The 133,498-nt window shown below is 38.0% G+C and overlaps 1 protein-coding gene across 3 annotated transcripts; it reads left to right on the top strand.

Moving 5' to 3' along the window:
- The first annotated feature begins 8,405 nt into the window (after window positions 1–8,405).
- Window positions 8,406–102,042, top strand: LEPR (leptin receptor). Of its 3 annotated transcripts, none has more exons than XM_086390406.1 (20): window positions 8,406–8,906; window positions 9,220–9,264; window positions 29,253–29,308; window positions 32,869–33,198; window positions 35,790–35,913; window positions 56,185–56,393; window positions 60,836–60,981; window positions 64,799–64,943; window positions 71,587–71,877; window positions 72,037–72,154; window positions 74,852–75,051; window positions 77,450–77,598; window positions 78,691–78,850; window positions 78,968–79,050; window positions 84,083–84,299; window positions 86,025–86,207; window positions 87,613–87,708; window positions 89,492–89,594; window positions 90,428–90,503; window positions 99,834–102,042. In XM_086390406.1, exons 3-20 carry the CDS (start codon window positions 29,269–29,271, stop codon window positions 99,849–99,851), a joined length of 2,688 nt encoding a protein of 895 aa, XP_086246532.1. In that variant the 5' UTR covers window positions 8,406–8,906; window positions 9,220–9,264; window positions 29,253–29,268; the 3' UTR covers window positions 99,852–102,042. The 3 variants fall into 3 exon arrangements, with proteins under 3 accessions (XP_086246532.1, XP_086246534.1, XP_086246533.1); XM_086390408.1 differs by having other exon boundaries at window positions 8,519–8,906; window positions 29,237–29,308; XM_086390407.1 differs by having other exon boundaries at window positions 8,612–8,906; window positions 9,220–9,501.
- Window positions 102,043–133,498: the final 31,456 nt, after the last annotated feature.

The raw sequence follows: 133,498 nt of genomic DNA on the forward strand, positions 1-133,498 counted from the left end.
GTTGTGTCTGACTCTTTGCGACCCCATGAACTGCAGCATGCCAGGCCTCCCTGAATATCACCAACTGCCGGAGTCTACCCAAACTCATGTCCATTGAGTGATGCCATCCAACCATCTCATCTTCTATTGTCCCCTTCTCCTCCTGCCCTCAGTCTTTCCCAGCATCAGGGTCTTTTCAAATGAGTCAGTTCTTTGCATCAAGTGGCCAAAGTATTGGAGTTTCACCTTCAGCATCAGTCCTCCCAGTGAACACCCAGGACTGATCTCCTTTGGGATAGACTGGTTGGATCTCCTTGCAGTCCAAGAGACTCTCAAGAGTCTTCTCCAACACCACAGTTCAAAAGCATCAATTCTTTGGTGCTCAGCTTTCTTTATAGTCAAACTCTCACATCCATACATAACTACTGGAAAAACCATAGCCTTGATGAGACAGACCTTTTTGTTGGCAAAGTAACGTCTCTGCTTTTTAAGATGCTGTCTAGATTGGTCATAATTTTCCTTCCACGGAATAAGTGTCTTTTAATTTCATGGCTGCAAACACCATCTACAGTGATTTTGGAGCCCCCAAATATAAAGTCAGCCACTATTTCCCCATCTATTTGCCATGAAGTGATGGGACCGGATGCCACGGTCTTAGTTTTCTGAATGTTGAGCTTTAAGCCAACTTTTTCACTCTCCTCTTTCACTTTCATCAAGAGACTCTTTAGTTCTTCTTCCCTTTCTGCCATAAGGGTGGTGTCATCTGCATATCTGAGGTGACTGACATTTCTCCCGGCAATCTTGATTCCCAAGTTAGGGGGAGAAGAAGAATGCCAAGAGGAAAGCAAGGAAAGCTAGGCTGGTGTACCACGGAAAAAGAGGCCCTGCACCCACAGATGATTCCATCACTAAGCAGCACACAGTGACCATTTGTGTTTATTGGTATTTTAATTGAGTATTTTTCATCCTATCAAGTACAGCCAATCTATAATTGAAACAAAAATTTTGAAGTATCCTGTGAAGTTTGTATCAGAGGACTGAATCCTATGGCGGAGCAGTAACAGACACTCCCAATGAATCTAGGGGAACTCCAAGAGTTGAGAGAATCACACAGTAGGAATAGCCACCGCCCTTCAACACCTAGGTAGAGATCAGGATGGAGAGAAGGCCCTAGAGCTGTTGGCAACTTGAGGCAGCATGGGACAGTACATAGGAATGGCTGTGTGATGAAGGAAGTCAAACCTACAGCAGCTTTGTAAAGTTCCAACTTGACTCCCTTAAGGTATAGGAGCAGTAGGATAATTCCTGAGAGTAGCATACACATGGTTCTGTGCCCTGGAAAGCCTCACCACGGTAGTATAGCCCAGAGAGGTGTTGGTGAACACCTCAGCATACTTCAGAAAGGCTTCTGGGGCAAATAAGGAGAGTCATTAATCCTGAAGTGACCTTTGGCATGAACCCATGCAGATCAGCACCTGAAAAACAGACAAGAGGGAGTCAGATGCTAAATTCAACAGATGACAAGAATCAGTACCTTTGTTCATCCTGGGCCCTGCTTTCCCTTCCCCTCCACTATCCCCTGCTTAGAAGTTAAGAAAAAGAAATAGGACCTGGCATTCACTGAGGTTTGCTGCTGCTGCTGCTAAGTCGCTTCAGTCGTGTCTGACTCTGTGCGACCCCATAGACGGCAGCCCACCAGGCTCCCCCGTCCCTGGGATTCTCCAGGCAAGAACACTGGAGTGGGTTGCCATTTCCTCCTCCAATGCATGAAAGTGAAAAGTGAAAGTGAAGTCGCTTAGTCGTGTCCGACTCTTTCTATCAATTGGTAAAACAGGATTTCACTGAAAAAATTAAGCTCATTGGCATAAAAAAAAAAATTGACATACTTTCTCAATACCTGCTTATATGGCTTAAAGTTCAAATTCTGTCTTCTACTGCAGACTGTACTTATTCCTATGGTAGAGAGTCTGGCTGCTGGCAAATGCAGCTCACAACCACACAGAGTCATATCTGAGGGGAAAAAGCACTTCATCTTCCCTTTGACTCCCATCCCAGAGACCCATCCCAGCTTTTATTGGCAAAGCCTCAGGAGGACAACTTTGACTGGCCTTCCTCTAGTCATGGTCCTACCTCAGTGACCAATTATAGAGCCAGGAGTGTAAGATTCTACCATAGATCCAGCTTGGACGACATGCTTCTGTAGCCTTGGAAGCCAGTTTGCTGTAACTGGCAGCCCCAACAGGATCCACGTGCCTGGAGTCAGGCAGTTCCTCCACCAAAAGGAGACTCTTTGACAAGAAGAAGAGGAGAAGGGGAGGTGGCTGATGAAATAGTGCATATCCTCTATAATCTGTATTGGGTACCAGTTTGGCATCTGTGCGTGCTCTGTGCTCAGATGTGTCTGACTCTTTGTAACCCTGTGGTCTGCAGCCTGCTAGGCTTCTCTGTCCATGGGGTTTTCCAGGTAAGAATACTGGAGTAGGTTGCCATTTCCTCCTCCAGGGGTATCTTCCCGACCCAGGGATTGAACCCATGTCCTCTGTGTCACCTGCATTGACTTGTTTACCACTGAGCTACCCGGAAAGCCCTATTAATCTGGTAGGACGATGCTAATAAAGGTTTCCTTAATGCCACATTGGTATGATCAAGGAAAGTAAAATAATGAACAGGATACTTCATCATTTACAGCCTAATAGTTTAGTGTTAGAACCAGGCCTCTGAAAAAAAAAAAAAAGACAAAACCTCCCACAACACTTAGTCATTTCATTTAAAATTTGTAAATTTTGCATCAGTTTAACTATGAGACTTGGTTTAAAGGCCAGCGAACATTCCCTGGTGCTTTTTGCTCTCAAATCCCGTTACCCTCATCCAGAGAACAAAGTGCTTCGTGCTATGTGAAAACCATAGCACATGGGAACCAATCACCAGGCTTCCCAGGTGGCTCAGCGTTAAAGCATCTGGCTGCCAATGAACACAGGGGAACGTGCGTTTGATCGTGGGTCAGGAAGGAGGAAGTGGCAACCCACTCCAGTATTCTTGCCTGAAAAAAATCCCATGGACAGAGGAGCCTGGTGTGCTGCAGTTCATAGGGTAGCTAAGAGTCGGATTCGACCGAGCGACTGAGTGCACATGCTTGTACCAATCATCAGGATTATCAGAGATATTGACCACTTTCTCATATGATCCATAGGAACTTAAATCTGAAAAGCATTTCTATGAAAATTTCATTCAGCGGCATGATTCTGAAATGATTCTAGTTCATTCACAGCAGCATTTTCAGGCAACTGTCGGGCAGTAATTTCCCGACATTTATTCTTTTAATTTACTTGTAGTCTTTCAGGTCAAAGAAATAATAATTACTTTGGATTAAGCATGAAATTTGAAGAACTTTGTAATTTTTCTTATACCTTGATGCCCACTTTTGGTAAAGAGGTAAATAACTAATAAATATGAAGATATAGCATGAAATACTGAACTAATGTAATAAAAGATAAATTCCTTGAGGAAAAGTCATATTTTAGTCCAGGTTCTGCTATAAATTTTAAGATTGGAATGAAAGAAGTTTTATTCTTGGTAGTAAATTGTAAGCAAATAATCTGACCGATTTACCTTTCAACTAGAATTAGATTCTTGGTCACAACTCAAAAGCCACTGAGAGGGAATTCCTTGCTGGTCCAGGGATTAGGATACCATGCTTCCACTGCACTAAGATCCTTCATGCCACATGGCATGGCCAGAAAACAAACAAACAAAAATGGCTGCTGTGAAAATACTGGGTGTTTAGATAGGCTCAAGAATGTACTATACAGCATGGAGAATATAGCCAGTACTGTGTAATAACTCTAAGTGGAAAGTACCCTTTCAAAATTGTGTAAAAAAAAATAATAAGACTAAATAGCTGCTATGATTTCCATTGGTATTATATACCTTTTTCCGTAGTCAGGAGTAATGTAATTTTCCCTTATTTATGTTGGCAGCATTCTAAAGAGAGAGGGAGAAAAAAAAAGATGTTCCCATAGATTAGGAGCTCATTTAGATGAGTTACAGGTAGGGCCTGCTGGCCAGTGAACAGCACCTGACTGGACCTGGGTTGTCCCAGGCCTTAAGGAGTATCTGAATGACTCTAGTTCCCAGAAATAGATTTCAAAGAATGGATGATCTTACATAGATATTTTCTAATAACTTTTTCCTCTATGAAAGTAACATATGATCATTTTAGATAACTTCAGTTCAGTTCAGTTCAGTTCAGTTGCTCAGTCGTGTCCGACTCTTTGTGACCCCATGAATCCCAGCAGGCCAGGCCTCCCTGTCCATCACCAACTCCCGGAGTTCACTCAGACTCACATCCATTGAGTCGGTGATGCCATCCAGCCATCTCATCCTCTGTCGTCCCCTTCTCCTCCTGCCCCCAATCCCTCCCAGCATCACAGTCTTTTCCAATGAGTCAACTCTTTGCATGAGCTGGCCAAAGTACTGGAGTCTCAGCTTTAGCATCATCCCTTCCAAAGAAATCCCAGGGCTGATCTCCTTCAGAATGGACTGGTTGGATCTCCTTGCAGTCCAAAGGACTCTCAAGAGTCTTCTCCAACACTACAGTTCAAAAGCATCAATTCTTCCACGCTCAGTCTTCACAGTCCAACTCTCACATCCATAGAAAGGGACAAATAGCCAACAAAACAATCTCCTAAATTAGATAATCTAGAGATAGCTACTGGAAACATTTTGGTATATTTTTCATCTTTTTTTCCTGTGCCTCTATCATTTAAAATCCACTGAGACTGTGTTACGTATTTAACTCCTATAATATGTATGCCATGGAAAGTTAGAATAAAATTCTCTTTGGTATATGAATTTTAAACAGTGCAATAGGTACATAATCTTTGTGAAGTACTTATCATAAACAAGCATTTTTTTTTGTTTTTGTTCTTTTAATTATGCAAATGGAAAATTACAAGATTTGCTTTTTATTCTTCAGTCTAATGCATATTGGAGAAGGCAATGGCGACCCACTCCAGTACTCTTGCTTGGAAAATCCCATGGACGGAGGAGCCTGGTAGGCTGCAGTCCATGGGGTCGCTAAGAGTTGGACACGACTGAGCAACTTCACTTTCACTTTTCACTTTCATGCATTGGAGAAGGAAATGGCAACCCACTCCAGTGTTCTTGCCTGGAGAGTCCCAGGGATAGCGGAGCCTGGTGGGCTACCATCTATGAGGTCGCACAGAGTCGGACATGACTGAAGTGACTTAGCAGTAGCAGCTAATGCATATTAATTGAGTAATTTCTACATCCAAGATAACGTGATATACACATGGCTGATTAAAAACAGAATCAAAAATTTGTAAGACACAACTTTGGCTCTCAGGGCATTTTATATAGATACATATACAACTAACCACTAGATAAATCAGAGAGTGCTTCATTATAAAAGAGACAAAATAAATTTCCAAATGATCATGGGCCAGAAATAGATGAGTTCCAATTTGGGGGTCAGTTAACTGACTCAAGATGGGTCCATTAAGTTGGTGTATTGGTCAGTTGATCTTGGTGTATGGTTAAGATTTCAACCAGCAGATGATGACAGTAGGTAATGGTTGAGGGAAAGGTGCTGTAGAATGGAGGAAGAACATTCAGTATGGAATAGCACGAACACTCTAAGTTATTTGGTTAGGGTGAAATCAATTCTTTTCCCATTTCCTGTTTTCCAGGAGTGCACAGGTGACTCACACCTGTCTGGTCATCATATTCCAAGTCATTGGCCACCATGACTGGTTCAGATGTGGGCTTGTGACCCACATAAATCAATGAATGAGACTCAGTTTGGCAGATATTAACACATTGATTGATGGTTTATAATTGTGAGAATGGAAGAATAAGAAGGAAACCTAAAGAGGGAAGAGGTGAATCAGCAGAGAGTGGCATCATTGAAATCACTGTTAAAGAGTTTCAAGAAGTGACAGCAAAAGAGACACAGATATATAGAACAGTCTTTTGGACTCTGTGGGAGAGGGCGAGGGTGTGATGATTCGGGAGAATGGCATTGAAACATGTATATTATCAAAAAAGAAAAAAAAAAGAAGTGATTCATCAGTATAATGAAATTAATAGTTGAAACTATCAACCAAGATACTTGGACAAAATATTTTATTCATTTTAACTATGACTTCAGTTATGATGGTTCCCAGCAGGATTGGTATCTGTGTAAATAGTCACATAATGATTTTTTTTTTAAGATGAGATAGGTGAGCTCATTATGTTCTTTTTTAAATCAAATATTTCTTTTTAGGGATTTTTTTCCTTCACTTAGGAAAATACTGAATGAGTCAGGGTGTTAATCTGTTTTGCAATAGTAAATCCTATCTTCTTATTATGGAGATGTTTTTCACTGTGGTGATAATTGCTTAGTTGATGGGTAGTGATTTATTTTTACTCATCTATTTATTCAACAACTCTTTATCAAGCTTCAGATATGCATCAGACATGATGCCAGAGGAAATGAGATTCAAATGTGTCCCCTAACCTAGACTGTAAGCTCCATAGGAGCTCATTACTCAGAGCTTGCTGCCTTGTAGACATTCAGTATTGGATCACAGTATCAGAAATCCATACATATGGATGTGGGATGTATTTATATATTAATTTAGCAATGGGGAATCTATGCTTGGCCTTCAAATATTGCCTGTGACTCAAACATGAAATAAAGGCTTGGGCCTTTGAACTTCTTTTCCTTACAACAGTTATTCCTCATGAACCCAGGTTTAATGACACTTATTTTTAGCATTTCACTTAAAATAATTCATTATACTTAGTACTGATACAATTTTAAATGGTGGTCCTGGAATGACACTGTGATACCACGGTAGACAATTTTGGTACCTATTAGTTAACTAGTTTTAGTGTGTTGAGTGGTGGCTTCTCCCTAACATATGTCCACATCCTAAACTCCAGTACCTGTGAATATGATCTTATTTGGAAAAGGGTCTTTGCTGAGCAAATAGGTAAACACGTGTGTGTGTGTGTGTGTGTGTGTGTGTGTGTGTATGCATGACTATGCTGGGTCTTCTAGTTGCTGCAAGAGGGCTTCGTTGCTTTGAGACATGTGGGATCTTAGTTCCTGGACCAGGGATCGAACTCACATCCCCTGCATTGGAAGGTGGCTTCTTAATCACTGAATTGCCAGGGAAGTCCCAAGTGAAGATGAGTTGAGATCATCCTGATCATCTGGATGGTTTTCATATCCAAAGACAAATGTCTTTATAGGAGACAGAAAAGAAGACACAGATACAGAGGAGAAGGCCATGTGAAGATAGAGACTGGAGAGATTCAGCTGTAAGCCAATAGAGTTCTGGAGCCACCAGAAGCTGAATGAGCAAAGAAAGGATTCTCTCCTAAGGCTTTGGGAGGAGTATGGACCTGGTAACACCTTGACTTTGGACTTCTGGCCTCCAGAACAGTGAACGAATACATTTCTGGTGTATTAAGCATTTAGTCTGTGATCATTTGTTAAGGTAATCCTAGAAAACTAAAATGCTAGTTCATATCAAATAATTTAGGATCCTATTGTATTGTTTTATTTTGTAACAATTTGGGGAAGTCAGTATCTCTACTCTAATTCTGTTTTCATCCAATGAAAATGTTTGTCTCCATTAAAGTGACACTGGTCCTGGGAGGATATTTCCCTCTGGGGAAAGTTCCATTTACAAAGCTCCAGGCATTGGCCAAGTAAGAGGCTGGGTCCGGGAGCAGGGAGGCATTGCTCCTGGCTCTACCGGTCTCTGGGCTAAGTTGTCTCTGTGTCTCTGATGCCTTACCCTGTGAGGGTGTTAGGCAAGTTCATTTCTAGAGACCTTTGAAAATGAGCCATTCACCCAATCTAGAGTAGTCTACTCCCTTTTATTCTTTCTTCCACACTCTGTTGGTTTCCTTCATATACTCATCACAATTGGTAATTAGATGAATATTTGCTTGTCATAGCTTCAAGTTCAAGGAACACAATAACTGCACTTAGCATGTTGTGCGTCACTCTGTGGAGTCTCAACAAAAAATGTATTAATAAATAAACAAATCAGTGAGTGAACACTTTGAGTGGAGAACAAAAAAGTGCTTATTACTTTGGGGTTGGAATCAGACTGGTCAAGGACGGATTTTCTTAAACTTACTACGTCATACGCCATTGAATTTCAAGGTTGAAAAGAAACAATCATGCCTTCCTGACAAGCATGGCCAAAGTGGTTGAATCATTCTTGGTGACAGGAAACTCACTACCTCACCGCTTCTGATCTTTCCATTTCGCTTTTCTTTCCCACACCCTTCAGTTATGGAGATCTTCATTGTAGCATATTGCACACCTGATGCACAAAGGCTTGGAAGTCTGGAAGTAGGAGGGACGGAGGGAATCCCAATGCCCAGCCCAGGGTCTGAGACCCGCGGTTCAGTGTGGGCACTGCAGCTGACTGTTGGGTAAAGAAGCTGTGCTACCTTTCTCGTGGGTTTGCCTGGACTCTAGGCTTCCCTGCGGGCAGAGGGTCCTTCTTTCCAAACCCCTCGCTTTTCCTCCTCGTGCCCGCCACCAGGGGCAGCCGCATCCGCGCTGCCACCCCCGTCACCTACGCGGCCGCCCTGGCGGCTCGGGGGCCGCTCCTCTGGCCCGGGAAGCGGTGGCGGAGGGCGCTGGGCGCGCAGGCGGCCACCCGGCTCTGCCCCGACCTCTCTCTTCCGACTCCCGTCTCTCCCTCCGCTCCCCCTCGGCCCCTCCTTCCACACTGCGCTGCCTCCTCTCTTCGGAGAGCTTCCCGGCACCTTCCGCGACGAGTTTGGAGCCGCCCCACAGCAGAGCCCACGGCCGTCCGAGCGCGAGCGACGCAGGTGTCCGAGCCCCCGAGCCGCCGTCATCTTCGCCTCCGCCTGGGTGGGACCTGGGCCTCGAGGTGGGATCCAACTCTCTCTCCGCCGCCCCCACCGCTCCCTCTTCCTGCACCTGGCCAGGCGAGGAGCCAGGCGCTCGGGCGCGCGCGCGGGTGGCTGGAGCCCGCGAGCCACCTGGGGTCCGAGAGGCCGGGGCGGGTCCGGCGGCGTCACTGGAGGGTCGGCGGGGACTCTGGTTCCCCCGGGGCAGGCGCTCCGGGGTAACCCTGGGCGAGGAGCATCGGGGCGCGCGGCCGAGGGCAGTCGGCCCAGCCTGGGCGCGAACCTGCCCGGCGCCCCCGAAAGGACTTGCCATCCGGCCAACTTCTTTTCCAGGTCTCCTCGCTACTTTGGAAACTGAAGGGACTGCGACGGAAACCAGTAAGCCCTGGGGCCCGGCGGAGGAAAGATTTGTTGGTTTGGATGACAAAAGAAAAACAAATGTGCTGTAGGGGTGGTTTAGCCCAGAGCTTATGTTTCCACCATCTAAGCTCTCCCCAAGCATATTAATAGAGCAAAACAACAACAAAACCCAATCCCAACCAAAGCACTTATTTAAGGGAGATTGTAGGTGTGAGAAAAAGAGACCCAGCTGAGGAATCGCTTTGGAAACCCCAGGTAGGAATCACTTTGGAAACCCCAGGTAGGATGAGGCCATTTGAGAAAGTCGTTATTTGGGGTGCTATTTCTAGAACTTGGGTTTGCAAGGACTAGAGGAGACTGGCTCTTTTAAGCCAGAGGGGATTCTTTATATTGAGGGGCTGCCTGAGTGTCCTCTGTTAACCTTCATTTCCTCAAATATTAAAGTATGTTGAGACAAATGCTCTTTCAGAGCTCTGCACTGGGAGTCAGAAAATCTGGCTTTTGATATAATTTGTATTTACCGTGACAGCTGTGGTTCATTTAACCTCTTTGGGTCTCTGTTTCCTCATCTGTCAAGTTAGAGGGTTGGATTACAATTCTGAGGGCCTCTTGATAATATCTAAAATGTTTCCCAGCTTAAACATTTATAATTCTTTGACTTTTTAACATTTACAAACATTACTAGCTTTACAATTTCATGAAATTAAAAAAAATCTGTATTGATGTTGGCATTTTTTGTAATATGCACTTATGGTTTATGCGTTTAAGGCTTTGCAACCAAAATTTGAAGAGAAAAACACTTTTTTAGCTTAGAAATATATAGTTTATATGTAAATAATTAGATCATCTTTCAGTCTAGCTTAAAGAATCACATTCAACTCGAAGTTAATATTTGCAACACTACAACAAAAACATGTGGCTTTAGTATAGTACCTATTCACTTTCAGTGTGGTATATTTGGAGGAAATAAAAATTGTTTTGGAGGAAAACAAAAATTGCACCTTTCCGGTCAATTACTGTTCTTGAAGTGTTTGTTACTTTTTAGCATGATATTGTGTGCAGAATATTAAAAATTGGTTTCAGAACACTTTAGAGCCTGTCAGAAATTAAGCTCAATAGTATAGATGCCAATTTTAGTAATGCCTTTTAGTTGTCTTGGAATGAATCCCAGAAAAATAGCAGAGGTTAACTAAACAGATAAGCTTGAAATTAGGAATTGACACACACACTCAAAGTTGTACAGGAAGTGTGTTCTATAAAGTGTCACTGATATTTTTATTTCCTTTTGATAAAAAGCAGACAACAACCAACTGTTGACTTGTTTTAGCAGACAGAATGTTAGGATAGCTTTTGTTGTTACTTGTTAATTCAAAATTATTTGAGACTTAGTCATCAGTAGTTAGGATAGGTTTATAAATGTCTGTGGCTCTTTTTGGTGGTGTTGATCTAAAATAAAATAATGTGCTCACACCCTGCACATGCTCTTTATTCTGTCTGGGAGAGTGGAATAAATTCGAAGCAGTCTTTTATGAGGGCTTCCCAGGTGGCTCTAGCAGTAAAGAACCTGCTCGCCTATGCAAGAGACATGAGATGATGGGTAGTTCCCTGGGTCAGGAAGATCCCCTGAAGGAGGGCACAGCAACCTACTCCAGTATTCTTGCCTGGAAAATCCTGTGGACAGAGGAGCCTGGTGGGCCATAGTTCATAGACTCACAAAGAGTCAGGTTTGACTGAAGTGATTTAGTATGTACCTACTCTTTAATAAACACATTTAAATTTATTTTCCTTGCCTTTTCACCTTTGGACTGGAAGTGCCATCAATTATTCAGGCATTTGTCTTCCATCATAGTCTCTGGTGAAGTAAACGATCATCGCCTTTGAAAGAGATACCCAAAGAGTTAAGGAAATTGGTTGTTGAATGAACAGAGAGTCGTCGAACTCAAATATCCTGGCTTCTAGTCTCTTGGAAAACAACTGAAAACAGTGGATGGATCTGCTTACAGTCCAACTCATTCATGGTTTGGGAGGGCCATTCTCGTTGGCAGAAGCTCTACTTCTCTTTTGTAATGAAATTACCGAGAGAAAACAGCCGTGTCTTCAGTTAGATCACTGTTATGTAACTAAAAGGTTTGTGTTTGTGAAGGGCAGTATCCCAAGGGGGGTCTTAGAAATAGAACTTAAAAAATATCCAGAGAAAGGAAAGAATTGCCTTGGCAGATACTGTACCGCATTTTTCATACTGAGAGCCAAATGCATACTAAAAAATATGTCCTGTGGAGTTAAAAATGAAGAAAAGGGCTTATAGTCTGCTCTAATTCAAGATTTTTATGTGATTTACAAATTCCAGTTTTAATTAAATTACAAGTGTTCACCTCCTGGACAGACCTAGTACATATAACCTTTTGGTGTTTCAATTCAAATTTGGTCTGGTTATAATTTATCCTTCTCAAGTATTTTTGAAAACTTCTGTAACTCCATAGTGATCTTGTTGTCTTTTCATACACATGATCTTATTAATCTGTAAATATTTTGAACTATGACATATGCAGGGAGAAGAGTACATAAAACAAATGTTGGTACTGGTTTACAAATAATATAGCAAATCACTGTAGCCAATGAGTTCAGTTGCTCAGTTGTGTCCGACTCTTTGTGACCCCATGAACTGCAGCACGCCAGGCTTCCCTGTCCATCACCAACTCCTTGAGCCTGCTCAAACTCATGTCCATTGAGTTGGTGATGCCATCCAGCCATCTCATCCTCTGTCGTCCTCTTCTCTTCTTGCCTTCAATTTTCCCCAGCATGAGGGTCTTTTCCAGTGAGTCAGTTCTTCGCATCAGGTGGAACATCAGTCCTTCCAACGACTATTCAGGACTAATTTCCTTTAGGATTGACTGGTTTGTAATTGTAACTGTCTTGTAATTGTAACAGATAATTCAAGGCAAATACTCATTATTCACCATACAAATAAGAGAACATGCCAATACCCAGAAACCTTTTTCTTGTTCCTTCCTAATCACAGTTTTCCTTTTATTTAAAAAATTATATGCACACAGGAGGCATCCTTTCATAGATTCTCTCGCTTAACATTATGTTGATGAGACTAAGCCATTTCCTCTCCCTTTTAAAGCATTAACTTCTAAAAAGAGATGTCTATATTCCCTATCATTTGATTCCTTTTCATTTCTCTCTTAAACCTACTTCTGTCACTCTCATTTTCAGTACTCTGCCCACTGTCACCGGTGACATCACCTTTCCCAAACTCAGTGGTCAGTTGTCACCTTTGATCTTACGTCCCCTGTTGATAGCACTCTCAGTTATCACCCTTTGCTCTCTGATATTTCCTTGTTGGCCTCCAGGATACCATGTATTCTTGATTTTTCCTGCTTCTTCACTAGCCATTACTTTCTGTCCCCGTTGCTGGTCTCTCTTCTGCTCTCAGAGGTTTTAACCTTAGATTGTCTTCAGCTCTAGTTCTTGGGAGTTCTTTTCTGTCTATACTCTTTGATGATTTCATGCAAACTCTATATTTGTGCACTGATGACTCCAAAATGGTAGGTGAAACTTTGAGTTATCTCCCTGAACGTTAGACTTCTATGTCTATAAAGACCTGCCTGCTCAACATTTCCACTTGGATGTCTAGAAGAGATCTCCAGTTCAACATGCTCCAAATGGGATCTTCATCTCACCCAAGCCCTCTCTGCAGCCTTCCCTATCTTCATCCTTCATGCTGCTCAGGCCAAAACCTGGGAGTCATCTTTGATATCTCCCATTCCCTCATATCTTAGATGTAATATGTCAGGAGGTCCTCTTTGATCTATCTTCGAAATAATTCCTGAATATAGTTACTCTTATCACCTCCATGGCTATCATCCAAACCTGAGCTGCCGTCATGTCCCATATGGATTATTGTAAGGACCTCCTAACTGGTCTCCCTGCTTTTATCCTCTGCCCTCCATAATCCAGTCTCAAATTGTAATCAGAGCTCTGCTTACAACATGTGGCAGATCCTGTCACTTTTTTCCTCCAGAATCTCCAATCTCAAATGTTCCTTAGAATTACCTACAAAGTGCTACCTGTTTTTTCCTCTCCCTTTTATCTATCTGATCTCATTTTCTTTGCTGTTTCTCTTATTCACTCAGTTCCAGCCACGCTGGTCTCCTTGCTATTCTTTGAGTATATCAGAGACCATCTTTGCTCTGACTGGGATGCTCTTCTCCCAGATATCCACATGACTTAATCTATTATTTTCACTTCTTTCAAATTTTTGTTCAGTTGTCTCCTTTTCAATGAGGTCTACTCTGGTCATCATAGTTTAAATTGCACATCTTACCTTGCAAAACACTCTCCCCTTCCTTAGCTTTTCCTCATGTTCTTACCACATTTAAAAATACTTACTGGCTTATTATTAATCATTTTTTTTCCTGTCTTATTTTTATTAGAATGCAGACTCCATGAGGGTGGATTTTTTTTTTTCCCCTGTTTTATTCACTGTTATATCCCTAGTACCTGAAACAGAGCCAAGCATGTAAGGGGAGCTTAGTAACTTTTTTGTTGTTGTTGATTGAATGCTGTTGCTGACAGTGACTGTTCATTTTTATTATTGGATATATTTTGTTTTATGAAAATAATACTTTTATTTTTTACTCATTGTGATTAAGGATATTTGGATCATTTCTACCCTCTCCTTCCCTCTCTCCCTTTTTTCTTTCCTTCTCTCCTTTTTCTTTTTTTCTCCCTTCCTCCGTCCCTTTGTCCTTCCTCCCTTCCTCCTCTCTCCTCCTTCCTCCTCCTCTCTTCTCCCTCTCTCCTTCCCTCCTTTCCTTTCTTTTACTGTCATAAATAAACCACCTATGATTCTTCTACAAATGTCATGGTCCTTAGATGTAGGAGTTTCTTTTTGTTGTTCAGTTGCTCAGTGACTCTTCGTGACCTCATGGACTGCAGCGTGCCAGGCTTCCCTGCCCTTCACTATCTCCTGGAGTTTGCTCAAACTCATGTCCATTGAGTTGGTGATGTCATCCAACCATCTTGTCCTCTGTGTCTTTAGAGTATAAAACTCCTAGTCACATTACTAGATCACAGGGCTTGCAGATGTCAGCTTTGTTAGACAACGCCATGCTTTTCCAGCATGTTTCTACCCATTTATATTCCTACTTTCATTCCTCTACATCTCTGCCAAAATTTAGTGTTATCAGAAACTTTAATTTTTGCCCATTTGGTGGGTATGTATTATCTCATTGCCTTTTGTTTCTTTAATTACTAGTGAGATGGAGCCTAGTATCTGTAAAAATAGGCTAGGTTATGCTTTGGTAACAAATTATCCCCAAATCTCATTGACTTAATGTGCTAAAGATTTATTTGTCATTCAAGTAAAGTTTCCTCTGGTTTAGGACATCTCTCCAGCACAACTATTTTCAGAAACTTAGAAGTCTAAATTCAGGAAAACTGCTATCATTCTGTACAATCTGGAACACAGGACTTTCCCAGTTGTTGTAGTATGGAGAAAATTGTGGAGAATTGTGAACTAACTTTAAATGCCTCCATCTGGAAGTGACATGAATGATTTGCACTCATGTTTTAGATGCAAAAGAAATCCTAACTTCAAGGAGACAGGGAAGGTTAATCTTCTGTGCTAAAAGGAAAAATAAAGGTGAATACTGGTTATCTGTTTTTGTTTTAATAAGATACCCTCAAATTTAGTGGCTCAAAACAAGAAATACTTATTATTGGTATTTTCAAATACCAAGTGTTGACATATGTGTGGGTTTGTTTCTGAGTGTTGTATTTGTTCTTTATGTCTCTTTCTCTAATTACTGCAGGTTTAAATTGTCTTGCTATCTGGTAAGTGGGGCAGTAAATCCTCCCTCTTGGTCCAGTTTTTTCAGGAGTGCTATAGCATTCGTTGACCCTTTATCTTTCCATATATGTTTTTCAAATCGGCTTATCTAGTTCTAAAAAGTTTGTTAGGAATTTAATGGAGATTCCACTGAGATTATTTTGTCTATAAACAATTAAAAGGAAATTGATACTTTGTAAATATTCAGTTTTAGAATACAAGACTGTCTCTCAATATATTTAGATCTTCTCTGACATGACAATATTATAACCATTATAATAGTACACTTTTTCTCTTAGGAGTCCTTGAACATTTTGTTCTATTTATTTACAGAAACTGCATATTTTTGAAGTTATCTTAAATGATATCTTTTCAAAAAATTCATTGTCTTTTTGCTACTGCCATAGAGAAATAAACTTGACCTCTAAAAACAATAGCTTTATTGGACTATAATTCATATATCATAAAATTTTCCTTTTATAGTGTACAAATCACTGGTTTTCAGTACATGAACACAGTTATGTAACCGTCACCATTATTTAACTTTAAAGCATTATTATCACTCCCAAAAGCAACCCCATACCCCTTAGCAGTCACTCCCTATGTTCCCTTCTCTGATCCCTGGAAATTATTGATTTACTTTCTGTGTCTATGGGTTGCTTATTCTGGACATTTTATATTAATAAAATCATAGGGGCTTTGGTGAACAGATTCTTTCACTTAGCATGCTATTTTTAAGATATATCCATGCTGTATCATGGATCAGTGCTTCATTCTTTTTTTTAATCATAAAGAAACATTTTCTTGGGGTTTACATTGAAAACATGATTCCATGGAAATACTTCATTCTTTTTATGGCCAAATAATATTTTATTATATGGATACACCACATTTTGTTCATTCACTCATCAGTTGATGAATATTTGGGTAGTTTCCATTTTTTGACTATTAGGAATAGAGCTGTCACTAATATTTGCATACAAGTTTTTATGTGAACATATGTTTTCATCTCTTGGGTATATACCTAGGAGTAGAATTGCTCAGTCATATGGCAACATTATGTTTAACATTTGAAAATCTGCCTGTTTTCCAAAAGAAGTTTTCAACATTTTATATTCCCACCAGCAATGTATTAATAGGGGTTTTAATTTCTCCATCTCCTTGTCAACACTTGTTACCACCCAAAGCTTTAAGATATCATAGTGAATGTGAAGTGATACTCATGGTTTTGACTTGCATTTTCTGATGACTGATGATCTTGAGCATTTTTTTTCATGTGCTTGTTGGCCATGAAAAGATATTTATATATCTTTTTTGAGAAATGTTCTTTGTTTGTTTATTAATTGGATTGCTTGTCTATTTTTGTGGTTGTTATGAGAGTTCTTTATATAGTGTATGATCTCTTTTAAGATACAGAATTTCAAATAGTTTCTCCCATCCTGTGGCTTTTTCACTTCTTTGAAGGTATCCTTTGAAACCCTGAAGTTTAAAATTTTAATTAAGTCTAGTTAATCTATTTTTATACTTAATTTTGGTATCATATCTAAAAAGCCATTACCTAATTCAGGGTTGAAGAGTTTTACTTCTATGTTTTACTTATAAGAATATTATAGTTTTAGCTTTTATATTTTGGTTTTTGATTACTTTGAATATATAGAGTGAAGGAAAGGACCAATTTCCTTTGCATCTGGATATCTACTTGTCACAGCACCATTTATAGAAAAGACCATTTTTTCCTCATGTCTAGATGTCTTGTTAAAAACCATTTAAAAGGTTTATTTCTGGACTCTCAGCTTTATTCTATTGCTCTATTTCTGTCCTTTTATGAGGTACTACATTGTCCTGATTCAGTTGAGTTCAGTTCAGTTTAGTCACTCAGTTGTGTCCAACTCTTTGTGACCCCATGGACTGCAACACGCCAGGCTTCCCTGTTCATCATCAACTCCTGGAGCTTGTTAAAACTCATGTCCATTGAGTCAGTGATCCCATCCAACCATCTCATCCTCTGTCATTCCCTTCTCCTTCTGCCTTCAATCTTTCCCAGTATCAGAGTCTTTTCCAATGAGTCAGTTCTTCACATCAGGTGGCCAAATAATTGGAGTTTCAGCCTCAGAATCAGTCCTTCCAATGAATATTCAGGACTGATTTCCTTTAGGATGGACTGGTTGGATCTCCTTGCAGTCCAAGGGACTCTCAAGGCTCTTCTCCAACACCACAGTTCAAGAGCACCAATTCTTCGGTGCTCAGCTTTCCTTATAGTCCAACTCTCACATCTGTACATGACTACTGGAAAAACCATATCTTTGACTAGACAGATCTTTGTCAGCAAAATAATGTCTTATGTCTAGGTTTGTCATAGCTTTTCTTCTAAGGAGCAAGCGTCTTTTAATTTCATGGCTGCAGTCACCATCTGCAGTGATTTTGGAGCCCAGGAATATAAAGTCTGTCACTGTTTCCATGGTTTCCCCATCTATTTGCCATGAAGTGATGGAACTGGATGCCATGGTCTTAGTTTGATTGTCTTGATTACTGTAGCTTTGAAGCAAATTTTGAAATCAGAAGTGAATTCTCCAACTTTGTTCTTCTTTTTCAATATTGTTTTACCTATTCCCTTGGGAATACATACGGATTTTAGAATCAGCTTGTCAATGTCTATACAAAATGTCACTATAAATTTGAAGGGATTATACTGAATCAAATTCAGAAGTATTACATCTTAATAAAAATTTTTTCAGTCTATGAACATGGGGTGTTTTTCCATTTATTTAGATATTCTTTAATTTCTTTCAGTGATGTTTTATAGTATTCATTGTATAAATAATTGCATTTCTTTTGTTGAAAATGTTCTTAAGTAGTTAATTCTTTCTAATGCTATAGGAAATGAAATTGTCTTTTAATTTTGTCTCAGATTGTTCATTGCTAATGCACATAAATAGAAGTGATTTTTGTGTATTGATTTTGTATTCTGCAACCTTGCTGAACATATACAGAAATAGCAAGGATCTAACAGAAGCAGAAGAGGTTAAGAAAAGGTGGCAAGAATACACAGAAGAACTATACAAAAAAGATCTTAATGATCTGAACAACATGATGGTGTAGTCGCTCACCTGGAACCAGACATCCTGGAGTCTGAAGTCAAGTGGGTGTTAGGAAGCGTTACTGTGAACAAAGCTAGTGGAAGTGATGGAATTCTAAATGAGCTATTTAATTCTAAAAGATGATGCTCTTAAAATGCTACACTCAGTATGTTAACAATTGGAAAACTCAGCAGAGACTACAGAACTGGAAAAAGTCAGTTTTCATTCTAGAGCCAAAGAAGGGCAATGCCAAAGAATGTTCAAACTGTTGCACAAGTGCACATGCTAGCAAAGTAATGCTCAAAATCTTTCAAGCTAAGCTTCAGCAGTACATGAACCAAGAACTTACAGATATACAAGCTCGATTTAGAAAAGACAAAGGAACCAGAGATCAAATTGCCAACATCTGTTGGATTATAGAAAAAACAAGGGAATTCCAGAAAAACATCTACATCTACTTCACGAACTACCTTATAGCCTTTGACTGTGTGGATCACAACAAACTGGAAAATTCTGAAAGGGATGGGAATACCAGACCACCTGATCTGCCTTTAACTTATATGCAGAGTACATCATGTGAAATGCTGAGCTGGATGAATCACAAACTGAAATTAGGATTGCAAGGAGAAATATTGACAGTCTCAGATATGCAGATGATACCATTCTAATGGCAGAAAGTGAAGAGGAACTAAAGATCCTCTTGATGAGGGTGAAAGAGGAGAGTGAAAAAGCTGGTTTAAAACTCTCCATTCAAAATACTAGGATTGTGGCATCTGGTCCCATCACTTCATGGCAAATAGATGGCAAAAAAGGAGAAGCAGTGACAGATTTTATTTTCTTGAGCTCCAGATCACTTCAAATGGTGACTATGAAATTAAAAGACATTTGCTCTTTGGAAGAAAAGGTATGACAAATCTAGACAGTATATTATAAGCACAGACATTACTTTTCAACAAAGATCCATCTAGTCAAAGCTATGGTTTTTCCAGTAGTCATGTATGGATGTGAGAGTTGAACCCTAAAGAAGACTGAGTGCTGAAGAACTGATGCTTTTGAATTATGGTGCTGGAGAAGACTCTTGAGAGTTCCTTGGACAGCAAATAGATCAAACCAGTCAATCCTAAAGGGAATCAACCCTGAATATTCATTAGAAGGACTGGTGCTGAAGTTGCAGGACATTGGCCACCTGATGCCAAGAGCCAACTCATTGGAAAAGACCCCGAGGCTGGGATAGATTGAGGGCAGGAGGTGAAGGGGCAACAAAGGATGAGTTGGTTTGATTACTCAATGGACATGAGTTTGAACAAACTCTGGGAGATAGTGAAGGACAAGAAGCCTAGAATGCTGTAATTCCTGGGGTTGCAAATAGTCAGACATGACTTAATGACTGAACAACAGAAATATTTTTGTGTGTGTGAATTCCTTAGTATTTTCTATGTACAAGATCATGTCATTTGAGAATAAAGATACTTTTACTTCTCTTTATAATTTAGATGTTTTCTATTTCTTTTTCTTGCTCAATTGCCCTAGCTGAAACCTCTAATTGAATAGAAAGTGCAGGTGAATAATGTTATCTGATCCTGCTCACTCAGCAGGGAAGCAGCCCGTCTTTTACCGTTAAGTATGATGTTAGCCGGGGCTTCCTTGGTGGTTGAGTGGTAAAGAATCTGCCTGACAAGCAGAAGTGGGTTCTATCCCTGGGTCAGGAATATCCCTTAGAGAAAGAAATGGCAATCTACTCCAGTATTCTTCCCTGGGAAATTCCGTGGACAGAAGAGCCTGGTAGGCTACAGCCCATGGGTCGCAAAGAGTTGAACATGACTTAGTGACTAAGCAACAGCAACAATAATGATGTAAACTATGGGTTATTCATATGCAGCTTTATCAAGTTGGAGAAGTTCTATGTCCTGTTGAATCTTTTTGTCATGGAATAGCATTGGAATTTGTCAAATGCTTTTGCTATTGACTTGTCATGTCTTTTATTCTATTATTATGATTGATCAAACATTGATTTTCATATTTTAAATGAAACTTGCATTCCTGAGGTAAATCATATTTGATTACAGTGTATAATCCTTTTTATACATTGGAGGGTTTGGTTTGCTAGTATTTTTTGCATCTATATTCATGAGAGATATTGGTCTGTAGTTTCTTTTATTGTGATGTCTTTGTCTAGTTTTGGTGTCAGAGTAATACTGGCCTCATATAAAAAGTTGGGAAGTATTTAAAATACTTGGTTTTATGTTTTTCACCAGCAATCTTGCTAAATTTTGTAACTAAGTTTAACAACTTACATATAGATACTTTGGGATTGTCCATTTTTATTGTCATTCATGAATAATGGCAATTTTGTTTCTTTCTTTATAATCCTTAATCTTTTCCCACTTCTCTGTCTGCCTTGCCTAGCACCTCAGGTATAATGTTATTTTGAAGTGCTCACAGAATAAATCATTTCACATTAAGAATGATGTTTCTTTCTGACTTCGAATTTTCCTCTCAATACTGTTTTATCTGCGTGAAATTAAGTTTTGAGATGCTTTTTTCGTTATCATAAGTTTAAAATGTATTTTGATTTTGATTCTATCTTTTTTTGCCCTGTAGATTACCAAAAACAATTTTTATTGTCCTAATATATGACATTTGTGTAGTTATATTTTTGTTATTTTTTTTCCTGCCTTAAAAACACTGTGGACAGAGAATGTGGTCTGTATCTGTATGATTTTAGTCTTTGGATTTGTTTGTAACTTGCCTTATGTCTTTGTATGTGGTTAGTTTTTGTAAACACCCCACTGGTGATTAAAAATAATGTGCCATCTACAGTTTGGAGGAGCTGAGTTCAATGTATGTCAAATTTGTTAATGTTTTTGTTCCAGTGTCATTTGTTAATACTATTTCAGTCATATATCCTCATGTATTTATGTTTGCTGTTCTATTTTTTTTTTGTTTCTATACATAAATTGATATAAATTTGTTTTATCAGTTCAAATGCACGCACTTAAAAATGTAACTGTAGCACACAATCATTTTATTGTTTAGTTGCTAAGTCTTGTCTGAGTCTTTTGGGACCCCATGGACTATAGCCCGCCAGACTCCTCTGTACATAAGATTTCCCAGGTAAGAATACTGGAGTGGATTGCCATTTCATTCCCCATCCATTCATTCTTTAAGGAGAAAGTATTAAAAATTTCTACCATGTGTGTGGATATCTGTTGTTTTCCTTGTGGTACTCTGAGTTTTCACCATATATCAATGTACTTTGAAGCTACATTGTAATAAGCATATGTTATTTTGAAGTTATACTATATGTATGCATTTAAAATTATTATATATTCCTGCTGAATGGAAACTTTCATTAATTTGGAGTGATTCTCTTCACTTGTATTTCTGTTTCTATAGGGTATTATTAAGGAGATGTTTTAAAATACATATTTATGTGTTTAACAACCTTTTTAAGGTTGTTCTGACTTATGATTATCCTCATGCTTCCTGTTGGCTTTAAAATGAAAACCAGAAATATCCACTCCTGTAACTCTTAAATCCATATTTCTGAGCTTAAACATGTGATTAATGCCATTGTAATATTTTAAAGTGAGATTTTGTGTTTGTAAGAAATATCAGACACAGAAATGCTGAATCTGTAGTAAAACATCAATGTCAAATTTAAGTGCTATGAACTCATAAGTTTAAAATCTTTTCCAGAATGCAAACACTCAATGTCTAAGGTAGGCTATGTGAAATTTTTGTGGATATTGATTCTCACTGAATGAAAGTCAGCAAGTCACTTGTTATTTCATAGAACTGCTAGGCTAGATTCACCCCACTTATACAATTTTATGATACCAATAAAATGTCTTCTGAAGTGAATACAGACCACTGTCAGTGTGGGACAGTATTTGCCTGGCTTTGGTGTCTTCGGGAGGTCTAGTTGACTGGGTTAAAGCTGTAACTCTGTTAGCATAGCATGGAGACTTGCTGAGGAGAGAATAGAGTTATGGGAACCATTGTCTGTGGACCATGGATGGTCTTTAAGGAGAGAGTCACACATTTGAGAACTATTTGAGTGAAAATTCCTAGTACCTATGGTGGTGATGGTTTTAGTCTCCAAGTCATGTCTGATCCTTTTGTGACCCCATGAACGGTAGGGGTCACAAACTGTAGGAGGCTGGTGGTAGTCCACCAGCCTCCTCTGTCCATGGGATTTCCCAGGCAAGAATACTGGAATGGGTTACTGTTTCCTTCTCCAGGGGATCTTCCTGACCCAGGGATCAAACCCACATCTCCTGCATTGCAGGCAGATTCTTTACCACTGAGCCACCAGGGAAACCCCTTCTGGTACCTATCAGTTCAGTTGCTCAGTCGTGTCCGACTCCTTTCAGCCCCATGGACTGCAGCACATCAGGCTTCCATGTCCATCACCAACTCCCAGAGCTTGCCAAACTCATGTCCATTGAGTTGGTGATGCCATCCAACCATCTCATACTCTGTCATCCCCATCTCCTCCTGCCTTCAATCTTTCCCAGCATTAAGGTCTTTTCCAAAGAGTCAGTTCTTCACATCAGGTGGCCAAAGTATTGGACTTTCAGCTTCAGCATCAGTCCTTTCAATGAATTTTCAGGACCGATTTCCTTTAGGATTGACTGGTTTGATCTCCTTGCAGTCCAAGGGACTCTCAAGAGTCTCCTCCAATACCACAGTTCAAAAGCATCCATTCTTGGGCGCTCAGCTTTCTTTATAGTCCAACTCTTAACATCCATACATGACTACTGGATTGCTTCTTGGTCTTTTGGCTAAGATCAAGTATGGTATCTGGTACCTATGGACCTCTTTAATTCAAACTAAGGTTATATGGACTAGTAAATAAAAATGACCCAGCTGGAGACACTCTAAAGTGGCATTGATATTAATTTTAGTCTTTGCCAATTAGAAAATCCAGAAATAGCACAGACTTAAAAATCTGTGTATATATATGTGTGTGTGTGTGTGTGTGTGTATAATAGTGAGTGAGACAGATATAGAGAAAAGGAGGAGGGGAGGGAATGAAGAGAAGAGAGAGAGAGAGTAACTGACTGACTCTACTCTTGGGCTAATAATTTCTATAAAGTTTATGGAAATATATAAGTGCTTTATCTGTTTATGCTAGATAATAGCTAAAGATGTGAGCCAAGTACAGATTCTCAGGAGCATCTATAACAGTATTATAATAGGCTTTAAAAATGTGAACTCATGTGTAAGAACAGCTGTTACCAAATAGCTGTTTAGTGAAGGCATAGGACAACTTAGTTTTTCTCAGAATTATATTTTCTCATTTCACTTTAACTAGCAGCTGTTATTTGGGTGTCTCAACCTAGAAGATAATCAAACAATTGGATTTCTGTATGCACCAACAATATTTTTGAACCAGACTGGTTTCAGCATGAAGGAGATGAAAGAGAAAAAATAGCACATACACATGTGAGTGTATGTGTCTATGCATAAACACATAGAGAAAACATACTGGCACATACATAATAAGCACCTGATAATTATAGTTGCTGTTAGGAGTGGGCTGCTGTGTCCTCCTCCAGGGTATCTTCTCGACCCAGGGAGCAAACCCACATCTCTTAAGTCTCCTGCGTTGACGGACGGGTTCTTTACCACTAGCACCACCGGGGAAGCCCGGTTATATTGTTAAGATGTTATCTGTTAGGATTGTGACTACCCAGGAGGTAGTTGAGTATTTCTCTAGTGACCTGGGTATTTTACAGTAACACTGTTGGTTAGAAGTCTGCTTTGGGGAAGAACAGCTTTTCACACAGGACAAACTATGTAAAAATGTTCCTTCTATAAAAAGTAGTCATCTGGGAAAATGGTTTCTTGGTCTTTTGACGAATACTATTCTGAACTTGCAAATCAGCTCTTACACAAGAGTTCCTATTGTCTTTTACCCATACCTTTGGCTGACCTTTGTTTTAACATTTCAAAGGTTCTATAGGAAAACCTTTTTTAAAAATGATACTTATGATATGCATCATATTCCTCCTCATTCTTCAAAGGGCAGTTAAATCCTCACTCCTCTCTGGAATCTGTTATGATTTATCCAAATTAAGAGTAATCTTCAGTTTCTACTAATTAGCACTCTTTCTGGTTGTAATTCTTTAAATCTAAGACATCGTGGATTTTTAAGATACACCACCATTTTTGTACAGCTAAGAAAGGAAAAACTCTGCCTATTTATTTTTACAATGCTTTCTTATCATTTAGAATTTTAGTTTTATACCTACTGAAAGGACTCTTAGAATGATTTAGATAAAGATTTTTGTTTATATCATACCACTTTCATAAGGAAAATAAAAGTCAAAGAAATCCATTAAGGAATTCTTTTTCATATTCAGAATCTGGTTTTTCTGAGTCACTTTTCAACTCAGTGTTGTTGATGTCACTGTTTTCTTAAATGGTACCATTCCCTGGATTATCAAGACTATTTGTGATGTTGAACTTCATAAAAGAGTGATTCACCATGGTTTCTGAGATTTTCTGTTTGTCTATTTACAAATTTTATGCTGACTCTATATTGATCTTAGTAAAACATGTCCACAAAAGGTTTTCAGACAATACTCAAGGCTCATCTTCCTTCCTTCCTCAAAAGGTTTTTAAATAGTCTGTTGACTGAAATATTGATGGCTAAAAATTGTCTAGTCGGTCATTAGTTTGTATATATGCAGTCAGTGACAACTAGATCACAGCTGCTACCAAGCCATAAGTGGTTATAAGATGACATTGATTTTAGCAAAGATCCTGCTGTCAGAGGTGTTAAAATATTGTGAATCTTAGAAGAAATATGACACTACTCTCTCCCTTTGTATTTCTTGGAATTCAACTAATATTCCACTTCTGTGAACCTCTAATTAGCTCCTAGGACTTTGTTAGTAGCTGTCTTCTTTGAAATCCAATAGCACCTTTTAATTTAATTAAAAGGACAAAATAATAAGTTTGCATGAAAATAATCCATGCACACAGTTACAGAAACTTACTGTAATAAAGCACAGCAGTCCCTTACCCCACTCCCTTCACTTTGTTATTCCTGGTTTTGAGAACAACTGACTTGAACCATTTTTGGTTTTAGGTTTTCCTTTGGCTAACTCTGTAAGGCTAAATAATATGCTTATACTGACTTTTTTTCTTTTCATTTATAACCTTTAAATAGATACCATGGTAGGAAGGAATTTATCTTAATAATTTCACCTTTCTCTCTTTCTCCTCCATTATAATTATATTAATTTTCTGACATCTTTTATTGGTTACATTTAAATTCCACAACCTTTTTTTGTTTCATTCACTATAGATAGTTTCTCTTGACTCATTACTTCAAGAGGTTGGGCTATTTCCACCCTTTGCCTTCTCACCATCTCTCCTTTTATAATTATACCACCCCTATTTTTTTATACTACTATAATTTTGACAACTGTACAGTGAGAATACTGATGATATTTATGTTTAATATTTATAATTAAGTCTTTCATTTTTGTCTATTGATTAGGCCAAAAAATTGAAAAATCAATAAATAGCAGCATTAATGCTTTTAGAACTTTGTATTACTCATCACAGAACCAAGAAGAGTCCTAGAATCATATTTTGCTCAGTATGACTTCTAAGCCACCCAATGGAGAATATTCCTAGAATCAAGGTTAAAGGGATCTTCCTTCTTTCAAATGGATTAATTCCAGTGTTTGCTTAAAATTGTGCCATATTTTATTAGAGTTCATATTTAGATCAGGACTTTTTATAAAGCTTTTTCCCAGCTAACTTATTTTTTTCTTCTAGAAGATTTATGAGTCTTATTTATTAATTCTTAATTTTCAGTGTTTTACTCATTCTCTTTATTTTTTGGAATCCATTCCATTCTTTGTTTTGAAGTCTATTTTGAACTCATATTCTTATTTGGACTGGTGGCTTCAAATTTAGACTATGACTTTCTTTTTTCCCTTGTGTAATTCTGATTTCTTGTTTTATTTTCAAATTTTTGCAGCTTCAGAATCGTAGTATGTTTTGAGTTGCCTTCCTTTATCCTGGCCTTTTCCTTTCAGGGGTCACCTGTACTCCATCTGCTATCTGGACAGGTCATTCTCAAGACTGCAGAGCCATCAATTGGCTTGTAGTCAAGCTTTTCAGGATCCCAAATCCCCAGTCCTTTCCTGGTTTACTCCTCATTTTGTTAGAATACATCATAAAGTTACTTCGGAGAAAGAGATTCACAGGATGTAAATTTTCTAAGTCATTGTGTTGTTTAAATTTATTTGTTTTGTTCAGATACTTTCTTGATTGGCTAATAGAATTTTAAACTGCAAATAATTTTCCATCGTCATTCTAGATAGCTTTCTGTAATTCTGTGTTTTGAGATGAAACATTTGTTTTAATTAGGTTCTCATTGCTTTGGTTATTTTTTTCTTCTCTGGAAACTCTTCTTTTCTCTTCTGCAATTTTTAAATGGTATGTTTAGGAATGGATTTTTGTTTTCCATTCCTTTTCCTTGGAAGTTGCTAGATTTTTTTTTTTCCAGTTTAAAGACTTGAGTCTCATCAGTTCTGGGAAATTTTCTTATATTATTTCACTGATTATTTTCTCTTTAGTCTGTTTTTCTGGAAATGCTATTGGTTGGTTATGAATCACTTGATCTTATTCCCCACTCTCTACCTTGGGGAGGAATTAATTATGCAAATGTGTTTAAATAAAAGAACGGTTGTCTTATGTAAGGAACAATATGATCTATTTGGTCACTTAACTCAGTGAATCAGTTGAATTAAAGTGAGTCAAATCAATTATTGGACTGAATTACTTAGTCACTAGTCAGCTCAGTCAAAACACTTAGTCTAGTGATATGTGTATTTGTGACATACCCTGATTATGAAATTGCCTTTAGGTTTATTCTATGAGACAATGTTGTATCAGAAAGAGGTAGCATAAAAAAAGCTGGGAGGACTTTGCACACATTTAATACCATTAGATAATGAAGATGCCACACTGAATTGGTTTCTAGAAATCCTTAAGATACATTGTGGGATCAAGTGTGTAAAGAACCAAAATTCTGGTGAAAAACTCAGAGTCTGACAAACAAATTTACCAGACTACAAAATGGTAATACTCACCCATCTTTTTCCTAAGAGTCATTTAAGTTGTGAACTAAACAAGCGTGTTTTTCTGTTTGCTTGTCACATGCTACCAGTTCTCAGATACAACTTATAAGACGTGTTTCTCACTTAATACTTTATAATATTCTTTGTGATCAAGCTGTGATTTCTGTTTTAAACTAAAGCCTCACTTTCACTTTTCCCTTTCATGCATTGGAGAAGGAAATGGCAACCCACTCCAGTGTTCTTGCCTGGAGAATCCCAGGGACGGGGGAGCCTGGTGGGCCGCTGTCTATGGGGTCGCATAGAGTCGGACACGACTGAAGCGACTTAGCAGCAGCAGCAGCACAGGGCTTAACATAATAAATATCTACTTCCTTCTGTTCTCTTCCTTGCAAAACATGTAAACAAGCTCCCTGGCAGTGGGATTTCCAGACAGAAAGATGCATTGGTATGTAAGTTTTAGGATCGTGAAATTGTTACAAGTGAATAAAACAATTACTGCTGTTGTATTTTCCAAATAAAAGTAATGTATTCTTAAAGGAGACTTATTTCCCCCTTTTTAAGCAAAGATTTTGTACTAAAAATGTTCAGAAAGCTCCCAGGGATTATTTCACTATTCAAGTACAGTATTACAGATTCTAAGGGTAGAGAATGAATGATAATTAACTCTACAGATTGTGAAGGTGCTGGTCGCTCGGTCGTGTCTGACTCCTTGCCAGCCCATGGACTGTACAGTCCATGGAATTCTCCAGGCAAGAATACTGGAGTGGGTAGCCTTTCCCTTCTCCAGGGGCTCTTCCCAAGGCAGGGATCGAACCCGTGTCTCCACATTGCAGGTGGATTCTTTACCAGCTGAGCCACAAGGGAAGCCCAAAAAAGAAAAAAAACAAAAAAACAAAAAAACTAAAGCCTCTCAGAATCATAAGCAGCTCTGAAAGGGATTGTAGGGATGGTCCTTCAGTCTGATAAGGAAGCTGAGATCAAGATCAAGAATAGTGATGTCCCAGGTCTTACACCTGATTAATCAAAAGGGCCTCGATTGGCATCCAAGACTTCTGATACCTAATTCAGGGCTTTTTACCTCAGATTAATTTTCATATAGTGAACTGAATCCCAAATATGAGATAATAAAAAAGACTAGAACACCAAAAGCCTTTAATGTTTCCTTATAAATCTAAGGTAAATATATTTAAATTATACTCTCATTCGATTTCATGACATAGTAGTAAAAATAATCTTATTCGTGGTATATTTCAAATTGGATAGAATTCATGGGAAAGTTTGTCTCTGAAGTCATCCCTATCATCTGCATATATGAAGCCATCAAACTCTCCTTGAATTACCGATAAGTTGCTAATGTGAATATTGTGTGTGAGCAAAGTCACTTCAGTCATGCCTGACTCTGCGACAGGGGTTTCCAAAACCATGTTGCAAAAATTTCTCTTCATTGGAAATAAATATGCAGTTCATTACCTATGCTATAATCATTCAACTTTGTGGTATCATAATAAAGATAAAGACTTTAGGAAATGAAAGGAAGTTAAGAATTGAGCACACATACACACACACAAAAATGAAGAGTGTGATATTTATGATGTTAGGTCAGCTGTACATATTTATTTGGCATTGTAAGCTTTTTTTGTTTAGTTAAAAATTCAGTCTCATCTATGATACCTGTCCTGATTTGTCATGTAATGAAGGAACATTGCCATTTTTTTTGATTAAGCCATGTATGAATGTATTGCTTATGTTTTAACTCTGTAAAATAGCATGTGCATAGGAATGAACCTAAAACTTACAGTTTTACATTCTGTAAATGTAAATACTGTTAAATGCTGATACTGATCCAGAGTATTATTATCGGATTACAGTTTAAATAATTCTTAATTTTAATCCTTTTCCTTTTATATTTTCCCATAGGTGGCTTGTGTATATGTTATTTTTTTAATTTGTGTGTGTACTGGTTTTAGATTTACTGTTTTTTAGGTGTACTTCTCTGAAGATGATTTGTCAAAAATTCTGTGTGGCTTTGTTACATTGGGGTAAGTTATTTGCTTTTAAAATGTCCATATATGAGGTAGAGATTTTACCCTTAGAGATGTTGTTTCGTTTATTGGCTGACTAAATTTCCCATTTCCAGTTAGGAATTCTCTTGCCCTTGATTAAAAATGCAAACCAAACAAAAATAGAAGTGTGAAAATGAATACTCTTCCCAGCCTCCTGGAAACAGTATGATGGGTATCCTTCCAGAAACATACCCTCCCCCCACCACACACACACACACATTCATATCTCCAGTCACAAAAATAGAATTGGTCTGTCTATTCTGTATTTTTCTTTTTCCTGCTTAACAGTTTTCCAGTTTATCCTCATAACTTTTCTTGTTAGTGTTCATTAATATACATATTTATTTAATGATTGCATAACAATGAACTTTAGGAATATACCTTACATTATAAACTTATTTGAACAATTCCCATTGTTAGACATTTCTTTTTCTGTAATAAATTATGCTACATTGAAATTCATATTACATACATCTTTGTGTATTTTGGAGAGTATTTCTATAGGTTAATTTATGAAGAGGAATTTCTATGTTGAGTAGTAAATACAAGTTTGAATTTGATAGGTACTGTGAAATCTCCTCCAAGCTTTTTGCCTTTTGCAGTCCAACATGAGTATGTAAGTGGTAGCTAAGACAGTAAAGACCCAGGTTCAATCCCTGGGTCACGAAGATCCCTGGAGAAGGGAATGGCTACCCACTCCAATATTCTTGCCTGGAGAATTCCATGGACAGAGGAGCCTGGTGGGCTACAGTCCATGGGGTCACAAAGAGTCAGACATGACTGATTAACACACATTTGATTGCATTCCTGCCAAAGATATGCATTATCATTCCTTTACTTGGAAATAAGGTATAATGACATTTAAATATTTTGATTTTATTTAGCAAATGTAGCATTATTAAATTACAAATATGTATATATCAGATGATCATCAAAACTTTAATTCTCTTTATCTAGGACTGGTTTACTTGGCGATAATATTTAAAATAAATGGCTATCATATAGAATAACAGATTTATTCTAAAATGGAAAAGAAATGTCATTTAAAAGGTATTCCCCATTATGATTCTGGTAAACAATAACAAGATAATGTTATAAGGGGATATTATCAATGGATTGTGTATGCCTTGGGAATTCCCACGTTGACTACCACCAGAAGATTATGTTCAAAAATTAAATGTATACTAGTCTTCCTCCTACTTATTGCAGGAATATCCTGGAGAGAAAGCATTCTTTTAAAATCTTGTGTTTTAACTTTCTGTGAAGCATGACAGGCTTCTGTTTGAAAGTAGTCACACAATGCCAGTAACTTTTGAGTATATAGCTATGGTTTTCTCAGGTCCACTTATACTTGGATTTTTTAAAAATAGTGAATACCACGGTACTGCAGGGTCCAAGGTTAGTGGAATCTGCAGATGCAGAGAAGTTGTGCATACAGAGGAACTGTGTATAGGGAGGGCCAACTACAAGTTATATGCAAATTTTCCACTGCTTAGAGGGTCAATGGCCTGAACCCGTGCATTGTACTGTTCTCAATGGTTTCTTACAGCATTCTAGAAATATTTTTATTTTCTTTAAACTCAAATCATCTAATTTAGATTGTGTTCCAAGTCTTTGAAACTAAAGTCAGGCTGTCTTTAGGAAAACCCCTTTTTTTCCCCCTAGCAACCATTACATGTGTATCAACTGGTTCTGAGCATCTCTTTGGTTACACTAGTCTTTAAAGGTGCCCTGAGAAGCTTTCCTATGGCTCTTCTATCTTACACATACTATTGTTTGTCATTGTAGCCAGCTATGTAGCTACAGAAAATATCCAGAATAATTCCACTGTTACAGAATTCAGAAAAACTGGACCACAAGGGACTATCAAAGAAAGATAACATTCTCTTTTATATTTTCTAATTTTTATTAGGTTCCATGGTAATGTTTTACATTGGTTTTTCAAAAGGTTTGTGGTTTGGTCAAGTTTTGTGAATCAGAAGATGTCTGGGGCCTTAATGTATAACATATGACAATACATATCATATGATAACATAAACTTACGCTTTCAGATGAATATTCTGGACTCCTTGCCATTTAGGGTTCATTTTTGGGGAAAGAAATATCATTTGCAAAGGAAGCATGTAAACAAAATAGAATCATCTTTTAATTAAGCTGATTCAGTAGTTACCATGTGACATTCAGTATTACATTTTAATTTTCAAATACTTTGAGGATTTTAGGCTAATTTCAGTTTAGTCAACTGAATCTTCCATGTGCAGCTAGAGAATATAATGTTTTTAATTAGTATTTATTATTTTGTAAAATGAAAGAAACACCCTAATTTCTTTTTAGTGAGAAGTTCTAATTTCAAAAACACGTGTTAGTAGGATTGAGTCCAAAGGATCACAATTGCAGTGATGATTCACTTTTGATGATGTTATGATACCTAATTGTTCAGTGTGGGAAAAATAAAATTAGTTCATGATAGTCCTTTTTGCCTTAATTTTTATATCTGATACATATTTCTATTAATATTTATAGAATGCTCTAGAAACCAAAGTTAAGAGTCATTACTTGTGTATTTGAATATTTTTACATGTATTACTTTTGTAATTTAGAATAGCACTTTTATGAACTGATTTTAAAAATTTCTGTTTTCTTACATTTTAACATTTACCATAATCCTTCAAAGGTCTCACTCTATAGACGCCATGCAAAATCTTAGAATTCTCATTCTGCATTGCTTTGTATATGAGGCAACACAATTGTTGGATGATTAGAATAACTTGTAAAAGAAAGAATTATGGAGAATTAATTATTTTATTTTCAAACAATTATTTAAAAAACAAGTATCACTTTTAAGGTTTTCTGGAAGGGTACAGGTTTATAAAATTGTTCTTAATTTTATGGGTGAGTGATACATTATCTTTAATCAGCAGTGAATGTTTCCTGTAAGAAGTCTGTCATTGTTCATCGATTATTGGAGGATACTAAGGACATATCTTACGTGATATTGTGTATCTGGAGAATCATGGGCATATTCAGGAAATCATCCAGCTGTTCTGATGTTGAAGACAGACCCTTTCTAAAATCACTCATTGAAAGTAGTGTTAACATTTTGGCATTATTCTCCTTAAGAAATATTAAAACAGCACTTTAATATTTGCTTATATAATTGCACATCCAGATGCCATTAGGCTGGAAGTCCATTAGAGTAATTTATTTATTTTTTTGGTAAAGGAAATTGAGTTTAGCTGTAATTTACTTTCATTAAAATATAAATATGAGTTGTTAGATTAATGGGGTAAATGAAGTGTGAATTTCCAAAAAGGGTTGCTAAAGAGTCAAGTTATCTCCATAAGTAAATGTACCCTCTTAAGTATAACACAGTGTTCAATGGAAGCACCGAGTTATGCATTAGGCATTGATTGAGCACTTAGAAAGTTTAATAATAACTATTGAGAACTACATCATTTACTCTTAGATACTTCCTATTGATATCTTAATCAAAATGATTAATTGCTTTTCTCTGTGTCTTTTAAATGTCCTAACAGAATTTATTTATGTAATAACTGCATTTAACTTGGCATATCCAATTACTCCCTGGAAATTTAAGTTGTCTTGCATGCCATCAAATACAACATATGACTTCTTCTTTCCTCCTGGAATCTCAAAGAACACTTCAAATTTGAATGGACGTTATGAGGCAGTTGTTGAAACTAAGCTTAATTCAAGTGGTACCTACTTATCTAACTTATCATCCAGAACAACTTTCCACTGTTGCTTTTGGAGCGAGGAAGATAAAAACTGCTCTGTATATACAGATGACATTGAAGGGAAGGCATTTGTTACAACAGTAAATTCTTTAGTTTTTCAGCAATCAGGTAAGTATTTTAATGTTCCAAGCATTAGTTGTTACTTAACTATATTGGATAAAATATTTTCATTCTCTGAAACTTGTGTGAAATAGATGTCTCTGGATGTGATTCTGAGTAAATATTACCATTTTATATTAGTGATAAAATTAGGATTATCATGTGACCAAACTAATAAGTCCCCAGTTATTTTATGTCCCATGGAAATAAAAATGTAAATGAGGGAATTTTTTAACCTTAAAATATATTTTTATAGTCTTCTAAATTTGCTTTAAAATAAAAAGTGTATCTTATTCTTTTTAAATAGATAAAATATCAAATGGCAGATAATCCTGTTGAATTAAATTCTGAAGCAAGTAAGGAATCTGAGTAGCCAATGCATATATTTTAAATCACTTTTTTCTTGTTATTTAAGTGTAATGTATACTGAATGTAGCTAGTGTAATTAATAATTTTGCATCTGGAAATATAAACAACAAAATTATCTCCAAGCCTTCTGGAAGAGCTAAATAGAACAGAGACAATTGACTTAGCACCATAAACATCTATAATATGAAAATAAAGGCATATATCAATATAGTACTCCTGTGTAGGGTTCATCAGAATTTCTCAGCCTCAAAATTTTTGACATTGTGGGCCAGGTGATTCTTGGTTATGGGGGACTGGTTTGTGCGTTATACCAGTGACTCAGTGGTAAAGAATCCACCTGCAATGCAGGAGACACAGGAGCCATGGACTTGATCCCTGGGTTGGGAAGATTCCCTGGAGAAGGAAATGGCAACCCACTCCAGTATTCTTGCCTGGAGAATCCCATGGACAGAGGAGCCTGGCGGTTTACAGTCCATAGAGTCGCAAAGAGTTGGACATAACTGAGCCGCTAAGCTCAAGCACGGGATGTTTAGAAGCATCCCTGGCTTCTACCCAGCTGATGCCTGTAACACTCACTCAGCAGTTGTGACAATCAAAATGGATCTCCAAACTTTGCCACATGTCCCTTGTAGTGCCAAAGCACCACTGATTAGATGGAAGAAATAGTTTGTTGAGATCAGGTTAGGAGTAAGGATAAAGCATAACTGTTCAGTAAGATCAGAGTTTTAAAACAAGTTAGAGGTAATACTGATCTTCCCTGGTGGCTCAAACAGTAAAAGCGTCTGCCTACAATGCCTACCATGTAGGAGACCCGGGTTCAATCCCTGGGTCGGGAAGATCTCCTGGAGAAGGAAATGGCAACCCACTCCAGTATTCTTGCCTGGAAAATCCCATGGATGGTGGAACCTGGTAGGCTACAGTCCATGGGGTCGCAAAAAGTCGGACACGACTGAGCAACTTCTCTTCAAATACTTCCTAGTGTCTCTGTCTTTAGGCATTTAATTTTAAATGAAGCACTTTTTTTAATTTGTAAGGGAGCTTAACTTCACCATTCCAGTGATTGTTGGATATATTAAGAATGGACTTAAAATGTGAAGGTCCTTGTGACTAGCCTTGAAATGATCAAAAAATGTTAGCACTTTTTTCAGTTATCAAGTGAAATGATTATGATGCTGCAGATTTTAATTTATGTATAGAGAAGGCAGTAGCACCCCACTCCAGTACTCTTGCCTGGAAAATCCCATGGATGGAGGAGCCTGGTAGGCTGCAGTCCATGGGGTCGAGAAGAGCTGGACACGATTGAGCGACTTCACTTTCACTTTCACACACTAGAGAAGGAAATGGCAACCCACTCTGGTGTTCTTGCCTGGAGAATCCCAGGGACGGGGGAGCCTGGTGGGCTGCCGTCTATGGGGTTGCACAGAGTCGGACACGAAGTGACTTAGCAGCAAGGGCTATTAACTAGTTAGTTTATTGAGTTTAACTTTGTGTAACTAAAGTTACTAGGTTAAGTGGTGGTTACTGAGGATTTCCATGTAATTTTCTGCCACATGGGCTATTTACTTCATAAGGCTCAACCGATGCGAAGTCACTACTAGCTAGAAATTCTCCAAATGGGGAAATATGTTAGTATTGCTTAAGATACTTTTGGTGTTGTATTAAATTAGTCATAATTTTTAGCTGTTGCTGTGCCTGCTTTCTAAATTACAAATCACCAATAGTTTATCAGGTGAATTTTTCAGTATACAGTGAAATATACTCTCCTTATTTGTATGTGGGGCCTATAATATTATAATAACAAAAATTTAAGATATGCATCTTATTGGTGATTCCAGTGTGAATCACCATGCTTTACCGCTAAAGCAGACACAGAAATGCTACACTAAATTTGCTGTACTTTGATCGTTCATGGTCTCTTGTCTCTTGGAAAGTGGGGATGAACTGAACTAGGTGAGTTTTGGGGTCTTCTGTCCTACATAAGTGGTTCAAGATTTTAAAAAATTTGAGAAACAATAATTGAATTTAATTCTCTTGCTTTATGAAGAAGGAAACTGAAGGCCAAAGGAACTAAATGGGCACAGACATATGACCAATTAGAGCTTGTTCTTTTTCTCTCAGAATGGACAGTGGTAGTTGTATCAGAACACTGGTAAATTTAATTTAGCCCTTCCCTTTCATTGGGCTGTTCAGAATGGTTTTTTCAGATTTAATTTAGTTTATTTTTAATTCAGGTGCAAACTGGAACATACAGTGCTGGATGAAAGAGGACTTGAAATTATTCATCTGTAATATTGAGTCATTATTTAAGAATCCTTTCAAGAATTATGACCTTAAGGTCCATCTTTTATATGTTCTGTAAGTACCAAATAAATAAAATTTGACATTCCCATGACACAATTTTTTTTTCTGTAATACAAGAGCTTCCATATACAGAAGTAGATTACAAAAGCTCTCCTATCCCTATATTTCCTTTTATATCAGTGTACATTTCTGTGTTTTTTGTATGACTTTCTCCTCCCATTAGGTTTTCTCTTTTCTCCTCATATTGGTTCAGGTAGCAAGACATTGTAGATGTGGATGGGCATATATTTGCAAAGAAGTGTAAACTCAATTCAGGAGTCTTAGGTATTTGACTGAAGAAAGGGGGAAAGTTTATATTTATTTTTCTGGCAGATTTTTCTCTCATATTTGATCTTTTTATTGTCTTGAAAATGTGTGTGCTTAATATATGTTTGTGCTCGGTAGAAAGCCACAACAGTGGTTTCGAACAGCCATACTTACAATTCTTACAGTAAATAGGTCATTCAAATTTTTCTAATAATTCCAGTGATAATACCTACTATTCCTATTTGAATTAAAATAAAATTGTTTGGCTGTGCTGTGCTAGAAACTGTCCATATAAAGATGAATAGAGACAGAAAGAAGAATGATGGCTGCCGGGGACTAGAGGAGGGGTAATGAAGAATTCTTGTTTAAATGGGTATAGAGTTTCAGTTTGGGAAGATGACAAAAATTCTGAAGTTGAATGGTAAGGATGGTTACCCAACAGTGTGAATGTACTGTCACTGAATTTTGTACACTTAAAATGGTATATGTTGTGTACATTTTACCACAGTAAAAAAATTTAAAGAACACAGATGTCAACAAAAGGATGTATTCAGACACTTTGCTAAATGTGTGTTTTACTTCAACTTTTTAAGATAACTGGAATGGTTGATTTATATATTTCTTCTCACTAGTTTGTCATATGTTGTCCTATGTATTTTTAGACTCTATTGTTGGATAGATCTATGTTCATAACTGTTACATCTTCTTGATATACTTTCCCATTAACCTTACACAACATCATTCTTTGTTTTGCCTCATGCTTTTAATTTTGAAAATGTATTTTGTCTTATATTTTAAAAAAGAATAGTTATAGTCTCTGCTCTTGAGCCATCCATAGATTAGTGATTTGGACAGATATGTACAAATATGTCTCAAAATAGGATTTGAGTTTTAGTGATGACTGATGTGGGAGCACAAGACTGATGTGAGAGCCTCAGGTGGGGAAGTCTAGTGTACTGGTGGGAAAAGAGAGGAGTGAAGGTTTCCCTAGGAAGGAGACAGCTGAGTTGAGATTTCAAGGATGAGTGAGCTAATAACCAAAAATATGAAAAATTTCTTGTATAAAGGTAAATAAGACAAATTTTAGAAGAAGCAAAGCTACTATCATCCTTATTTTTCTACTGACTATCAGACTGTAGTTAATATTTACAACTTACGTTAAATGGCTGGACTGATTTTGTCTTTTGGCCCTGCCACATGGCTTGCAGGATCTTAGTTCCCTGCCCAGGGATCAGACCAGTGCCCTCTGCAGTGGAAGTGCTGGTCTCTAACCACTGGACGGCCAGGGGATTCCCTGAACTAATTTTTAAAGTCACCCTAGGAGTAGAACAGATAAGACACCCCCTGCTGTCTCATCTGGAGATTGAGTGTGATAATTTTCACCTCTGATGCTGATCACTAGATAAGTCTAGAAGTCCCTGCAAACCCCTGCTGCTTTAACAAGTGCAGGTCTCATTAGGGCCAGTGTCTTGAATGGGCGTATCTGATTGGTGAGAATGTGCTATATCTATCTGCCAGTGTTTCAGTCTACCAGAAGAGTAGTTTTTCCAGGCAGATGCTGGGGGCAGCTAGTAGATAAATGTCCACAACAGAAATGACTGGGCTGCAAATCTCAAGAGGCCCAAGAAGCTTAGCTGAGTAGTGAAATGGGGAAGGTGGAGGAGTAATAGGCAATGCTCAGCCAAAGGAGAACATCTAAAGGATGGGAAAGAATGAGCTTGCTTCTAGTTTATAGAAAATGACCCAGCAGAGAGAGAAAAATTGAAGATATGGTAGAAGGGGACACGCTGAATATTTGTGACAGAGAGTGAATAGTTGAATAGGCAAGTTCCAGAAAAAGAGCACAGATGAAGGGTTGGTCTTAGAGCAAAGGAGACTCACCACAACTTCTGGGTCTTGAGCGAAGAAAGGAAGCATTGTGGTTGATGAAGATATATTTGACCTCTGGGGCATAAAGTTTCCTGCTTTATTTAACCAAAACACATTTTAGCTCAGAGAAACTAATTCCTTTACAATGAAGTACATTTTTGTGATGATCTGAGTACTTTGGTGGTGATCAAAGTCTCACTAGGTGCCATTTGAGAGAATTTCAAATCTTATCAGTGAGGTAGGGTAATGTGCCCAGTTTGATAGCTCTATGACAATGTGTAAGGATTTATATTTTATAATGTGTGGGCCATAGTTATGTCTGGAGGTCTGCATTCTATGATATATTCTATGTATGAATATATCAGAGCATTTCAAAATTGCATAGTAAATTAGGAATAGCTGAGAATTTGAACTTTAGTCAGCTAAGTGGTCATTGGTCTGTTCTTCTAAATGGACCCAGAAAAATGAGAAAATTATAATATTAAACAGATTTTTCAACTTGCTCATATGATGAATTTAGTACATTCTTTTAACCTTCTTTTATTTTGAACTCAGGTTTCTAAAAATATGAATATAGGAAAACCTGTCCTATTACTTACCATTTGAGAAATGTCTTGTTTTTCTTTTCTTTCCACTTATTAAAAGAAATAATTTTTATTATTTTTGGCCATACCATGTGGTGTGTGGGATCTTTATTCGCCAGCTGAGGATTGAACCCTGGTCCCCTGCAGTGGACGTGTGGAGTCTCAACCACTGGATTGCCAGGGAATTCCCATTTGCCACTTTATTTGTAGTCTTCACTGTATAATTTGGTTACTATGTCCATTTTACCAACTCTCACATGCTGTTTCTGTCTTGAATGGTATTTTTGTGTACATCTTTGGGCAATACATCTCCAAATAATTTAAATAAGACTCTTCAGCTCAGGAGGAAGAACTGACCAATATAACAGATGAAACCTCTATGGAATAGGAAATCTATAATGATGATTACTATAGAAAAGTTTTTCATCAAAAGCACCTCCCTAATGCGTTAGAAAATTCACAAGAGAACTCTTTCAAATTCTTCTGTGTGTAAATAAGTATATATTTAAAGGGAACTAAAATCTTGCATTGTTTGAACTCAGATATTAATGTTTGTCAGAGAATCCAAAGTACAGCATGACAGATATTTGCTATTTTGAAATTTTCTCTTAAACCTAGGAAGGAAATCCTCTTCTTCCTTTGTGAAGTGCCTATGAGTACATCAGACACTGAACTGAGTATAGGGAACAGCGTTAAGCAATTCAGACTCAACCCTTGCCCTCTTGGACCTAATAGTAAAGATAAAGAACATAAAGTTTGAAAATGCTGTGATATAATACCTATGGGGACTTGCAGAAACATATGCTAGAAGTATCTGTTTAGATTCTAAGCGGGGAGAGAAGAATGAACCAGAGAGAGTGAAGAGCATTTTCAATAAAACACAGTCAAATAAAGGCATTTGAGAACTTGAAATTCCCAAATGTGTGGTTGGGAAGCTGGGGAATGATGAGAAATCAAGGTGGATGAATAGGCAAGGGTGACGAGGGAGTTTGGACTTTTGTAACTGCTAACACCCAGTTTATTTGTCTCTTCAGAATCACTCTGTCAGCATTCTCAGTGATTTCAGCACCCACCTGAATGGTCTTCAATTTCTTCAAAGCTTTATTTTGACTCATCTTGTTTTCACCACATCTAGTTCACCAGTTCTCATGGATCTTGCCACTGCTGATAAACTGGATCTTTTTTATAATTTCGGTTTCAAGGATCCTACTCTTTGACCACCTCTCCCCCAGCCCCTCATATTAGGCCTACTCCCTTTATTACCTCAGCCTCCTGCAGTCTAAGCCAAAGTGTTTCTCTCACAAGATCACACAGCAGCCTGGGAATCTTACTAGGATTCACTCTATTAGATAAAAGCCCATAGAGCTCTTAGAAATAAGCTCTTCCCTGCCTTCCCTTTGATTTTTGCTCAGAAGCCATTTCATAGTTCTAACATTGTTTGCCAACTGGAGAGGCTGAGAATGTCACAACTCTCAAGTACTATTAAAAATTCTTTTGTCTAACAGCCCTTTCTCAAGGAATATCTCTCCTCTTGCAGCACGAAGAAACAAGAGGCACTTTCAACACTTGTTTGGAAATTGCCTGGAGAGAGATCACCAGTTCAGTAGGCACCTTCTATTCTGTCCACAGAACCGCAGATGTGTTACATAGCTTTCGGCCACAACATAAAGAAGACCCCATTTCCTCCAGTCTCCAATCACATATTTCCCACTTCCTTTCATGTCCTCACTGGCAGTGTCCTTAAAATGTAGGTTTCTGCCAACAGTCTATTCAAGGTATTTCACGCTTTCTCCACATGCTTCTCCAAATACTTCCAGCCTCTCTCCATCACCTAGTTTGAAAGCCACAGCCACTTTTTTAGGTATTATAGCAGCACCCCACTTCCAGGTACTGGTATCTTCCTTGGCTATCTATGCCATATAATAAATTACCCCAAATTTAGTGGCCTAAAACAAAAATCATTCATCATTTCATAGCTTCTATGGGTCCAGAACCCAGCTGCAACATCTGGAGACATCTGCCTCAGTGTCTTTCACAAGGCTGCCATGCAGATGTCAGCTAGGACTGCAGTTATTTTAAGGTTCAATTTTAGGAGGATCTGTTTGCGAGCTCACTCCCTCGGCTTCCAAGGTCCCCAGGGACCACTGGTCAGAAAGCCTTTGTCTCTCCCTGGCTTTGACAGGAGGCCTCCCCCAGTTCTTTGTCTCATGGGTTCTCCATGGAGCACATCACACTATGGCAGCTGGCTTCCCTTGGAGGGAGCCTGAGAAACTCACTGATGATCTTGCTTTTGGTTTCCACTGGGAAAACGGGAGTGGGGGTGCGAGTTCTCATTTTCGCTTTTCTCACCAAAATCTATCATCCTGCTGATGTCTGTGCCTGTGCAGTTTTCCTTGTCATCTTTAACTGCTAATGTGCTCCAATATAAAATGAACCCTTTCTTCTGTGTTTTGAGTCCCATCCCCTGTTGTCACTCAAGGAATTTGTTCTTGCAGTTATTTCCTCTCGTTCCTGCATCATCAAGTTTTCCTCTCAGCCAATACATATGCTGCAATAACTCTCATTTACTTTTGAATTTATGTTTTAATTGGAGTATAATTACTTTACAATGTTTTGTTAGTTTCTGCTGTACAGCAGTGTGAATAAGCTCTAATTATAAATATACCTCCTCCCTCTTAAGCTTTCCTCCCACCTCCCCATCTCACCCCTTTAGGTCATAACAGAGCACCAAGCTAAGCTCCCTGCTATATAGCAGCTTCACACTAGCTATCTCTTTTACACATGATAGTGTATTTATTTATTTATTTTTTAACCAATCCATTGATTTTTAATGTATGAAGTATAACATTTTCAAATATCAAGTGAAAAGCATATTATAAATCTATTTTTTGGCACTTTAACATGTCTTTAATGCAAATGTCCATTTTAGTATTCATTTGGTGCCCAAGCTCCAATGAATCATTGGAGTGGAATTTTGTTGCCTACCAGGACCCTGAGCTAGGGGTGGGGGCAGAAATTAGCAGAAGACCCGTGACTTAATTCTGGAACTTCTTGGCTGCATGGCCCTAAACCATTTTTTGGATTCCTTGTGCTTCATTTTCATCCTGTGTAAAATGAGTCTTAATGGTACCTGTTCCTCAAGTCCTTAACTCAGTAAGGTATAGACCACAATGCTTACTCTCCTGGTTTGGATTCGTATAAGCATGGTCTGTACTAACCCAGTATATGACCTCCTGGGCATGTTGCATGTTGCTGAATAACTGCTAACATCTGTGTCTAAACATTGGTATACACTCAGGCCAAGAGTTTCAAGAGATGGTTTGCTTTTATTTCCATTACTCTGGGAGGTGGGTCATAGAGGATCCTGCTGTGATTTATGTCAGAGAGTGTTTTGCCTATGTTTTCCTCTAGGAGTTTTATAGTTTCTGGTCTTACATTTAGATCTTTAATCCATTTTGAGTTTGTTTTTGTGTTTGGTGTTAGAAAGTTTTCTAATTTCATCCTTTTACAAGTCGTTGACCAGTTTTCCCAGCACCACTTGTTAAAGAGATTATCTTTTCTCCATTAGCTTCCAATGATAGTGTGTTTATGTCAGTGTTGCTTCTCAATTCATCCCACCCTCTCCTTCCCCTCCTGTGTCGACAAGTCCATTCTCTATGTCTGTCTCTATTCCTGCCCTACACATAAGTTCATCAGTACCATTTTTCTGGATTCCATATACATGCATTAATATACAATATTTATTTTTCTGTTTCTGACATAATTCACTCTGTATGACAGACTCTAGCTTCATCTAAATCATTACAAATGACTCAATTTCATTCCTTTTTATGGCTGAGCAACATTTAATTACATATATATATATATACACACATACACACACCAAATCAATAACTCCCATTTAAAACATAGATTTCCTTGGTCGCAAATTTCCACCAAGTAATTACCCAGTTTCACTACTGCCTTTAAAGAAAACCAAGTTTTGAACTATGTGAATACAGTCTTCAGAAGTTAATATAAAAAGGTCAACAAAACTGTCTTCTGGCCATAAGGGAATAGTATATTCTGGAATTACTCCTCTATTATAAACAATTAGAAAGCCTGATAAAAGAAGAAACATCTATTTTCAGATAATGGACAAAGTCAAAACAGAACAGTGATTCCTGAGAGAAGGAAACAAAGCAAGTTCTATATTATTAACGTTTTCTGGGCTGGAGGCAGCTTCCAGGACATGATACAAGGAGGGGGAACTCAAACAGAACCCTACAATATTGCTGAACTGAGGAGACAAGAGAGAAGAGTTCAGAATAAAATCGGGCTTGATTAATGGAGCAGAATACTCAAAGTAGAGAGGTACAGAGAAATTAGCATACAGTTCAGTTCAGTCGCTCAGTCAAGTCTGACTTTGCAACCCATGGACTGCAGCACGCCAGGCCTCCCTGTCCGTCACCAACTCCCAGAGTTTACTCAAACTCATGTCCATTGAGTCAGTGATGCCATCCAACCATCTCATCCTCTGTCGTCTCCTTCTCCTCCTGCCTTCAATCTTTCCTAGCATCAGAGTCTTTTTAAATGAGTCAGTTCTTCTCATTAGGTGGCCTAAGTATTGGAGTTTCAGGTTCAATATCAGTCCTTCCAATGAACATTCAGGACTGATTTCCTTTAGGATGGACTGTTGGGTCTCCTTGCGGTCCAAGGGACTCTCAAGAGTCTTCTCCAAAGCATCAATTCTTCATCACTCAGCTTTCTTTATAGTCCAACTCTCACATCCATACATGACCACTGGAAAAACCATAGCCTTGACTAGACAGGCCTCTGTTGGCAAAGTAATGTCTCTGCTTTTTACTATGCTGTCTAGGTTGCTCATAACCTTTCTTCCAAGGAGTAAGCATCTTTTAACTTCATGGCTGTAGTCACCATCTGCAGTGATTTTGTAACCTAAAAAAATAAAGTCTCTTACTGTTTCCCCATCTATTTGCCATGAAGTGATGGGACCAGATGCCATGATCTTAATTTTCTGAATGTTGAGCTTTAATCCAACTGTTTCACTCTCCTCTTTCACTTACATCAAGAGGCTCTTTAGTTTTTCTTCGCTTTCTGCCATAAGGGTGGTGTCATCTGCATATCTGAGGTTATTGATATTTCTCCTGGCAATCTTGATTCCAGCTTGTGCTTCATCCAGCCCAGTGTTTCTCATGATGTACTCTGCATATAAGTTAAATAAACAGGGTGACAATATACAGCCTTGATGTACTCCTTTCCCTGTTTGGAACCAGTCTGTTGTTCCATGTCCAGTTCTAACTGTTGCTTCCTGACCTGTATACAGATTTCTCAAGAGGCAGGTCAGGTGATCTGGTATGCTCATCTCTTTCAGAATTTTCCACAGTTTGTGGTGATCCACACAGTCAATGGCTTAGGCATAGTCAATAAAGTAGAAATAGATGTTTTTCTGGAACTCTCTTGCTTTTTTGATAACCCAATGGGTGTTGGCAATTTGATCTCTGGTTCCTCTGCCTTTTCTAAAACCAACTTGAGCATCTGGAAGTTCATGGTTCACTTATTGTTGAAGCCTGGCTTGAAGAATTTTGAGCATTACTTTAATAGCATGTGAGATGAGTGCAATTGTGCAATAGTTTGAGCATTCTTTGGGATTGCCTTTCTTTGGGAATTAGCATCGGGGTTGCCTTGATTCTTTGTCTAAATACCAGTCCATCCATGATCTTGGGAAAGAAAACTTCTTGAAAAAGAAGTCAGTAGAACTGTAAGCTAAGGAATTCCCAGAAGTCACACAGGGCCAGGAATAATTAGTTTCTTATAAAGAGATTTGGAGAGTCCTTGTTGAAAGGCAAAGGAGAAAAGGAAAGATATACCCACTTGAATGCAGGGTCTCAAAGAATAGCAAGAAGAAATAAGAATGCCTTCCTCTGTGATCAATGCAAAGAAATAGAGGAAAACAACAGAATGGGAAAGACTAGAGATCTCTTCAAGAAAATTAGAGATACCAAGGGAACATTTCATGCAAAGATGGGCACAATAAAGGACAGAAATGGTATGGACCTAACAGAAGCAGAAGATATTAAGAAGAGGTGGCAAGAATACACAGAAGAACTATCCAAAAAAGATCTTCATGACCCAGATAACCATGATGGTGTGATCACTCACCTCGAGCCAGACATCCTGGAATGTGAAGTCAAGTGGGCCTTAGGAAGAATCACTGTGCACAAAGCTAGTGGAGGTGATGAAATTCCAGTTGAGCAATTTCAAATCCTAAAAGATGATGCTGTGAAAGTGATGCACTTAATATGTCAGCCAATTTGGAAAACTCAGCAGTGGCCACAGGACTGGAAAAGGTCAGTTTTCATTCCAATCCCAAAGAAGGGCAATGCCAAAGAGTGTTTAAACTATCGCACAATTGCACTCATCTCACACACTAGCAAAGTAATGCTCAAAATTCTCCAAGTCATGCTTCAACAATATGTGAACCATGAACTTCCAGATGTTCAAGCTGGACTTAGAAAAGGCAGAGGAACCAGAGATCAAATTGCCAGTATCTGTTGGATCATTGAAAAAGCAAGTGAGTTCCAGAAAAATATCTACTTCTGCTTCATTGATCACACTTAAGTCTTTGTGTAGATCACAGCAAACTGGCAAATTCTTCAAAAGATGGGAATATCAGACCACCTGACCTGCCTCCTGAGAAATCTGTATGCAGGTCAAGAAATAACAGTTAGACCCGGACATGGAACAACAGACTGGTTCCAAATTTGGAAAGGAGTATGTCAAGGCTGTATATTGTCACCCTGTTTATTTACCTCATATGCAGAGTACATCATGAGAAATGCCAGGCTGGATGAAGCACAAGCTGGAATCAAGATTGCTAGGAGAAATATCAATAACCTCAGATACACAGATGACACCACCCTTATGACAGAAAGTGAAGAAGAACTAAAGAACTTCTTGATGAAAGTGAAAGAAGAGAGTGAAAAAGTTGGTTTAAATCTCAACATTCAAAAAGCCAAGGTCATGGCATCTGGTTGCATCACTTCACAGCAAATTGATGGGGAAGCAATGGCTGCTGCTAAGCTGCTAAGTCACTTCAGTCATGTCCGACTCTGTGCGAACCCATAGATGGCCTCCCAGCAAGCTCTCCTGTCCCTGGGATTCTCCAGGCAAGAACACTGGAGTGGGTTGCCATCTCCTTCTCCAATGCCTGAAAGTGAAAAGGGAAAGTGAAGTCACTCAGTCGTGTCCAACTCTTATCAAACTCAAGGACTGCAGCCTACCAGGCTCCTCGGTCCGTGGGATTTTCCAGGTACTGGAGTGGGGTGCCATTGCCTTCTCCGGGGAAGCAATGGAAACAGTGACAAACTTTATTTTCTTAGGCTCCAAAATCACTGCAGATGGTAACTGGCCATGAAATTAAAGGTACTTTTTCCATGGAAGAAAAACTATGACCAACCTAGACAGCATATTAAAAAGAGATATTACTTTGCTGACAAAGGTCTGTCTAGTCAAAGCTATGGTTTTTCCAGTAGTCATTTATGGATGTGAGATCTGGACCATAAAGAAAGCTGAGTGCTGAAGAATTGATGCTCTTGAACTGTGATGTTGGAGGAGACTCTTGAGAGTCCCTTGGACTGCAAGGAAATCCAACCAGTCAATCCTAAAGGAAATGAATCCTGAATATTCATTGGAAGGAGTGATGTTGAAGCTGAAACTCCAATACTTTGGCTACCTGATGTGAAGAACTGACTCACTGGAAAAGACCCTGACGCTGGGAAAGATTGAAGGCAGGAGGAGAAAGGGATGACAGAGGTTGAGATGGTTGGATGGCATCACTGACTCAATGGACATGAGTTAGAGCAAGTTCAAGGGAGTTGGTAATGGACAGGGAAGCCTGGCGTGATGCAGTCCATGGGGTTTGCAAAGAGTTGGACATGACTGAGCTACTGAAGTGTTGAATACCAGCAGAAACCCCATAATATCCACACTTTAAAATGGGTCCAGCCAGCCTGGATGAGAAGCCAATTTGGGGGAGAATTGATACATGTCTTTGTATGACTGAGTCCCTTCACTATTCATCTGAAACTATCACAACATTATTAATAGTCTATCCCCCAATACCCAAAATAAAAAGTTTAAAAAAAGTGTGGCCAGATTAGCCCTAGCGTCAAGGCTGATCTACATTTCCCCCTAAAGAGCTTAAAAGGTTCACACTTAAGTCACCCAAATAACCAATTGCCAGAACAAAATTCAACATTCTCTAAGAAAAAACAGCATGATCCAACACTCAAAAATGTAATATTCACCATGTCTGGCATCCTGTGAAAAATTCTGCATATATGAAGGACAGGAAAAAGTAAACCATAACCCAGAGAAAAAGAAAAAAATAGACAATAGATGCGGACTCAGAAATGGCCGAGATGATAGAACCAGCAGATGATTAGTAGTAATATCCTCCATGTACTCAAGGATATAAAGAAAATATGAATGTAATAAGAGAAATTGACAGTATAAAAAAGAACCAACTAAAATTTTGAGAGAAGAAACATGCGTTATTTGTAAAGTAAACAAGTGTGCTCAGTGTTAATTGAGAAATTTTAGACATCAGATCAGATCAGTCACTCAGTCGTGTCCGACTCTTTGCAACCCCATGAATCGCAGCATGCCAGGCCTCCCTGTCCATCACCAACCCCTGGAGTTCACTGAGACCCACGTCCATCGAGTCAGTGATGCCATCCAGCCATCTCATCCTCTGTCGTCCCCTTCTCCTCCTGCCCCCAATCCCTCCCAGCATCAGGGTCTTTTCCAATGAATCAACTCTTCTCATGAGGTGGCCAAAGTACTGGAGTTTCAGCTTTAGCATCAGTCCTTCCAAAGAACACCCAGGACTGATCTCCTTCAGAATGGACTGGTTGGATCTCCTTGCAGTCCAAGGGACTCTCAAGCGTCTTCTCCAACACCACAGTTCAAAAGCATCAATTCTTTGGCGCTCAGCCTTCTTCACAGTCCAACTCTCACATCCATACATGACCACAGGAAAAACCATAGCCTTGACTAGAGGAATTTTTGTTGGCAAAGTAATGTCTCTGCTTTTGAATATGCTATCTAGGTTGGTCATGACTTTCCTTCCAAGGAGTAAGCGTCTTTTAATTTCATGGCTGCAGTCACCATCTGTAGTGATTTTGGAGCCCAGAAAATAAAGTCTGACACTGTTTCCACTGTTTCCCCATCTATTTCCCATGAAGTGGTGGGACTGGATGCCATGATCTTTGTTTTCTGAATGTTGAGCTTTAAGTCAACTTTTCCACTCTCCACTTTCACTTTCATCAACAGGCTTTTTAGTTCCTCTTCATTTTCTGCCATAAGGGTGGTGTCATCTGCATATCTGAGGTTATTGATATTTCTTGTGGCAATCTTGATTCCAGCTTGTGTTTCTTCCAGTCCAGCGTTTCTCATGATGTACTCTGCATAGAAGTTAAATAAACAGAGTGACAATATACAGCCTTGACGAACTCCTTTTCCTATTTGGAACCAGTCTGTTGTTCTATGTCCAGTTCTAACTGTTGCTTCCTGACCTGCATACAAATTTCTCAAGAGGCAGATCAGGTGGTCTGGTATTCCCATCTCTTTCAGAATTTCCCACAGTTTATTGTGATCCACACAGTCAAAGGCTTTGGCATAGTCAATAAAGCAGAAATAGATGTTTTTCTGGAACTCTCTTGCTTTTTCTATGATCCAGTGGATGTTGGCAATTTGATCTCTGGTTCCTCTGCCTTTTCTAAAACCAGCTTGAACATCAGGAAGTTCACGGCTCACGTATTGCTGAAGCCTGGCTTGGAGAATTTTGAGCATTACTGTACTAGCGTGTGAGATGAGTGCAATTGTGCGGTAGTTTGAGCATTCTTTGGCATTGCCTTTCTTTGGGCATAGTGTTTCTTTAGACATAGTGTTATTTAATCAAGAAGCTGTATGCAAGCCACAATACTAGGCTCTGTGAGAAGTACTTTCCATTCTTTTGCTCTTACCTTTTTTTCTTTCCTTCCCCTTCTCCTTTTCCTTCCTTCTTTCCCATCAAGATGGACTCACAGATTATTATTTTATTTGATGAGCTATACAAATCATTATTTTATTTGATGAGCTATTTAGTTACTATTATTATTTATTTTTTTGATCACACTGTCCAACATTTGCCGAGTTGGGGCTTATTTAAACTGGCTTCTGTGTCCTTTTGATGTTTTCCATCTATCTTTTTTTTTTTTTTTTAAATAGGACTCCTTACTTTCTAACACTACGAGAAATTTCAGGTTGATTTTATGCTTTTCCTGCTCTGACACTGGAATCGGCCATTTCTCCAAGGAGCCCTGATTCCATTTTGTTGGAGAATGATGTTCACAAAGTGGTGTCTGGGGGCTAAATGCTCACTGTTCCTTGAGTGGCATTGTTTCTAGGCCCCCTTAGTTACAGAGTTTGTTATATGTATGCATACACACAGTACACACACAATGTGCATAATACACATAATACTCAGAAATCTATATTTTTGTATCTCTCTGTATATACATAACAAAAAAGCGTGTGTTCATACTGATATCTCTTGTTCTAGTTCAAAACTGCAGGATCTATTCTAGCAGTGCTTTTCTTTTCTTGTAACAATAGTGACTTCAGTCATGAAATTAAAGACACTTGCTCCTTGGAAGGAAAGCCATGACAAACCTAAACAGCATATTAAAAGACAAAGACATCACTTTGCCAACAAAGGTCCAGAGAGTCAAAGCTATGATTTTTCCAGTAATCATGGATGGATGTGAGAGTTGGACCATAAACAAGGCTGAGTGCTGAAGAATTGATGCCTTTGAATTGTGTTGCTGGAGAAGCTCTTGAGAGTCCCTTGGACAGCAAGGAGGTCAAACCAGTCAATCCTAAAGGAAATCAACCCTGAATACTCACTGGAAGGACTGATGCTGAAACTGAAGCTCCAGTACTTTGGCCATCTGATGTGAAGAGCCAACTCATTGGAAAAGACTCTTAGGCTGGAAAAGATTGAGGGCAGGCCGAGAAGGCGGGCAATAGAAGATGAGATGGCTAGATGGCATCACCGACTTAATGGACATGAGCTTGAACAAACTCCAGGAGATAGTGAAGGACAGAGGAGCCTGGTGTGCTGCAGTCTATGGGGTCACAAAGAGTTGGACATGACTTAGTGACTGAGCAACAACAAACACCTTTTTCTAGAAGTGAGAAATCTTGCTTCCCTTTCCAACAATACGTTATCTAGTTGCTTAGTCCTAAAATACACACAAAGTAATTTTGGAATAGCTAAGCCATACTGCTGTAGAAAACAAAGAGTCCGGCGTACAGTGACTAGAGCGCAGTGTCTGTGTTGACTCACCTTGCCTTTGCTAATGCTGAAGGTTGCATGATCGAGATTCTGTGCAGTTAACTAGGGTATCCCCTCCCCTTCCACTTCACGTGGTTATGTTGTTAACTTGACATATATTTAGGTCCCTTTGCTTTTGTTTGTATTCCTTTTTTATTTTTCTTTTTTTCTTCCTTCATGTCCTCCTTGTTGATTTTCCATTTGTTTGGTAATATCGTACAACTGACAAGTACTTTGTGTTATACAGAATGCTTCTTAAATTGTCTCCTTGATGAAATTTGTCAGCTTCTCACCTGGACCTAATTCATGAGGTCTGGGCTGGGTTTGCATTTCTATCAAGTTCCAGATGATGCTAATATTATTGGCTTGGGAACCATACTATGAGAACCTCTGATCTATGACACTTACTAAAAACAGATTCCTTGGCCCCAGATATACTGAATTCCATGGAGCATCCAGGAATCTAGTTTTAAAAGGTGCCAGGTGATTTTTATGATGAAACTAGTCTGGGATGCTAACCTATTTTTTGAAATTCCTTTTGATGGGTAAAGTAGACTTTTGGGAGTAACATTTGTATAGGTTACCAGTCTGAGATTTAAAATGTGACTTGATTAAATTATTCACAAAACTAATGCTAAATTTTCCAGTTATTTAATGGTTCACCAACTATGTTTTGCTCTCAGTTTATGTCACAGTAAAGAACACTCATTTGGTGTTACTCCTATAATAATTTAGTGTAGATCTCTCTTAGAGAAGTTTTAAAATATTGATAGAAAATTTTGGGGGGAAATAAGTAACATGACCAAAGGTCAGAGGATAGAATGTGCTTTCTATAAACCACTGTGACTAAAAGATGAAGTTTCAGTACTAATTATATACCTAGCTTCTGAGTAGAAATATTGCCTGAATTGTGAAATTTGCAAAGAAACCAAATTTAAAATTATTTGACAACTTTTTTTAATTATTTTCGCTTGCAAGTATCAGTTCAGTTCAGTTGCTCAGTCGTGTCCAACTCTTTGCAACCCCATGAATCGAAGCACACCAGGCCTCCCTGTCCATCACCAACTCCCGGAGTTCACTCAGACTCACGTCCATCGAGTCAGTGATGCCATCCAGCCATCTCATCCTCTGTCGTCCCCTTCTCCTCCTGCCCCTAATCCCTCCCAGCAACAGAGTCGTTTCCAATGAGTCAACTCTTCTCATGAGGTGGCCAAAGTACTGGAGTTTCAGCTTTAGCATCAGTCCTTCCAAAGATCACCCAGGGCTGATCTCCTTCAGAATGGACTGGTTGGATCTCCTTGCAGTCCTCATATATAGAGGGATTAAATAAATAGTGGCACTAAATTTATGTGTGTGAGTACTGGCAAATGCATAAAATATTTTGCTGAATAAACATTTTTCAAGAATGTCAGAAATTCTTAAGTTTTGATTATTTTAAGCCAATGTATTGCTTTCTTATTTTAAAATTTTGATCACCATTTTGATTTACACTACTTTGAAATTTTGATAATTTACACTACTTTGATATTATCAAAATTTTGAAGTACCTTTTAAAACTCTGTTTTCTTCTTTGAAATAATTTTATTTATTGATTGATTTTATTTTTGGCTGTACTGGGTCTTTGCTGCTAAGTGTGGGCTTTCTCTAGTTGTGGTGACTGGAGGCTTCTCTTGTTGTAGATCATGGGCTCCCGAGCATGAGGGCTTCAGTAGCTGTGGCACACAGGCTTAGTTGCCCCATGGGATGTAGAATCTTCCCAGATCAGGGATTGAACCCATGACCTGTACATTGGCAGGTGTATTCTTAACCACTGGACCACCAGGGAAGTCCCTGAAGTATATGTAAATACTTAAAACTTTAGAAAATCTTTTGGAAGATAAAAGAAGTTGTTATGCTTACTTTGACAAGTAACAAGGCTGTATAGTCCAGGTTTCGCACAAACTTGGAAAAACTGCTCTAATAAATGTGAGAAATATCTAGTGTTTTCCTCAAGGAAAAAATAATTGAAAATAATTCTATAATTTTCTAATTTTCTGAATTTTTGAAATATTAACAATTCAGATTATAATTATTCTTTGGTTGTGGCCATTAAAATCTTTGCTAATCCCTTAAGTAAAATGATAATGGTAACAGTGAACTTACCTTGTGATCATAAGGCATCTTGGATGTAATGAATTGAGTACTGAACATGGAAGCATGAGACTTGAGATGAATTCCAGTCCATGTTCTCCTTGAGCCTCAGTTTTTTACTTGTAAAATAGGTAATATTAGTTCCCTCATAAAGTGGTTTGACGGAGAAGGCAATGGCACCCCACTCCAGTACTCTTGCTTGGAAAATCCCATGGATGGAGGAGTCTGAGGAGCCTGGTGGGCTGCAGTCCATGGGGTTGCTAAGAGTCGGACACGACTGAGTGACTTCACTTTCACTTTTCACTTTTCATGCATTGGAGAAGGAAATGGCAACCCGCTCCAGTGTTCTTGCCTGGAGAATCCCAGGGATGGGGGAGCCTGGTGGGCTGCTGTCTATGGGGTTAGACACAACTGAAGTGACTTAGCAGCAGCAGCAAAGTGGTTTGAAAAATTGAAGTAGATAGTGATCCTCAAGATGTTTTGTGTGCATTATAGATATGCTAAATAGTGAAATTTGATGGTATATTTTTGTGTCCTTTTTTCATCAAGTAGTCACCAGTTCAGTTCAGTCGCCCAAGTCGAGTCTGACTCTTTGTGACCCCATGGACTGCAGCACGCCAGGCTTTCCTGTCCATCACCAGCTCCTGAAGTTTACTCAAACTAATGTCCATTGAGTCAGTGATGCCATTCAACCATCTCATTCTCTGCCATCCCCTTCTCCTCCCGCCTTCAATCTTTCCCAGCATCAGGGTCTTTTCAAATGAATCAGGTGGTCAAAGTATTGGAATTCAGCTTCAACATCAGTCCTTCCAATGAATATTCAGGACTGATTTCCTTTAGGATGGACTGTTGGATCTCCTTACAGTCCAAGGGATTCTCAAGAGTCTTCTCCAACACCACAGTTCAAAAGCATCAGTTCTTCAGTGCTCAGCTTTCTATATAGTCCAACTCTCACATCCATACATAACCACTGGAAGAACCATAGCCTTGACTAGACAGACCTTTGTTGGCAAAGTAATGTCTCTGATTTTTAATATGATGTCTAGGTAGGTCAAAATTTTTTTCCAAGGAGTAAGCGTCTTTTAACTTCATGGCTGCAATCACCATCTGCAGTGATTTTGGAGTTCCCCAAAATAAAGTCTATCACTGTTTCTACTGTTTCCCCATCTATTTCCCATGAAGTGATGGGACCAGATGCCATGATCTTCGTTTTCTGAATGTTGAGTTTTAAGCCAACTTATTCACTCTCCTCTTTCACTTTCATCAAGAGGCTCTTTAGTTCTTCTTCACTTTCTGCCATAAGGGTGGTGTCATCTGCATATCTGAGGTTACTGATATTTCTCCTGACAATCTTGATTCCAGCTTGTGCCTCATCCAGCCCCGCATGTCTCATGATGTACTCTGCATATAAGTTAAATAAACAGGGTGACAATATACAGCCTTGATGTACTCCTTTCCCTATTTGGAACCAGTCTGTTGTTCCATGTCCAGTTCTAACTGTTGCTTCCTGACCTGCATACAGATTTCTCAAGAGACAGGTCAGGTGGTCTGGTATACTGGTAGTTAGCAGTAGGGAGTACGAAATGTTTTTGGCCTATAGCTGGGATAGAAAATCTTTTTTTTTTAAGGTGAAGATAATAAATATTTTAGGCTTTACTCTCCGTTCTCTCTGTATCACAACCTTGTGGTCATAGTTACTAATGAATGAATTAGTAAATGAATGAGCATGACTGTGTTTATGGACACTTAAATGTGAATTTTATATAATTTCCATGATTGTGGGATATTCTTCCTTCTTTTTTTAAACCAGTAGATAATGTAAGAAATGCTTCTTAGCTCATAGGCTGTACAAAAGCAATTGTATTTGGCTTGTGGGATACAGTTTCCTCACCCCTGAGTTTCATGATGGGATTATTTGTTGGAATGATTTGGGAAATTCCTGTGTGGAGATTTTTACTAAAAACCCTATAAATTATGAAATACTATGATATATATTGTATAGTACATGTATTCTATAATACATAATCATTATATATCATCATTATAAATATATATTATGCATATTTTTGTGTATACTGAAATTATAAAGTAAATGAAAATGAGATTGATTAAATGGAACACAGCAGTGAAGTGGTAGAGAAACCAGAGAGTTAATCTCTTTAGGAATCAGCCCTATATAAATATCCACTGTATTTAGAAAAAATGGCATTGGTGAGACCATCTAAAGTAAGAGTATAATTCTAACTTTTTATTTTACAAAAGAAAAAAATCACCAGAATTTCCTCTTAAAAATATTGGTGGGGAATATGTTTTCTGTTCAGTTCTTTTTTGCCTTAAAATTTGGAAGTTTTTCAGTCAAAACACAATACAAGCTGCAAGCATATTTCTGACATAAAATACTGCAATTTATTTAATTTGTTCCATACTCTTTTGATAAAAACTTTTAATATTTGAAAAACACATAAAAGTCATGGTGCGATATTTTTAAAAATCACATTTTATTGGAATTGTTTAAAGGTTTAGGTGAAGTTGAAAGTACTAAGTCATTCTACCTTCAATTCAAAATGGAATTTTATGAGTGTATAGCATTTTGAAATTTTCAAAAACACTTTTTTGGCACAGTATTTTTATTTTAAGGTAAATTTTGCATATAATAAAATGCACCTTAAATATAAGGTTGATGAATTTTGGGAAGTATGTTCACCTATGTAACCAATATCTTAATCAAATACATTGCATTTCTTTAATAATTAATGATGTTGAACACCTTTTCATATGTTTTTTGGCCATGTGTATGTCTTCATTGGAGACATGTCTGTTTAGATCTTCTGCCCATTTTTTGATTGACCCTTTTGTTATCTTTTTATCTTTCATAGTATCTTCTGAAGAACAGAAGTTTTTAATATTGATAAAAATCAAATTATCAATTTGTAATTTTGTGACTCGTGCTTTTGTGTTGCATCTAAGAAATTATTATTTAAAACAAGGTCACAAATTTTTTTCCCAAAGTTTCTTCTGATTCATAGCTTTAAATTCTGCATTTAGATTAATGATCTATTTTGAATTAATATTTGAATCTTATGTGAGGTGTGGATTAAAGTTGAATTTTTGTGTGGAGGGGGGCGTATAGATATCCCACTGTTTGAGCACAATTTATTGAAAAGATTACTCTTTCTCCACAGAATTGCTTTTGCACCTTTGTAGAAAATTGATTGTCCATATAGGTGTTGGTTTCTTCTGTCCATTAATCTATTTTTTTCTCTTTATGTTCGTACTCCTTTGGCTTGATTATTGTAGCTTATTGTGACTTCTTGTTTTATTATTTTAGTGGTGGCTTTAGGATTTAGAATATAGGTCTTTAACTTAATATAGCCGAACTGATGTTATACCTCCAACTGACATTTCACCACTACATGTATAGTGGAAGAAATTTATAGCTGTATATATACACGTCTCCCCTTTCCCCAAGTTTGGTATTAATGTCATACATTTTATTTCTACCTATGTTATAAACCCCACACTTTATGGTTATTATTTTTGCTTTAATTAGTCAATAAATATTTATCCTTTAAGTTAAATTTCATTTCCTTGTGTGGAACCAGACTTCTATTTGCTATCATTTTCTTTTTGTCTGAAGGACTTCCTTCAGCATTTTTTTTTCTAAAGGAAGTTTTTGCAACTTTGATTGATGATAAATTCTTTCCATTTTGGTGTGTCTGTAAAAAGCCTTTATTACATGTTTATTTTGACAGATATTTTTATTGAATATAGGATTTAAAAATCACGATTTTTCTTTCAGTACTTCACTGTTGCCTCATTGTCTTCTTGCTTATATTATTTCTAACTTGCTTTATTGATTCTAACTTATACTGATTGCTAACTTGCTTTAACCCTTATCTTTCTGTCTCTGCTATAATGTAGCTTTCCCCCCCGAGAAGCTCTATAAGCTGGGTGTGCAGAACAGTTTACCTCAATTTGGATTTTGTGTCCTCCATTTTAAACATATCTAGTGCTTTCACATCTATGTTAATATGTAGCTCTTCTTTTCTCATATAGGCTTGACGTGTTAGAAGAGTCACCTCTGCTCCCCCAGAAAGACAGTTTTCAGGTTGTTCAGTGCAACTGCAGTGTTCATGAATGTTGTGAATGTCATGTGCCTGTGCCGACAGCCAAGCTCAATAACTCCCTTCTTATGTATTTGAAAATCACATCTGGTGGAGCAGTTTTTCACTCACCTCCAATGTCAGCTCAGCCCATTAATGTTGGTAAGTTGTGCCTAAGAAAGATAATATCTTTAAACATCAGTCATTCAAACAGGCTGAAAATTGTTTACAAGATGTTTCATTAGCTTATCTCACTTTGACTGACACTGTAATGATGATAAATGTAGTCCTAAGGGGTATTAAAAGCAGCTTCTAGAATGATTTAACAACAGTATAGATATTTCTGCAATTGTAACAAATTCATTTTGAAAACAGTTTGATTTCTTTAAATCCTAGGTCAGTCTAATGGATATGTTTTGTTTGATTATGACTTTTTCACATCTCAGATAACTATTTCTGAAAATAATTAAAAGCTCCTTTTTACCTGACTTTATGCCTTCAATAAATATTTTTTAGAGACTCGTGGGTATCAGTCACTGATCTAGGAGCTGGGGGAAACAATGGTGAGTGAGACAAAGTTCCTGCCTCACAGAGCAGGGGTAGACAATACTGGGCAGAGAAAAACAATATAAACATAAGCAAACTAATTGGCTGTACAAATCTGATTAGAAGAAAAACTTATATAATAGACAAGTGCCCACATTATTAGTGCAAAGATTCCCCAGATTTCTTTCATCAGCTTGAATATATAATTATAAATATTCAGTGTATTCAATTACATTATTCAATGTGAATAATATAGATGAATGCTAAATTATTAATTTATTAACTCAGTTTTGTGTGTATGTGTTAAATTATGTTACATATGATACATAATTTAATAGTGTTACTGTTTTACATTTCCTGAAATAATTATTTTGTGCTTCTCTGCATCATTGTTTTTGCCATCATTGGAACCACTTTTTCAGACATCTGACACCATATTCCTTACAACTTCATCCTCACTTCTTTTTAAGTACTAAGGGTATAGCATTTTTTGAATCTACCTATGATGTCATATTTAACATTAGGACTTTTAAATAACTTGTCTTTTAGGGATATATTTGTGATTTCCATGTGATTACTATGATATCCAAGCAATTCAGTCATGATGTTATACCATAGGGAAAAAACAAAAAAAATCTATAAAATGTCATTATCTTCTCTTTTTAAAACCAGTTCTATCAAGTGATTTTTAAGAAGTATTTAGAGCCAACATTGAATTAAATTGTTTTTAAAAATAAAGTAGTTAAGACAAGGTGTTGTGATAGACTTTATAAGAAACTTTAAAAAAATTTGTCTTATTTCAGATAATTTTTGGGAAAAAAATCTTTTTTTGTATTTGGGTATAAGTGATTAAGATCCCAAAATTGAAAGAAATAAAATAAGACAAATTGTACGATAGAGACTATCAGGTGTAGGAGTCTATTATTTCAGCTATGGAAGTCCTCTTTTAGGAAATAGCATTTTAAACTTAAAAAAAAAAAGAGATAACTATGCAAAAATCCAGAACAAAAGGTGCTCTAAACAGTAAGAACAGCACTCACAAAATTCCTGGGATAGAATGAGCTCAGAATTTGGAAGAACCAAAGACAAGAGCCTTTTGCTTGGAGTAATTAAGGTAGGAGAACATTCAGAGATGTGGTTAGAGAGTCATCTGCATTCAGATCATACCCCAGGCTATGGTTACAAAGTTTGGATTTTATTCTAATTGCAGTGTAAGCTTTTGTACCAGGAGAGTGATGTGATCAGACGTGTGTGTATGTGTGTGTGTGTGGGCACACACACGCACACATGCGTGCTCATACACATGTTTAAAATGTATGCTCTATTGAAGAAATAGATTGATGGGGAAGGGAAAAAGGACACTTGCAAGAATGGAAGACGAGTCAGGTAGGCAGCTGCTAGAGTTGTCCAGTTGGCTTGGGGTTGCTGTAGTGAAGTAAAGAAATGTTCAGGCTTGGGATCTATTAGGAGATGGTGTTTCCCTCATACTCAGTTGGTAAAGAATCTACCTGCAATGCAGGAGACCCCAGTTCAATTACTGGGTTGGGAGGATCCACTGGAGAAGGGGTAGGCTACCCACTCCAGTATTCTTGGTCTTCCCTTGTGGCTAAGCTGGTAAAGAATCCGCCTGCAATGTGGGAGACCTGGGTTCAATCCCTGGGTTGGGAAGATCCCCTGGAGAAGGGAAAGGCTAGCCACTCCAGTATTGTGGCCTGGAGAATTCCATGGACTGTATAATCCATGAGGTTGCAAAGAGTCGTACACGACTGAGTGACTTTCACTTTCACTTTTCAGGAGATGGTGCAGACTGAAGTGGATTGGGTATGGAGTGTGAAGGACAGAGAGGAGTCAAGGATGACACTTAGGCTTGGACCTGGTTAGTAGCAGAATAGTGTTACCAAATGGGGATATTGGAGATAATTAGGTATGTGACGAATTATATTTGAGATGCTTATTAGAAATCAAAGAGACGTTGAGTAGGTAGTTAGATATATGATTCTAGAGTTCAGGGAGATATATATTTGGGAGTCTCTAGCATCAGATGTTTATGGGATTGTATGAGGTCACATATTTAGAGTCCAGTGAGAGAAAGACTGAGGCAATCAGAGAGAAGAGGAGTAAAGGAATGTGACAGCTGGAAACCAGGTGGACAAAGTATTTCTACTTGTCTGCTACTCACAGAATAAGCAGTTGGGACACTGCTGAGAGATGGAGCAAAATGAATCAGACAATTAACATTGGATTCAGCAAAGAGTAGTAACCTTGGTAAGAGTAGTTTTAGTGGACTAGCAAGAAGGAAGACCTGATCAGAATAGGTTGGTTAGGAAAATGGAATGCAAAATGGAGAGTAAGTAATGCCAACTCTTTGGAGGAATTTTTCCCTGAAAGAAGCCAGTATGTGTGGTCTCTGACTGAGTACCTAGGGGATCCAGGGAAAGATTTATTGTTAGATTTTTAATACAAAGCCATATGTGTATGCATATAAGAAATGTAAAATAGTTTATAATTTTATGATTTCATTTCTGTTTGGTGTCTATTTTGTTTTCTATCTTTTTGGTCCTGAATTTCACCTGTTACTTCTAGACTTTAGAGTTTAGCCATTCCTGCTTTAAAGTAACTAAAATTTCTACTATGTCACAGAGAGTAAAACTTCATTAATTTTGACTTGAGGAAAAGGAAAAAACTATGACTGAATTCTTGAAATTAAGGAATGTAGAAAATATTAATGTGCCATTATTTTTTTTAAATAAAATACATGTCAGTATATATTTCAATGTAATGATGATTTCTATGTTTATGAGTAACTCTTGTTAATCATAAAAATCTTGAAAGCATAGAGATGCACACAGAAGAAAAATGCATCATTTATTTTCTACTATTTTGGCATTTTTTCTATTTTAATGCATATTTACACATATCCTTTTATTTGTTCAAATTTTAATGAATTCAAGTAAATACATTGCCTAATGGGCTTCCCTTTAAGCCCATTAAGATGGCTCAGATGGTAAAGAATCTGCAGTGTAGGAGACCTGGTTCGATCCCTGGGTTGGGAAGATCCCCTGGAGAAGGGAATGACTACCCACTCCAGTATTCTGGCCTGGAGAATTCCATGGACTGTATAGTCCATGGGGTCACAAAGAGTTGGACACGACTGAGCGACTAACACTTTCACTTTCACATTGCTTAATAAACTTTCAAAACTAGCAATATTAAACTTTTTCAACATTCTTCTCTAATATGATTTTAATGACTGTAGATTACTTTTTAGGGTATGAACTATTATTTGTTCAATCAGCTGTTTATTATAAGATGTTTGCGTTGTTTCTACAGATGATTTAAAGTTTGTTGTATGTTTTAAACTCCACAGACATACATCTCCACATATGTATATACACAAATGATATGCATACATAAAACACATAGACAAATAAACTCAGAAATTAGATGCTGAGTTAAATACACCATTAGGATAAGAACTCTATCTCCATTTCTGGTGACAAGCCAAGTCCTGCTAATGTTGTGTTTACTGCATGTAAATTGTGTATGCTATGGGTTATTCGAGTGGGTATGTCTCGATTTGTTGAATTCAAAAATTAATGTTTAATGTTTTACATACAGATTTACATGAATCTGCATGCTTATATGCATTGATTTTTGCATACAAAATTTATATGTATTTTCCAAGTAGTGCTCTGCAAAATGCTTTTTCTTCTTGTCATTCACTAAAACAGTGGGTTTCATCAAGGGAGGCTTCGAATAAGTGTGGGAAAATCTAGGTTCAATAAAGTTAAGCAGCGTTTTTTTTTTATAGCAGGAATCACATTTGTCAAAATAACATCATTTTCTGATTTATAGTTTTTACCAAGTAGGGAGAAGGAAACAAAAATACATGGATTGCTATGGTAAGTTACAGTAGTAGAATATTTTGGTTCTGTAATTAGCCTTTGGATAAGGACTCCTTAGTTTAAAGAATAGGATATGCTAAAATTCATTTTGACTTCATTTTATGATTATCATGAAAATAACTTGACTTAAAAGTGTTCTCTTTTTTCCTTAAGTGAAGCCTGATCCACCATTAGGTTTGCGTATGGAAATCACAGACACTGGTAGTTTAAAGATTTCGTGGTCCAGCCCAACACTGGTACCATTTCAACTTCAATATCAAGTGCAATATTCAGAGAATTCTACAAAATATATAAGAAAAGTAAGTATATTTTAGTTAATAAAATGAAAAGTTGAGAAGCAATTAAAGAAAAGGTGAGATGCCCTCCAAGTCCCATAGAGAATGCCTCTGCCTATCAAATGTGTATACTGTTTTTGAGGAGATTCAGTCATACTTCAATATCGTACATTCAAGCTTTCATTCAAGATCAGCAAAAGAAATGAGCATGTACGCAAAATTTCTGCATCTTCTATAAAATGACTTTAGAAAAGTTGTTCAGTGTTACTAAATATCTCTTACATGTGGATCTGTGTTATATTTTGATAAGCTTGGCAAATTTCTCTTAGAATTTACTGCCAGAAAAAGTTCCTTTTCCAAAAGCTTAGTATATTAGATTGTCTTTTTTCTCCCCCTCACTCTCCTCTGTCTCGTTAACACAGACACACATACACACACACACGACTAATGACTACAAGAAGTCCAGATACAGAACTACTGAATTCGTAATCATAGTATTTTCACTTAAAGACCTTCTCTGGCTTTTGATTTTACATGCCATCCTTATTTTTTCTTATTACTCAATATATTTGTTTACATGCACTCCATGCATTTATACAGTTGCTGCTGCTGCTGCTGCTAAGTCACGTCAGTCGTGTCCGACTCTGTGCAACCCCAGAGATGGCAGCCCACCAGGCTCCCCCGTCCCTGGGATTCTCCAGGCAAGAACACTGGAGTGGGTTGCCATTTCCTTCTCCAATGCATGAAAGTGAAAAGTGAAAGTGAAGTCGCTCAGTCGTGTCCGACTCTTAGCGACCCCATGGACTATAGCCTACCGGGCTCCTCCATCCGTGGGATTCTCCAGGCAAAAGTACTGGAGTGGGTTGCCATTGCCTTCTCCAGGATTTATATAGTATAGTCTGTCAAATCTTTTTTTCAGAAAGTGTTGTGCACTCACTAGGTGCCAAGAACTCAGGATACACTAGAAGAACAGGATAGGGGAGCTTGCAGTCGCAAGTGGTAGAGGATGGGTTGTATTATTAATTAGAGGGAGGGGAAGATCTCTTTAAGAAAGTGATATTTGAGCAGGGATTTGAAGGAGGTGGTGATGCAGGGAAATTAGGGTCTAAATAGAGGAAATAGCGATTTAGAGGACCTTAGGGATGGGAAGTTGGAGGTCAGGGCAGTGAGTGAAGTTAAGAGCAGTAGTGGAGGGGTAGGAGAGAAGGAGGAGTCGTCAAGAGCCTCATGGGTCATAACTTTGGCATTTTAATTTGTAAAACTGTTATATAACTTAGAGGTGAAAACTTGTCTTTTTATATCTGGGCTAATTTTCTAAGACTTGCAATTTAGTTGCTCAATTGTGTACGACTCTTTGCGACCCCATGGACTACAGCATGCCAGGCTTCCCTGTCCATCATCAACTCCTGGGGCTTGATCACATACATGTCCATCAAGTCAGTGGTGCCATCCAACCATCTCATCCTCTGTCATCCTTGTCTCTTCCTGCCTTCAATCTTTCCCAGCATCAGGGTCTTTTCCAGTGAGTCAGTTCTTTGCATCAGGTGGCCAAAGTATTGAAGTTTCAGCTTCAGCATCAGTCCTTCCAATGAATATTCAGGACTGATTTTCTTCAGAATTGACTGGTTGGATTTCCTTGCAGTCCAAGGGACTCTCAAGAGTCTCCTCCAACACCACAGTTCAAAAGCATCAATTCTTTGGCACTTAGCTTTCTTTATAGTCCAACTCTCACATCCATATATAACTACTGGAAAAACCACAGGTTTGACTAGATGGACATTTGTCTGCAACGTAATGTCTCTCCTTTTCAATATGCTGTCTAGGTTGGTCATAGCTTTTCTTCCAGGGAGCAAGTGTCTTTTAATTTCATGGCTGCAGTCAGCATCTGCAGTGATCTGGAGCACCCCAAAATAAAGCCTCTTACTGTTTCCACTGTTCCCCCATCTATTTGCCATGAAGTGATGGGACCAGATGCCATGATCTTAGTTTTCTGAATGTTGAGCTTTAAGCCAACTTTTTCACTCTTCTCTTTCACTTTCACCAAGAGGCTTGTTATTTCTTCTTCACCTTCTGCCATAAGGGTGGTGTCCTCTGCCTATCTGAGGTTATTGATATTTCTCCTGGCAATCTTGATTCCAGCTTGTGTTTCTTCCAGCACTGCATTTTGCATGATATACTCTGCACATAAGTTAAATAAGCAGGGTGACAGTATACGGCCTTGACATACTCTTTCCCCTATTTGGAACCAGTCTTTTGTCCATGTCCAGTTCTAACTGTTGCTTCTTGACCTGCATACAGATTTATCAGGAGGCAGGTAAGGTGGTCTGGTATACCCATCTCTTGAAGAATTTTCCACAGTTTGTTGTGATCCACACAGTCAAAGGCTTTGGCATAGTCAATAAAGCAGATTTTTTTTGGGGGGGGAACTCTCTTGCTTTTTCAATGATCCAACAGATGTTGGCAATTTGATCATTGGTTCCTCTGCCCTTTCTGAATCCAGCTTGAACATCTGGGAGTTCACGGTTCACATACTGTTGAAGCCTGGCTTGGAGAATTTTGAGCATTACTTTGCTAGCATGTGAGATGAGTGCAATTGTGCAATAGTTTGAACATTCTTGACATTGCCCTTCTTTAGGATTGGAATGAAAATTGACCTTTTCCAGTCCTTTTCCAGCAGGGGCCACTGCTGAGTTTTCCAAATTTGCTGGCATATTGAAGGTAGCACTTTAACAGCAGCATCTTTTAGAATTTGAAACAGCTCAACTAGAATTCCATCACCTCTACTAGGTTTGTTCATCGTGATGCTTCGTAATGCCACTTGACTTCAGGATTTTAAATATAGGCGATCTGATATTGTTTAATGTATTGCTGAGGCTTTTTGCCATTTTTAGTCTGTGTTGCCCCACAGTCAAATGGGCCAGGAAGTTCAATAATTTTGAAATACCTCATTGGTTGTTTTATGAAGTTATGTCTCTTAGATGTTTTCACTCTGGTTTTTAAACTGTATTTTGATTGACTGTAGCTGATCATCACGGAGAATGAAATGGCAACCCACTCCAGTATTCTTGCCTAGAGAATTCCATGGACAGAGGAGCCTGGCAGTCTCCAGTCCATGGAGTTGCAAAGAGTCAGACACGACTGAGCAATTAACCCACACAGCTGATCATCAGACCAGGGTTCTTAAAATTATTCATGCCCTCCTTCTGTGACCCATTGCTCTAGGAAGGTTTATAGCTCTATGCCTACCCTATGCATCATCTTTTAAAAAAATATTTACTTATTTATTTGGCTGCGTCAGGTCTTAACTGTTGCACGCAGGATCTTTGCTGTGTCACGTGGGATCTTTCATTGTGCTGTGTGGGTTTAGTTGCTCCATGGGATGTGGGATCTTATTTCCCCAACCAAGGATCAGACCTGTGTCCCCTGCATTACAGGCAGGTTCTTAACCACTGGATGATCAAGGATGTCCCTCTGTGCATTGTTGTCTATTAATATCTTGTATGTTATCGATGTCAGCAAAGGCTTGAAGCTTCCCACTGAGTTTAGCTGTTCCTCTCAAAGTTTGAAAAGTCAATATTCATTATCATTCAGTTAAAAATATATGCTGATTATCACTGTGATTTTTTTCCCTTGAACTTACAGGCTTTTAAAAATACTATTGACTAATGTCAGTCAAACGTGTGTTACTGGGTTATTGATCTCTGTTAAATTCCACTGTGGCCAGCTAACTACTCTGTAAGATTTTAATTCTTTGAAATTTGTAGAGACCTGCTTGTAATCGATTTTGGTAAAGGTTTCACATCAACCTAATGCTCTGATGTTTTCAAATGATATTTAACAGACTGATGAGATTGTCTCAGCTACGTCTCTGCTAGTAGACAGTGTGCTTCCTGGGTCTTCGTATGGCGCACAGGTGAGGTGCAAGAGATTGGATGGCCTAGGAATCTGGAGTGATTGGAGTGCCCTTCTTACCTTTACTACACAAGGTAGGTTTGTTAAGAGTCACTTCTGTTCACAGGGGAGTGTGATTCCTGAATTGCCTTTGGCATATTATACTTGTCTTAAAGTTTGTGGTGATAAATCAACAGGAGGAACACCATGTTAACTTCTAATTTAAACTTTGAACAAGGTCATCCTTTAGTGAAAAGTTGTATGAGAGCTTCCTCATTTATATGGATTCATAGCAGTATCTTGCTGAATTACTCTTTCTTACTCAAAAGACAGAGTTGATATAAAAGTTCCAAATTTGTAAATTCAGAACACTGCTTGTACTGATGTTTCCTGAATTTACACTTGAAAATCAGATATACTTATTGGGTATAAGTTTTAAATATTAAAATTTTATTTGAATATTATATATGTTATATAATTAAGCAATTCTTTTCACTCCAGATGCTCACTTTGCAAAGCTTTTACTTGCAGTTTTCATGTTTTTAAAATAATCTTTAACGTCAGAAAAACTGCAGTTTATTCACAGCTTCCTCATGGAGTTGAGGTACATTGTTTTACAAGGAGGCCCAGGAGTCTAACGGTGGTAACCCTGGCACAAGCCAGGCTGTGAATGCAGGAAGGCAGTTCATAGTTCTTTGACTAGTTTTCAATCTATCAAATGTGCAAAGTTATTCCCACTCAAACTTGTTCAGGTTGATAGTAGATACACGGAGAAAGCAAGTACCATGTAAACACTAAACCATGTAAACGTGTAAAACATGTAAAACACTAAACAGGCTTATTTATTAATTGCTTATTATTTAAAAAGCATTGATTGTTAAAAAGTAAGTATCAATAGTAGTTTAAAAGCACTGACTTTGGAGTCTGACAGAATTTTGTAGGAGTCCTGCCCACCCCCCTTATTTGGAAAGTTTCTTAACCTCCCTATACCTCAATTTCCTCATCTATAGAATAAGGAGTTTTTATATGGATAGAATGAAATGATGCACATAAAGTGCTTACTGCAGTGCCTGACTCTTAGTAAGCACTTGTGAAATAATGGATCATAGTTTATAAATATCTAGCTTGTAAATTGACAAACAATATTTAGAATGTCAAAGTCTAATGAAATTTAGAGGCTGACATGATACTTATCTAATTGCTTAGCATAAATAACACTGTGAGAAGAGCTAGAGTAAGTGCTAAGCATTAGAAGGGATTAATTCTCACTTGAAAAGTCAGGAACCTTGAGTGAACAGACTTAGAAGGCAGGGATTTCTCATCTCTATTCCTCAAATCACTATTGAGTATCACAGTGTGTGTCATAGGATGCTGAAAATTCAACTTTTGTTCTATCTTGAATTATATATCATTGATTAATAGGTCTTAATGACCAGCTGTGAAATACATAGAGTGGAGTGAATTAACAGCATCGAATTTCAATGAGTGTCCCATGGAGGTTTTTATACAGTGGGATTGGGGGAAGTGGGTGGTGGGGTAGAGAAGTTGATAAGGGAGGTGGAGGCAGCAGCCCCTGCTCCCATTCTGAATGGCCTATAAGTTGTACCTGTATTTTGCTGTCTGGTGAAGTGTTTCTCTTCCACAAGAAAATGGCTTCATTCTTTGCTGTTATTCTTCTTAATAAGATCTGAGAACCTACCCTCGCTGAAGAAAAGGGAAATTCTAAAAGAATCATGATTGTTTTAAAGTTTTCTGATGTTCAAGTTATACGTTTATACCTTCCTACTATAATGATTCTTAGCAATGTTATGTATTCAGTTGGATTAAATGAAATCTTTGATCCAGAATAATAACTACTTGTATTACATTTCATATAAAATTTTATTTTGGGTTGTTCAACTTAGGTTCTTAGACCTTCCGATGGACATATTTCTAGTTCTATTTTGCTTTAATAGAACTATTTCTAGTTCTATTAAACCCTTTTATACTTCTATTTCTTTCCTAGTTCATATCAGTATCTGTAGGATTAAATTTGCTTGGTTTACTAATATGTTGTATCATTTTTATGCTTTCATAATAAACCAGATATTTTAATATATACTATAAAACACATATGTATGCATGTATATGGCCTTTCATAGGCAAATATTATGTGTTTTGTTTACATGAAGGTAATAAAGGTATGTTTTGTTGAAAAGAAGCATTGCTAATTTATTTGCTTGTGCAGTATCCAATAATTGTTGTTCTTCAGTCACTGAAGAAATTCCTTGGTGGCTCAGATGGTAAAGCGTCTGCCTGCAATGTGGGAGACCTGGGTTTGATCCCTGGGTCGGGAAGATCCTCTGGAGAAGGAAATGGCAACCCACTCCAGTACTCTTGCCTGGAAAATTCCATGGACAGAGGAGCCTGGTAGGCTACAGTCCATGGGGTCACAAAGAGTTGGACACGACTGAGCAAAATCACTTGGTGCTGCATAACTCATTTTGAGTCACTAAGTAATGTCCAACTCTTTGTGACTCCAGGGACTGCAGCACTCTAGGCTTCCCTGTCCTTCACTATCTCCCAGAGTTTGCTCAAATTCGTGTTCATTGAGTTAGTGATGCTATCCCATCCTCTCATCCTCTGCCACCTGCTTCTGCTTTTGCTTTCATTCTTTCCCAGCATCTTTTCCAGTGAATCAGCTATTCTCATCAGGTGGCCAAAGTATTCGGGCTTCAACTTCAACATCAGTCTTTCCAATGCATATTCAGAGTTAAATGATTTCCTTTAGGATTTACTGGTTTTATCTTCTTCGTGTCCAAGGGACTCTCAAGAGTCTTCTCCAGCACCACAGTTCAAAAACATCAATTATTTGGCGCTCAGCCTTCTTGATGGTCCAAGTCTCACATCCGTAGATGACTATGGAAAAATTATAGCTTTGACTATATGGACCTTTGTTGGCAAAGTGATGTCTTTGCTTTTTAATATGCCGTCTAGGTTTGTCATAGTTTACCTTCCGAGGAGCAAGCATCTTTTAATTTCTTGGTTGCAGTCACCGTCTGCAGTGATTTTGGATACCAAGAAACAATATTACCATTAATAGCTAGCCTTTTACTTATTCAACACAGATGTGTCCCTTTAGTGACTGTTGACATTCCAAACAGAAAAACCTGAAAATGAGGAATGAATGCAGACAGTGAGTAAACAGCTACCTCAAAGGCCAGAATTTGTTGACGTAGCAGAGAGTGTGAGGTTAAGCTTACTAATGTAACCAACTTGGATAGTTCAGATGCCATGAGTGATACCATTTGATTATCAAGGGAAAGACAGAAACTTGTCAAATAGAAAGTAGATTAGGACACCGGTGGAGAAGGCAATGGCACCCCTCTCCAGTACTCTTGCCTGGAAAATCCCATGGACGGAGGAGCCTGGTAGGCTGCAGTCCATGGGGTCGCTAAGAGTTGGACATGACTGAGCAACTTCACTTTCACTTTTCACTTTTCATGCATTGGAGAAGGAAATGGCAACCCACTCCAGCGTTCTTGCCTGGAGAATCCCAGGGACGGGGTAACCTGGTGGGCTGCCGTCTATGGGGTCGCACAGAGTTGGATACGACTGAAGCGACTTAGCAGCAGCAGCAGCAGGACACAGGTAGAGGGGAGGAGAGCTTATACACTTTAGCATCTCCCAAGCACATTTTCCTATTCCAGTATTATCTGCTGTAATGATGTAATATGTATTAAATCACAAATAAAAGGTAGAAGTAGATTGAGAACTCCTTCTTAAATAATAATATTGACACTTAAAGAGTGCTTCCTGTGTTTCAGGCACTATGTGCTTTGCACGTACTAACATTTTATCCTTTCAATGACCTGTGGGATAAGTACTGTTATCCCTCTTTTATAAATGAAGTTGAGAATTAGATAGAGTTAAGTACTTATAACAGTTGATACAATTACAAAATAGCCTAACTCCAAAGTTCATGTTTATAACCACTAGTAAGGCAATTAAGTGCATAATGTATAATTATACAAGATTTCTGGTAGCCCTAGAAATTGACCCTCAAAGCTAGTAAGCAGTAAATTTAATTATATAGGGCATTTTATTGGAATACCTCATTTCCTTCATGATTCCTGGTAAATGAGGTTTTAGCATTGCTTAGGTTTTTTGGTTTAGGTTTGCTGAGTTATGCTGGCTGCAATGTCTGCACCACACTTGAGACTTATTTCCTGAAAGCTGTGCAACAGCAAAGTATGTCTCCAAACTTGGGGACTTCCTATTCCTGTGTAAAGAGATTCGAATCCTTCTCCCTTAAGTCTAGTTACTTAATATGATTAGGTTCACTACCATTGTTCACTGTCCAGCAAACAGAAACATTCCATGAGATTGAGGCGTTAATTTACTTAGAATGTGTTATCACACCTGTTTTATTATTTCCAAACACTTAAAGGTTACTTGATGTAAATATTGCTGCAGACAGAATACTAATTCTCAGGACCTTTGTAACTGCTACATTTTATTCATTAATGCATTTAAGCTGTACCTACCAAGTGCATAGTTAATGAAGCATTGACTATTCCTAGTCAAGGAATTCTTATGGATTCTTTTAGAGTGAATTTAATAGGTTCTTTCTCTATAGCTGCTGGGAGATGCTTTTCAAGGAAAACCCAGGACCTTCCCAGAACTTATGAATATTGCAATTTACATACTAAAAACAATTTTGGAAGTGCTGAATTCCTGTAGTAACTTTATTAACTGCATTCTTGTTGCTATGAAAGAAGAGGAGAAACACATGTTAGATAATATCTACATTTCTTGTGCAGCTCTTATACCAGGTTAGAGAAAATACTTTTTTCTTAAAGAAAAATAGGTAATCTGCTCCAAGAATTAAAAAATCTATTTTATGGAGCTATGATAAAGACACGCATTTTAAAATAATTTATCTAAAATGTTTGATTCATGATTTATGTTCTTTTGAGTAATTTACTAATATTTGTCAATAGAATTTCCTTTTTAAATAGAATTCATTAATGCAGATCCTGTAAAGGTATTGATATTTGGTCATGGGAAGAAAATCATTATTGTTGTTTTAATTTACAAACTGTTGTATAGTAGTATCTCACATGAGAATAAAAGATAGATATATTTATATTATTTTAAAAATTAAACAGTCAGCACATATCGATTTCACATTTGTTCAATGTAAATTTTATAGATCATCAGGTTTTTAATAACTTGTTTTTAAAGCTATTTTAGCATTTAATTACATGAAAATGCTGTGACTTTAATCCTGTTTTTCAATTAAGTCTTAGGCTTCAATTTCAAAGTGAAATGCTTTGAGCTTTTTATTATCTTTCAAATTAAAGCGTCAATTTAATTTTGGAAATCTTATTTGTACTCTTTTTTAAAAAACTGAATTGAGACTTTTGAGGCAGTTGGTAATGAGGTGTGTGGTAAGTAAGTAATTACCAGTGAAGCCTGAGTGCCGCCCTAGGTGAGATTCATAAATATAAGGCCTAACTTCTGTCCAGTAATTTCATGCCATGAAGTTTTTTCCTGTTTATACTTGACTGTAGACATAGCAAATGCAAATATCTTCTATGGATTCGGAGGTTAGCATGCTATTACAGAAAAGAGAAAAATAATAAGAACTAATCAAAGTTTTTGGATTTGTTTTGAGGGTAATTCAAAGGATATATATGGAAACAGATATTCATATTCCCTCAGCAGAAAATAGCTTACCTTAAATTTTACAACTGAAATATCCTGTTTTCGTAATGCACTATGGCAGAAATAATTTGTTCCTGTGTAAACATTCATTTACTTTTATTCTGTTTCTAATTAAAAAATAGAGACTTAACTATGGCTTCAGGTGGCGCAATGGTAAAGAATCCACTTGCCAGTGCAGGAGACATGGGTTTGATTCCTGGATCGGGAATATAAGTGGCAACCCACTCCAGTACTCTTGCCTGGAGAATTCCATGGACAAAGGAGCCTGCAACAGTCCATTGGGTCACAGAGTCGGAGACGACTGAGCACACAAAGAAAAAGAAAATGTTTCCAGTAATAGGAGACTGAAACAGTACTATGGAATAGTGCATAGGTGTTAAGAATAATATTTTAGAGAAATATTGATTCCCCTTGTCCTCGCCACACGACACTGGCACTGAATACTTAAAATGATGTTACAGAACAGTATTTGCAGTTTTGTCTGCCTTGGTGCATCATTGATTTTACGTTTCCTAACAAGTTCTCGTATTTAAAGCTTATTTCTCTACTCGCTTACTTGAAATTTTCATGTATTCAAATACGAGAAGGGCTATCACCATTTATTCTTCAGGATTTTGCTTTGTAGGGATTTGATTTGAGAACCTGCCTAAAGTTTGCTGATTCTGAAAGCAGAGTCTGATGGAAGACATGCCATGGTAGAATTAGACTATATTTCATTTTCACTAATTTTCTGCCTATCAGCAAGTGACAGTTATTCACTAAAATATATTTTATAATGAATAAATCTCTGTTCTTAGAAAATTCTGAAGGCATTTATGGGCATTCAAGTCATTTGAGAATGAGAATGCTTGGGATGCTTACTAACTATACATGAATGGACAGCTACAGTTCTGCAGTCTCTCAGCACACTCATTTTATTTGGGGCAGTATAATCCTGAATGCCTGGTGAATCCTTTTTGCGTGGTATCAATTACTTACGTGATGTTTTCTTTCTTGATCTCATATCATATCTTTCTTCCCCCATTACAGATGTCATATATTTTCCACCTAAAATTCTGACAGCGGTTGGGTCTAACATTTCTTTTCACTGTATCTATAAAAATGAAAAGAAGATCGTTTCCTCAAAAAAGATTGTTTGGTGGTTGAATTTAGCTGAGAAAATTCCTCAAAGCCAGTATGATGTTGTGGATGACCATATTAGCAAAGTTACTTTTCCCAACTTGAATGCAACCAAACCCCGAGGAAAGTTCACCTATGATGCAGTGTACTGCTGCAATGAGCAAGAGTGCCACCATCGCTATGCTGAGTTATATGTGATTGGTAAGAAGCCCAGGCTTGTCTTCTTTTTTCCCATGAGGTACACTTTTATTATGGACTCTATCTTAGAGTTCCATTGAAGATGCTAAGGAAATTGTATTTTCATTAAAAAATGTTTTGGTGTTTTTGCTTTATAGTAATATTTTAATGTGTTTTAAATAGATGTCAATATCAATATATCATGTGAAACTGATGGGTACTTAACTAAAATGACTTGCAGATGGTCACCCAATGCAATCCAATCACTTGCAGGAAGCAATTTGCAGCTGAGGTATCATAGGTATGTATTATTTTTGTTATTTTTTTTTCTGTGGATATGGTGAGATAAACATTTCTTATAAAAATGTCATGATAGTGATACTCTTGTAGTATCCTCTTTCCTCCTGAAAGAGGAAAGTAGAATATACTTAATTAGGAAATTTTTGAGGAGTTAAATAAATTGGTGATTCTTGAAAAAATTCACACACAAAAAAAGTTGTAATTTGTTTTTATGTCATTGTTTTTTCCTGATGATCAGTTAATTCTCCACAATTGCATTTAATGTGGAGAAATAATTAATGTGTAGTTAATGAATGAAATCCCCAAAACTAATGTCTATACATTTTTAATTTGACTTGGAGAATTGACTGAGGAAAATATGAAGGATTATAGAAGCCTCATATCATTTGCTGAAGATTAAGGTTTTAGAAAAAATTGGAGGTAGTGGCACAGAGATTGTGAGAGACAATATGAATGGTTTTTATAAATAGGTAAGATTATTTTTTTAATTGAACTATAGTTGATTGACAATCTTGTGCTAGTTTCAGGTGTGCTGCAAAGTGATTCAGTTATGTCTATATATATGTGTGTGTGTGTGTATTTATTCTTTTTCAGATTCTTTTCATTATAGGTTATTATAAGATACTGAATATAGTTCTCTGTGCTATATAGTAAATCCTTGTTGTTTATCTATTTTATAAATAGTAGTATGTATCTGTTAATCCCAAACTCCAAAATTATGTATTTCTTCCCTCCTTTCCCCTTTGGTAACCATAACTTTGTTTACTTCACAATGATTAAACTATTCTAGTAAAGAGTAATTTCATTTGTTCTTTACCCTTCTATGTTTTAAAAAGAATTCAAGTTTATTGTCTTCCTATAGTATTCTCCTTCTCTCTATAAGTGCTTTTATCTAAAATGTGTCAATTAGGACAAGATAGACATATTTTAATTTTTATAATACTCTTTAGTAATTATCAAGGACATGTATACTCTTAAACACCCTGTCTCCATTTGTATCAGGACTTTTAGTTTTATATCTTGTGCTCATTTATTCTTAAAATCTAAAGTTTCTACTTGAAAAATCCATTTTCTCAAATAATGTGTTCTGATCTATTCCTATTGCTACCAATCTATTCTTATGTAGTATTAGAAAAAACAGGGCAATTTCTTCATCTCTCATGTGGGAATAATAGCTGTCTTCATCTTACCTGATATGAGTACTTTAAAATCAATAGAATGTTCACTGTATACCACATTACTTTTGTAATCTCTTTACTTTCTTTCCATGACATTTTCAGTGGCGTTTCTGGATGACTGTTCTCTAAGCATTTGAGTCATTTATCTTCCTAGTATTTTCAGAAGAACCATGAAACTAGCTGGTCAAGATTTTTAACCTCTCTAAGCTTCATTTTCCTTATCTGTACAATGGAACAAATAATAGGACTTGAAGGGTTTCTGTGAAAATTAATAATATCTTATTTAATTATAATTAAGTGATATGATTTCTTCTGGTAAATATTCAATAAATGTTTGTATCTATCATAATGATAACCATGCTAATCTTTGAATTCCAAGCGGACTGCTAATGTGCTTTTGTACAAGATGATGACTCCTCATCCCACTCTCTCATCTAACCTCACCATCACAGGCTTTCACACACACATACACAAACTCACACATGGTTGTAATTTTGAGGAAATAGGAAGAAAAAGGTGTCACAAAAAATGGAAAATAAGGGACAGAAGAATATAGATTTTCCATTTTCACATAACCTCCTTACCCCCATTCCTAAGGAAATAGTAACTGCTACTTTTAGCACTTAACTACTATATTTAAAGCAAATAATGGCAGAAGAGTTATTTCAAAGAAGAGGTGAAATGCTTTATATTCTCTAAGGTATAGTGTTGATTGGGATGTGGTGATAAAAATATTTTCTTAATTTTCTTCTCTGAGAAAATAAGTGATATATCTGACTATATGCCTGCATGCTCAGTTGTGTCCAACTCTTTGCAACCTCATGGACTGTAGCCCATCAGGCTCCTCTACCCATGGGATTCTTCAGGCAAGAATACTGGAGTGGGTGCCATTTCCTTCTCCAGAGTATCTCCCCAACTCAGAGGTTGAACCCATGTCTCCTCTGTACTGGCAGGTGAATTCTTTACCACTGGGTCACTTGGGAAGCTCACCTGACTATACGATCCATATATAAGTCAAGAATTGGTATTATTTTAATTATATTGCTTTGAACTAGAATATATTAGGGAAATGTCAATTAAGATATAATTTACTATCAATTATGTTTTCAATTTGTGGTAGAATTTAAAGTGCAAGGAATTTATCTTTCTTTCCATCTCAGGAATGTCCCATTACCACTTATGATCTTTATTTTAAAAATTCAATCACTGAGCTATATTAGCATAGCTTCCAAAGTGGTGTAAGTCCTGTCTCTAATTGGATCCTTCTCTCCTTATTAGAAAATTGTCATTTACTTCAATTGCATACCCACTTACTGTCAAGCGAAATATTTAATAAATGTTTTCTATTTTAATGGAAAGATTGTAATATAGCTGGGAATTCAAAAATGCCTTTTCAATAAGAACAACTACTTTTAGATGGAGCAAAAACTGTGTATTTTAAACAACAAAGAAGTCTTCTCAGATATCTTATTGCTTTCATCATTGTTGTATACTTATTGATTATTTTTTTATCTTTTAAGGAGCAGCCTGTACTGTTCTGATGTTCCGTCTATTCATCCTGTATCTGAACCCAAAGATTGCCACTTGCAGAGAGATGGTTTTTATGAATGCATATTTCAGCCAATCTTTCTATTATCTGGCTATACAATGTGGATTAGAATTAATCACACGTTGGGCTCACTGGACTCTCCACCAGCTTGTGTCATTCCTGATTCTGTGGGTACGTCAAAAACTATATGTATGTCTTCATTTTTATTAGCAGATTTGGATTCAGACTGATTCAGGGTAACAGTTGAATTTTGCTATTTTCTGATCACACTAGATTAAAAAATTATTTTCCTATTTGCAGTGGGATTGAAAAGGCAATCAGCCTTAGACAAGTTTACAATTTTTATTTTACTTATAGCACAATTTTTAACAATAGGAATATGTTTAGCACATAATTTGCTGAGTTATGTTGGTTACTGGGTTTGAAATTTGGTCTAATATTATTCTAAATAATACACTATTTTATGTTTTTTCTCAATATACATATGGCAACATCTGATGTTTTTAATTTAAAAGTTTAATTGGATGTTCTGATGGTTTTTGAAATCTGAGTAGTCATAACTCAAAGCTTAAATTTGTAAGGCTGGGTAGGAAGCAGAAGGATTCAAAATAACTCAAGTGAAATAAAGAGAAAATAATCAAGACGATGACATCCACCATAGTATTTTAAAAAGATATTTTTATTTCAAAGGACAAAGAGAACCCTTGGAAATTTTGGTATATTGCTCCAAGTATCACTGTGAAATCTTTGAAAAATGGCCCATTTATGATTTTCTGGCAAAGACAGAAGAGTATCTTTTGATGCTGTATACTATTTTGTTGGGAAATTATACCAAAAATTAATATTGGTCCATTGTATTTTCAGATAATTAATACATATCTGACTTCAAATCTAAATTTTATTAGATACAGGATGAAATTGTCATAATCAAAAAAGTTTTCTTTCAATATGAAGTCCCAATTAATTGATCTGCCCTCTTCAGGCCCCTCACTAGTTTGGTTCCATTTTAAGTGATTTTATCGTAAGGAGTACTTATCTGATACTAAATATCCTAGGGTAGCAAAGAACTCTTCTACACCCCTCCCCACAAACATGCACAGATACACCCTCACATCTATTATGTGACAATTGCAACATGGATTCAGTTTGATATCTGAACAGTTTTTGATGTTACTTTTTTCAGTACTAATATAAGGCATTTAAGTTGGACTTAATATTGCCTACTATATACTAGAAGACACTGTGAAAATTCAACTTTGGGAATGACAGCTCCTCATTTTACTAGCTTTGTTAACTTGGGCTAGTTGCTTAAATGCTCCGGGACTATTTAATCATGTATAAAATGTAGAAAATTCCTTCTTCCCTAAGGTCGGTATTCTGGGGATCACGTGAACTATTGTACTTCAAATCATTCCTTGTACAAACTAGGCATTCATGGAATATATAGATGTGATGTGCACATGATTCAGTCAAGTGCAATCACAGATTTAATGCCTAAGGGTCTTTTGGAAGCTCATACTTCTTTTCTTGAGGAGGAATTATTAATACCTTTTCAAAAGGGGAAAAATATGTCATCATACTGGTTGGTGAAGAATGTCTTCTTGACATATGAAGAACTGAATAAGCATGAGATACTGAGTAATAATAAGAAAAGTTTAGGAGTTTTGGTTATCCACAGTCTGAAGAAGTATTGTGGATGAAATCTGGAGCTTCAAATATTCACATTATAGTGATTATGCTTTGAGATATTAGTTCCCAAATACATTGAGTTTGAGTAATGTCTTTTACTATTTTTTAAAAAATCTCTTGCCATCTGGTTCTCTTTGCCTTTGTTTCTACCTTTAAAAAACTTATTTTCCTCAGACTGTAGAGAACCAAAGCTTTACTCTGCAAGACTACCTCTGACCTTAACCTAAAAATACCTTTTAACAAACAGCAGAAAAGTTTGAAACCACATGTGTGGAAATGGATGCACTGTATAGTTTTTTGCTTTTAATTAAAGTTCTATATAGAACAGAGTTTGCTATTAAATTTCTTATGTGTTCAGTATGGTATCTTTTGCATGCGGAGACAATAGCTCCATTTCTAATCAGGTCTTACTATTAATTTGGAGAGTGACATGGACAATGAATTGACCTTTTTTCAATCAATAGCTCTATTTGCAAAATAGACATAATCTTTTTCTTATGTATCACATACAGTTGTAAGGAATAAAATGAGACAATGAATGAGAAAATTTTAAGAAAGAGATGTTGCTTTATAAATAGAAGGTATGGAAGATTATTGTTGCTAAGTTGTATATGACTCTTTATAACCATATGGACTACAACCTGTCAGGCTTCTCTGTCCATGGCATTTCCCAGGAAAGATACTGAAGTGGGTTGCCATTTCCTTCTCCAGAGTATCTTCCTGACCCAGGGATTGAACTTCCATCTCCGGCTTGGCAGCTGGATTCTTGACCACTGAGCCTCCTGGGAAGCACAATGGAAGATTATAAAATCATAATAACATTTAAAAACATTGTTACTGTTTAAATTACTGTTACATAATACTTTAAATTTTTTTCTAGTGAAACCACTGCCTCCATCCAGTGTGAAAGCAGAAATTACTGTAAAAATTGGATTATTGAAAATATCTTGGGAAAAGCCGGTCTTTCCAGAGAATAATCTTCAGTTCCAGATTCGCTATGGTTTAAGTGGAAAACAAGTACAATGGAAGGTATTTTTTACCTGGAAATTTCTTCAGCTTGCCTCACTAAATATTATTTCTTATAACTGTTTAAGAATTTTATTGCATAAGATTTATTTTACTGGCATAAAAATACATCCTCCTGTATTCTGTAGTTCTTTTTGTTAAATTTTTGTTGTTGTTGAGTCGCTCAGTCATGTCCAACTCTTTGCAATCCCACTGACTGCAGCACAACAGGCTTCCCTGTCTTCCACTATCTCCCGGAGTTTGCCTAAGTTCTATCCATTGAGCTGCTAACCCTTTCAAGGAATGAAATGTCCTGTGACTGAGCATTTCCCAAGGTGTGTTTTACAGAACATTGATCCCATAAAATGTTTCTTGAACAAAGATCACATTAAATAAAGTCTAGGAAACCTTGCATCACTAGTGTAGCATCATGATACTTTGCATGTTAAAGGTTTGGAGAAGTCCTGAATTTAAGAAACACTTGTGACTTCATTTCATCCTGTTTCTCAAACTCATTTTACCAAGGAATCTCTTTTCTTCTAACACACATATTCAATGCGACACAGTTTGGAAGCTGCTTTTATCAAACAACCGGAATGACACCCACAGTGGCAAGTGAATATATGATACCCCTTGTGTTTCGGCTTTCTGACAGCAGCCTGCAAAACCTAGAAATAGCAGGAGCTCCCATTATGTCTAGATCACAGTGATTTCAGCTGAATGTGACAGTTTACCTACTTATTGAAGAGACTGAATATCAGACAGGCCCTGTAGAGTAGGCCATATCTAACCACTAGGTTAAAATTATTAAAAGTCTGTGGACAGAGGTTAGCACTAGGGTAAGAGGGTGATTGGGAAGTGAGGTTGCAAAACTCTTGTCCTACCTAGTCTTGTCATGAGATGGAAACAACAAGATGCTAAGGCAATCCTTAACTTGAAGGAACTCACATTGCAAGCCTAGTAAATTTCTAAAGTCAGAAAACACAAAGTCAGTTCTCTCTTAGTTTTGGAATAGTGTTAGAGTGTAAAATAAAATGCACCTCAGGGTTTTTAGCTACATATGTGTTAGTAATAATTTAGCTACATATGTGTCTAATGATTTGACTTATTTTACAGATGTTTGAGGTATATGATGCAAAATTAAAATCTGCCAGTCTCCCAGTGCCAGACCTCTGTGCAGTCTATACTGTCCAGGTGCGCTGTAAGAGGCTAGATGGACTGGGATATTGGAGTAATTGGAGTACTCCAGCCCACACAGTTGTCATGGATGTGAAAGGTCTGTAGAGATTTTGTGAATGTGTCTTAAAAATGCCTAAGTATGTGCTTCAAATATGACTGAAAGATAATCCTTCTAAGATCATATGTACAACTTGGGCTCCTTGTCATTTTGCAGTTCCTATCAGAGGACCTGAATTTTGGAGACTAATTAGTGAAGACACCACTAAAAAAGAGAGAAATGTCACTTTGCTTTGGAAGGTATTCCTGATTTTTATGTTATTTAAAATTTTACTTCTGTATCCTGAAAGATTTGCTTCATTGTAAAAAGATTTACTCAATAATACCATCTTTTATAAACTCTGCAATCCCAAATTTATTTCTGTTTGAAGATGTTGATTACAGAGAGTCGAGATGTAGAGTGGAGGAAGCACTGGTCTGGAGTTTGGAGACTTTAATTCTGTTTTTGGCTTGACATGGTGTAGTTAATCAGTGCTATGTTGACAGTCACTTAGACCTTTCACCCGCAGTTCCCTCATCTCTATCAACATAAGATTGGACTGGATACTATCTAGTGTTCCTTCAAGTCCCAAAAATTCCATTAGTGTTTAATCCTAACCAGAGTAAACATGGCCTTCCCTACATGCCTCGAGGACATTGAGATTGCTCTTTCTGTATGATGGCAAGTATACAACAGATATTTCTAAAAACAATGAGTATAGAACTTAGCAATTTTGAAAGCATTCTTTCTCCCAAATGAATTGATTTCTGTCCCAAGTGAATGTATTTTTTTTTGTTAGAATCTTCAGGGGATACAAACATTCAGTCCTTACAAACATCATTTGTCATTAGGGAAATCCATACTAGAACAACAATAAGACACGATACATACTTTTTAGGGTGGTTAAAATCCAGAAAACTCACAATAAATTGCTGACTAGAATGTGAAGTAACAGGAACTTTTATTCTTTGCCGGCGATAATGCAAAATTGCACAACCACTTTGGAATATAGTTTGATAGATTCTTATAAAAAAACTTTGGTACTTTCATATAATGGAATAATGTGTGTGTGCTAAGTCTCTACAGTCCTGTCTGACTCTTTGTAACGCTATGGACTGTAGCCCACCAGGCGCCTCTGTTCATGGGATTCTCTGGAAAACAATGAGTTGAGTGGGTTGCCATGTTCTCCTCCAGGGGATCTTCCTGACCCAGGGATCAAACCTGCATTTCTTAGCATTGGCAGGCGGGTTCTTTACCATTAGTGCTGCCTGGGAATAATATTCAGTGATAAAAAGAATATAAAGCCACAAAAGATATGGATGAGTCTTAAATGAATGTTGCTAAGTGCTAGAAGCCTGTGTAAAGGGCTACATTATAATTCCACTTAGATGACATTCAAGAAAAGATAGATGTAACTATCAGATCAGATCAGTCACTCAGTCGTGTCCGACTCTTTGCGACCCCATGAACTGCAGCATGCCAGGCTTCCCTGTCCATCACCAACTCCTGGAGTTCACTGAGACTCACGTCCATCGAGTCAGTGATGCCATCCAGCCATCTCATCCTCTGTCGTCCCCTTCTCCTCTTGCCCCCAATCCCTCCCAGCATCAGAGTCTTTTCCAATGAGTCAACTCTTTGCATGAGGTGGCCAAAGTACTGGAGTTTCAGCTTTAGCATCATTCCTTCCAAAGAAATCCCAGGGCTGATCTCCTTCAGAATGGACTGGTTGGATCTCCTTGCAGTCCAAGGGACTCTCAAGAGTCTTCTCCAACACCACAGTTCAAAAGCATCAATTCTTTGGCGCTCAGCCTTCTTCACAGTCCAACTCTCACATCCATACATGACCACAGGAAAAACCATAGCCTTGACTAGATGGACCTTTGTTGGCAAAGTAAGTCTCTGCTTTTGAATATGCTATCCAGGTTGGTCATAACTTTCCTTCCAAGGAGTAAGCGTCTTTTAGTTTCATGGCTGCAGTCACCATCTGCAGTGATTTTGGAGCCCAGAAAAATAAAGTCTGACACTGTTTCCACTGTTTCCCCATCTATTTCCCATGAAGTGATGTAACTATAGAGACAGCAAAAAGATCAATGGTTTCCAGGTGTTTGGTTGATGGGGAAATGTTTGAATGGGTGAAGAACAGGGGATTTTTTATGATGGTGAAACTATTTGGTATAATATTGTCCTAGTGAGTACATGCTGCTGCTGCTAAGTCACTTCAGTCGTGTCCGACTCTGTGCGACCCCATAGATGGCAGCCTACCAGGCTCCCCCGTCCCTGGGATTCTCCAGGCAAGAACATTGGAGTGGGTTGCCATTTCCTTCTCTAGTGTGTGAAAGTGAAAAGTGAAAGTGAAGTTGCTCAGTCGTGTCTGACTCTTAGCGACCCCATGGACTGCAGCCTACCAAACTCCTCCGTCCATGGGATTTTCCAGGCAAGAGTACTGGAGTGGGGTACCATTGCCTTCTCCGAATGGAAGATTATTCAGCACTAAAAAGAAATGAGCTATCAAAGTCATAAAAAGGCATGAAGGAACCTCAAATTTAGTATGACTAAATTTAAAAAGACAATATGAAATGGCTATGTACAGTATAATTCCAACACTACTACATGCTGCATAGCCTTATGTATTTCTAAAAATTCATAAAACCCTATAGCATAAAGAGAAAACCTTAATGTATGCAAATTAAAGAGAAATCATTAGGAGGTTGGAGAATCCTAGAATGGAGTTCAGGCTGCAACAAGAGAATCTAACTGTACTACAAGTGTATGAAACAACCTCACTGAAGGAGTTGGGCAAAAAAGGTCCAGGCCTGGGCAACCTTTTTAATGAGTAGATTTTTAAGAATGAAGTCAAAAGGAACTATACATAACCACTGTATTCTAGTTGGTAAAGTCATTTTTCTCACAAGGTATGGGTTAACAGTTTTGGTATCATTCAGTTCAGTTCAGTTCAGTCGCTCAGTTGTGTCTGACTCTTTGTGACCCCATGAATCGCAGCACGCCAGGCCTCCCTGTCCATCACCAACTCCCAGAGTTCACTCAGACTCACGTCCATTGAGTCAGTGATGCCATCCAGCCATCTCATCCTCTGTTGTCCCCTTCTCCTCCTGCCCCCAACCCCTCCCAGCATCAGAGTCTTTTCCAATGAGTCAACTCTTTGCATGAGGTGGCCAAAGTACTGGAGTTTCAGCTTTAGCATCATTCCTTAGATATATAAATTGGAATTGAACAATTAAGTACTGGATGATGGGTGGTAAGAAGGACTCAAGTTTGTTACTGTTTAACTGATTATAGATAAGCAAAGAATGATCCATGTGGTAATGGGCTAGGGTATGAACTCATGTTTAGCTTAATATGGATACAGATAGATTCACATAGAAATTTTCAGTGGGAAGAACCTCCAACCAAGAATACTCTACCCAGCAAGACTCTTGTTCAGATTTGATGGAGAAATCAAAAGCTTTCCAGGCAAGCAAAAGTTAAGAGAATTCAGCAATATCAAGTCAGCTTTATAACAAATGATAAAAGAGGTTCTCTAGGCAGGAATCACAAGTGAAGGAAAAGACCTACACAAAATAAACCCTAAACAATTAAGAAAATGGTAATAGATCATACATATCAATAATTACCTTAATGTAAATGGGTTAAATGCACCAACCAAAAGACAAACTGCCTGGGCGGATGAAAACATATGCATGCATGCACTTCCACTTACCATATCACTCTACTTAACCCCCTAAATTGTATGTAATTATTTTATATTGTTAGGGTAATTATGTTTCCATTACAGCTTGTAATTATAGTTCTCTTTTCTCTTTTGTCTGGCTATTGATTGAGAAATTTTCATAGATATGTGTATATATAGATATAATACACACACATGCATTTCCTTAATCTGTCAACCGAGAAAGCCATATTCTGGTAGTAAGCAACATTCTCAGATTTGTTTCTAGTACTATTCTCCAATAAAGAAACTAAGGCTCTGTGAAAAAATGCTTGGTAATAGGTCTGGGGCAGGAAATACACAAGATGAGCCTAGAGTAACTTGCAGGACTAGAAAGTAAGGAAGTTTACCATCAATTTTACTTGAGGGTTACAAAAGTAAACATTTGTATGTGAAAACTGACAGGTTGTTTAAAAACAAAATGCAACATAGGTATGATTTTTCATTTATTTCTTGCTGTGCTGTGCTTAGTCGCTCAGTGGTGTCCAACTCTTTGTGACCCCATGGACTGTAGCCTGCCAGGCTCCTCTATCCATGGGGATTCTCCAGGCAAGGAGTGGGTTGCCATGCCTTCCTCCAGGGGACTTTGCCAACCCAGGGATTGAACCCAGGTCTCCCATGTTGCAGGCGGATACTTTACCGTCTGAGCCACCAGGGAAGCCCTTATTTCTTGCAGTGGCTGCTAATATCTTCTCACCACCTACCCAGGTTCTTCCAAGACCTGCAGGGATATAGTTATATGTGTTTGTATTTATGTTTCTCAATTTCTGACTTTTAGAAGAAGAATCTCAATGACAAAAAATGAGAAGCACTGCTCTAGTCTGTTGTGTAGTGTCAAGCTTGCTAAAGGCTGACAAGGTATTAGTAGCACTTAAATCTTACCTGAAACAGGTGAAGGTGATGGCAAAGTGGGATGTATTGTTAATGCTCTGTAGGATGGAAGGATAGAATTGTACTAAGAATGTATTTTACACTGGCATCTCGGTGACCTGGTATGATTTTTTTAACTACAAGACAGACGTTCTGGGGTGCCTTGTACACTGTCCTGATGCTCTCTGTGACTTGTAGTGTCAGCATGTCATGGGAAGAAAAAAAAATGACCAGTCTTACTAAGATTGATAGAAGTGGTGATTAATTTCTTTTCAGCTCTTTCTCATTTCTGCTTTACAGAAACAAAGGGTTACTCCTTTTTTTTTGCTTTTTAGATGAAGAAATGCTCAACTCCCCATTAGTCTTTCTTTTCTCTAAAATTAGAGTGAAACTTCCTGGTAGAAAAGTATCCTATTTATAATCCATACTTCATTATCTTCAAGTGATTTATTCTCTGAGTCTTAAAGAAAAAAAAAATCCATAAGGAGAAAACAAGTTTCCCATGTTCCATAGTCACCCAGACAGCTTCAGGGAGACTGTCAGAGCAGCCCACACTTCAGCCTTGAATTCATCAGAGGTTGCTCTGGTCTGGCCCCTGCCTACCAATGGGAAATGTTTAATCAGAGTTCCAGGAGCTCGGCTTGTATAAAAAGCACTGTAGCCCTTCAGCTAATCAACTTTTGTGTTTACTGTAGCCCCTGATGAAAAATGACTCATTGTGCAGTGTAAGAAGATATGTGGTAAAACATCATACTTCCCACAATGGAACGTGGTTGGAAGATGTGGGAAACCACACTAAACTCACTTTCCTTTGGACAGAGCAAGCACATTCTGTTATGGTGCTGGCCATCAATTCAATTGGTGCTTCTTCTGCAAATTTTAATTTAACATTCTCACGGGCTATCAGCAAAGGTAAGAAAAGGTATAGGGTATTAAACCTGTGCTCCTTTTAATATTTAATCTTTGCAAACCCCTCCCATTCTAAATGATCTTCCAAGAAGCTTACAATTCCCTGAATCAGTCTCTTTTTTACCTTTTATCTCTGTTTTGTCTAAAAAACAATGTAAGTGTATATCCTGATTATGTGATGTGGTCCTTGGGTTTTCACATGGTAGAACATTGTTGAAATAGTATTGTAATAAATGTGAATGTTCTGATAAATCTAAAACTTAAAACTTCTGGGCCAGTGTGGGTTGTAGGTGAATGAATCTCTCTCTCTCTCTTTATATATGTATGTACATATGCATATAATGAGTCCATATATATACACACACATATATTAATAGGTAAAATACACATGTGTGTGTCATATATACTACATATATATATGTGATAGTATAACGTTAGATAGGTACAAGTAATTGCTTAGATTTGAAAATAACTTGTATTTCATTTAATATGTGATGAACCCTCATATTAATTTTGATATATTTGATTAATCAAGGAATTAAGAACCACTTTATATAGGAGCTTGTATAGTATATTCAATGTATAATTTTTAATGAAAAATTCAAATTTCACTTCCCTCTACTAATCATGTACCTTCCTGAAATATTTGCTTATTGCTTTACTTAGATGTGTCCTATCCTTTTTTTTAGTTCTCAGAATACTTTCTACCTTTTCTATGGTATTTTATATCCTGCCTTGTATAGTAATTACTTGTGTACATATAGTGTAAACTTTATGTAAGTTTCACAGCATGTGCACTGTATTTTACACTTAAATATTCTCAATCAATATGTTCTATTAATAGAAATATTTGTTTAATGCTGCACTATGCTAGGTGGTAGAAATTCGAATGTGGGTAAAATTATAATGGTCTCACAGACTTTAATATGTGAGATGAGACAGACTTTAGTCAAATAATCATATAAGTTAATGCCTATTTACAAACTGAGATGCATGTTCCTAGGAAAGGAATATAATTTTATAAAAGAAAAAATATAGGAGCCTAAACCAGTATTGAGGGTCAGAGAAGTTTTCTTGAGGATGCGGTATAGGAATTAAACTTCCATGAAAGGTGGGAAGAAGAGCTCCCCTGAGAGAGGAACAGTCTGACCAAAAATCCTGCGGTCCAGGAGGGGACATGAAGGAGGATCACCAGGGGTGCGCGTGCGCGCATGCGTGTGTGTGTGTGTATGTGTGTGTGTGTGTGTGTGTGTGTGCAGCAAAGCCGGCAGATGTGCTGAGACACGGCCCTTGGGGCATTGTAGGTGTGATGAGAATTTTGTCCTCACTTGTGGAAGTCTGGAGGTTTTGAAGTGGGACTCTGTGCAGAGGGTGTTAAAATGAATAGTTTTGTACTTTGAAAGCATGATTCCATCAGTGGGACAGAAGAGTTGGGGGGAATTAGGATGATTAATAGGCATGTACATTACTACAGAAGAGAACATCTTTTGAACATATCCAATTTGGATTTTAGGTAGAATCTTATTTATCGATAGCATATATTTCCACATCTCTCTGCTTATATGACTTCTGTGATACAAAAATAATTGCCATGTTTTATATTTATTTGTGTAAATATCTGCTTTCTCTTCCTTCTTCCTTTTTCACTAAGTTTTATGTTTCTAAAGACAATTTGGAGATTTTCATTCATTTTGAAGTTAAAAATAAATTTCCTTCTTTTCCCCTCAGTAAATATCGTGCAGTCACTCAGTGCTTACCCTTTAAACAGCAGTTGTGTAATTCTTTCCTGGATGCTGTCACCCAGCAATTACAATCTGATGTATTTTATTCTTGAGTGGAAAATTCTTAATGAAGACAGTGAAATTAAATGGCTTAGAATCCCTTCCTCTGTTAAGAAGTATTATGTCCATGGTAAGCTTACTGTATTTTGATAAGTTTTTCCTATGGGTTAATATGACTCTACAGATTATTAATTCAAATAACACAGTTAATGGAAACTTCAAAAATATAGATAATCCATCTTATTACCTTTAATTCTGTCACCTTGTCACCAGCATTTAATTCTATTTCATTTGTTTTTCACTTAAATATTTATAGTTGTAATCATATTGTATCATTTATAACTTTTCTTCTGGTTGGTTCCTTTGATATATCACAAACATGTTTCTATTTTATCCCTCATCCTTTAACCATCATTAATGATTATATAGCATTTTACTACAAAATATACTTAAACCATTTATTTATTTGAGAACTTTTATGTTGCTTCCAGTTTAACCTTTTTTAAAAAAAAATGAGTTTTAACGGCTTTCGATATCTACTGCCAGATTGTTTTCCCAAATTGTATACCAACTTATGATGCCACTAACAATGAGTGGGAGGGCCAGGCTGAAGGTCTGATGAATAATTTCCCAAAAGTAGACCAGTTACCCTGTAAGGTGAATAAAGTACACAATGTAAGTGCACAGTACAGAATCTCCAAGTTTGAGTAAGCTTTAAGCAGGGACGCTAAGGATTGCTGTAGTACTATTTACAGTGTTATCCCAAAGGCTCATACTTTTCATTCCAAGACCCTAGAATTTAGCGTCAGAGTAAAGAGAAACAAATGACTGATGGAGAACTAAATTCAATTCATTATTACTGTTGTCCAGGTGGTTACTCTATGCTTCAAAGGGATTTATCTCTCGTGGAGTAATATTTGTGTGTCATTAGCATTTGTGAAAATGATAGATCACCGATAGATCCATTTTGAGCTTTGCTATGGAGATGGTCATCTTCCGTAGATCTAGACACCTGGATATGTACAAAGATTCCTGGTCCCCATTCCCAAGTTCTTTACATAGGATTTCCTAAAACTTTAATCTCCCAACTCCCTTGAATAGAGAAGCTGAGTAAACTGAATTCCTATGGAAAGGGAATATTGCTGGCTTTGATCTGGTGGGAAAAGAGGTAGAGCAGATTGTCCAGGAAAGGGAAATGGAACAGCTCATACAGCCCGAACTTGAACAAACTGACTGTCGCTGGAACATGCCTTTGAAAAATTGCAATTTTCTATCTCTGGGTAAAATTTTTAAAACATTATTTGGAAAATTATTGGTGTTACTAGGAGAATTTAGAGTGCTCAGATTCTCTTTGAAACTCCCCAATTATATTTCAGTCCATAGATAGCAGTCATCAGTTTCCAATCCAATTTCAATCAATAAATCATCAGTTTTATATGCATGAAAATATGAGTCACTTAAAACTTTTATATAGATTTCACTCATTAATATTAATTCAGTAAGGATGACTCTTTAAAATATTTTTTTCTCCTCAGATCATTTTATCCCCATTGAGAAGTATCAGTTCAGTCTTTATCCAATATTTACGGAAGGAGTAGGGAAACCGAAGATAATTAATAGTTTTGCTCAAGGTAAAAATTTTTAGTTTCCTTTTACACAGATATGTGGTTTCTTCCTTAGTTAGCAATAATGCTGCCATCTGATTATTCTCTTTCTGATGGAATCATGGAAGAGCCCAGAGTCTTCTGTAGATGTGTCATGTATTAAGGGTATATGGTTCCATGGTGTCATTAAGAATAATCAGGCACGATATTGTGTTTCTGTATTGGTAAGTAAAACTTTCAGTCTCAAATTGGTTAGAAAGTTGATTGCTATTTGGTCGCTAAGTTGTCTCCAACTCTTTGTAACCCCATGGACTGCATCACGCCAGGCTTCCCTGTCCTTCACTATCTCCCAAAGTTTGCTCAAACTCATGTCCATTGAGTCAGTGATGCCATCCAACCATATCATCCTGTTACCCACTTCTCCTCTTGCTGTCAGTCTTTCCCAGCGTCAGAGTCTCTTCTAATGAGTCTGCTCTTCACATCAGAAAGTTGATGGAAACAAAAATGGAAATACCCAGCTATGCCACAAAGTATATCATCATAAAGGTTAATTGAAAAAATATTAATTTGCTGCACAATTAATATAAACACACCTACCCCAAACAATAAGCTTTGACATACTTATGGAGTCTTTAAATTTTCATCATCTTCTAAGGAAGATTTTTCTGAAAATAAAACTGGAGAGACAGGTATAGAAGAAAGTTCACTGGGTGTCATATTTCTAACTCATCTTACTGTACTTGGAGCGGGAAGATTTTTATTTTACTATTATTTTTCAAGTTGTTTTAAAATCTAAGCAACCCAATAATGAAGTTTCAAGAGAGAAATATTTTACTTGGTTTTAGAAGTAAAATAATTATATATAACTTCATTCATGTACTGTTCAACAAATATATATTGAACACTGTTCTAAGCATTGGGGATTGAATATTGAACATCAGTCTGTGCCCTAAATGGAGCTTAAACTCCAGTACTCAAATGACAGACAATAAACAAATAATATAGTCTCATATAGAAATAAGTATATGAAATTAAAATAAAAGTAAAATGAAGGGATAGAGTTAAAATGTGGTGCCTTAGTGTGTGTGTTAGTCGCTCAATCATGTCCTACTCTTTGTGACCCAATGGACTTTAGCCCACCAGGCTCCTCTGTCCATGGAATTTTCCAGGCAAGAATACTGGAGTGGGTTGCCGTTTGTTTCCTTCTCCAAGGGATCTTCCCAATTCAGGAATTGAATCCAGGTCTACCCACACTGCAGGCATATTCTTTACTGTCTGAGCAGTAATGGTGGCCAAAAATGATGGTCTTTTTCTCTAAGAAGGTGGTAAGTCCTGCAAGGACAAAGGGGAAGAACATTTGAGCAAGGGGACAGCAAGTGCAAAGACCCTGAAGAGTGAGCATTCTTGGTGGTCCAAGAAGCAACAAAGAAGTCAATGTGTCTGAAGTGAACAAGATAGAAGTTGATGGGTCTTGTAGAATGCCTTCTCCAGAAGCAGATGACTGATGCAGAGAGCCATCATAACAACTTTAACTGACACTTTGATTCATATAATTGAAAAGTGATCAGATGGAGAGAGCTGGCAAATAAATACTTTTGAGAAAATGTTTTGTTACATTACAAGAAGCATAACTCTGAACAAAATAGTAATTATTTTATGATCAAAGCTATGCTTATGTCTTTCTGATTTTGGTATCTTTAAAGGTCATTCAGATTTACGATGAAATCAGAAAAGGGTATGTTATGATTTTTGATACAGAAATTACTTACTTCCTCAAGATTTTGAGTTGTGTGATTTTTTTCTTTTTCAGATGATGAAAAACACCAGCATGATGCAGATCTATATGTAATCGTGCCAATAATAATTTCCTCCTCAATCTTATTGCTTGGAATATTGTCAGTATCACATCAAAGGTATTGTATGTGGTGTTAAAAATCTCAAGCATATTTAAACCATTTTAAACCCAAATCAGAAACACTAAAATATGCTAAATATTTTATATGTATTCAGTATATAATAAGATGGCATAGGAAGAAAAAGGATTCCTTATTTCAGAAATCCACACTGCATTTTGCTAGCACACATAAGCCTCAGGGAAGAAATTAGATTTTTAACAAAAGTATATACATTCATGAAATAACAAGCTTATAACAGAAAAGCCTAGGCAGTATATTCATAGAGAAATTGTAAATCTAGGTTGAGGATTTTTAGTTGCGAAAATTTATTTGGAACAGTCAATTCACTTATGGTTAGTAGGCATTCTGCTTTTTAAATTTTAGCACTGTGTGGCTCCCTTCTGTCTCATTTGAACTGCTTGAATGGTTCTTTATGTGCGCCATCACTCTGTGCTGAGAGGTCCAGACCACTGAGGTTATTTCACATGTGGCAAATCTCTACAGAAAGTTTTGTCTTCTAGCAGTGAAGAGGGAAAAGTGATTTTAGAATCTGAATTCATCTTCCAATCAAGTGAGCTGATGGGGCCTGTGCAAAGTATTTAGCACAGGGCTAGGCATACAGTTTTCAATAAATGTTAGCTATTTTTTTTTATTATTATTATAGTGATCATTAACTTTGGTCTAGACATAAAGTTGGTAGAAATCTTCCTGTGATGGCATATGAAAGGAAATTTGATCCTACTGTGGCATAACCAGTCTGGTAGACTTAGTTTCTAGTTGGTCGCTTATAAACTGTTAACATTTTCAATGTGAATGTTCTCTAATTCTAATGCCTTGTTTATCCTTTGTAGAATGAAAAAGTTGTTTTGGGAAGATGTTCCAAACCCCAAGAACTGTTCCTGGGCACAAGGACTTAATTTTCAGAAGGTCCTTTTTTCAATTTTTTTAAACCCCAAGTATATAATATTTCATTTTAGATGCTGTATACCTTTTAGAACTTCAAACATTTTTGAGGTTCAAAACTTTTTTTTTAAGGATAAGGTTTAAATTTTATTTTATTCAATTCATCTTAATATGAATCTGTCTAATTTGTTATTTATTTTCATGGATAGGAAGATGCAGGGATTTGAAACCAGGACAAAACAAAATTCAATAGAAAGTTTATCATCTGAATTAACAATACACATACCTTTCTTCTGTGTCATAGTATATCATAAAACAAATATTAGAATGTTAGGGTCAAATCTGATGAAGAACAAATATTTATATATACTTTTTGGGTATAAATTGATTGTTCTTTGGAAAAGGCTGGAATCAATATTTTTAACCCTTGTAATTATCTTCATAATTACTTAAATCAATTAAAAACTACATAATCCTTTCCTAAAACGCCACAATCTGAAAATGCAATTATCATAGTAAAGCTTACATTTATGAAGATAGCTCCTTTCAAGCTACTTATGAAACAATTAGTCAACTTTAATAATTTGCACTTATGTCTATAATAGATTTTCTCAGAAAACTCTAGAATTTAACAAATATATCATTAATTTCCCAAGTTTTCCTTGAAGCAGGGTTGGCTTTCTACCTATAACACTGGGAAAATAGAATTCAGTTTTCATGGCAAAATATCTAAGCGATGTTTTGAACAATAATCATATGGGGTTATTCAGTCTCAATAATTGTGTCATTGTAGTCACGGTTACACGTCTTCAGTGGTTTCTGTTTAGCTACAAGATCAAGTATAGTCCTTTTAAGCTGGTTCTCAATGACTTCTGTCTACAGTCTGTTATCAACTTATATATTCCATTTTTCCTGTCCATGGGCCTTAGTCATGCTGACACTATTTCTCTCACCTCTACAGACCCCTCTATGTCAGTGAAGAGTTTGCTCTAAGCTCTTCTTTCCCCAAACCTTCTGTGAACAATGTAGTTCAGAAGAAATTCTGCCCCCTCCAAGTTTCCAGAGCATTTCATTATTTGTTGTGAAGAGTGTTCTGAGTTCTAGGGCTGTATTTTAAGACCACATATATTATTGAGCTCCTCCTGCTAAACGCAAAATACTAAGGTCAAGATTCACAAAAGAATTAATAAAATGCTGATATAATATGTCCATTTATTTATGTGCAGATCATTGAGATACATATCCTTACATTCATTAAGATTTTTATTTCAGTTCTTGGTGGCTTAGTTTCCTCTCCTGTAAAATGAGGTTTAATAGAACTTACCTCATTGAGTTGTTTCAGGGAGTAAAGAAGATGGTACTTCCAAATAGTAGTGTCTCAATAAATTATCATTATATTGCATATTTACATGTTTTACATTATTATTCTGTCAGTTACCCCACGGAATAAGTATTAGCATCTCCATTTATAGAAGGAAAAACCCGTCTTATACTGGCTAGGTAACTTGTTTTAGAGTCTGACTTAGTTTACTAATTTGTCTAATTTTTAAGCCCATTCTATTAGTAATTGTTCTCTCTGGCTTTCCTGTTTTTGACCATGACCCTTGGTGAGAAATATGCTTTACCTTGCAACCTAGTAAATGTATAGATATAAATAATATGCATTTGCAGTGTCCTCTATCTTCAAAATTTTATTTCATTTAAAAAATACTGGTTACAACCCTCTAACTTCATTCACATACTAATGAATATGATTTGCAATAACAAAATCACTGCTCTACAATTTACCAATGAACAAGTGAGTGAACAAAATCAGTAATATTGTGGGCAAAACAATGCAAGCAACTAAATTATAATCTTTCAGCAGAAGAGAGTGTTTTATCTTCAGACTTGGTAGCACTGTAGTTTCACATACTTACATGCATACATTATCTTTACAGAAACTTCACTTTGCCTGAATCTAACCAGCCCCATACCCATACACTTCTCAGCTATGCCCTTACTATAAGCCACAGAATCTCCTTTCATGAAAACAGACCTGATGATTTTTTCAATTAGTAAAATATTTATTCCTCTCCTTTCTCTTCCATTATGAATTCGTACAGTGACAGTTATTGAAGTGATAGTGACATTTCAGCCATGTATATTTATTTGTCATTCATTCATTCCTTTGTTCAACAAGCACATAATGAGAATGAGTATTTACGTGTAAGTCTAGGATGTTGCTAGGCTCTGGGAAAACAATTTTTAAGATATCGTTCTTACCATCTAGGCAGTGACAGGGAGGTCACAGAGGAATGACTGGCTAAAAGCAGTATAGAATGAGCTTGTCTTCTTTTCTCTCTCTAAAATTGTTTATTCATTTATAGTTCAATCATTAATTCATCCCATGCATTTATTCAAGGGATATTTATTGAATAGTTATCCTAATGCCAGTCAACTCATCTAGGCCTTGGGGTTAAAATGGTGGGAAAATAAAAACTCTTGGAGTGTACAGTCTATGGGAAAGATAAGATTAATCAGTTTATAACTGAAATAACTATATGTGTTATATATAATATATATTATGATACTATTACAAACACTAATAATGATAAACGTGTTGTGAAATAAAGGGACCCAGTGTGCTGAGTGTATTATGTGGGATCAGGGGTGGTGAGTGAGTGAATGTAAGAACGTGGCAGTTGAGCTAAGATCTGGGAGATGAACGGTGATCAAGCAGGATTTGTGGTGGAGGGTGAGAGCCCAGGCAAGTCCACCTGTGAAAACAAAGCCCTGTGGTAGGAAGGACCTTAGCACATTCACAAACTGAAAATAGGGGGGTTAAAAGACAAAGAGTAAAAAGGAGACTATTTGCTTAAATATTGAGGTTTTTTTTTTTTGAATATGAGAGGAATTTTGTAAAAAAAATCGAAGTACTTATCTAACTAAAAATGTAAACACTTCACCGTGTCAGTATATATACATTCTGGAAATAACAATCCTACTGTCTCAGAGAAGCTGAAACACTCAGTCTTCAAAATGGTAAGCTCTGAAATCTCTATGAACCACCAGGAATAATGGCTTCTAAGTATTTGCCAGGGCAGGGAAATGGTCAGGCCCACCTCAGCAAAATGTAGTTTGACCCTGCATCAAGTTTTTCCATTTTCCAGAAAATGCTGGACACAAAAGAATGTAGACTGAGTCAGTGACTCTAGCCTACAGGCTACCCCGCTGTGTCATGTAGCTCCCTGAGGAGGAGCGTCATGCCAGAGCAGATCACCTGGCAGACATGTGCAATAGACAGAAATATCACCACATGTCCTCAGGTTCTGGTAAACTGAGAAAGAGTGAAGAATTTCTAAGTAGGGTGGGTGAATGACATTATTTGTAAGACTGATTTTTTTTTTTTACTTTTGCAAATATTAGACTTTAAAATCTTATAAGATATTCTTTAAGCATAACGAGCCCTCAAGGTACTCAGTTTATTACTTGGCTTAACAGGTACTCAGTTAGGAATAAAGCAGTTTTTGGAATGTATCAGGAATATTTGAAGAGTAAAGAATGTAAAAAATTTCAAAGGTTTTACTGATGATAAATTCAATGACTAAATAACTAAAATTCAATAACTTCTTAAAATCTCACCTTCTACTTTAATCTCCTAACTAAAAGTACTTTTTTGGGGACAAATAATACAGTATAATTCACATTATATTTCTAAAGAGGACAAGACAATTTACTATCTGCTCCAAACTTTCATATTCATATTATTTTATTTGATTTGGTCATAGACCTAATAGCTTTATATTTTCTGATTACAAAACTGAGGCACAGATTGGTTCAGCAGCTTGTCTTGATCAGACAGCCTGTAGGTGTGAAAACCTTGTTTAAACTCAGGTTCATTGTGCTCACATTGATACCCTTCCCATCAAGTCCATGTTAACAATGGATTGCTTAATATACTTAATGCCACTAAATTGTGCACTTAAAAATAGTTGAAATAATAAATTTTATGTATATCTTAACACAAAAAAATTGGCAAAGAATCCGAATAGACATTTCTGCAAAGAAGATGTACAAATAGCCAAAAAGGAAAAATGAATATATGTTCAATGTGATTAGGAAGAGATTAGGGAAATGTAAACCAAAAGCACAAGCTAGCACTCTGTGCTAGCAAGGATGGTATAATAAAAACAACAGGTAGTAAGTGTTGGTGAGAATGTGGAGAAACTGGAACTTTCCTGTACTGCCAACATGAACGTTAAAATGGTGCAGCCATTTGCTCTTAATTTTTCTGGCCGGTCACCTTTGTATTTCTAAAAATAAGATACTTATGTCATTATGAGATGTAAATATTTAGTGATTTCTGGCTGAAATGAGGACTTAATTCTGCACATACTTTTTTGCCCCTTCTTTCCCCATGCTATTTCCATATCATATTGTTAGTCACTTCTTTTTTCAGTTCCTTCAGTAATCAGTCTATAATCTCAGGATAGTCTTCTAAAACTCCATTTGTTGTTCCGTGAAATAGAGACTGTTTCTTAGAACCTCCCCCCTTTATTAAAATAAAATAAAGACATTAGTACTCTTACCTTTCCCTCCATGTCTCTCTCCACTTTCCAATCTTTGTCAACTGTAACTTTACATTTTCACTTAAGTAAAGGTCGATAGCATGTTCTGTGCGATAATTTGTCTGGAGTTAATTTTAAAAAATGAAAACCCAATAAACTGTATTTTCATTGTTATGAGTTTATAAATATTGTTCCTTGCAGAACCAAGTAATATAATGAGATTATATTACCACACTTTGTGGTTCCAATGACACAAAATAGTTAAAAAAAATATTTTAGAAACACTCCACCCTGTTGATCTGAATTTTGTGAAATTTTAGTTGGCCTCATTTTTAATTTTTATGCTTTGTTTTGTGTTTGTTTTGCTTTTTCTAGAGCTTCTAATTGCTTCTTAATTTTTTTTTAACCTTCTGTGTGCTGTCATTGTATGTGCATCTTCACTGGAGACCTGTTCCCCAGGCACTCTGTCCAGGAAATCCTCTATCCTCCTACTGTGATCTGGATTAGGCCTTTTCTAACATTACTACAAGCTATCCCTCTGAATTTTCCCTTAATTGGTTTCTAGTCAGGGCATGCAATGCAGGAGACCCTGGTTTGATTCTGGTGTCAGGAAGATCCCTTGGAGAAGGGAAAGCTGGTTTCTAGTGGAAAACTGTTCTCTAGACTCTTTTCCTCCTCTTTTTTGATTAACTACTTCCTTACATAACCTGCCAGGAAATATTGTGTAAGTTGAAGTCTCTCCAAGCCTGAAATTCTTTTTATTGTGCCTTCCTTTATTGATATTTTGGTGGAATAGCAAGTTCTAGGTTGACAAGCCTTTCCAATAAAACTTTGAGACAATTCCTGCCTTATCCTGTAGCATCTGGTATCACTTCTGAGAAGTCTAGTGCCACTCTGATTTTTACTCCTCACTGGTATCATACAGTTTTCTTGCTTTTAATATATTATCCCTGTAATTGATGTTCTAAAATTTTAGTGATAGGTCTAAACCTATTTAGAAAGATTCTTTTTCATTTAACTTTGTTCTTGTTTGAAAACACTTTTGATTCCAATCCCCTGTCAATTCTAAGAAATTATATTATTTCTTTGATAACTTCCTCTCCTCTTATTTCTTTGGATCTCATTCTAGAATATATATTACATGGATGTTGGACCCTCTGCATAGATATATACTTCTTATCTCTTCTCTAATATGTTCTGTTTCTTTGTCTTTTTTTTAATTTATATTTGAGACCTTGCCATACCCTGTTCCTTCAGTGCTTCTATTGAACATTTGCTCTTTATAGTTGTAAATTTCCAACTATTAATTTTCAGTGTATCCTGTTCTGACTTTATGCATGCAATATTTTCTTACTAAAAATACCAATTCAGAGGATCATTCTTTGTTTTAAAAATTCTCTTTTCTTTTATTCCTTGAACTCTGTTTCTGCTAGGATCATATTCGCCTCCTGTTTATCTTGGCTTTTTAAAAAATCTCACACTTTCCACACATATGTGGTAATCCTTTGTTTTTCTTTCATATTTAAGAAAGGGATTGCTTCCCTGAATGGGTTAGAAAGAGCTCTGCTAGATGAGGAAAGACAGGTTCATAGACACCAATACTCCTCAGCTGCTAGATTCCTCCCCAGATAATTTTCCAATTACTTTTAAGAACAAATCTTCAATTTGAGTGTGGGGAGTATGAAGCCTTTTCCATGTGTAGTAGAGGGAGTAGAAGAGCCCCATTCCATATAAAGAATTTTCTATTTTCAGACAAAGGTCTCATTTCTTCCTGTGTTTTTACCTGCCTTTTCTTCACTCCTCCCCCCATCTCCACTATATCAGTTCAGTTGGTTCACTCAGTTGTGTCCAACTCTTTGTGACCCCATGGACTGCAGCACTCCAGGCTTCCCTGTCCGTCACCAACTCCCGGAGCTTGCACAAACTCATGTCCATCGAGACAGTGATGCCATCCAGCCATCTCATCCTCTGTCACCCCCTTCTCCTCCTGCCTTTAATCCTTCCCAACATCAGGATCTTTTCCAATGAGTCAGTTCTTTGCATCAGGTGGCCAAAGTATTGGAGCTTCAGCTTCAACATCAGTTCTTCCAATGAATATTCAGGACTCATTTCCTTTAGGATTGACTGGTTGGATCTCCTTGCAGTCCAAGGGACTCTCAAGAGTCTTATCCAACACCACAATTCAAAACCATCAGTTCTTCAGCGCTCAGCTTTCTTTATGGTACAACTCTCACATCCGTACATGACTACTGGAAAAACCATAGCTTTGACTAGATGGACCTTTGTTGGCAAAGTAACGTCTTTGCTTTTTAATATGCTATCTAGGTTGGGCATAGCTTTTCTTCCAAGGAGCAAGTGTCTTTTAATTTCATGGCTGCAGTCACCATCTGCAGTGATTTTGGAACCCAAGAAAATGAAGTCTGTCACTGTTTCCATGGTTTCCCCATCTATTTGCCATGAAGTGATGGGACTGGATGCCATGATCTTTGGTTTTTTGAATGTTGTGTTTTAAGCCAACTTTTTCACTCTCCTCTTTCACTTTCATCAAGAGGCTTGTTAGTTCTTCTTTGCTTTCTGCTGTAATGGTGGTGTCATCTGCATATCTGAGGTTATTGATATATGATCTCCACTATATGCAACAGGGCAAACTGTCTTTCTCTTCATCTAGGGCTTCCCTGGTGGCTCAGCTGGTAAAGAATCTGCTTGCAATGTGGGAGACCTGGGTTCAATCCCTGGGTTGGGAAGATTCCCTGGAGAAGGGAAAGGCTAGCCACTACAGTATTCTGGCCTGGAGAATTCCATGGACTGTAAAGTCCCCCAGGTCGCGAAGAGTCAGACACGACTGAGTGACTTTCACTTTCACTTTTCACTTCCCCCCCCATCTCCAGTATATGCAACAGGGCAAACTGTCTTTCTCTTCAGCTATAGCCCACCCTGGAGGTATTTCAGTCTGCAGCTCATCTCCTTTGGTCTACTACACTCCTCCACTTGTTTTCCATCTATTAGAAATTTGAGATCTCATTCCCTCTTAACCTTCTCAGATTATCTCATTTGATTTATTCATGCACTTTCATTCTAACAGAGCCTCTATAGAGATAAGAAAGAAACATGCATGCTCAAACTGCCATCTTGAACCACAATACTTTCCTACACCATTTCTCACAATACTTTAAAAACCAGAATCTTTAACAGCATTGCAATCAATTATACTTCAATAAAATAAATGAAACAAATCAAAATCTTTTTAAAAGTTCTGAAATAGTTTAAAAATAAAAATTTTAAACAAAGGTTGAAATTCTTGTTGTAGGAAAACATATTGCAGTAAGTCAATAGCCTTGTTTTGCTTCTAATTCAAAACTTTTTTTAACCTCTTTGTTTAGCATTTTGTCTAATCTGTTAGTTTCTTCCTCTAAATCCAAACCATCTACATTTGAGGTGTCTGCGTGTGATCTAACCCTGCTCCTTTGTTGTCTACATTTATGTCTATTTCCACGAAGTGTACTCCCACTTAACAACCTAAATACTTTGGAGTGTTTAAACTAAAACCAAATGGATTTTTTTTCTTTTTAGTCAAAGACTATCCGAGATTACACCACCTGTTCTAGTTCTCAAAAGAAAAAGCTTAGCAACCCATAATGGAGAAGGCAATGGCACCCTACTCCAGTACTCTTGCCTGGAAAATCCCGTGGACGGAGGAGCCTGGTAGGCTGCAGTCCATGGGGTCGCTAAGAGTCGGACACGACTGAGCGACTTCAACTTTCACTTTTCACTTTCATGCATTGGAGAAGGAAATCGCAACCCTCTCCAGTATTCTTGCCTGGAGAATCCCAAGGATGGGGGAGCCTGGTGGGCTGCTGTCTATGGGGTCGCACAGAGTCAGACACGACTGAAGCGACTTAGCAGCAGCAGCAGCAGCAACCCATAAACTCCTAATACCGTTCTCATGGACCTGAGGCAGATTGTCCCTGAAATTACTAGAACAGCCTTGCAGAAGTGTGAAAGAGCTAATGTAGTCTCCCAAAATATGATTTCCATTTTCTCTATTTTCTTGTCCTTCTTAATATCTATATATGTGCCCTTGGGTCATAATGAACCAGAAGAGACGGTAAATTAATCAGCTCAAATCTATCACAGCAAATAGAAAAAGCAAAAGAAAGAACATGTTCTCCTCCCTATTTGTGTTGAAAATATCTTTCATCTTCCACTGTATTATAGACATTGTTTGGTTAGAAAAACATTCAGAGTCCTCACTCTACTTTGGTTAGCTGTACAACTTTAAGCCTTGATCGCTTTGTCTATAATAAAGGGAGAAATGTGGACCAGATGATTTCTTTGAACTTTTTTCTAGATTAAAAAAAACATGATAATTTTATTCTTCTTTACTATTTCAAGTCTTCTCTATTTTAATTGAAAAAAATTATTTTCAGAGATCTACTACTTTACTCTTTCTTGTTCCAAATTCTCTAATATTTGCTGTTTTTCCTCCACTTGCTTTTAATTTTCTCAAGCTCTTTGTTCTTCTTTGCTTTTACTTATTCTATTATTCCTCTATAGATTTTCTTTTCTGGGATCGCTAAGGCTATCCTTAGAGTGTGATATTAAGGCCTGCATTAAGAAAATGATAGAGACCACCTTAGTTCAAAATGTTATCTTTTCTTAAAAACATGCATTACTGTAGTTTAACACAAGAATTTATGATCCACAACCCATCCCTGACAGAACATCTCTTTGATTTCTTTTATCTTTTGCTTTCTGAGTGTTTTTTTATTTTGCTTCCTTATTTTGTTTTATTTTATCTGAACAGAGAACGGACATTCTTTGAAGTCTAATCACGATCACTACCGATGAACCCAATCTGCCAGCTTCCCAACATTCTATAGAGTATTAGAAGATTTTTACATTTTGAAGAAGGGGAGACAATCTAAAAAAAGATTGGTGAAACTATTGAGAACTAAAATATGGTGAATTATGTTGATTTAGAACTTAAAATAGATGGGTAAATTTGGAATTCAAGACATTGATCTCAGTCCAGTTCAGTTTGGATGTATGATTACTTCTCAGGTCATCTCAAAAGTAGTATTTATGATATCTGGCTTTTGATTTGTCCTTTGTCTGGTCATAAAACATTGAAAAATATGACTGTTGCTCTCAGCACATATCTATTAGTTACCATCAAATTTATAGTAGATAATGCTGTAACTGCAAATACAATGACACTAAATATAAAATGTAGCAAAAGTTTTTAGTTTACATTTTATGTCCAAAAATTTCCATTTTATATCCTTTTATAGACACTTCAGCCTATAAATTGAACCATTTCGGTATTCTTTATAATGTCTTGGAGATCTTATATATATTTAACTCTGATCCATATGGGAATTTTCATTTTAGCCTTGAAAATGGCCTAAATGCTAACTTCCATTTCAGTTCAAAGACAGTTTGTTCTGGTCAAGGCCAGTAGAAGTTACAGTTCATTTTGGGTTGACCTGACATATCCAGGTCAGACTGACCAGATAAGAAAACACATCAGCTTCCAATTCAGCATCTTTGTGAAATTCTTGAATAAATTTAATTTATTTACACTGAACCACCAAAAGCTTCTAGCAGGCAGGGAAGTGGGCGGTGATGCAAAAAGGGAGACTCTAGAGCTTTTAGTAATAGCTCAAAGCAAACCCAGGACTTTCCTCCCTGAAAAAAAGACCACCATTAATGCTATGAATTACCTTGTGTGCTATGCTGCTCACATTCAAAATAAACCAAAGCCTCTGCTTGATTAACCCAAATAATATTTAAATTTAGGATACATATGCTTCACTTACTTTTAGATTTCATTTACAGTTTGATTTGAATGTTAAAAAAAAAAAAACCCTAAAAATCAAGAAGAAAGAGTCCTTTCCCCACTTCATTGACTTTTAAGAGATGTCATTGGAATGTAATTGAAGTGTGAAAATATGAAAGGATATTAATTCCTTCTAACTGAGTACATATTTAATATGCTCTCAGACTGTTCTAAAATCTTGAAATATTAGATGCATATGGTAATTGAAATGATTTTTTAAACATACTCTTAATAAATGTTTGTGACCCATTGATAAAATATACTTTAATAATATATGAATATGTGTTTGCTGTTGTTGTCTTCCATTATTAGTGAACTCTTTCATCAAATGCATTTGAAGAAGTAAATTATTTGGTATAACAGATTAATTACCGATTATGAAGTTTTAGAGGGCATGAAATATGTCAAACATGTCATTTGAAGAACATCTGTGAGTTTGCATGTTATGTGCTATTCTTATTTTTGTTTTCAATGTTAATAGTATGTAGTTCCTTTATTTGTAGATCTTAATTTCTTGGTTCATTTAAATTTTAAGAAAATCAATACATATATAGTAGTAACCTTAAGAAAAAATAAAATGAGCAAAAAATTTTTGAAGGAAATTATATAAATTTAATTATATATTTCTCTCAGAAAGAAAACAGGAAGAGGAATAGTTTTCTCTTTACACATTATGTTCATAGAATAATAGAAAACTTTGTGTTAATACAGTATTTGTTATTATATAGTATTTTAATCTCTGTATAAATCTATTCCATTATATTTGGTGTATTTATTCCTTTATGGTTATTATCACCCATATATTTCATTGAGTTCAACATTATGTTAAATGAATTGTCTTTTTATATGGAATATATTTGCCATTATGAATGTTGATTATATCATTATTTCAAGCAATATATCTGAATTCATTCTGTTAGTTTAAGAATTATAAAGTTCAAAATTTTAATTATATGTATAGCATAAAATTGAACACATTTTCTATAGTACTTCATTTAGTTGTGTTAATTTTTCAATCTGCTGTGTCTACAGTTTTGTTTATTTTGCATTTATTTTTTCAATATGTTTACATTGTATGAGTTGAGCTTTTTTGCACATAGATGCTTGCTTGTAGCTGCTTAGCAGGGTTTGTTGTTGTAATGTAACCACTGTTCTTATAAAACTATGATGTACATTTGTTTTGCATCTTTGTCTTCATTCCACATGTCCTATAGTTTATATTTTTATGTGAAGTTATTTATAAGGAATGGTTATTTAAAAGGCTGTGATCATCTCTTTCACCTTAATTGTTTTCAACAAATAGATATTCTTAGTTCTTATTTTCTGATAGTCATAAATAGATTTTTAGTATGATGTAAGGTAGATAAGATCACATATAGTTTACCTTCATATCATATATTAGGTCATGGAGTAGTTATTTTAGCTATCTGTAGCCAAGTTGTATTGCTCCTTTGATTTTTGAAAACATTTTTTTATTCATTTCTGTCTATGCTGTGTCTTCACTGTCATGCGGGCTTTTCTCTAGTTGTGGAGCCAGGGTTTCTCGTTGCGGTGGCTTCTCTTATTGCAGAGCACGGGCTCTAGGGTGAGCGGGCTTCAGTAGCTGCAGGAGTTGTGGCTCCCGGGCTCTAGAGTGCAGGCTCAATAGTTGCGGCCCACAGGCTTAGCTGCTCCATGGCGCGTGGGATCTGTCAGCATCAGGGATGGAACCTGTGTCTCCTGAATTGTCACGTGGATTCTTTACCACTGCACCACCAAGGAAGGCCTGCTCATTCGATTTTGTATCAATTTACCTTTTAAACTTGATGTAAGAGATTTCAGTTTGTGGAAGTGTAATTTGCTATACAATATTAGAAATTCTTCTAGAGATAACACTTTCTAATTTCAGTGTTCTCAGTCACATCTGACTCTTTGAAACCTCATGGACTATAGCCCGTCAGGCTCCTATGTCCATGGGATTTTCCAGGCAAGAATACTGGATCCCCTTCTCCAGGGGATCTTCCTGACCCAGGAATCGAACCCACGTCTATTGTGTCTCCTGCGTTGGCAGGCATATTTACCACAAGCACGACCTGGGAAGCCATTGAGAGCTATGCACTTTCAGGTACTATCTAATATATTCCTTGTACAAAGCTACAAGGTATATATTGAACACAATTTTACACATGAGGAAACTGAAAGGCAGAGAGGTTAATGTACTTGTCCATGATCATAGAAACGGAAGGGCTCAAATTTAAGTCTTTCTCATTCCTCTTTTAAACAGTATCTTATACTACCTGTCCCTTATGATTTTTGATCTATTTATTTCAGTCCAAAATCAATTAGTTTATGGTTGATTTATGTCCTTTCATACTAACTTTCACACTTCCATTTCTTCCATGATATCATAGTGAAGCAAAACAAAACAAAACAGAAATCAATACAATTGAGGATTAAAATATGTCTTTTCTTTTAGCCAGAAACATTTGAGCATCTTTTTATCAAGCATACAGAATCAACGACCTTTGGTCCTCTTCTTTTGGAGCCTGAAACCATTTCAGAAGATATCAGTGTTGATACATCATGGAAAAATAAAGATGAGATGGTGCCAGCAACTACAGATGCTCTACTTTTGACGACTCCAGATCTTGAAAAGGGTTCTGTTTGTATTAGTGACCAATGCAGCAGTGCTCAATTCTCTGAGGCTGAGAGCACAGACATAACCTGTGAGGATGAGAGCAGGAGACAGCCCTCTGTTAAATATGCCACCCTGCTCAGCAACTCTAAATCAGGTGAAACTGAGGAGGAGCAAGGACTTATAAATAGCTCAGTCAGCAAATGCTTTTTGAGCAACAATTCTCCACCAAAGGATTCTTCCTCTAAGAGATCATGGGAAATAGAAACCCAGGCATTTTTTATATTGTCAGATCAGCATCCCAATATAATTTCACCACACCTTCCGTTCTCAGAAGGCCTGGATGAACTTTTGAAACTTGAGGGAAATTTCCCTGAGGAAAATAATAATGAAAGGCCTGTCTATTATTTAGGAGTCACTTCAATCAAAAAGAGAGAGAGTGATGTGTTTTTGACCAATGAGTCAAGAGTGTTGTCCCCATTCCCAGCCCACTGTTTATTCACTGACATCAGAATCCTCCAGGACAGTTGCTCACACCTTGTAGAAAATAACTTCAACTTAGGAACTTCTGGTCAGAAGACTTTTGTATCTTACATGCCTCAATTTCAGACTTGTTCCACTCAGACTCAGAAAATAATGGAAAACAAGATGTGTGACCTAACTGTTTAATTTCATTCTGGAAATATCTAAGATTTATGATGTAAATGAGTCATATGAAGGTTAATATATTTCATCATTGGTTAGGAGAGTAGAAAAGAAAACAGAGTCAAATTTGAAAATGATTGTTCCAGAACTAATGGTAGCCATACTCACTCAAATAATACAGACAAAGGTTGTGAGAAAGCCTTCAAGAGCCTAACAATGTAGACTGACTCTTCTAATGATTTTGCTAATCAGCTACAGTGGGACAGTCTCCAGAGACTTTTGTCTAGCTAGCCATAAACTCAACAGTAGTATATTTGGGGACATAGAACCTATATAGAAGGAGCTAATCATCTGAATTACATTCACATCTGAAAGACTTCACATTAACACTTGTGAAAATGTAACTATTTTCAAGGGTGTGGTTATTTTGCCTTCAGTTGTCTTTACTGTGCATTCATTTACACACACACACACACACACACACACACACATACAATCATATCCAATAGGCATCCTTGTGCATTTTAAATGTACGTGATGTATGTGTATTTTGTGATGTTAGACTGTGTGATTTAAAAGTGTTTTTATTTAACAGACTTACCTTGAGCGCTTACTCTGTGATCCACACTCAGCTAAATGTGTAGATAAATAGAGGATATTGCCCTGGGCTAGGGGATATACTCGGAAAAGGCGATGACACCCCACTCCAGTACTCTTGCCTGGAAAATCCCACGGACGGAAGAGCCTGGTAGGCTGCAGTCCATGGGGTCGTGAAGAGTCAAACACGACTGAGCCACTTCCCTTTCACTTTTCGCTTTCATGCATTGGAGAAGGAAATGGCAGCCTACTCCAGTGTTCTTGCTTGGAGAATCCCAGGGATGGGGGAGCCTGGTGGGCTGCCATCTATGGGGTCACACAGAGTCAGACACGACTGAAGTGACTTAGCAACAGCAAGGGGATATACTTGTGAAGATACATAAGAAATCAGTCTTTATATATTAAATCTAAGATCTGTACCATAGAATAAAACTACCTATTAGAATGATGATACCCACAGGTATTTTGGTAGCCACACGTATTTGTGAAAATATACTGTCTGCCTTAACTTTTCTTTGGCTTCTCTGGTAGGTTGGTTGGTAAAGAATCTGCCTGCAATGCAGGAGACCCCAGTTCAATTCCTGGGTTGGAAAGATCCTCTGAGAAGGGATAGGCTACCCACTCCAGTATTTTTAGGCTTCCCTTGTGGCTCAGCTGGTAAAGAATCTGCCTGCAATGTGGGAGACCTGGGTTCGACCCCTGGGTTGGGAAGATCCCCTGGAGAAGGGAAAGGCTACCCACTCCAGTGTTCTGGCCTGGAGAATTCATGGACTGTATAGTCCATGGGGTTGCAAAGAGTTGGACACGGCTAAGTGACTTTAACTTCACTAACTCTTCTTTATAAAGATGTTGACATGCTCATTTTCTGATACAATTAGATAGTTAGATATTACTGTATGTGACTCTGGAGTCCTTGTCTTCCTCATTCTCTCTTGCATATACACTAGTTTTTTCTCATTTACTGAGCATTCTCCCTATGTATAAACGAACCACTATGCTAATACTTTCCTTGCTGCTGTGCTGTGCTTAGTCACTCAGTCGTGTCTGACTCTTTGCGATCCCATGGAATGCATCCTACCAGGCTCTTCTGTCCCATGGAATGCATCCTACCAGGCTCTTCTGTCCATGGGGATTCTCCAGGCAAGAATACTGGAGTGGGTTGCCATACCTTCCACCAGGGGATCTTCGCAACCCAGGGGTCAAACCCAGGTCTCCCACATTGCCGGCGGATTCTTTACCAGCTGAGCTAACAGGGAAGCCCCAATACTTTCCTTACTTTAGGTAAATTAATTATTGAAATAATTGTATGAAACATGTTCTACTATTATATTCCTTTTAAAAATTAGAAGATTAAGTAATTTTCCCCAAGATCATAGGTAGTGGAATTCAGTTATAAACCCAGAACTTTTTAAGCTAGTGATTATGCTTTTAACCCATACCTTACATTGTCATCCATTAAAAAAAAAGATCTGACCTGTAATCTAATAAAATTTAAGTAGAATTCAGACTTAAATTGAAGAAAGTAGGGAAGGCCTCTAGACCATTCAGGTATTACCTAAATCAAATCCTTTATGATTATACAATGGAAGTGACAAATAGATTCAAGGGATTAGATCTGATAGAGTGCCTGAAGAACTATGGATGGAAGTTCACGACATTGTACAGGAGGCAGTGATTAAGACCATCCAAAGAAAAACAAATGCAAAAAGGCAAAATGGTTTCTGAGAAGACCTTACAAATAGCTGTGAAAAGAAGAGATGCAAAAGGCAAAGGAGAAAAGGAAAGATATACCCATTTGAATGAACAGGGGAGATAAGAAAGCCTTCCTCAGTGATCAATGCAAAGAAGTAGAGGGAAACAATAGAATGGACTAGCAATCTCTTCAAGAAAATTAGAAATACCAAGGGAACATTTCCTGCAAAGATGGTCACAATAAAGGACAGAAATGGTATGGACCTAACAGAAGCAGAAGATATTAAGAAGAGGTGGCAAGAATACACAGAACTATACAAAAGAGATCATCATGACCCAGATAACCACAATGGTGTGATCACTCACCTAGAGCCAGACATCCTCGAATGCGAAATCAAGTGGACCTTGGGAAGCATCAGACAAAGCTAGTGGAGGTGATGGAATTCCAGTTGAACTATTTTAAATCCTGAAAGATGATGCTGTGAAAGTGCTGCACTCAATATGCCAGCAAATTTGAAAAACTGAGCAGTGGCTGCAGGACTGGAAAAGGTCAGTTTTCAACCAATCCCAAAGAAGGGCAATGCCAAAGAATGTTTAAACTATCCCACAATTGCACTTATCTCCCATGCTAGCAAAGTAATGCTCAAAATTCTCCAAGCCAGGCTTCACCAGTATGTGAACTGTGAAATTCCAGATGTTCAAGCTGGACTTAGAAAAGGCAGAGGAACCAGAGATCAAATTGCCACCATCCGCTGGATCATTGAAAAAGCAAGAGAGTTCCAGAAAAACATCTACTTCTGTTTTATTGATTACACCAAAGCCTTTAACTGTGTAGATCACAACAAACTGTGGAAAATTCTTCAAAAGACGAGAATACCAGACTACCTGACCTGCCTCCTGATAAATCTGTATGCAGGTCAAGAAGCAACAGTTAGAATTGGACATGGGACAAAAGACTGGTTCCAAAGTGGGAAAGGAGTATGTTAAGGCTGTATATTGTCACCCTGCTAATTTAACTTATATGCAGAGTACATCATGTGAAATGCCAGGCTGAATGAATCACAATCTGGGATCAAGATTGCCCAAAGAAATATCTATAACCTCAGATATGCAGATGATACCACCCTTATCAGAAAGGGTAAGGCAGAAAGTGAAGAGGAACTAAAGAGCCTCTTGATGAAAGTGAAAAAAGAGAGTAAAAAAGCTGGCTTAAAACTCAGTATTCAAAAAACTAAGATCATGGCATCTGGTCCCATCACTCCATGGCAAATAGATGGGGAAACAATGGAAACAGTGACAAACTTTATTTTCTTGGGCTCTAAAATCACTGCAGATGGTGACTGCAGCCATGAAATTAAAAGATGCTTGCTTCTTGGAAAAAAAAAACTATGACTAACCTAGACAATATATTAAAAAGCAGAGACATTACTTTGCCATTAAAGTTCCATCTAGTCAAAGCTATGGTTTTTCCAGTAGTCATGTATGGATGTGAGAGTTGGACTGTAAAGAAAGCTGAGTGCCAAAGAATTGATGCTTTTGAACTGTGGTGTTGGAGAAGACTCTTGAGTCCCTTGGACTGCAAGGAAATCCAACCAGTTAATGAGTTGGAACTCATTAACTAATATAACTAAAGGAAATGAGTCCTGAATATTCATTGGAAGGACTGATGTTGAAGCTGAAACTCCAATTATTTGGCCACCTGATGCAAAGAACTGACTCACTGGAAAAGACCCTGATGCTGGGGAAGATTGAAGGCAGGAGGAGAAGGGGATGACAGAGATGGTTGGATGGCTTCACTGACTTGATGGACATGTGTCTGAGCAAGCTCCAGGAGTTGGTGATGGATAGGGAAGCCTGGCGTGGTGCTGTCCATGGGATTGCAGAGTCAGACATGGCTGAGCTACTGAACTGAACTGAACTGTTAATACTGGATAAAAATTAAGTGAGAATTACACAGATGTTGTCTTTGCCTTTAAAGCCCCAATTGGTATGAGTTCAGTTCAGTTCAGCTGCTCAGTCATGTCTGACTCCTTGCGACCCCATGAATTGCAGCACGCCAGGCCTCCCTGTCCATCACTCAAACTTATGTCCATCGAGTCGGTGATGCCATCCAGCCATCTCATCCTCTGTCATCCCCTTCTCCTCCTGCCCCCAATCCCTCCCAGCATCAGAGTCTTTCCAATGAGTCAACTCTTCGCATGAGGTGGACAAAGTACTGGAGTTTCAGCTTTAGCATCATTCCTTCCAAAGAACACCTAGGGCTGATCTCCTTTAGAATGGACTGGTTGGATCTCCTTGCCTTCCAAGGGACTCTCAAGAGTCTTCTCCAATACCACAGTTCAAAAGCATCAATTGTTCGGCGCTCAGCTTTCTTCACAGTCCAACTCTCACATCCAGGCCTCCTACTGGAGCCCTCTGTTCCCATTTAGAGGTTACACGGTGGCAAGAGGAATAGGGACAGAGGTCTTTAATTTTTAAATCTAGTCTCCAGTAGTAGAAAGACTTGGATGAAATTCCCAAACCAGTGAGTGATCCTGGACCGAGAATAATGTTTTATGACAGTAAGCATGACATTCTTCTACCTCCTCTTATTCATTTCCAATAAAATCAACTCCCTCTTCCCAAATATCAAACATATGGTCATATTCTCTTAGGAATATCCATTTTAACTTCTCAAAAGTTTAGTGGAAAGGTAAACTTCCTCCACAAATTGATACCAGATCCAAAGTTACTTTGGTTGCACAGTATAGTGATGAAGCAGTAAGAGTTGTGACCACAGGGCTCATGTGAGATTTGGCAACATGCTAAATGAATTGAGACATATTGCAACCATATGTCATGTAGACATGGCTGAAAAAAAAGTCCTCTCCAGATTATCTCCTGTAGTTTTTAAAAGATACGTGCTTTACTTGTCACCTTTGAAGGGTCATCTTGATAGTTACAGACTCTTTTAAAGTATTTACTATTGAGGAAAAACATTCTCAAATTTTAAAACACAAGATTAAAATTGTCCACTCTATTATGATGAGAAGAAGCACATTGGAGAAAAAAATTAAACATAGTCACCAAAAATATGAAGAACTGTTTGTAAAAGGAAACTAGGTAAGCCAGTAGTTTTACTCCTTCTTGAACAATTGTTTAAAACAAAAAAGTGTTCCTACACCTCATTATGATGTTGGACAAGCAGCTTAGAACACAAAAGATTGAATTAAAACTGAAATATTGTTGCATACATTTGTATGAACATCAAGAAATGGTTTCCATGGGTTTTTATATTGAATGAATTATTTTTATACAAAGTTTATCAATCAATATTTATTGTGGAAAGATGCTGATGTCTGTTTTTCAAAATTAAATATACTTAAGATGTATGGCATTAAATTCAATTTTGTTGGGATCTTTGATAGGATATTTTAGATAACATGTCCATTCAAAATGTCTGAACTGAGAAATAATTTGGGAGATATTTAATTTTATAGTGCAATACTTATATTGTAGATATTGTACTTGTAAAATTTGTCATTGTGTATTTGGCACACAGTTAACACTTTCTCTTTATTCACAGTTGGTATGTTAATGTTATAAACATAAGTGCTGAGATATGCATCACCAGTTGTTCTATACAATTTAATTGTCCTATTTCACCTTTTTGTCCCTAAATTCATTAAAAAATGTGTAAATTATGATGACTGTGAATTTTTCATCACTGTGAATCATAGTGTTGACATTGATGTGAGATCAAATATGAAAAATGGAAAGTGAAAATAGAATTCTTATGACTTAAGTTATTTTAGGGTTATTTTATCTATTACATGATTACTACTTTCAGCAAAATTTGGAAAACATGAAGAAATAATCCTTGTAGTTTATGTGAATAGGTAATATATTTATTTTTATTCATTGTTAGCATTTGTGTTTTTAAAATTCTTACAAACATGCTTTGCCTTTAGGGATTTGAAAACATTTCAGATCCAAGCATCTCTCTTTATGGTTATTCTCTCTGTATTCTCGATATATCCCCCACACCAAATTCTTGCTGGCATTATAGCCACTTACATGAAAAATTACTCATTTTAAGCAGCAAGAGCTCTTTACTTTGACTCTCTATTTCCTTAAGAAATCTTAATGTACAGTGATCTGTAACATTAGTTTCATCACTTAGCTTTCTGGCAATTTGAGTTTTGGGGCTGGTATTTGGGCTACTATTCATATATGTTCTCTTTCTTGCTTAATTTTAAAATGTAAATAAAACAAACACATACAAAAAATTTCAAACAGTACCGAGAAATATAAAATAAAAAGTGTTGTCTCCTTCCACTCTCAATCTTTATTTTCTATTCCTCAAAATAACCTGTTATTATTATACCACATACTTCTAAAATTTTATATAATTGGGATCATATTCTGCTTGCTGTTATAAAATTACCCTTTTCCTTAATATTTCTTGGTGATATTTCCATATAAGCTCAAACATACTTCATTATTTTAATGTTTGTGTAGTATTCCATTATATCAAAATACAGTTATTTAAGTAAACAGTTCAAAACTGATGAACATTTAGGTTGTTTCTTTTACTTTTGGGGGCAACATTGAAGTGAGCATTCTTTAAAAAAAAAAAAAGATGTATTTATTTGTCTGTGTGGGGTCTTAGTTGCTCCATGGCATGTGAGGTCTTAGTTCCCCAACCAGGGATTGAACCTGCACCCCTGCGTTACAAGGCAGACTCTCAATCACTGGACCACCAGCAAAGCCCCTGAAGTGAGCATTCTTATACGTAATTATATCTTGGCATACTTTTTCAAATATACTGTTAAGACTCTTGGTTACAAGTGTAAGAAACCAGCTGTAAATGTCTGAAGTACCTTTTTGCTATTTTAATTTTAACTTGATGAATAAAATTGAGCATATGTTCATGTTTATAAGCCATTTGTTTTTCTCTACCTTCCTATTCATTGCTTAATTTTCTATTGTAATTTTATTGCTTTCTAATCATTTTTTCATACATGGGATCTAAATGTTCATAATTGAAATATGATTTATGTACTGTAAAATACACATCTTCACTGTGAGCTGAATGAATTTTCACACATTTTCCCCTGAGTAAATGCCTGAGTAAAATAGATAACACGCTGCCGAATAATGGTTGGAAAAATTAACATTGCTCTTCTGGTGCTTCATATACCAATTCCTTAGTCAACATTGGTATCATCAGGTTTTAATTTTAGCCATTCTGATGGTTGTGTAATGGTTTTAGTTTGTACTTCTTTAATGTGTAATGATTTACAAATCCCTCTCCTACTTTTTTTGTTATTTTGTCATACATTTTATTTCTGTGTATTTCATAAATATCTAAAATATTGTTATATTGATGCCTTAGGCAGTACCTTATCTTTTAAATTTCCCCTTTGTAGTGTTTGTTTAGAGAAGGCAATGGCACCCCACTCCAGTACTCTTGCCTGGAAACTCCCATGGATGGAGGAGCCTGGTAGGCTGCAGTCCATGGAGTCGCTGAGGGTCGTACACGACTGAACGACTTCACTTTCACTTTTCACTTTCATGCATTGGAGAAGGAAATGGCAACCCACTCCAGTGTTCTTGCCTGGAGAATCCCAGGGATGGGGGAGCCTGGTGGGCTGCCATCTATGGGGTCGCACAGAGTCGGGCACGACTGAAGCGACTTAGCAGCAGCAGCAGCAGTGTTTGTTTATTACTTCTTTCTTCTTTCTGTTTCCATCTGGCATAATTTTCCTTCATCCTAAAGAACTTTATTGTACTGTGGATCAATTGTGACAAGGTGTTGTTTGGGAAGGTCTATATTTTATCTTCAATTTTAATAGATATTTTTTCTGACTATTGAATTCCAAGTTGGCAGTATTTTCCATCTTTGTAAGTTGTCATTTTGCTGTCTTCTGGTATGCATGGGTGTTGTTGAGAAGTTAGCTGTCATTTAAATTGTTATTTCTCTTAAAGTAATATGTCTTTTTGTTTGTTTGCTTGCTTTTAAGATTGTTCTCTTTGTCTTTTGTTTTTAGAAGTTTGACTATTATGGGTTTAGATGTGCTTTCTTTTTTACTTGTCCAGGTTGGTATTCACTGAGCTTTTTCAATGCAAGGGTTGGGGTGTGTGTGTATGTGTGTGCATGGATGCACACGTGTGTGCTCAATTGTATCTGACTCTTTGTGACCTCATGGACTGAACTCCACTAGGCTCCTATGTCCATGGAATTTTCCAGGCAAGAATACTGGAGTGGATTGCCATTTCCTTCTCCAGTGGATCTTCCTGATCCAGGGATCAAACTTGTGTCTCTTGTGTCTCCTGCATTGGCAAGTGTTTTTATTACTAGTTGAGCCACTAGGGAAGCCCATGTATGTATATATGTCTCCTGCAGTGGCAGGCAGGTTTTTTTAACCACTCATGCCACCTGGGAAACCCTTTTATACCTTGAAGATTTCATTAATTTTTGTCCAGCATTAGATGTCTTGTGTGTGGGGGAGTGTCTATTTGTTCGAGACTCTCTAGTCTACCCTCCTGTTCAAAACAGAATCCCCACTTCCACTTTATATAATACTTTATGTGGTTTTGGACTCCATCTGATTACTTTAAAGTGTTTTATATCTGAGTGGGAAAAGCTTTTTGATTTCAAAGAATAGTTATGTGAATTTAAGGAGACAAGTATTCATTTTAAAAGGAAATAACCTTAGCCAGATAGATCTTCTATGGCATGTTTCCCAATTATTCTGGGATACTGGAACTGCAAAAGAATCACTTTATAAAACTTACTATTTCAGACCTAATGTAAATCTCCCATACTCAAGAAGTTTTTATATGTAAGAATCTTTCCGAGTCATTTGTAGTGAGGTGGATGAACCTAGAGTCCATCATACAGAGTGAAGTAAGTCAGAAAGAGAAAAACAAATATTTTATGTTAGTGCATAGATATGGAATCTAGGAAAATGGTACCGATGAACCTATTTTCAGGGCAGAAATAGAGATGCAGACATAGAAGAGTTGTGGACATGGGGTGAGGGGAAGGAGAAGGTGGGATGAATTCAGAGAGTACCACTGACATATTTACACTAGCAGATATAAAATAGAGAGGTAGTGGGAAGTTGCTGTATAGCACAGGGAGCTCAGCTTGGAGTTCTGTGATGACCTAGAAAGGCAGGATGGGGGCGGTGGGACGGAGGCTCATGAGGGAGGAGATAAATTCATACTTATAGCAGATTCACGTTGTTGTCCAGCAGAAACTAACACAACATCATAGAGCAATTATCCTCCAATTTGAAAAAGAAAGAATCTTTCCTACTTACTTCTTTAGTTTGCTCCAACTGAGTGTAAAATCTTTCATCTTTGCAAAATTGGTGTTGTTTGAATGAATGGAGATACTTTAGATTTAATTTTGAAAAATTACACTCTTAGTCACCTGAGGACTGAGTCCCTGGCCTCTAAGCCTGCCTCTTTTTATTTCCCACTGATGATCCCTGAGCAACCACCTATGTAGTCAACTACTTCTGCTTGAGATTGGTGCTGGCACTGGAACTGGAAGCCTGTCAGAGACAAGGCAGCTCCAGGGGATGCTTATTTCATGATCTTTGTCCCAACAATGGAGCAGGTTGTCTTTCAGATACCTCTTTTTATGAATACACTCTTCTCTGCATTCCACTGTCTGAATAACAGAGTGACAGTTTGACTGGTTTACTAGTTTCCAGCAGTCCTATTAGGTAGTCCTTTGTGCCTGTATGCGTGTTGCATTTAGTTTTGTGCCCACCACTGATACAATCATTGGGTATCAGTGTGAAAAGAATTACCTGTTGCTTCTTCCCTGGGGCAGGGATGGGACAAGGCTTAAAAGTAGAAGGTCACTTTGAATGCTGTGCACACTAAAGCTCTCTACTCACTTATGCATAACATCATCACACCTTTTACACTTCCTAATATCATTGAAACGTCAAGTGAAAGGATGACTGTATCTAACAAATGAGGTTATTTAAATAAGAAAATGCTGAAAGGAAATGAAAGCTTGGTGAAGTGGAAGACAGGTGCACAGCAGGCAGTTATTCTTTCTAAGCTGGGAGGTGTGGGTCTGCAGTCTAGGGCACTTGAAGTGAGAAATGTTCGTTAGTTTCTCCAGGGCAACTGTCCATTAATTTCTCCAGGGCAACTGGCCCATTAGAGTACTTGCAGCAAATTGACTGACTCAAATTCCCTAAATAGTCTCCTTTCAGTAACTTCAACAACATGTGCTCAGCACTGTCTGGTACAAGGCTTTCTGCCCTGCATGCTCTGGTCATGAAAACTGAGCAGAGAGACTGCTCCCAGCTGAGATGTACAGCTGGACTGAATAGCTCCATCAGGTGTGTAGGCCAGGCCTGCTGGAGAATAAGGGCATTAGCAGAGGTGTTATGGGGAGTATAGCACAGCAGAAGAGAGAGAATATTTAGAGAGGATAATCAGGCCTGGAAGGAAGACATTGACACTGTGTAGTACCTGAAAGTATAGAAATACAGGTCAGCCATTTTACCCTTAACTTCATCGGAAATATGCACACTTAAACCTGGAAAAATATATGATTCTGAAAAATTCCATAGGAGAAAGTTAGTTTTCTAAAAATAAAAATTCCTTACAGACATGTAATGTTAATCTTATTTCAAATAGCTAATGTATTATATATCACTGAATTATGTATTATGATCATTACTTTTGAAATCTTACCCAGCAAAAGGCTTTCATTTTAACCACCAGGAGGCATATGCCAAGGAACTTGCAAATTGAAAAATGAAGCCTTTAGCTTTATAGTAATGGCAAAATGTTAGCTGGAGCTACAGTGTAGCTCTGAATGACTTCATGTGAATCAGGCTGAGATGGTGTTTTTGTAGGTTCATGTTGTCTGCTTTATTCCAGCTGGGGTTTGCATCAGCTTTCTAGACAACTCACTTGCACCTCTGGTGTCTACCTTAGGAGCTGGCTACCTAGGTGAGTATTATGACTCATGGCTGGGAAACAGAGAGGCCGATGCAGTGCTCATGCCCTCTGTCTAAAGTGACTAGTGCAGGTAGTTTTAAAATCCTAGATGGAAAGTATAACTATTCATTTTGTATAATAACACCAATTCTGCAAAGATTAAAAAGTCTACATACAGTTGGGATGAACTAAAATTCTAAGTAGGAAAGATTATAGCATATACAAATTTGTTGAGCTTGGGAGCTTTGTATTAGATTTGAAAAACTGAGGTTGACAAAGTGACTCTTGCAGCTTTAATATTCCCAGAATATTGAAAAATGCAAAATATTTAGATTATGTTTTTTTTCCCAAGGGTTTTTTGTAGTCAAATAATGATGTAGTCATTCCTTTCTTCCAAAGCTTTGCTATACTAACAACATCCAATATCAACCAAGGGTATTCTCTCTACTTAGAACTGTTAAAGGTGGAGATAAAGCTATAATACACACCTGGACATTTACAAATGGACTGGAAATTAGATGATAGCTGGGAATTATTGTTCAGTGTTCTTAGGTTATGTAGGAAAATGTCTTCACTCTCAGAAGAGGTATATTGACATTTTAAGGATGAAATGTCAAAATGACTACAACTTACTTTCAAATGATTGCATATATATCTATCAGTTCAGTTCAGTTCAGTCACTCAGTCGTGTTTGACTCTTTGCAACCCCATGAATCACAGCACTCCAGGCCTCCCTGTCCATCACCAACTCCTGGAGTTCACTCAAACTCACGTCCATTGAGTCAGTGATGCCATCCAGCCATCTCATCCTCTGTTGTCCCCTTCTGCTCCTGCACCCAATCCCCCCCAGCATTAGGGTCTTTTCCAATGACTCAACTCTTCGCATGAGGTGGCCAAAGTATTGGAGTTTCAGCTTTGGCATCAGTCCTTCCAATGAACACCCAGGACTGATCTCCTTTACAATGGATTGTTTGGATCTCCTTGCAGTCCAAGGGACTCTCAAGAGTCTTCTCCAACACCATAGTTCAAAAGCATCAATTGTTCGGCGCTCAGCTTTCTTCACAGTCCATCTCTCACATCCATACATGACCACTGGAAAAGCCATAGCCTTGACTAGACGGACCTTTGTTGGCAAAGTAATGTCTCTGCTTTTCAATATGCTATCTAGGTTGTTCATAACTTTCCTTCCAAGGAGTAAGCGTCTTTTAATTTCATGGCTGCAGTCACCATCTGCAGTGATTTTGGAGCCCAAAAAAATAGTCTGACACTGTTTCCACTGTTTCCGCATCAATTTCCCATGAAGTGATGGGACCGGATACCATGATGTTAGTTTTCTGAATGTTGAGCTTTAAGCCAACTTTTTCACTCTCCTTTTTCACTTTCATCAAGAGGCTTTTTAATTCCTCTTCACTTTCTGCCATAAGGGTGGTGTCATGTGCATATCTGAAGTTATTGATATTTCTCCCAGCAATCTTGAGTCCAGCTTGTGCTTCTTCCAGCCCAGCATTTCTCATGATGTACTCTGCATATAAGTTGAATAAGCAGGGTGACAATATACAGCCTTGACGTACTCCTTTCCTATTTAGAACCAGTTTGTTGTTCCATGTCCAGTTCTAACTGTTGCTTCCTGACCTGCATATAGGTTTCTCAAGAGGCAGGTCAGGTGGTCTGATATTCCCATCTCTTTCAGAATTTTCCACCATTTATTGTGATCCACACAGTCTTTAAAGCAGAAATAGATGTTTTTCTGGAACTCTCTTGCTTTTTCCATGATCCAGCGGATGTTGGCAATTTGAGCTCTGGTTCCTCTGACTTTTCTAAAACCATGCATGCATGTATATAATCTCCTTAGGCATACACATCATTTAAAATGTAGAAAAATTTAAACAATTATTGAATCTAGATGGTGGATTTGTGGTGGTTTAGTTGCTCAGTCATGTCCTACTCTTGTGACCCCATGGATTGTAGCCTGCCAGGCTTCTCTGTCCATGGAATTTCCCAGGCAAGAATACTGGAGTGGCTTGCCATTTCCTTCTTCAGGGGATCTTCCCAACCCAGGGATTGAACCCACAGACCTGCTTTTACTGCACTGCAGGCAGATTTTTACTGCTGAGACACCAGGGAAGCCCTGGTGGATTTGTGTGCATTTTATCATTCTTTTAACTTTCTATTTGAAATTTTTATAATGTTGAAAGAGAAACATATTTTAAAAAGAAGATGCTTTTTACAGCCAGAAGATGCTGGCTAATAACCTTATTAGCCAGCATATTGTGAACCTAACATACCTTTTCTTCCCAGTAATTTCCTGAATCCTTATTCCACAGCCATGTACTTATTAAAACTAAGTTATGTCTAAAGTTCATTAGTTCAGGGAATCAGAAAGATATATATTGCTCAGATGAAGAAGTTACATTTCAGCTTTGACTTTCTAAATAAAAAATAAATTTTTAAACACTGTGGCCAAAACCAGAGTCTGGGAAGCCTGAACTTCATCCAAAAGAATCATGCTTTGTTGGTGGGGATAAAGTGCTACATGCAAAGAGTCATAGCTTAGAGGGTTAATATTAGAGATTATTTTATAAATCATACAGAAAGAGGTCTTGCCTCATCTTTAGGGTGGGTGAAATAAGTTGGAAGTTTCTCTTATTAAAAAAAAACTAGAAATGCTCATTAACTATGATAAATATCTTTTAAAATGTATGACTAATCCCACAAAAATGAAAGCATATTTTCATGGGCTTAAAACAAATAGGAACTGAAAACCAGAGCTATAAGCCCCTAAACTTCTGTTGCTGATTCTCTGTACTATTTGCTGGTCGAAGTAACACAGGACCTTGGGCCTCAGTACCTTCTTAGGGGCAAATGAGATACCAGGCCTTCATTCAGTTGGTGGTTCAGACGGTAAAGTGTCTGCCTATAATGCAGGAGACCTGGGTTCAACCCCTGCATCGGGAAGATCTCCTGGAGAAGGAAATGGCAACCCATTCCAGTATTCTTGCCTGGAAAATCCCATGGATGGAGGAACCTGGTAGGCTACAGTCCATGGGGTCGCAAAGAGTCAGGCAAGACTGAGCAACTTCACTTTCTTTCTTTCTATTCAGTTCAGTTCAGTCGTCAGTCATGTCTGACTCTTAGCGACCCCATGGACTACAGCATGCCAGGCCTCCCTGTCCATCACCAACTCCCAGAGCTTGCCCAAACTCACGTCCATTGAGTCGGAGATGCCATCCAGCCATCTCATCCTGTCGTTCCCTTTTCCTCCCACCTTCAATCTTTCCCAGCAATCAGGCCTTTGGGAGATATATATTTAGAATTAAGTTCAGATTCCTTGCATGACTCCACCCCTAGTCAAATTATTAGATAAAATCTTGCTATCACCAATGGGAGAATAACAGTAACCTTATCTATTTGTCCTGAGATCTGAGTGGAAAGATATCTTCCCTGAAAATTTATAACCAGAGTTCTGTCATCGCACAAATTTGGGAAATTTCCACCCTTTGCAAGGTCTGGAACCAACAAGTCAAGATGTTAATATACATGTGTGTGCATGGTAAGCTGCTTCAATTGTGTCTGACTCTTTGCGACCCTATGGACTGTAAACTGTCAGGCTTCCCTGTCTATGGGATTCTCCGGGCAAGAGCACTGAAGTGGGTTACCATGCCCTCCTCCAGGGGATCTTTGTGAACCATGGATCAAATTATGTCTCTTATATCTCCTGTATTTGCAGGCAAGTTCTTTACCACTAGCACCACCTGGGAAGCCCCTAATATGCATGTGGTCCTACGTAATATTCTCACCAAAATCAAATTCTAAACCGCTTAAGAGATACCATCTTCAACACAGATTCCACGGGATTACATAGATTTAAATCAGCCAAACATGAATTCACAGTCCAACGTTATGAAACACGGGAGAAAACAGCCTTCCAAGAATAGGAGAGAGAAGACAAACATCAAAATTGGACCATTCTTAGATTCCCAAGAATCTCCAGGAAACCCTGGGTCATGAAGATCCCCTGGAGGAGGAAATGGCAAGCTACTCCAGGATTCTTGCCTAGAGGATCCCCATGGACAGAGGAGCCTGGCAGGCCATGGTCCATAGGGTCACAAAGAGTCAAACATGACTGAAAGCACTTAGCACACCTGCTCGCACACGGCTTTTATTAAGTGCTGTCTCCTGGTCTCTTCCACGCCCATATCTATTTTGAAGTCAGGAAAGCAATTCCATGGCATCGTACTGCATGGTCATTTTCTTTCCCAGAGTATAGTCACCACCGAGTGCTTCAAGGGTGAAGGTGCCCCTCATGAGGACTCAGTTAGTGCCCCGAGGACCCTCACGTCCTCTGAGGAGGGTGTGACAAGAGATGGCTGAACAGGTCACCCGTAATAGATCCATTCCAACCCATCCATTCCTCTGAGATGTTGGTCTTCTTTTTCAAAAGGATATCAAGAAAGTAACAGCCAAACTGTTACCATCCTGAGTCCCAAGAGCTGACGGGGTTGGAGTTCTCCCCAGAGACCATGTGTGTGAGAGAGACAGACAGACAGAGAGGGAATTAGCTGCTTTGAGAGGAACAGTGGGGTCACTGAGGGACACAGAAAGCTGAAGCCTTGCAGCCTCCATCAGGGAGGGAGCTGGGGAATAGCCACCTCAATATTGCTCTCCTCACCTCCCTCCACTTTCCTCCAAGAGTTTCAACCAGCCAAACCCAACCTGAGAAAGAGAGCTTGGAGCCCTGTTGATGCAGTCATAGATCTCAGCCTTCTGGAGCGAAGAGAAGCGTGGATAAGAGGGGAGCATGGATGAGGAAAGACAGAGAGATGTTTATATCCTCTCTTCAGAAAAGAAGTATCTTTGTAGTTAGTGTCTTTGTTGAAGAAAAAGGTCACATTTCTTCCAGCATAGCAATAATGTAGAAATGTTAAAGCAAGCTGTACTAGTATTTTTTGGTCTTCCTAAAGAAAGCTAAAGAAGAACACAGGAAGATACATCAAGATTGAGAGGTCAGATAAATTAACCTGGATAAGAACACATTAGAGGCACACTGTCAGAACATCGACAATCTGGTTCTCACTTAGGACCTGTCAACCTGAAATGCTGTACCCTGTTCAGGGGTCACTGCCTCACTTCAGGAATGTCTCTGCTCAGATTGATTTCCTCTCCTCAGAGAGACCATCCAAAACCAAACCATCTAAGCTATGCCTTTTCAAGTCATTTTTCTTTTTAAAAATCATCCTTTAAATTTTAGTAATATTTGTTTTGCTTACTTGTTGCTGCTGCTGCTGCTGCTAAGTCGCTTCAGTCGTGTCCGACTCTGTGCGACCCCATAGACGGCAGCCCACCAGGCTCCCCCATCCCTGGGATTCTCCAGGCAAGAACACTGGAGTGGGTTGCCAGTTCCTTCTCCAATGTATGAAAGTGAAAAGTGAAAGTGAAGTTTCTCAGTCGTGCCTGACTCCTAGCGACCCCATGGACTGCAGCCTACCAGGCTCCTCCGTCCATGGGATTTTCCAGGCAAGAGTACCGGAGTGGGGTGCCATTGCTTACTTGTTATAGCCTGGATATTTCATTAAAATACAAGCTTATACAAGTATAGAATTAAAAAAAAAATTCTATATCCTTAATGCCTAAAACAGTGCATGAAACATTGTACACCCATCATTTTTTCCCCTCAGTACATACATATTGAACTGCTAGAAGCCTAACCATTATTTTAGCATCATTGGAATCCTTATCACATATCAAGACAGGCACTTTTCAAAGTCAGTCTTTTACTTGGTGTTATTTTCTACCCATCATGGTCTCTGCTTAATAGATCAAAGTGGCACAACTCAAACAAAATTTAGAGAGTAACTACAAATAAAGCTAGTGGAGGTTATGGAATTCCAGTTGAGCTATTTCAAATCCTAAAAGATGATGCTGTGAAAGTGCTGCACTCAATATACCAGCAAATTTGGAAAACTCAGCAGTGGCCACAGGACTGGAAAAGGTCAGTTTTTGTTCCAATCCTAAAGAAAGGCAATGCCAAAGAATGCTCAAATTACCGCACAATTGCACTCATCTCGCACTCTAGCAAAGTAATGCTCAAAATTCTCCAAGTCAGGCTCAGTGATACATGAACCATGAACTTTCAGATATTCAAGCTGAATTTAGAAAAGGCAGAGGAACAAGAGATCAAATTGCCAACATCTGTTGGATCATCGAAAAAGTCAGAGAGTTCCAGAAAAACATTTACTTATGCTTTATTGACTATGCCAAAGCCTTTGACTGTGTGGATCACAACAAACTATGGAAAATTCTGAAAGAGATGGGAATACCAGACCACCTGACCTGTGTCCTGAGAAATCTGTATGCAGGTCAAGAAGAAACAGTTAGAACCAGACATGGAACAATAGACTGTTTCCAAATCGGGAAGGGAGTACGTCAAGGCTGTATATTGTCACCCTGCTTATTTAACTTATATGTAGAGTATATCATGAGAAATGCTGGACTGGATGAAGCACAAGCTGGAATCAAGCTTGCCAGGAGAAATATCAATAACCTAAGATATGCAGATGAGACGACACTTATGGCAGAAAGCGAAGAAGAACTGAAGAGCCTCTTGATGAAAGTGAAAGAAGAGAGTGAAAAAGCTGGCTTAAAACTCAACATTATGAAAACTAGGATCATAGCATCTGGTCCCATCACTTCATGGCAAATAGATGGGGAAGCAGTGGAAACAGTGACAGACTTTATTTTGGGGGGCTCCAAAATCACTGCAGATGGTGACTGCAGCCATGAAATTAAAAGACACTTGCTCCTTGGAAGAAAAGTTATGACCAACCTAGATAGCATATTAAAAAGCAGAGACATTACTTTGCCAGTGAAGGTCTATCTAGTCAAAGCTATGATTTTTCCAGTAGTCATGTATGGATGTGAGAGTTGGACCATAAAGAAAGCTGAGCACCAAAGAATTGATGCTTTTGAACTGTGGTATTGGAGGAAACTCTTGAGAGTCCCTTTGACAGCAAGGAGACCCAACCAGTCCATCCTGAAGGAAATTAGTCCTGAATATTCATTGGAAGGACTGATGCTGAAGCTAAAACTCTAATATTTTAGCCACCTGATAGGAATAACTGATTCACTGGAAAAGACCCTAATTCTGGGAAAGATTGAAGGCAAAAGGAGAAGGGGACGACAGAAGATAAGATGGTTGGATGGCATCACCGACTCAGTGGACATGAGTTTGACTAAACTCCGAGAGTTGGTGATGGACAGGGAGGCCTGGCGTGCTGCAGTCCTTGGGGTTGCAAAGAGTCGGACACAACTGAATGACTGAACTGAACTGAACAGCTTACATAAATTTGACCGGTTCCTTGAAAGACACAAATTACTTAGTCAAAAAGAAATAGTTAACCTGACCAGTTCTGTATCTATTAAAGAAATGGAATTTTTCATTAAAAATGTCCCCAAAAGAAAACTCTAGGCCCAGATGTTTCCACTGATGAATTCTGCTAACTTAAAGACAGATATAATACCAATTCTGCACAATCTCTTCCAAAATTAAAAAGAGGAAGCAATATTTGCTGACTTATTTTTGAGGCTATAAATGCCCCAATACTGAAACAAAAGACATTGCAATAAAAACAAACAAACTACAGTCCTGAATATCAACATAAAATCTTCAAGAAAATAGAAACAAATCAAATGTCTTGTGTTTGTACCTTCAGGGTCTATGATAGTGTGTGTTACCTAGTAAGTCTTTGGTAACTTTTTTATTGAATGTCATTTTTTCAGTCACTCAGTCATGTCCAACGCTTTGCTACCCCATGGACTGCAGCATGCCACGCTTCCCTGTCCCTCATTATCTCCTGGAGTTTGCTCAAACTCATGTCCGTTGAGTTGATGATGCCATTCAACCATCTCATCCTCTGTGTCCCCTTCTCCTCCTGCCTTCAGTCCTTCCCAGCATCAGGGTCTTTTCCAGTTACTTGGCTCTTAGCATCAGGTGGCCAAAGTATTGGAGCTTCAGCTATAGCAACAGTCTTCCCAATGAATATCCAAGGTTGATCTCATTTAGGATTGACTGGTTTGATCTCCTTGCTGTCCAAGGGACTCTCAAGAGTCTTCTCCAGCAGCACAATTCCAAAGCTTCGGTTCTTCAGTGCTCAGCTTTCTTTCTGGTCCAACTCTCATTGCTGGTGCTAGTGTTGGTTGCTCAGTCATGTCTGACTCTTTGTGACCCCACGGACTGTATGGACTGTAGCCTGTCAGGTTCCTCCGTCCATGGAATTCTCCAAGCAAGAATACTGGAGTGGGTTTCCATTTCCTTCTCCAGGGGATCTTCCAAAGCCAGGGATAGAACCTGGGTCTCCTGCATTGTAAGCAGATTCTTTACTGTGTGAGCCACCAGGGAATTCAACTCTCATTGGATGTCATTGAACAAGACAGTTTGATGTATTGACATGCTTGCATTACACAGCGGGGTTAAAAATAAACTAACAAGGAAAATACTGGTTTAGAATCATTTTCTCTAACTCTTTTAAACTATTTTAAATGGCACCTCTCCCTGTAATAGATGATCTCTTTACTTACCTTGCCTCTCTGTGGTCTTGGCTAGAGCATCATAGCAGGCACTTACTGAGAACTTCCCATGGGGCTGGTGGTGTGCTGGTGATTTATATTTGTTCTTATTTTAATCCTTGTAATGATAAAATCCCGTGAGAAAATAAATGTAACTTTTCCAATTAAAAACTAGTAAGTGGTTGAGTTAAAAAAAAACAAAAAGGAGTCCAGACCTAAAGATATATAAAGATAGAAAACAGATTGTCAAATAGTGGGATTCTCATAGGAAAGATCTGTCTTGGAATGCGAAAACTAGAATAGTGGTGGATGAGGACATAGGATCCCCATACTGCAAATCTCCAAAGAGTTAGGAGACAATCATGGGAAAAACAACTGCAGTGGGCTTCATCAAGTTATCCATGAGGCAAAAAAAGTAGCAAACAATAAATACATATATATATGATGGTTCCAACTCCTGGCTTTCCCGGATTCTGCCAACAGCCCTCCTGATTTGAGTTGTGCTCTGCTGCCACCTGCTGCTCATCTATGGGAAGGCAGAAGGAAACTTCATACGTGGTTCTCGCTCTGCTGTCATTACCAGCCCAGCATTACAAAGTGACTGCAGCGTCACCGTCCCCTGCAGCTGTTCTCAAGGGGATGGTTTTGAAATCCTTGGCTTGTCTCTATCTATCAGGTGTTTCTGAAAAGCTCTGAGTGAAGGGTTTGTTGTTTAGTCCCTAAGTCGTGTCTGACTCTTCTGCGACCCCCCGAACTGTAGCCAGCCAGGCAACTCTGTCCACGGGATTTCCCAGCAAGAATACTGTAATGGGTTGCCATTTCCTTTTCCGGGGATTTTCCTGACCCAGGGACTGAACCTGCGTTTCCTGCATTGGCGGGTGGATTCTTTACCACTGAGCCACCAGGGAAGTCCTCTTAGTGAAGGACCTCTCCCCAAAGTCTGATATTCTGGTCTTCAAACAAGGTGCAGGCCTCTCCCCTGGGTCCCCTGAACCTCCGATATACAAGATGCTTCACCCAGCAGTGCCTGACTGGTGCATAGTGGACATTTTCCAAGTAAGAGTTCTTCCTTCTTCTCCCTGCCCCTCCCACCCCCCAACAAAACAAATGGATAGCCCTTGTAGCCCTCGCCATTTAGAGCACACTGAGAGCCTGAAATAGACCCAAGAATTTGGAGCATTCTGGTTGGCATTTAGGACTCCCTTGGCTGAAAATATCTGCCATAGAAGAGAGACTCACCCCATTCGAGGTGCACTCACTACTGGAGAGTCTGCAGGCAGCTGACCTGGTTATGCCAAGACTTCAGCTGGGAGGGTTGTTGAGGTCAGCAGGGGACTCAGACTCCAGATTGTGCAGTAGGACTGAAAAACATCCATTAGTCACTTTAGAAGACTGCCTATTATTTTTTCCCACCTAAAATCTGGGACACATTATGAAATAATGTGTGAATGCATATATTCACACATATACAAAGAATGTAACATGTCTAATAAAAGATCAAATATCAACAGTACTTATTTGACAAGACAAGGTGATGAGATTATTATTTTCCCTTACTGTATTTTATAGGTTTTTTCCCCCTAAGGTGAATATTTATTACTGGTGTAACATTTTTTAACCTACAAAAAAAAAAAAAACAACTTTTTAATCAGAGACCCGGGTACCTTGGACATTTTGCTGTGGGTAGGACGGATACGGGTCTCCCAGGCAGGAGATGGGAAAGCAGAAAAGAAAAGGCAATTCTGGGGAGTTCCTTGGTGGTCTAGTGGTTAGGATTCTGAGCTTTCTCTGGATTGCCAGGGCTCAGGTTCAATTCCTGGTCTGGGAACTGAGATCCGGCAAACCAGTGCAGCGACCAAAAGGAAAGGGAAAAAAAAAAAAAGCAATCCCTTTTTCTGATTGCAGCTCACTCACATCAGCAGTTTGAAGACAGCAGACTGTTATTCAGCCTTTCTTATGTTACCACCAGTTTGGCTTGGATGTCAGGTTGCTGGTTCTGGAATCCAGAGAGTTAGCACCACTTTGTCAACACCTGTTTTCATTCCTGCTTCACCCATGATCTCCTACCACTTGCTCTGTTCCTAGCCCTCCCTGCTTGTGGGAATTGTTCTGTCCTCACTAGGACATCTCTTTCCACTGTCTGGTAAAATGATCACGAACAAGTGGCTAGAGACAGGCATTGTTCATTCAGTATTAAGTGAAGAGAGAGAGGAGAAGGGGGGGACAACAAGGACTTGATTTTATTTTTGCCATTGGAGATGTTGTAAATATCAGAGGTTAAGACTTAATAACCTATACAGTTTAACATGAACTGAGAGGGGCTAAAATCTAGGCTCTCCCTATTAGTAAGTGGAACACCACATGAATGAAATCAAACCCAACTTCTCACTCACAATGAGATCTTTTGTTCTCGTCTTCTCCTTTCTGAAAACAGGGCCATCACCCTTCCAGAAACTTAAACATAAAATCTGAGGACTATATTCACCTCTTTTCCCCATCTAAACAAGTGTTCAGTCTTGAAGATTCTGTCTCAGGGATGTTCATATCTTCCCTCTTTCCCACTGTGGTTTCCCTGCTCCATCCCAAAGCCTCTGCTCACCCTGTAGCACTGGCCTCTGAAGACCTTTCATGCTCCCAGTCTGCCCTGATCCACTTCATCTGATTAAGACGAGGGCCATTTTTCACCACGCAGCCAAAAGCATTCTCAAGTAGGAGTACTGAAGAAGAATGTCGCCTGCCGCATCAGTAAACAAAGGATGCTGTGGCCATCAGGCCATCGGCCACTTCAGACACCCCAGGCTGCACCCTGAGGGGTGAAGGATGAAGGAAGGCAGGATACTGGCCCTAGTAGTTAAGGTGCACCTCAAAGGAATACTTTCAGCGAGCCTGAGGCCGGTCTCTTGAATCCTCCCATACATAGAAATGCACTATATTCATTAACTTGAGAGGCCTTATTTAATTAACAGTAACCTTTTTATGTTCCTGTGTTTTCACTTTTGCAAAATCTCCTTTATATTCTCACTCTTCCCTTACCTCTTTAGAGCAGCCCCTCAGAGCTATCTGAGAGGATGCCTTCTGGACTTAAGTCCTCAGAAATCTGCCAAATAAAATATAATTCTCAAGTTTTAGGTTGTGTATTTTTTTTTTTTTCTCCAGTGGACACCCAGTACTAACCAAATACAATCTGAATTTCAAAGCTGGGCGTAGAAGTCCCTCAACAACTCAATCTCAGGCTTATCTTCCCCACTTCCCTCCTTGTAACTTTGTTGTTGTTCAGTCTCTGACTCTTTGCAACCCTATGAACTGCAGCATGCTGTGCTTCCCTGTCTTTCACTATCTCCCAGAGCTTGCTCAAACTCGTGTCCATTGAGTCGGTGATGCCATCCAACCTTCTCATCCACTATCATCCCATTCTCTTCCTGCCTTCAATCTTTCCCAGAATCAGCTCTGCATCAGGTGGACAAAGTATTGGAACTTCAGCTTCAGCCTCAGTCCTTCCAATGAATATTCAAGGTTGATTTCCTTTAGGATGGACTGGTTTGATCTCCTTGCTGCCCAAGAGACTCGTAACTTAGCAGACACATTTAATGATTATGTTCCAGCCACTCAACTTGACACTGGGTCTGTAGACATGAGTGAGACACAGTGCACCCCCATCAGCAGCATCGAGTCCCGTTAGAGAAGCAGCGCAGTGTAATGAGTTTTGTAGAGGGATGCCCAAGGCTAGGATGGACAGCGTCAGGCTAGGGGCAAGTAAGGAGTGGAATTAGCTTGTTAGCTGGAGTGGGTAAAGGGGCTGGGGACATTTCAGGCGGAGGCAGCAGCTACACAGATGCATGGCCTTGCAAGAGTACATGGCAGGTTTAGAACGACTAAAGCAGTTTAGAATCCCAGCTGCTTTCCTACTAGGTTTTACCAATAGGAGGCACTAGAATGAGCTGGAGAGTGAGAGAAGCGGTAAGTTGATGTCTCCTGTTGTCCCTGTTTCTCAGGAGTCATGGGCAGTTGGCTCCAGCCTTTCCATGCCCCTTGGGTTCCAGCAGCTGCTGGGTAGTGACGCTTTTAACAGTGAGTGAACCAGCCCCGGTAGTCCTTCATCAGATGAGCCTTAAAATTCCTTGATAGTTAGTTCAAGCCGCTGCTGGATTCTCCTTCCTTGGTGGTCTGTGTGCCAGCTTTGCAGAGCTTTCTCTAAGAAGTCTAAATTCCAGGCTCTCAGAATTCCTCCTGCAAGCTCTCTGGTCCTGGAAACATCATCAGTTCAGTTCAGTTCAGTTGCTCAGTTGTGTCCGACTCTTTGTGACCCCATGAATTGCAGCACGCCAGGCCTCCCTGTCCATCACCAACTCCCAGAGTTCACTCAGATTCACGTCCATCGAATCAGTGATGCCATCCAGCCATCTCATCCTCTGTCATCCCCTTCTCCTCGTGCCCCCAATCCCTCCCAGCATCAGAGTCTTTTCCAATGAGTCAACTCTTCACATGAGGTGGCCAAAGTACTGGAGTTTCAGCTTTAGCATCATTCCCTCCAAAGAAATCCCAGGGCTGATCTCCTTTAGAATGGACTGGTTGGATCTTCTTGCAGTCCAAGGGACTCTCAAGAGTCTTCTCCAACACCACAGTTCAAAAGCATCAATTCTTCGGCACTCAGCTTTCTTCACAGTCCAACTCTCACATCCATACATGACCACAGGAAAAACCATAGCCTTGACTAGACGGGACCTTTGTTGGCAAAGTAATGTCTCTGCTTTTGAATATGCTATCTAGGTTGGTCTTAACTTTTCTTCCAAGGAGTAAGCGTCTTATAATTTCATGGCTGCAGTCACCATCTGCAGTGATTTTGGAGCCCCCCAAAATAAAGTCTGACACTGTTTCCACTGTTTCCCCATCTATTTGCCATGAAGTGATGGGACTAGATGTCATGACCTTCGTTTTCTGAATGTTGAACTTTAAGCCAACTTTTTCACTCTCCGCTTTCACTTTCATCAAGAGGCTTTTTAGTTCCTCTTCACTTTCTGCCATAAGGGAAACATCATAGGTTCCCCAGTTCAAGAAGGAACTGTGGTTTGCTTCCTGCATTTCTTACTTTCTGATTATCATCCTGTTCCCCTCTACACTCTCAGTCTGCCAGTGCTTGAGTGATCACTCCTGGTACTAAGTTCCTGCTCCTTAAGAAACTTCATGTGTCCCATTTTTATATCATGTTTATGACTATTTCTCTGTAGGGAAAAGTGAATCTTTGAAGGCACTTAGGCAGAAAACTGACTCTTTGAAGCAGAGCTTATTTTATTCTGTCTTTTGGGAGCATTTTACTCTGTTGATGGGCTTCCCAGGTTGTGCTAGTGGTAAAGAACCCGCCAGCCAATGCAGGAGACGTAAGTGATATAGATTCAATCCCTGGGTCCCTCCAGGGAAGATTCCCCTGGAGAAGGGCATGGCAGCCCACTCCAGTATTCTTGCCTGGAGAATCCCATGGACAGAGGAGCCTGGTGGCCTACGGCTCTGTTGATAACTTTTCCTTCATTTAAACATTACATTATCTTGGCTTCTATCCTGTTATGCTCTCATGGTTCCTCAATAGTTTGACTAGATGGATCCAGATGGCAATAGATGAAACTGGGTTTGACTTTGTTCCTTCCAGTGATTCAAGTGGGTTATGGTATGTTTGTTCTCCCAACCTTAAGTTCTGCTGTGAGAGGTCCCGATTCCGTAAGAGTGGGAGATTCCTCTCCCATGACATGCCTGTGCACAGATCTCTGAATTGGAGGCTGTGGCTGCCACCTTGCCACTTTGGGCTCCTTGTGCACATAACCCATCCAGTAAATAAAAGATTTACCGTGTTGGTTGTCACAGTGAATCCTGATCACCATGAGGGGCTAGTATTGCTGCTACACAGTGGGTTGTGGGCACATAGGAGTATGTTTGAATTCAGAGAATTCATTGAATTCATTCAAGCCTCTAGATCAGAAACGAACAAAAAGTTTTCCCGCAGGGCCAGATAGTAGACATTTTCAGCTTTGTAGACAATATGGTCTCTGTTACAACTATTCAACTCTACTGATGATGCAGTCATAGACAAGGCATAAATAGATGAGCATGGCTGTGTTCCAAAAAACAAAGTTATTTACAAAAACAGGAGCTGGCCTGTGTTTGGGCCTACAGTTTGCTGACTTCTGCTCTAGATTTAACCTCAAGTAAGTGAGTGACTAACACACACACACACACACACACACAACCAAGAATGAGAGAACATAGAGGAAGATGTCAAATGGTACCATGAAGTCAGCATCAGCCAGATCCAGAATGTGAGCAATTTCACAAATGTCATGTTTTCTTCAGATATATGATATGAAAACAAAAGAGGAAGAACCTCTCTATATTAAAATCTATCTAAGAACATGTTAATAAAATTCAATATGTGGAGCTTCAGTTATAAAAAAATGTTTTTTTAGATTATCAGGAAAAATCAAACATAAGTTGGGAATTACATGATGCTGAAGAATTGAAAAAAATTTACTGGTATGATATTGATATGTGGCATATATAGTGAGGCTGCTGCTGCTAAGTCACTTCAGTCGTGTCTGACAGTTATGCATATACTTATATCCACTCCTTTTTAGATTCCTTTCCCATATAGGTCACTACAGAGTAGTGTGTAGAGTTCCCTGTCGTCTTCCCCATTTTTTTTTTTTTTTAGCGTATTGTATTGACTTATAAGCTTTTAACACCCATGATGAAGATAATAAACCCCCAGGCCTATGGATTTTTCAAGGACATATCCTGTGTAAAGTCTAGCCTTAAAGGTTTTAACCTTATTCATTATTCAAAGCCAGCAAAGGCAGAGAAAAAAACACTATTAATTAGAAAGTTGGGGCTGGACTGAGGAGTTTAGCCCTCCCTGAATATCCTTTGGAGGGGCTGTCTGCTGAAGGAGATTGGGAGTCCAGGTGGGGAGAAGCACAGGCCTCCCCATCTTGAACCTTTAAACTCACCCCACACAGAACCTCAGACCCAACATCAGTTCTCCTTGGCTTAGCAAGGAGCCTTGCTAAGCTTAGCAAAGAGGCTTAGCTCTGAAGCCTCTCTGCCTACCTTCTATCACCTGCTCAATCCTGGTTGTAAGAAAAAAGGCCTTCATTTAACCCAAGAAGGGTGAACATTTTAAAAAATTCATTTGCCTAGAGGGAGACACCTTTGTTCAATTTTGTAGGATCGTCCTACAGCCAAAAGCTCTAGCTTGCCCAGAGCTTATGAAAATAATCAAGTCCTGAGGAATAAAACATACTGGCTTTAAAATACACAAAGAAAACTGCAAAATTAAAATAAATAAATGAATAATTAAATGTGTTCTCAAGAAAAGTTCACCACTGAACTGAAAAATCTTACATATATATTAAATGTGATATGGGATGTGGGGGCGTTATAATGTGCTTGGTATTTGAAAGATGGGCTCTTCAAAAGTAAGCTCTCAGGGCCTCGAAAGGCTAGAAAACAGCCTTATAGGACACAAAAACACTGGGGGTCCTACTTCTCTGGAGACAGCATAGATTCTATTACAGCCCCTCAGGAATCAGAACAGTGACAGGCCTCAGAGCACACTCAAAGTGAGATTTCACTCGGAGTAAAATGTGGGAGTTTTGCTGTCTCCCACTCAGCGTGACCCTGTCTTCCCCTTTCTGAGTTTCCATTTCCTCCTCAAGGAAGTAGAGAAGGTTCAGAAGGAAGTCAGCCCCCTGGGTTCAGGAAGACAAATTGTTTTAAGGTCAGAGTTCAAAGCAGTTCTACAACCAGTAGAAGTACTCTAGAGCAGAAGGCTCCTCCCACTCCCACAAGGAGTGTCAAGGAGCAAATCTCCTTCTCACACCTCTGAATCTTAACATACACACTGGCCCCCACACAATCCCAGAAGTCCATTAAGCTCTGGGTTTCTCGTGCAAATGAATTGTCTTGGCTAAAATTGGTTTAAAGTTCTGCAAAGGACTCTAGCCAGGAGACTTGAATCATAATCCCAAAGTGATATTCTGGTTTCAGTTGTCATCTCAATGAGTGGCTACCAGGTGGTATCCTGGTGAAAGAAAAAGAATAAAGCAACATTTGAAAACGGCCTGCACTTTTAAATATCTCACTTAACAAACCAATGGTAACCAAACACCTACACTCTGCCGGGTTCCTTCTTGCTTCTGTCCCCGCTTTTCCCAAGGCACCAAACCTGTCCTTCCTCAGCCCTTTGTTTTCAATCCAAGTGTTTAACACATCGGTTCAGACTGTATCTGAAGGAACAACGGAAAAAGACTGAAGTACCTGCTGGAGTATGCTTGTGTGGAATTCACCTTTGGGTATGTCTCCATTTCATGGAGGCAGTGGGAATAGGATGGGTCTTAGAATCCAAGAGGGTATGGGGGAAATGCCTGCTTTCCAAGTTATCTGCTGCAGGATCAAATAGGTCACTTAATCTTGAGTTGAATTTTGTTCTTTAAAAACAGTGATAATTACAATAATAACTACCTAGACAGTATTTGAGGGACTAAATAATGTATGTAGGCAAATTGCTGGCCCATTATAGATTCTTAACAAACATTAGATTCTTCCCATCCCTCCAACCTCCAGTATGGTCTCACTGCGTATTTACCTTGGGCTGCAAAAGTGCTTTTTATTGAAAAACCCAAAATGACTTAATTCTGATGTTACTAAACTCAGGTTCAGCTGCTCACTGCTTGCAAGCCAATACTTGAGAGATAAGTGTTGGCTGGAAAGGAAAGTTTGCTTTGTTCAGGAGACTAGCAACCTGGGGAAAGGTGGACTCGTGTTCATTTTCGTACACATACTACCAGTGGCCAGTGAACAGAAATAAGGCAGACAGTATTGTAATCACAAGTGGGAATGGACTGGGGGAGATGAAAATGAATTGACCAAATAGAAGGAATACTGTGTCGACAATATAGTCACAACCTGAATGTAGAGGGTTATTTTATTTGGTGGAAATGTTTAGCACTCTGAGCGCCCAGGAGACAGCATCTCAGTAGCTCTGAGAAAACTACTCCAAATAAGAGGGATGGGCAGCCAGGGTATATACAAGTTTGCAACAAAGGGAACAGGAAGTCTGAACATCAAAGATTAGATATCAAGTTAAAGAATTTAGCATTCTATTTATGAGCAAATGCAAGACTTTGGGCTCACTGAAATCACTCCCTTCATGTGTACCTCAGCTTGTTGTTGTTCAGTCGCTCAGTCATTTCTTTGTGACCCCATGGATTGCAGCACACCAGACTTCCCTGTTCTTTACCATCTCCTGGAGTTTGCTCAAACTCATGTCCATTGAGTAAGTGATGCCATCCAACCATCTCATCCTCTATCGTCCCCTTCTCTTCCTGCCTTCAATCTTTCTCAGCATCAGGGTTTTTTCCAGTGAGTCAGCTCTTCACAACAAGTGGCTCAGCGATCAGGGGCCAAATCCTGTTTCCTCATTCATAAGAAATGACAGATGGCTGCTTCTTGCATTCCTCCAGCTCCTCAGCAATCACTGTGGTTGGGGCGGCGGTGGCAGCATCTGTTGGATCTC

The sequence above is a fragment of the Bos grunniens genome, chromosome 3, assembly GCF_055505025.1.
Source record: "Bos grunniens cultivar Pamir isolate PY7600 chromosome 3, Bosgru_T2T1.0, whole genome shotgun sequence".
Lineage (NCBI taxonomy): Eukaryota > Metazoa > Chordata > Mammalia > Artiodactyla > Bovidae > Bos > Bos grunniens.

Excerpts from the sequence above, each read along its gene's own strand:
- LEPR (XM_086390406.1), top strand. The coding sequence starts at position 29,269 with ATGATTTGTCAAAAATTCTGTGTGGCTTTGTTACATTGGG. Across the intron at positions 86,208-87,612 it reads TAAGAAGTATTATGTCCATG|ATCATTTTATCCCCATTGAG; the intron begins GTAAGCTTACTG and ends TTTTCTCCTCAG. Across the intron at positions 89,595-90,427 it reads TTGTCAGTATCACATCAAAG|AATGAAAAAGTTGTTTTGGG; the intron begins GTATTGTATGTG and ends TATCCTTTGTAG.